This window comes from Zonotrichia leucophrys, chromosome 5, assembly GCF_028769735.1.
Source record: "Zonotrichia leucophrys gambelii isolate GWCS_2022_RI chromosome 5, RI_Zleu_2.0, whole genome shotgun sequence".
NCBI lineage: Eukaryota > Metazoa > Chordata > Aves > Passeriformes > Passerellidae > Zonotrichia > Zonotrichia leucophrys.
In genome coordinates, this window is record NC_088175.1 from 3336753 (window position 1) to 3458648 (window position 121896).

The window sequence follows — 121896 nt, forward strand, 5'->3', positions numbered from 1 at the left end:
TGGTGCCTACGTGCTTCCTTGCCTATGTGCCTACTTATTCCTGGTGCCCAGAAGCAAAATAGTGCATTACATTCTTTAAAGCAGCACAGCTTAAGTATTTGTCAAACACTGCACAGAAGTTGCTTTTGTTCCACTTGAGGTAACTGTGAGGTAGCTGGACAATTTCTCTGCATGTGCAGTTACCCTGTACAGAGAAGACAGACACAGACCTGGAGGTGTGGGAAGCAGAAACACAAACATTTCTGGTTTTTGGCTTACACGTACCTCACTGAGAGAGCCCAAAGCCTCCTGCTTGCCATGGCACAGAGATGGCTCCGCACACCCGTGGGCAGCAGAAATGGAAATGCTGCCGCCGCTGCTGCTCAGCCCCACATCAGCTCCACGAGTTACTGCTGAACTCACCAAAACTTCGAGGTTATCATTGAATCTCTCTGATTTGTCTAAGGACTCCGTGAAACTTTCAAAATCACCCCAGGAACCGCTGGGTTCTGAGGGACTAAAGCTGCTCTCGGAAAACTCCTCACAACTTCTCCCTTCGCTGTTCGCTGCAGGGATGCTTTGCTGCGTTGCTTCAAAATTAACAATTTCTTCATTGCTTGTCCTTTCATTCCAGTTACAGTCATTTCCACGGAAAGACACTCCACCTGCCCCAGCTGCCAGGTCTTTTGGAGGCTCACAGTGTGGTATGTCTGCGTTACCAAGACTTTCTACCGCCGACAAGTTCTGCATCTTTGTCCAAGAGAAGAAAAATAATTTGTTGAAATCTGTACTGCAAAAAGGTTACTGAAGTTCAGTTGCATCAGAAATATGAGTGTTTCCAAAACAAAATCAAATTCTTCATTTCACTCCAAAGAATAACAGCACTGCTGAAAGAAAACAGGATGTCCTTCAGCTTCTCCTCCAGCACTCGGCATGTGCAGTTATTCAGCCTCACTTTCTGTGCAGAGTATTAAGCCTGCAAAGAAAGGATTATAAATAAATACCTCTGTGATAAGGCCTGTGTAGGAATAAAGATAGCTGATAAGGCAGGAGAAAGAATGCCTGCATTAAAATAAACACATTCCAGCATTATCCACTGAAAATTGCTGTAGGCAAAATTATTTAAAATTTACACAGAACTATCTGCCCGGACCACAAGAAAGCCATTAAATTAGTGAACAATACCCAGCAAATACATAACAGAAGTCGCTGGATTATTAACTCAGAACTGACTGAGCACACTGGAGACAAACTCAAATAACTACAGTCAGCATCCAACACTTTAAAAATATTTTCTGTGACTACTTCATCCACCTCGTGTAAACTCAAATAATGCAAAGTCAAATAATGCAAACTCAAATAATGCTATTTCTGCCGGCATGGGCTGCCCCATCCCAACAACTAGAATCCTGTAAAAATACAGTATTTCCAGCTATGTAGGTAACTGAGGCAGATCTAATAAATTCAGTTAAGCATCTGTAAACGATACAGACCGTGCTGCACTGGCCGTGTTAGATTAACCCCATCTCCTCAAGTATTTTCCCGAGCTGTTTTGGGGGTTAGGTTAAAAAGCACTCACTAAACGCTCCTCTCCCGACCTGCCGCGGTGTTTAACAGACCCGAATGTGGGTTTGACCCCGGGTTTCCTTCGGAGGCGGGCCGGGCACGGAGCAGGGTGCGGCAGCTCCCTGGCCTGCCCCAGGGTCACGCTGGAGTCCGGGAGCGACAGGGCGGGGGATGCACGTCCGGAGCCGCGGGCGCTGCCCCGGGGAGGCGCGCCCACGGTGCCCCCGGTGCGGGCAGGGAGATGGCACCGGTGCGGGTACGGAGATATCACCTGTACAAGCAGGGAGATGTCACCGGTGCGGGCAGGGAGGTGGCACCGGTGCGGGCAGGGAGATGGCACCGGTGCGGGCAGGGAGGTGGCACCGGTGCAAGCAGGGAGATGGCACCGGTGCGGGCAGGGAGATGTCACCTGTGCAAGCAGGGGGGTGTCACCTGTGCAAGCAGGGAGATGTCACCAGTGAGGGCACGGACCAGCCTCTCCACAGCCGCCCGCAGGTTGCCAGGGGCGGGCCGAGGTGTGCGGGGCGGGCCGGGGCGGGCGGCGGGGCCGGCACCGCCCGGGGACAGCCGAGCCCTCCCTCGGTCCCTCCCTGCCCGTGGAGGAGGCTCAGCGCATTCTCAGCTCCCGCTGTCTGTCTGTCTGTCTGTCTGCCCGCCCTCGCTCCGCTCCCACCGGCGCCTCTCCGCGCTCGTCCCGGGCCTCGCTCGCATCCGCATCCCCCGAGTTACGGCCGCCCTGCCCATGCGGGAGAGCCTGGGGTTCAAACTGGGATGTGAAAAAGTATTTGCTCTTATTTCATTCCCCCAGCTTCTTGCTGCGGCTTGGCAGCCTAAGGAAGCACCGTTTAAATGTAGTCGTTCCTGTATGCCTTTCATTTGAGACTAGCTAAAATTCCCACATAGCTGGAAAGTTCCAGATTTTTTAAAAGTGACAATCAGACAATTAAAACTCAGGGTTAAACAGTAGGAACAGACCAACAACAACCCTCTTCCTCTCTTGTTTTGCCCCCCAGGTATTTGGATCTCTGCTGAGGCTGAGGCCTGATCCCTTCCCAACAGGTAAAGCCAGAAGCTGAGGGTGCAGTGCTGCACACAGGTTATCCTATGGCCTGGGTGACCATCCCATCCCATCCCATCCCATCCCATCCCATCCCAAGCTGGCTGGCTGCTCCCAGGCCTGGGGCTCAGAGGGAATGACACTGAGAAAACTCCTCAGCTCCCTGTCCTCAGGCTGGGTTAAACATCTGGGCAGTCCCAAGGAGCAGGGGACAGTTGTAAAAGCAAGGAAAGAGGTTTTCTGGAGCAAGGCCCAAACTAAAAAGCTTTTTCTAGGCACTACAGTTCATACATATGTTTTCCAGCCCAGACACAGACACATGCACTCCTCCCACGCATCTGACTCTCATTCCAGGCTCTGGTGCTTTATCCGAGGGCAAGAGGCTGCATTTAGGAGCCATGCCCAGACGCAGAGCCAAAGAAACTTTATTGGCAACTGTCTGAAAGGGTTTTTTTAATGTGTTTTTTTTTCTGCTCCGGAGCGTTTCCTGCCCTCCCGCGGCAGCTCAGGATGTCGGACCGGCCCGGCGGGGCTGACTCAGCCCGAGCGCCGACACCGGCCGGGGCCGCGGGCACCCAGGGCTCTCCCTGCTGTGTTCCAGGGAAATCAACATTTTCTTGCAGGGACTGAGATTGTTTTGCTCGGCTTTAGGCTTTCACCTCTGTCTTCTTGAAGGAAAGGCCACCAAGAGGCGGCACACAGGCTGAGGTGATGCTCTCCTCCACCGTGCTCAGCACCCGGGGGTGTGCTCACCTGTCCTGTGTCACCTGTCCCATGGGGCTCCATCTCCCCTGTCCCTCTCACCTGTCCTGTGTCACCTGTCCCATCTCACCTGAACCATATCACCTGTCCCTCTCACCTGTCCTGTGTCACCTGTCCGATGGAGCTCCCTCTCACCTGTCCCATCTCACCTGTCCCATCTCACTCCATGTCACCTGTCCCATCTCACCTGTTCCATCTCACCTGTTCCATCTCACCTGTCCCATCTCACTCCATCTCACCTGTTCCATCTCACCTGTCTCACCTTTGCAAGGATCTTCAGGTGCTGATCGGCACCAACACCCTGTGGGCTGCATGGGTTCTGCAAACCCTGCAGGTTCAAGGTGTGTCTGCAGCACAGCAAGGAGCTGTGGCAGAGCTGGGCATTTTCAGAAGCTGCCACAGGCGTCTGACACCAGAATGTGGGAAAAGAAGGAAACCCCAGCTCCTTCTTGCCAGGGGAACATCAGGAACTCTGAAGAGCTGGCCAGGCAACGCTGCTGTTTGCTCTCCCCAGCACAGCTCACAGCCCACCTGGGAAAACCCAGTTGCCAGCCCTGGGTCCCTGCAGGGAGCAATTGGCTGCAGCATCTGCTGGGTGTAACCATGCTGCCTCCTACTCCCAGGCAAATGCTGCTGAAAACGCACACAGACACCAGAAAAACCTGCACTGGTGGGGTTTGGCAAGGTTTTCACTTCCAAAGGGGTCGGTGTGAAGTACAGATGTCCTGCAAAGGGGATCTCACCTGCCCTGGTCTGAGTTCAGCCTCTGGGCTCAGCTGAGTGTGTGACAGCTGCTGCTGGATCACCAGCTCCTGTTTAAATGACATGAGTTAAGTTACAAGCATCACCAATCTTGGATTAAGAATTTTCCCCTCTGAAATACAGTGGGATAAAATTCCTGTTATCTGTTTGGGGGAAATAAAGAATTTTACAGTTTTGTCAGACCAGGCTTGTGCATAATTACTGTATTAAATCAATATTTTCTTTTTGAACTATCACCATGGGGGTTTGTTTTATTCTTTTTGGTTATTTTTATTTTTAGTAACTCAGTCCTTATTTAAAAGGTAAAGAGATCAAAAGCTTCAGACATGGACTATAAGCTTTTATTCAGACACACAGGTATGCATCTACCAGAGCAGAATATCATTACTCAAAAATTCACCGATGCAAACAACTGAATTGACTGAACACTGGTCTTTAACTATTATTACTGCTCCTCTCATCATTCCTACTGGAAAATCATTAGAGTTTAGTACACATACTCTAGAATTACTATATTTTTCTTTTTATCCTTTAGAAAATTATCAATTTGCAGTGAAAAAACTCAACATAATAACTGAAAAGTGTTTACTTTCAGGTCAAATCAGCACCATGCTGCTGTATTACAATTTTGTGTTTGCTTATGAAAGACCTGGTCCTGGATTACTGAATTGTGTGGTTCCCTTGTAAATGACCAGGATTGGTTTTTTATGGATTGCTTTTGCCTTTATTCATTTTTTCTTTTGGAAAAAAATACAAGCAAGAGATACCTTTGTATGCAGAATTTTCAGATTTGTTTGGGTTTACTTAATTGAAGTTTTAAACAACATTAACTTGCTAATTAAAGGAATGAATTTTTTAAAATTTGTATTAAATACTTGGATGTCTTTTCTTGTAAAAAATAATACATTTAACTGAACTGACATAAAATGTCACTTAGAAAATAGAAGCAAACGTTTTCAGAAGGAAATAAATAATTTTGAATGACTCAGAATGGCATTTCAATAAATGAGCTGCCTTTTCAGTTAGTGATTGGGGTTTTTTTCATCCTGAGTACCCAGAATTTAGAATGTAGGGCGTCACCAATTTTTCAGAATAATACAGAATGCTCAGCTTGTTGAAAATCCATTGCAGAGGTCAGGTCTGAACACTGATCTAATTGAGTATCTGTGGCTTACATTTGAAGATGGGCTTGGTTTTTCCACTGCAGTCCCTCCTGGAGGCACAGAGGGTTTGCCATACCTTCTCCCCTCTTTGCTGCTGGTATGGATGGAAAGGTTGGTAAATCCATCCTCTTCTTCCTGATTCACACCTGAGAAGAGCAGATCTTCGGGGCAAACCCTTCCCCTCCCCAGTGCAGGGTTGGGATTCCCGTTTTCCTTGTGGAATATTGCCCCGTGTGCCATCCCAGTGTGGTGGGAGCCTCTGGGAGGATGGAGCCACCTGCAGCTCTCAGCAGTGCCTGGGCTGAGAGACGAACCAGGATTTTTCCAACAGCAGATGGCAGCTCTCCCTTGTCTCTCTCTCGTGCACACAGCACATCTGTCAGTGCTCCTGAGCAGGGGAAGGAATCAATCCCCTCTACACCCCACTCTGTAAAGGCATTGGAGCACCTGCTTTGTGTGCTGAACACACACGATCCATCCCACAGGAGCCCTTCACTGGTGGGCTGTCAGTGCAGAAGAGATAAAGTGACATCCAGTGTGGAAGGTGCACTTTACATCCTTCTCTTCTTATCTCAGGTGTGAAAGACACAGGAGCTGTAGTCCACCTCTGAAGAAGCAAGATGTGCAAGAGGCATCAGTGCTCTGTGTTCAGTGGCTGCCTTTCTGTGGGTGCTTGCCCACCACTGTGGCTCCAAAGCAAAGCTCACACTTGCTTTGACAGTTACCCTGGTTCTCAGAGTGATTTTGGGGAGCACAAACTGGAGAAAGGCAGTGAAACCCTGTTCCACTCTGGCACTTGATGGAAACATCATCTGCCAAATCCAGTGGGCAGCACCACTTCAGGATCTTCCAGCAATTCACACAGCACATGTGCTGAAAGAAGACTCTCAAACCAGTCTTGTGGGACTCTCAGAGCCCTCACAAGATCCTAAAGTGGGTTTTGTGCCTATATGAAAAAAGCCAAGTGCCACAGGCACCTTCCTGTTGACCAGCATTTGCCTGCCTTCCACTCTGCCACCAGTGTCACTTTATCGTCCAGTGACACTGCTGATTTGAAATCCTTTCCTCTCTTCAGCTGCTTTCCCTTGTTGTCAGTCCCACTTGTTGAACCCCTCAATTATTTTATCAGATCTTTTTATTTACTATCTATTTGCCAACTGTTCTCTCTTCTGCCTTCAGCCTCCTGCAAACCCAGAGAGCTGAGGCTTGGGCCCCTGATGGAAGTGCTGGTGCTTTTTATCCAGTGAGCAGGACAGGAGAGGGACAAAGCTTTCCTGGGTAGCAGGACAATGTGCTGGTAGAAGCAGGAGATTGCTGATGTTGTGGCTGTATGAGAGCACTGGCCAGCAGCAGATTTCAGAGAATAAAGGTGATCCTCTTGAAGTTCCATTACACTGCACTGAGGGCACAGCAGACACTCAGCTGCTATGAGAGCACAGAACAGCTCACACAGACTCTGTCACCCTGCTGGGGGACCTGGGGAAGTGACAGTGCTTTGATGTGGCTCCAGGGTGATATTCCTGGATGCCACAGAAGATTCCTTCAAGGCCACACTGAAATCTCCAGCTCCTGCTTCTCTTAATGCTGTGTTCCTTTCCTACTTCAATTTCTCTTGCTTTGAGTGTAGTCAAAGCAGAAAAACGAGGAGCATGTGTTCTCCTGTGGTACCTGCTCCTGTGGTTCCTTTTCTGGACACAGGAAATTGGGCCCTACACTCCCTGAACCTGCTACCTAAGCCACATCTTCAAGAAGGGGGTTGTTTAGATGTAAGACAGTGCGGTGTGGTACCACACTTGGATTGTATTCAATGCCTCACACCCACCTACCTATACCTGCTCCTCTATTAGAATTTCCCGCTAAGCTGCTCTTCTGTGCTGCTTTTTCTGCTGATCTTTCAAAATCACCACATTTATAGATGAAGTCTCTGCTGCCCACGGAGGTTTTTCAGGTACACAGACATTAATTCACTGGGAGCATGCTTGGCAATTTCTGCCAGTCCCCTGCATGCCCTGTAAGCCGAGCCGTGATCGCTGCGGTCTGCAGCTCGCTAATCCTCTGTTTTAATGCCTGATTAGGTCCCAAATCCATCATTGTTAGAGAGATGTGGGTGTGGGGAGGGCAGGAGGATTTCATCCTCTCAGCTGAGAGTTAAGCTGCTGGAGGCTCACCCGCCTGGTGCTGTACCAGTGTATTAATTAGCTTGCCTGGAAATTTCGTTGGTGCTGCTCAGGGAGGTTGTGGGAAGGTCACACAATCCATTAGAAGTGCTGTGCTTCAACCTGAAGTCATTACATTTGACACTCAGCAAATCTCTAGGAAAATAAAGAATCAAATAAAGCATTAGCATAAAAAAATATTTTAAAAACTCAAGTCCCCACTTGAAGCAGCATGTGAAAGAACTCAAAATCCTGATAATTAGCATCTTTGTAGCTCCTTAATTACAAGGATCTTGCTTCTTCATTCTGCAAGTGAGCTCTGAAGGGGCTGTAAGCTTGGTGCACTAGTGGCCATCACTGCATTTTGCATGGGGGAAACATGACCACTCTGCCTTGCATGGGGAAAACACCATTAAAGATGGTTTAAGTTATCTTCCCCTAAAAGAAGACACAAAGTCCCTGATGGATGTCTCCATGTCCCAAACCCTGTGAAATTAAATTGTCAGTAAAGGTGTCATTTTATTGCTTAATATGTAGCACTGCAGTATGAATGAAAAATACATGCCATACTCCCATGCTGAGAGGACTGGCCAATACTCCAGAGGGCTGTGCAGCCCTCCAGAAAGACCCCAACAGGTTGGAGAGATGGGCAGAGAAGAAATTCAACAAATGCCAATTTACTATTTTATGATACTATAATATATTAAATAATACTAAACTAACTTTACTGGAGAATACAGAAAGGATACTTACAGAATGCTAAAAAGATTAAAATGAAAACTTGTGACTCTTTCCAGAGCCCTGACACAGCTTGGCCCTGATTGGCCATTGTGTCAAAACAATTCACAGAAACCCAATGAAACAACCACCTGGTGGTAAACAATCTCCAAACACATTCCACATGTGAGCACAACACAGGAGAAGCAAATGACATAAGAATTTGTTTTCCTTTTTCTCTGATGTTTCTCAGCTTGCCAGGAGAAAATCCTGGGCAAAGGGATTTTTCAGAAAATATGATGTGACACTATGGATCAAGAGGCAATGCGCACAACTGATGCATGGGAAATTCCACCCAAACATGAGGAAAAACTTCTTTACTGTGCAGTGACCATGCACTAGAACAGATGCCCAGAGAAGGTGGGGAGTCTCTCTCAATGGAGATATTCAAGCACCATGTGGATGCAGTCCTGGGCCATGTGCTCTGGGATGGTCTTGCCTGAGCAGGGAGGACCAAAATACCCAATCTTACCTGTGATTCTGCAATCCTTGCAAGAAAAAAAACCCTGTGGAATTAAATAGCAAAAAGACAGAATTTGTTTGAATTTTGCATATGTGTGTAAGACGGTCACCTGCCTTTCCTCCCAGAGAGTGCCACCTTTCCAGTAAAGCAGTATGGCTGCAGTACAGACAGCAGGCAAGGGCTTAGCTGTCACATAAAACAGGTGACAATTTCTGAATCTGAAGTAAACTGCCTCCTGTACTCCCAAATCCCTGCTCTGCCTTCTAATGCCCCTGGGAGGTGGGAATTTGCAATCTCAAACAGAGCTGGGAGAGCTGGGATGCGTGTCCCAGGGCTGGGACAGGTGACAGATGGCAGCTAGTGAAGCTGCAGTAAGTCCATCACGTTGGAATGCAGGTGAGCCCAAAGCAGCCAGGCAGGCTGCCACAGAACCATAAAATCATAAAACATCCTGAAATGAAAGGGAACCACAATAATCATTGAGTCCAGCTCCTGTCCTGGGCACAGGACAACCCCAGGAATGAAATCCTGTGTGCCTGGGAATGCTGGAAGGGTCTGTGGGAACAAATCCTTCTCTCCCACCTTTGCTACAAACATCTTTCATGTTACCTTGTCTATCCCTTCCCCTCACAGCTGTGGTACACAGTGTGTACCACACCACAATCATTTTAGAGCTGTGCCTGCATCATATGGACTGCATTAAAAACTTACTCAAGCCCTTCCTTGAGCTGTGTTTCCAGATGCTCTTTGCTGCATGCAGTTCCTAAGCAGTCAGCCTTTAGCCTTCTTTTGTCTGTATTGCACGTGGTAAAATGAAATACAACCAACTGGATCACAAGGTAGCAGAGAAAACTGTTTAAAACTGTTTAGAACTGATTAAAGCTCCGAGGCTGGAGCTGACAGCCAGGAGCTGGCTGGGGAAAGACGACTGCTCCCAGCTCGTGTGGGTAACACCACAAATGCAGGGCTGGACAATTCACAGCAAAATCAAAGCAGGGCAGAGGAGGGAGCACAGCCAGTCCCTCCTGCGCTGAGGAGCTATCACAGCTCCAGCTGGAAGAGGGCAGCACGTGTTTTATTTAATGTTTTGTATTACTCCATGCTGAGGCCACATTTCTGAGAGCAAAACAAATGAGCAGCAAAAGCAGGGAACCTCTGCTGCAGCACCTGTGCCAGGCCTGGAAATTCAAAGTTTGGGTCTAGATCCAAACTCTCCCCAGGTGCCTACGGACCTGCATTTTAAGATTTAGATTTTGTTCATTTCTATTTATGCTAAAAAAAACCACCAAAGAGAAAAGGCTTAGCATGCATCTATTAGCAGCTGGCCTCAGCTTTTTATGCTATTGTAAATGAGGTCAGCAGGGCTCTGCAGAATATTATCATAAGGTTGCAATTAGCAATGAGACTTATGCCACACACATTTTACATTAAAGGAAGCAGTTGCAGTAAAAGGCTGTTCAATTCAGACATCAAAGCACACGGTTCATGTCAATAATACAGCAAAATATAAACTTGAGATGCACAGACTCACCAATAGTTCATTTTTTAAAAGAAACAGCATTTGTTGAGAAGTTCAATCACACTTTATATTAACTTTCCATTTTTGAATATTGTATAAAAGTGCATACATTTATTATTAACTTGAGTACAGATATGATTTACAAGGGTATGAATGTGTCAGGGAAAATCAGAAGTATACATGTGTAAGAACATGTCAAGAAAAGGCATTTTGTTAAATAAAATGCTGTTTCAAAGTAAATCTAGTAACCCATTAAATTTTATGAAATACTTAACCATAAACTAGCCTGTCAGTCTATTCACCAGTTGCTCTTTTCTTACAACCCATTTAGATGTGCTGTTTGGGAGTGGAACCTTGCAGAATAAGGTGCCTAGAACACTTCAGATTTTTGAGTTTATTGCTAACACATGGATGCTGTTCTCCCTACAGTCAGTGAGATCAGTTCACTAGCTATGACTGGAAAAAAGATTGGGTCCTCTCTTTTGAAATAATGTCACCAACACTTCCATATTTAAATAAATTTATATGGAAGAGATGGCTGGCAAAAATATTGAGAATACAGGGAAGACTGAGCTGAATATATTGTGGTAAGGTTAGTATTTTAGATCTTTGCCTTGTTTAATTTTTAATGTATTCATTTTGCATTTCTATACAGCATCTTTCAACACTGGAAGAACTGGGCTAAATTTAGTTCCAGTTAATGGGAGCTCCTTACTGAGCAAGTGAGGGTTGTGAATTCATTTGACAAGATCCGCATGAAGGGCTGTGGCAGCACAAAGCAACTTCCAGAGAGCCCCAAGGAGAGGCTTGGAAGTCAGAGACATTAGATGAGAAATGCAGGCAGTTTGGATCAGGGGGCTGCAGGGGCCTTTCCCAGCCACAGCCAGCTCCAGGTTGCTGTTTTCCAGGCTGGAGCCTCGTGGAGGACAGCAGTGCAATTTTCCTCAGCCCCCAGTTGGGACTGATGGTGGATTTTGTGTGTGTGTGTGTTACAGCATCCTGTTTTCCACACTACCCCAGTGGGATGAATTGTGGCAAGAAAATCTCATTGCAGGACTGCTGGAATTGGAAGTGCTATGGGAAGAGAAAAGCAGCAAAGAGGAGCCTGTAACATAGGAAAAAGCATCCCAGGTGGTTCCACAGACTGAAAACAATCCTCAGACACAATTCTGTGAGGGAAATGTTGGCACAGCAAGGGAAATGCCAGTGGTGCAAGGGAAATCCCAGCTTAACCATGGATCCCTGGTGGTGGGAGCTCTTGGACCCTCTTGTCCTCTGAGCCACACGCCAAAATCTGCTGCTCTTAGCTCACAAGCATCCAAAGAGCTGGATCCAGCAGCCATCCCTCCATCCCTCCATCCTGCTGATACCCTGAACAAGGCTTGGTCACTGCTGGGCACACTGGTTGGCTCAGCTGGAGCCTGTGTATCTGTTTTGCCCTCTACACTGGGGATTTTGCTAACCCATGGGCTGCAGTTCTGCAGAGGGTCTGTGCTCCATCTGCTCAGCAGCAGCATGTGGCTGCTGGTGGATCACCCCTGGTGCAGACTGTGTGATCTGCTGCCCAGGTGTCACCCAGCTCTGCACAGGGACAGAGCCCAGCCTTGCCCTGTGTCCCTCAGTGTCAGTCCACCCTGAGGATGGGCTGCAAGAGGCTCTTTCCCTTCTCACTCACTGCCATGAGGGTTATAACACACACACAAAATGATGATTACCCATCACGTGTCCCTCTTCTCAAAATTAACTGTCCATGAGATGGATGTACAGCCATGAGATGCTTTGCACCTCACTCCTCAGACAGTCACACCAGCAGCCTGACATTGGGAGTACTCTGTGTAGCCCACTTGTCTCTTTCCTGGTTTTGCTGGTTTTTTTACCCTGTTCTTTTACTACATCTCAAAAAAATCTGCAGAGTCTTAGCTAATTTGGCTTCATTTACTGCAAGGATTTCGACATTCAGTAAACCAGACCAAAGTACTGATTTAAATGTCTGGTGTATAACGTGGATAGTCTTGAATCAATTACAACCAGCAGAAATTATGTGTGTACAAAAGTGAAGCCTAGTTCTCACACTAAACCCCCTTCTATCTCTATGTTTTTCCCAGGAACTTTCCAGGAAGTTTCCAGTTTCCAGGAAGAAACTTTGTCAACAAGGCAACAAGACATAGAATCCATCATTTTACACTCTGCTTTCTAGAACCATAAAATCATACAATAACCACAGAAGCTCCTGACACTATAAAAAACAAGGCTCAGCAAGAGCCTTGAGAATACTGTATCTGTTCTCTGGCTACAGAGCTCTTCCTTGTGTGTTTCAGTAAAACTCTTCCTTCATTTGCTCAGATTTTCTACCAGCATAATCACAAGTTTGGAATAGTTAAATCAGGAAAAAGATTTGCAAAGTCCATCCTAAAATATTCTTCCTTTCTCTTAGGCAGCAATTTTCTCTAATACAACATATGAAATAATTGCATTATATGATAAATTCACATCAAACATTAGTTATTCTAATTGATCCAACAGTTTTCCCCAATTAATCTTTCTGTGATATAAAAATTAATTAAGTAATTTTATAGATTTGTGAGGTGGGCTTCTGAATTAATTAATTAATTCAGGTTTTTATATTTCTGAGGTGGATTTATAGTGCTAGAGAGTAGGGGTGTGTGTGTGTCAGTTTAAATAATCAGACTAAATTATTCACAGCGTATATATAAAGTTGCAAAATATTAATCTTAATGAAAACACCTTAGAGGAACATTTAATGATTATTTTCCTTTTATTTGAGTGGTTTTGAAAGGCATTTTTCATGGGTACAGGGTGTCAAGTAAGAATTATTATAGTGTTTTGCCTTTGGGAGGGATTGTGTTCTTATCTTCCAGCTTTGAGAGGCCTGGGGTGAAATGTCCAAGCTGTTCTGGCTGTCACAGCCACAGAATTCCACTCTGAGTGTGCAAAGATTCCCTCTGAGCTGTTCCTCCCATTAGAAGTTCTCTTCAAATAACAGAAACAGCTTGAGGAACCCTCCAGCTGCAGGGCCATGCAGTGCTGCCTTGGACAAGCTGCAGAAGAGGACAGGAGCAGAGGAGGAAGGAAATCCAGCTGATGTGCTTGGACTGGGGAAATTCCGAATCCCGCGTCCCGAATTCCGCGGATTTGCTTTAATCGGTCCCGAGCTCTGCTCAGCTGAGCTGTCCTAAATCCTGGTGTAAGCAACATGAGGGGTGTTTGGTAAGGCTGAGGCAAGGAAGGCTTGTTTGCCTGGGCTCTTTCCACAGGCAAGGGAGAAAGGAAAAGGCTTTTCCAGGAGGACAGCTGGGGCTGGGGATGCACTGAATCGATCTCAGGAACAGATGCTGAAAGAGCAATGTCCCTTCCTCCGCTCTGTCTGCTCCCTCCAGCTTGCTCTCACACTCACCAGGCTCTCCCACCAGCCAGATCAGCTTTCTAACACTGAAGAACAAGATTCCCTGTTTTTCTGCTGGGTTTGCTGCCAGTCTGTGGCTGAGCTGGCCATGGGGACCTGACCTCCTCTCTCAGGGTGATGAGCAGAGCTTTAAGTCACTGAGCATCTTCACAGAACTCTGACTTACAGGGTATCACCATAATTCTGCATTACATGTATGTACCTCCAGCTATCAATATCTTTATATATTTATCAATGTAAATATGTACATGTTGAAATTCTAACCATAAAGACACCCCTCCCTATATTTGCCTGAGAAGGGGTTACGTAAATGCATAAAAAACTACATTGAGGAGCAGTTTGTTTAAAAAGTGTTGCTATGGTTGCAGTGGCTTTTTGTGTACAGTTATTTAAAATATGGGCTTTTGCAGGACAAAGTGACAGACAGATTTGTATTTTTGGGTGGTCAGATTGCCACAGGCTCAGCTGTGCTTGCTGGCTATAACCAGGGGCAGCATCGCTCTGATGTCCTGGGTGAGCAAGGCTGGAGCTCAGCACTCAGCTCTCTTCAGGCAGCTGTGACTCAAACAACTGCTCTGGAGCTGTTTGTTTGCTTGAGAAAGGAGGTGGATGTGTGTCACTTCCTTGCCTGGACACACGAACATCATTTTCCTTTCTCTTTTTTTTTTTTCTCTGTTTTGTTTTGGTTTTTTTGTGTTTTGTTTTTTTTTTTTTTTTTTGGTTTTTTTTTTGGTGTTTTTTTTTTTTAACGAGACAGCAAATCACTTGCTGCAACACAAACTGCATCAGGAGGCTGAGGCTTCTGAGCATGAAAAGACTGAAGGGACTGAACATTTTAACGGGTCTTCATCTGAAATCCTAAAAATTCCAAGAAGCATCTGAAATGTCAAGGCACTTAAAATTGTAGTCCTTGGATTACACTAGGGTAAAGCAGTCAGAGAGCTTATCAAATCATGAAACTTAATTTCTGAAACGTGGGAGCAGAGTGTGCGGCTGAAGGAACTGCAGCAGAAGTGAGTTCAAGGATGAGCAAGTGAGTGCTTGGCAGAGCTGGAAGGAATATTGTCCATCTCTAAGGATAGTTCAGCCTGAGCCATTCTGTGATTCTGTCCCTCGGCTTCCCCAGGAATCAACGGGCAAATGCTGTGTGCAGCAAACAGACCCCAGTCCTGTGAGGCCCTCTCTGGTATTTCACATCAGATCTGCCAAAAATGTCTGCCAAAAGTCAATTTGCAATTGTTTCCATAGCTGTGTCTTTATAACGGGGTCATTAATTATCCTCCATGTTGTTTATGAAACAGTTGTAGTGATTTTCAGATTTGGCCTGTCCATGCTGACATCTGTGCTCCAGAGGTGCATCCACCATCCTCTGCTGCCTCTGAGCTCCACCTGGTGCCCAGGTGAGCTCTCTGGAGCTGCAGACCCTCCCCCCAGCAATCACAGCAGAGCAGGGCCTGAAGGTTTTGCTCCAGCAATTTCAGAGGTGAAACATGCCCAAGCTCCTAATTTAAGAGACAGGGATAGAGAGATCAGGATCATTCTTGGCTGGTTTGGCTAGAAAGCACCTTTCTATCTACAGGAAAGATACTTTCTGCCATCACAGCCTTTATAACCTGAAATGCTGATTACATTTCTATGGGAGAGAGTCTGTGCCCATAGCTGTGCCAGCACTGCCATACCTGCTATCCACCATCAGGTGGAAATACTCAAGAGAAGTAAAGAAAATGCGTCAATCATTATCTGGGAGGAAGTGTAGCAGAAACAGAACAACTCCCAAGGGGCCTTGGTACACTGTGAGGTAAACACAGCACATCCTTAAATAGATGTGTGAGTCTGTAGTCTGAGCTAAATGATCATTCTCTGTGAGCAAACAGGACAAGGCCTGGATCTGAGCACTGCATCTGGCCATCCTCTTCATTAAGCTGCTGATGGACACATGGCACACTTGTCTGCCCATGTTCAGAGTTTCCAGGGCCAGCATTTCTCCCTGCTCTAAGCCACCATGTCCTCAAAGGGAATGTCTCTCCCAGCTTCCACCTGAGAGGTTTGTCAGGAAGAGAGCAAGTGAAAATGCTGATATTAAGGTAATGCCTTCAGAGTCAGGAATCCTGTGGTATAAACCTTGTTCCTGTTCACCTGCTCATTTTCAGATGTAATTCATGAACAGTCCCAGAAAGGAGTTAAAAATCAGGCTGGAAGTCACTCAGACTGTCCCAAACCTTCGTCAGGGACTGGTGCTGGCTGCCCCCTGCCTTCAATGCTCTGAATATTCCTCATGCAAGAGTGCATGCACCTCCTTCCTCAGCATGATGTGTCACATATTTTGAAAGAAAGGAGTGCATTTTATTCCTAAGAAAAAGCCCCTGAGGGGGCTGAGGCCCCTCTCTTGACAGGGTGCAGAATATGGATCCCAAATGGATAAAGGCCCAGGCTAACAGCTCCATAAGGTGCTGCATTACTGCCTGTGGGTGAAGTTTATATAGTGATTTCTGCTCTTCCCCCAGCAACCTGGCGATCCTGGGCAGCACAGGGAGGACCTGCTCCTTGTCTGAGGAGCCCAAGCCCCCAGCACTGATGGTGGATTTCTTTGTGAGCTGTGGGGTTACTCTGCTCTGATAATGACACATTGCCACCAGCTCCTGAGCTTGTAGTGCTGCAGGGATGCTGACAGGGATGGCTGGATGCAGCCAACACAAACCACAGGTCTGCAGCCCAAACCAAAGTGTGTTGTGCAAACTTAATGGGAAATGACACAATTTAGACACAAAGCACTGTTTGAGCACAAGGAGGAGTTGTTGGGCACTGACTGAGCAAACACACCACTGCTGGCTCATCTCCGTGCTGGTGTTCACAGGGGTCTCAGGATGAGGGAAGAGATGAGGATCTGACTCCATGTTTCAGATGGCTGATTTATTATTTTATGATATATATTATATTAAAACTATACTAAAAGAATAGAAGAAAGGATTTTATCAGAAGACTAGCTAAGAATACAAAAGGAAGAAAAACAAAGGCTTGTGACTCACCGAGACAGTCCAGACAGCTGGACTGTGATTGGCCATTAATTAGAAACAACCACATGAGACCAATCACAGATCCACCTGTTGCATTCCACAGCAGCAGATAACCATTGTTTACATTTTGTTCCTGAGGCTTCTCAGCTTCTCAGGAGAAAAAATCCCAAGGAAAGGATTTTTCCTACAACATGTCTGTGACTCATGTCTTTGGCCCATCAGCTCCTCTGTTGGTTACTGAGATGTTAAATGCCCATTGGAAGAGCTGGAGCTCCTGAATATTGCCTTTGTTACCCTGAAGCCAGGGTAGGAAGAAGCAGATTACCGAGCACTTGCCCGTTTGTGTCTCACATGTGCCTGAGAAACACACACCAGGCTCTATGTTTATGGTTTATGTTGCATTATTGGTTTATGTTGCACTATTGTACCACTCACAGTGACATTACACTATTCCAAGCAGGCAGTATTTTGCAAAAATCAATAACCATGTTCATTAATAATGGCTAAAACCTTCACAGACATTTTTTGTCCCAGAGATATCAAAGTACCTGGCAAGCATTAGGAATAATTCATGCTCCTATATTCTTGTATTAACTTACTGGAAATATTTATGTAGAAGAAGGAATAGGAACATTTGCTTATTTCCTACCAATGGCAGCAGAAAAGATGAGTGAACCTTGTGTGGTTTCTTTTCAGAAAAGGCCTAGCACTCCTGGCTTGACTGGATGCAATGCTGGCAATGCATTTAATTCTCTTCTTTGCTGTAACTTCTGTGAGACAAGGCTCCTCCTGGGTCTGTGTTTCTGTGCTTTTGATACTCTGCTGGATTAGATTCACTGAGTTAAGGGAGGTGGCTCAAGATCCCTATCTTCACATTTGGCATTGTGCTGGAGCAATCAGAAGGAAGAACTGTACCAGTGTAGAGAGAAGTCTGCGTATAAAGGCAGAATTAATGAAATTGCTCCAGAATCTTCTACAAGTGTGTGACACTGTCTCATTTCCTCTTACCCACCTGTGTAACCTTTAATTCTTTAATTTTACCACTCTGGCATCACAACTGGGGTTCTTATAGATTGGAATGTCAATGAAGCAAGCAAATCATGATGTATAAGTGAGACATTTGTGATGGTGAAATATTGGCCACTCCTGCTGAATACCCAAGTCATCATTCAGTAGATCCTGAAATCTGAGCCAGACAAAATTGTTTCTCGTGCACGTTTCAGATAAAATGACTGGGCACAGCACACAAAACTATGAACACAGAAGAGAAGTGAAAGGAATAATAGATGAGAAATCACAGAAACATTAAAAAATTCATTGGAAGGGACCCCTAGCTGTCATCTAGTTCAGGTTTTTCCTCAAAGCAGGGCCAACTATTTGGGTTTCTGTGGACATTGTCTAGGTTTTCACTGTCTTCCAGGATGGAGATTTCCCATCCTCTGCCTTGCCCAGTGCTTGTCAGTGCTCCTATCTATTCTCCTTAGCAGGTGAGCTTCTCACTCTCCTGCTTTTGTCCATTGTGTTTTGTCCTATTGCTGTGCACCTCCAGGAAAAGCCTGACTGCATCTTCCAATACCCTGCCACAAGGCAGCTGAAGAGAGCAGGAAAATCACCCTCAGCTTTTGCTTTTTAGGGCTGAACAAGCCCAGTTCCCTGAGTCCCTCCCTGTACATCATGTTCTCCAGATTCCCACCCATCCTCCCTGCTGAACCCTCTCATTTTTAGGCCTTTTTGAATCAAGGATAAACAAGTCCAGCTGGGCAGTGACCCACTGTCCAAATTGTGCCCTGCTAGAGAGAAAAACAACAGCACTGAGGTTATTGGGCATTGTCAGAGCTCTCTGGGCTCCAAAACACTCCTCCAGAACCAGCAATTTCTAAAACACAGCAGCCTCTGGATCCAAAGTGCTCATGAGTGTGGCTGCCAAAGGAGTTCTCAATTTCTGCTCATTGCAGTTATTGCTACAGGAACATTGCTGGCAAAACATTTTCTCCTGGAGTCTTTCTGGAGCACCTGCTTCACTCTCCATGTGTGCAGGCATCAGCCAGGACAGATGCTCAGGGAGAGAAAGAGCTGAAACCCCAAAGCTCACAGAGCTGACGCCCTTTATCACAAAAGAGGCCACCCAAGTTCTTGTTTTAAGTGAAGAGGCAGGAAAAAGTCTTTGAAGAAGAAGCAGCTTCCTTAAAGTGTTTAATGAAACTCTTTCCAGAGAGAATATTAAAAATGCATGGGTGGAGTGAGAGAGAAAGAATTCTTATTTATGTATAAAATTACACATGGAGACAATGTCCAAAATTACTGAAAAAAAAAGGGGTCTGTGTGTCTCTGTTTTCCTGAGTTTTGACAGCATGTGTTTAGTATTATGGCTAGTCCATTATAGGAGCCAAAGTTAACATCTTCCAAAGCATAAGGGTTTTTTTGGGTTTTTTAAAGCTCAGTTAAATTCTAGCACTTCAAACCTCCTTAAACATGGCAAAATAAAAATCTCTGGAAAGTCTTTATTTAGTTTTCTGTAGTAGAAACAATTATGCAATTGGATAAGCAACCATGGCAGTTCAAATTTGTGAAATTCTGCATTACAGGGCAGGATGAATTATATTTGATCCTGGAGAAAAAAGCAATATAAGAAATGTAGTGGAGATTTTTCCCATTAAGAAAGGACAGACACACAGATCTAGTCTTAAAGGGTTTTGCTGTAGCTTGAGGAAAAAAACCTAGAGATTTAATGGGATGATGTATCATGCACATCTCACAGCACAGAGCTGCCACAGGACAGCTGGTGGCTGCAGAGGGGGGCTTTGGAGGCTGTGCACAGCTCTGGCACCCCAGTGCACAGCACTCCAGTTACTGAGGGTGCTCTCTCTGGGTTTTAAGTGCCCACAGTGCACATAAAATGCACCATGTTGGAGTGAGCAGGCTCTGGAGGCAGCAAAGGGGAGACAGGAGAAGTTTGTGCCTCCCCATCCTCTTTTCAAGCAACTCAACCATCAGATCAGCAAGATGGTGAAGCACATATGTGCCTCCCAAATGGCTTAAGGCACTTTACAAAAACCTCTTTTTGTTTGCTGAATAAGAGTTTCCACTTTTAAGAAGATCTCTTTAAACCAAGCTGCTGGGAGCTGGGAGCTTCACCTTCCTGAAGGGTGGCTGTGGTGAGCTGGGGGTCGGTCTCTTTCTCCATGCAAGAACAGACAGAACAAGAGGACACAGTCTCAAGCTGCGCCAAGGGAGATACAGGCTAGGATTAAGAAGGAAGCTTTTCACAGAAAGAGTGGTCAAGTACTGGAATCATCTGGCCAGGGAGGTGGAGGAGTCACCATCCCTCGAAGAGTTTAAAAAATGACTGGATGTGGCGCTTGGTGCCATGATCTAGTCGAGGTGTTAGAACATGGGTTGGACTCGATGATCCTAAAGGTCTCTTCCAACCTAGAAATTCTGGCATTCTGTGAGTGTGGATGTTCTGTCAGGGGCTTTCTGTGGAGCTGCTGGTAGGAACAGCATAAAAAGGAAGAACTGTTGTTTTAAGGACTGCTTCTTATGTAGGAAAGGGCATAAAGCTAAAAGGGATATTTCCTCAAAAATAAGTCCTGTAGGGGGATACAGTATGAGTGAATGAAGGTGGTATAGAATGTAATCTTGTCCCCAACAAGTTGCAGCTGGACCCAATTACTAAAGATCAGGAGCAGACCTAATGTTAACAGGCCACACCTGTAGCCAATAAGAACAAGTGTTATAAAAGAGTGGATTGGTGGGATCTGGAATCAGATACTTGCTGCAAGGACCAAGAAGAGTCAGTGCTTAGAGGAATTGCTTACAGAAAACATTGAGGCAGCATGAAACTCTGGTATGGAATCCTTGTACCATAATGATAATAAAACTCTTGCTATATAAGATAACAAGTCCTCCCACATGCTTTCTCTGCTGATGGCCCCAGCTCTGAGATGGCTGGCAGTGGGACATCCTGGCTGTGGTGCTGTGCTGTCAGAGCTGCCCCTGAGACTCACTGGGAGCAGCAGGGCATGGGCAGGCTCATCTCCTGCTGCTTCTGCCAGGACCAGATTGTCTGCCATGGTCTTCAGTCCAGGACTAACAGATTTGGATTATTTTTTCAGGTATTAATTGCCTAAGAAGATATAATACTGCTCTGTAGTGTTGTCACTGGGTGCATCTTTAACAATTTTTTTTGTCTTAGGGACTTAAAGACAAGGCTCAGGACAGTGCAGCACTTCATAATGCCCAGAGAAGGGGACCACTGAAAGCAAGACTGTTGTCCCTTCCAGAAGTCAGCTCTGGCAGGACAAGAAAAGCACAAAGCTGGTGGAGTTTCTCACCTCATTCCTCCCTCGTCCAAGGACAGTTAATTCCATTTGGTTTAAAGCTGGGAAATTGAACAAGAAGCAAAAAAGCCCCTTAATTAAAACCTGAGGGATTCAGCACAGACTCAGTGCCACCCAATGTCAGAGCACGCATCCATCCATCCAAGCTCAATTTTGCGCAATTTGTTTCATCTCACCAAAACACTGAGTAACAAATCACCTTCTCAGATAGCACAGAGAGATGATAGCCATAATTCCACGGCACACCAATTGGAAACAAAATGTTACTGAGGGCTCCTTGGGTAAAGAGCAGCCCAAGCACAGAGAAGATGAATTCTCGTGGTTTCTTACATGAGCAGAGAAGTTCAGTTTTTTAAGCCAGCAGAATGAGGAAAACACTGAAATGGTAACTTGATTGATACTGGCATTGTCCAGGCTGCCAAGTATTTAGCAGCTGATAGCTAATTTCTACAGCTTCTTTTATCTGACTGATCCAGTGTATTTTCCGGACTTTAAGGGGAAAACATGGCCAGATCCAATTTCTATATTTTCAGAGAACTGACAGAAGAGACAAGCCCAATTAAACACGGGCACATCTTTTTCTTCACCTAAGGTCAGGAGAACACAAATCACAGGAAAAGCCATGAATTTTCAATGCTTTTAGGGCTGGATGGATCAGGTAATCCCCATCCAGCGAGCCAAGGAAAAGAGAGGAGAACAAGTTTTCCTACAGATCATCCCTGCAATGGCACAGAGTTCTGCAACAGAGCCACCTCACTGGAGTGTTTGCTTGGTTCCCAGCTTTGGCCCCTGAGTTTTACTGGTTCACACCTTCCTTGCCATTACAGTCTCTCCACCTCACTCTCTAAGTGAAACTCAGAAAGGAAATATTTTTGACAGCCTGCCTGCTCTGCAGGGGTGTTTGGGTTGGTACAATATTAGCGGCTTTCTCTCTTTGAAATATTATAATATTATTAACCCTGCTCTTACCTGGCTACCATTCTCCAGAGTTACTCAAGCTTTGCAGTGGGACCTTCGATACACTTAGGTGAAGTTCCTTAGGAGGGAAAAGCAGCAGTTTTGTAATTGTCACTGTTTCTCCAGCCCAGCTGCAAATCCCCCCATTCCCTAGGCAGGCAGAGACAACCTCAGATTTAAAAGCCTTACAAGACCTTGTAGATTTGATTAAGTAGGTTAAATAGACACAAAGATGAAATTTGCAGAGGCCTTCCTGAGAGGCTGCTCAGTGGATGGGAACAAGAACCTCCTCACTGATTTGATCACTTGAACCCCTCTCTGTTCTATCAGGCAGAGATGCTGGAGGGAACCCAAGTTACCCAAAACTGCTGTGAGGGTCCTGTGAGTGCTCTCCAACACTGAGCTCCTACATGGATTTAGGTAACCTATTATAAATCACTTATTTAAGTTCCAAAGCAACCTCTCCTTCCTTCACTGACTTCTTAGAAGAACACAAAGCAGCAAAACCAGCTGGACTCGGGCCCTTGGTTGAGTTCTCTGCCTTTCCCCTTCACAGTAAAACCCCAAGGATGTGACAAAACCAGCACTCCTCACTGTGACTGTGCTCCCTAGAGCCTTTCTCAGCCTGGAAGCAAAGCAGATGAGCAGTGGATTTATTCCATACAAGAGGCGCACACACACACCTCTCATCTCTCACCCATGGCAGACCTCTCCCAGCAATCTCCCCCATAGGCAAGCCATCAATACAACCACAACTTCTTCCACAAATAAGCCTGTGTTGCTAAATATAAATGCCTGCTAGGTCAGAAAGTCCTCTGACAGTTCTCTCTGACAGAGAAAAGAAGCAGATTCCTGGGGGAAGAGGTAGGAAATGCAGCACACACTGAGTTACCTGTTCCCTGCTTCACCATTCCAGCCTAGATCTCTGCAACCAGAGCTGTGAGGACTGGGAATTACAGGGAACATCTGAATTATCTTATTCAAGAGCTCTCAATGGACTTCTTCTCCCTGAGTTTGTCGAAACCTGTGCAGGCTTTTGTCCTCCACAACATCCTGCAGCAATGAGTCACAACTCAGTTATGCATTGTGTGAACAAGTACTTCCCCTTGTTTATTCTAAAATAAATCTGCTACTTGCTCTTTTCACTGGACACCCTTCAGTTCTCATGTATGACAAATAATGCCCTGTTGTTCCTCAACCACCTTTTCTTTGTGACCGTAAAACCCTCTTAATTTCCTCCCCTTTAATAATTTCTCATGTTCTTCTCATTTATTGCTATTTTTGCTTTATTGCTATTCAGTGCCCCAATGCCAGGAATCTGAGGCCAGTGCCCTCAAATGCAATCCAATATTTTCTGCCTCACCTAATAATAATTCTTATAAAGATCAATTACTTTATGACCCAAAGGCAAAGGTACCCATGAAAAGTTTAAAAAATCCCCAGGTGTATCACTTTAGGATGATGTAACCTGCAGGAAGATACCCCTCAGCTACTTCAAAATGCACCAGTTCTTGTACCAAATCCATTTTGTTACAGTTGGTTTAACCACAGCAAAACTGAGCTCAGCTGGGTGAATCTCTTGAGCATTGACAGAACTCTGTCTCCTGGCCAAGAAACCCAAACACCTTGATTTTGTTTTGTACAATAATATATCCTCGCACATATTAGTCTAAAGTGCAGCTCAGCAGCATTCAAAGGAGATAATTGATGCCCAGTTCTCACCAACTTGACACTGCTTGTCTTTGAGTCACACAAATGTAAGATGTTGGATGTCTGAGGTGTGGAAATGCTGCTGAAAGCATACATGCCTTCAGGTGGGGTAACAGGAGCATCCTTTGGCTCAAGGCTTTGCTGAAATAATGGAATGAACCTCAAACAACACCTAAAGTGCTTTTGGGCTGTACAAAATTCACTAATTGTCCAACACAGGGCAAGGAATTTTTATTAGAACAAGCAAATGCTTGCCATTTTTATTGGCATCTTGTGACCACTAAATAAGCTGGGACACTTCTTGTCAAACAGCTTGACAGTGCAATCTGAAATGAGTATGAGACACAGGACTGACCCCATAGGATGATAAAAAGGAAGGTTATGCCAAAGAAATCTGACAGATGTGCAGAAAAACTGTCTGCCCACAATGCCCCCTATGAGGCAGCTGTTTTAACAAAACTGGTTTTGCACACTGATTAATGTTACAGCCAGGCAGATGAAATCACATGCGTGAAATATGAAAATATTAAAACGTTATGAACAGTGGTAGCTGTAGATGAGCCCTTAAATAGTGTCAGAGGTCAGGCAGTGTAAAGTAATCTCCTAACCCTGATGGCCAGGGACTGACAGACTCCAGGCTTGAAGTTTGGTAATGGAATTCATTCTCCATAAGTGATGGATTGAGGTTACATTTCAGCAGCCAGGTCTCAGCAGGAAGATAAGGAGATCCAAGGGAATCTGTTACTCATCATGGGTTTATCTCACTGAACCACAGTGTTTTACTCCTAATTTACACCAGTGCAGATCTGAGCTGAAGGAGCTCACTGCTGCATGAGTGGCTCTGTGAGTTAAGTGTGATGTGCTCCACCAGCTATGCCAACACTGAGTTTTTCTTATGCCAATGTGGGGATTCTCCATGGGGGAACATTTGATACAGGGCTGGAAGGAGGTGCCCAAACAGGTCTCGTGCCCCAAACAACATGAGCTGTAATATTAAAGTGTCACAGACTGACCAGTGGCTATGAAAAAAAATCTGTGATGAACCTACAGAAATGGAAAAAGATGCCATATTGATGTTCTTTCTGCCATAGAGAGATCCCCTAATTCACTGCCCTGGAAAATGCTGCCATCAGGGGGTTTGGTTGTTATTTTTTTCTCCCCCTACCTTCTTTGGTGGAGAAAGTAATTTTTCTTCTTTCTGAGTTTGGAAGTTTATGGCCTTTGACCCCATGTGCACATGGAGCAGTTCAGGGTCAGCTCCTGGATGAGGAAGGGGTCCAAGCAAGGGATGCCAGCAGGGTGGCTCTGGAGAGCATCACTGCAAACATTTCTCAAGGACACTGAAGATTGCTGCTGCTGTGTCTGGTGAAGAGCCCTGGCAGCCAATGCAGAGGAGCTCTCCTGCTAGAACCAAGGGGATGGCAGGGAGCTGTCAGACAACCCTGCTCTACAGCTGCCAGCTCTTGTTCTTTCAGAGAAAAAAAAGGGGCCTTTCCCTTGTCACCATCTTATTTTCTGGAAAAATCCCTTTGCCCAGGATTATTTTCCTTGGAAGCTGAGAAGCCTCAGAGAAAAATGAAAACAATAATTATCTGAGTTGCTTCTCCTGTGTTTTGCTGCTCTGGAATGTGTTTGGACATTGTTTACCAACGGGTGGTTGTTTCATTGGTTTCATGTGAATTGTTTTGACTTATTGACCAATCAGGGCCAAGCTGTGTCAAGGCTCTGGAAAGAGTCACAAGTTTTCTTTAGTATCTTCTAGTCTTCTGTCTATATCCTTTCTCTGTTCTTTAGTATAGTTTTAGTATGCTATAATATATAGTATATTACATAATATAATAAATATAATATAATATAATATAATATAATATAATATAATATAATATAATATAATATAATATAATATAATATAATATAATATAATATAATATAATATAATAATTAGCCTTCTAAGAACAGGGAGTCAGATTCATTCCTTCCTGCCACAGGCCACCCTATAAATACAACATTCCCTTAATTCCTTCTTTCCCTTCTCCTTGTCTGTCTCTCCTACTTCACCATGCTGGAGGGCAAACTTAGTTTGGTGTGGGTAGAGTCAATTTTCTCTGTAGTATCCTGTGTGCTTGTGTTCAACCCTGCTTGCCTGCCAGGGCTGAGACATGGGAAAGGGAAAACCTGCAGTTCCTCTGGCCTCTGCACCCCCACACCCCTTCTAGATCCTCTGGGAGGTTCTGATATCTCCATCTCACTGCTGGATGAAGCTCCTGCTGTGGGGTGGGATAAGGCATCCCATGCCTCCAACTTATTGGGATAAAGAGCAGGGATGCATAGAGAAGGCTTGGAGAGGCTCATTTTTAAGTTTTCTCTGGCACTTCCACTTCTCTCCCCTGTGGTATTCACATTCTCTGAACAGAGAGAAACATAATTCTCTCTCCCAGGATTTTTCCTGGGAAGGCGGTGAGAAGCACAGAGAGAAGAAGAGAAAACAATTCTTATCTCTATTCACTACTCCTGTTGTTTTGCACATGTGGAATGCATTATGGAGATTGTTTACCCAAAGTGATTTATCAATTAGGATTGTTTTCTTTCCTTAGCCAATTGGGTCAAAGCTGAGTCCTGACTGTCTCAGACAGCCAGGGGTTTTTCTTTAGTATCTCTTTAGTATAATTTTAATACAGTATTAATGTAATATAGTATAGTGTTAATAAAGCAATTGTTCAGCCTTCTGAATCATGGAGTCAGAACAATTTTTCCCTAGCTAGAAGATCACCTGCTTCCACAATACTCCCCTAAATAAAGCAAGTGCTGGCTGAGAGCCCTGCTCCACATGGGAGCTGAGATCTTGTACTAAATGGGATGGGAAAGCTTTCATCTGGCTGCACTAAGAATGTTTTCTTCACTTTTGAAAAGCAACTGACCTGTGCAGTTTTGTCGCTGGTGGTATGGGAAGAACAGCCCTCCAGGGGGAGAAAACTTGGAAAAACCGGCCCTAAACAGTCAGCACAGGCTGATGGTCAGCTGAAGAGCAGCTCCACAGGGCTTTTTACCCCCCATAATTCTGCAGTGGGATGGAGGGGTGGCAGGGTGATGACCAAGCAGAAGCTCTCCAGGAGGGAAGTTTTGCTTTGCCATCACATTGCCAGCATCTCCCCAAGTGCTCCCCTTGTGCTCCCTCATGGAGGCAGCTACACCCAAACCACCACAGGTCTACACTGACCAGGATTTAGGTGCATCCTGGATATGATCAGTATTGGGATTGGGTGCACAGCCCCAGAGAGCCAGGGAGAAGGAGGGTGCTGCACCTCCAGCCAGGTCTGTGCAGACAAGGTGGCCCCACAAACAGCCCCAGTGCTACCCACACAAATTATGGTGAGCTCCCACAAGATCAGATTCCACCCCTGCAGCCTGACACTGTCATCCTGCTTGCTTGCTTACCCCTAAATAAATCCCAAAGGCAGAGCAGGGAAACATGCTTTTTCTGCTATGGCCATGTCTGTGTGCTTTCTGAGTAAGCTGACACAGTTCCAGCCTGAGCTTTTTCCATTCTAATGGCTTCAGGTTTAATCATAAAGCACTGCTATAAATAATGGATTGTGAGAGACAACCTCTTCCAGTAAATCCTGCTGTGTCTGCTTGTGTTTGGATGCTGCATTATGCCAAAGTCAGTGCTCAGGAGCTGCTCATGTGGAGAGGGAGGGAGGGAGGCATTCAGCTCTTTGTTGGGTGATGATTAAGGGGCAGTGCTGAGGGGACTGGTTTGATCCTCAGAGTGCTCTGGGATAAACCTTGGGCAAAACCAAGTCCAGTAGGAGCTGGATCAGGCAGCTGTGTGCTTGATTCATAGTGTAAAGGGGATTTCAATTGTTGATGGATTCACCTGGGATCTCTGGCAAAGGGGTCATTTGACTGCCAGAGAAGCAGGAATATAGCAGGGAACTTCAGTCGTGGATCAAAGGGTATCCCCTTCCACTTTTACAATGTATTCACAGGGATTTCAGGTGGGATCTGCTAAATGCACAGTGAAAATGTCCATACTGCTTGTGCAGCTGGAGCACACCACTCCTTAGCACCAGGGTGCACAGGATCAGCAGCTGGATCTTGTCCTTGCTGGGAAATGTCTATTATTAAACCAGCTTCTCTCTGAATGCAGCATCATGATTAGATAAGAACTGAATCAAATTAAATACAACTCAGAAAATATAGATGGGACTTACAGGGCCTCCTTTGAGCAGTACCCTGAGTTTTGATGGATTTAATGTCAAAACTCCTGTGCAATGGGGACACATCTTACCATTCCCAGTAAGTATTACCAAAGAGCTGAAACAAGAGGAGCTCAGCTTGGTAGGACCTGTGTGATGCTGGTGACAAAGAGTGAACCCCAGACACTGTGCAGGGACCCAGAATGAGCCCAGGGTGGGCAGGCTATAGCACTGGAAGCTGCATAGCTGGGCTGTGGCAGTGCTGTTCCTGCAGGAGCATCTTCCAGCCAAGGCAGTGCCTGTCCTGGGGGTCCCTGCTCCCCTCTCAGTGCTGTGTGCTGTTCTGTTCCACCCTGCCAGCCTGCCTGTCTCCCTCACACCCCACTGCACACAAATGCCCTGAATCTCCTCTCCAAAAGGAGCTCAGTGCAGCGCCTCACTCCAAAGGTTTGCTTTTACAGCACCCCCACACAGCTAGCCATGGACAATTGGATAAAGTACTGGAATGCTCTTCCCAGGGAGGTGGTGGAATCACCATCTCTGGATGTGTTTAAAAATGTCTAGACATGGCACTTGGGGCTATAGCCTAGTTGAGGTGTTATGGCATAGGTTGGACTTGATCTTAGAAGTCTCTTCCAATCTCATCATTCTGTGATTCCGTGAATTACTGTCAGTGGACACACAGCACTTTACAAGCCTACCCAGAAATGGATGGATTGGGAAGTCCTGCTGCTCACCAACCTGTTTTAATGACAGCAAATGGCTCTAATGAAATGGCTTGAATGTGAACAACCACACGCTGGCTCTGGGCTGATTCATCACAATTCTGAGCTCTCTGTGCCCTGCATGGCTGAGGGCAGCATCACACCCAGCAGGCACAGCCTTGCTCTGGATGGAGCCCAGTTCACAGATCCTTTGTCCATGGGAGGTGCAGCCTGGGCCATCCTGCTGCTCAGCATTGGATCATCCTGGACCATCCTGGGCCATCCTGCTGCCATGTCCAGACTGGGCTGGAGCCACAGGAAATGCCACAGCCCTGCAGGGCAAGGAATATCTTATATTTCCAAACATCCCATATCCCACCTCCTTGAGTCAGACCAGCCCACACCCAGGAACATTGTGTGTTACAGGAATGTGGATGGCAAATTATGGTCAGAACCTGAAGTGTTGTCAGTGAGGGATTACTTTTCAAATGCCACAAGAGCTATGGTTTTTCATTAACTTGCTCAGCATTCTCAATTTGCAAACAAAAGCTTTATTCCATTCTGATGCAGAACGAAACATTTCCTGATGTTTCACATTTCTTACTTGTTTAGATTTTGTGTGGCTGCTCCTCCTCCTCCTCCTCCTCTGCTTTTGCATCCAGAGTCCTCCAATCTGGCACTGATAGAACTTGGAGAGGAAGAAAATAAATAAAGAGAACCATTCTGTTCTTTTGTAGAAACATGGTTTTACTGGAGATTCAAAGAATTCTTAGGAGAGTGCTGGGTGGGAAGGCAAATTTTAAGTTTATAAGTTTTTAAGTTATTATAATCACCTTCTGACTAGGACTGCTCCCATTTCCCCCAGCTCCCAGACCCTTGCTGATCCAGCACTCCTGAGCCTGCTGAGGCTGCTGCAGTGTCCCACACTCCTGCTGCAGCATCCCAGCCTCCAGCCAAGACTGGGAGTGCTGCAGACCCCAGCACTGAACCTTTCAAAGGGCTCCTCTTGCCTTGGAGACACACTGTGCAAATATTCCCCACTTAAAGCAAGTTCTTGGCCTGGCCCTGAAATATTGAGTGGTTATGGCAGAGAAAGAGCCTGTGATGGGTGATCAATTAGAGATGGTAAACATGCTGTCAATGAGTGTTCCAGGAAATACAAATTTTTTTTGAGTCATTTTTATGTGAGAACATGAGGAGGGTAATTAGAAAAGCTAACAAGTGTATTCACTTGGAATGAATAACTGAGACACACAGGCTTCCCATTAGCAGTGGAACAGAGACATCCTGGAACCCAGACTTTAGAAATGGATGAAGAATGACAAATGCAGGTGATGTAACTGCTGAAAATCAGATTTTTCAAGGCATCATTCACCTGTTAGGCTGCTCCTGAGGTGCACACATGTTTGGGATGGCATTTTATTCTCAGATCAAACTATTCTGGGCTCAGAGAGACTAGAGCCTCAGCTGGCTCAAATTAGCAATATCCCCATCTCCACCCAAAGCCAAGGGAGTGAAGGTATTTACACCTGTGGAGTATTCCTCAAGAGGTTTATGGAATGATCTTAGGGAGGGCAGAGAGCTGAGAAAGGGCTGTACAAGAGGAAAGAGCTTCTGACCTGCTGTCCTGACCCTGAAAGTTGTAGTTTGAGAAAAACATTTTTATTAATTTTGTTTATCTCTGTCTATTTTCCCCTCCTTTTTCCCAGCACCAAGAAACAGCAGTTTCACAATGGGCCTCTGAACCTCATGAAAGCTTCCAGGGGTGTCTGTACTTCCCTCATCCAGTCTCAAGAGCCTCAGACCTTTCCTGAGGACACAACTCATCTCTTGGAGGCACCTCCTTGCCAATCCCCCAGCCACTGGCTGGAAATCAGGGTGTCCTCACTGCTGTAACCAGTGAGCCTGGGCTGGCAGCAGCCTCCAGCAGCAAGGACAGAGTGGGCCAGCATTGCCAGCAGCTCACCTGGTCCCAGGGGTGAGGACAAAAGGCAGAGCCCACCCACCCAGGGCTGCCTGCAGGACAGAATTGCCCCTGGGCTGCATCCCACAGGGCCTGGGGGGCTGCTCATTTCTGCATTTCTGTGTTAAGTAAGTTGGGGAGCTTGTCCGTGATTGCCACAGTGAAAGCAAGTCAGAAATGATGTGATGTAATGTTCAGACAAATTAAATTATGTAATATTATCCCAGGGAGATTTTCTCTTCTGATTATCCCTGAGCACTCTTGCCCTTATCCTGTCACCCTCTCTCTGGATTCTTCTCTTGCCTCTAGGCCCTGTTTTCCTTCAGTCCCTCACTCCCTCATTGTGCCAGGTGTGCTGCCTGTGTCCTTCACCCTGGCCTTGCTCTGTGCCATCTTCCATAGCAGCCCTTCCCCCAGGAGCATCATCTCCAAGCTGTGCTCTTCCATTAATCCATTTATCCAGACCCACGTGCCATTCCTCACTCTTGCTGTGCTTCTCACATGCTTTCCTTCCCTCACCTCCATCCTAGAGCTCTTTTCCAACTTAAACAATTCCTTGATTCCATGGTTCCTGTGCCCTTGCATGAGGTGAGTGCCCAACCCAACCTCTCTAAACTTTTCATCACAATTAGGCAGCAACAAACCTCCAGAGATGTAAGTTCTGGATCTCCATGGTGAGAACCAAGGCTCCTGTGGGCAGGAGCACAGGAGAAGCTGAGGGAGCTGCACAGCTGCTCCTGGCCAGAGTGGGGCTGTGAGTGGAGCACCAGGGAGGTTTTCTGCACAGGGTCATGCCTGCAAAGTGTGCTTCACTCACCCTCCCACTTCCAGGCACTTTGGCTATGAGGTAGTTATGAGAATTTCCTCTTTATTATATTTTATTTTATTCATGCTGCCACACATATAACTTATATTTACCTCACTTGGATCAGAGTCTGCTGCCTGCCCGACATGACCCATCCATGGCACATACCCAGAAATGCTAAAGGAAGGTAATAACAATATAAATGTCTTTTTCATCAGCAAAGCTGGGAGTGCTCTATGGAAGATGCCAGGACAGTATCCTCTCCATGAAGGGGAAGCTGAGACTGTTAAAGGTCTTGTCCAAAGTCAGGATTCCAATCCAGGGATCCTACACTCCTCTTGGTTGCCGGTCTTTAAACAAAACGGTATGAAACACCTTTTCCTCAATTCTCACCTCCCCAGAACAGCAAGAACCACTTTGAAGTGCCAGGGCACATTTCACACATTGCCTGCTGAGAGTCTGCAGCCACCCTCCCCTCTGGCCTGGGACCAGGGGGTTGTTCCAGGCTGCAGAGAGACTGAGCACGGACAAAAGCCTCTGGCACGGACACACGAGGGTTATTGCAGTTTCAAAAGCCCATATGTGAGTTCTGTTGGCACAATCTGGGCAGGAAATTTCACTAACATGCCAACTTTTCTTTGTAACTTCATCTCTCCTGACAGTGTATGCATGACTCATTCAGACATATCTGTACTCCATACTTCTCCCATTCCTTTTTAATTTATTTGAACTATGTCTCACTCTACTTTCTTCCAGAGAATGCCCTATCATCTCACCAGTACATGGGGAAAAAATGTGATTTTTTTTAAGAATAAAGGGAAAAAGTAGTATTTTATACTAGTATAATTTTATACTAGTGTATATATATATATACTAGTATACTAATATAATATATAATAGTATATTATATATATTAGTATACTAATTATATATATTAGTATACTATTACTAATATATTATATATATATGCTTCTATACAAATATATACTATATATATAGTATTATATATAGTATATATAATATATATACTATATATATACTAGTATAATAATAGTAGCAGTATTTTTTTTTTTGTATTATGATGAGTGAAATCATCAACAACAACCTTCAAGTCAAGGATCACAAAACCAATCAGGTTGGAAAAGACTGACACAGTCAAGTCCTCTACCTCTTTTACATACATATATATGTATGTATGTAATGTGTATGTATGTAATATATGTATATCTGTAATATATACAGATATTCATATATACACACTCAGTTATTCATTACAATCCCTTCTTTTATATCTTCCTTTTCCTAATAAACACATCTCTGTTTTACACCTTTTGGCTCACACGGTGCTTTAGGCATGTATTTCTGTTTTCTTAGGCTCTGGAGCTGTACAGATGAGTGCTGCCTGTGGAGTGTGTTACAGCCAGGCAGTTATTAGCAGCAAATTAAGCAAGGACGAATTCCTCACCCACACATTTGTTGCAGCAATCCAGGTCTGCTTATCTCCCTGGTATGATGACCTGGCAGAGCACAAAGGCTGTGTCTGTCTGCAGGGCTGAGCAGCAGCTGCCCAAAGTGGCCAGGAGGGATCTCAGAATGTCCCAGATCACAAATGGGACATCAATTTGGACAGGGGAAGCCCCAAGAGGTCTCAGCAGGGACAGTCACTCCAGAGGTGTTTTATTTACAGCTAGAGAAGTGGCTAAAGGTGCACAAGCCTTCCACGGCAGTGTCTTGTCTGGCTGATTGCCAGAGACAGAAAGTTTTGCCATAATAATAATTAGCATCTATTGCCTAATGGCATTTCTTTTGGAGCTGGAATTTGTCTAGGATTTTGCATGGTTTGGAAAAAGGAATTACAGCTCCTAAATACCCAGCTTAGCCCCTGCTATCAGAAAGATACCTGAGCATCTGACCAAGCCTGGGCATGGAGCTGGGCCAAGGGGATTGAGGTGCAGTACCTGGAGATAACTTTTTGCCTTCTTCTGGCCAAGACAGCTCCTGACTCAGTTTCCCCATCTGTAAAGCAGTCCTAATTATATGTTTACTCCCTCTGTGAAATGCTTTGAAGCCTACTCATAGTATGTGTTACCTACAGGGCTGGTAATGGCTATTACAGTGAAATTAAAATCAAATTATATATAAATATAAAATTTTATTTATATACATATATATAATTTGCATATACATAATAATTAAATTATAATTAAAACAGGTATTAATTTTTTTCATTACTTGAAACAACATACACAACAGTTCCCAGTAAGCCAGAAGACTGCAAGTTTGTTCAGCATAGAGCAAAAATGCAATTAATTTCAAGATGGAGTTCTAGTGTAAGCAAACCAGCAAAGAAAAGCCTAAATTAAAGAAAAAGTATCAAGGGATTCCAGGGTTGCTAGTACTTTACTGAGCATTTAAATTGTTTAAGCAGTGATGCTTTTCAACATTTGAAATTTTTCAACATTGAATTGTTTTGAATTATATAAAAGTAGAATCTGAATTTTGAATTACATAAAAGTAGAAGTAACAGAGTTCCATTCTCTGCATCCAACCTGGAGATCCAGATCTGGTTTTGTCCATTTTTTGTCTGTTTTTTCTACTTAAGCTCAACATTAGTAATTCGTAATTCAGACAGATGTGTTGACATTTTGTGAAACTGGCAAAAGGTTTGATTCTTCCTTAATTTAAGTGGCTGTTGGCTGCCAGTCAGAGGGAGCTTTACTCTTTACCACTGGTTTGCAGTATAAGACCAGTTCAAGCTTTGCATTAATTTGAAAGCTCTTTTCTAAAACTCTAAATTCCAGTAGTTGTTCAATTTAATAAGAAAAAGCTGAACTGACATGTAAGACAAGTTGATTTATTTGTGACTCAAATTGTCTGGGAACATGATCTCCAAAAAAGAAAAAGAAAAACATTAAAATAATGAAGCAATGTCAGATGCAGGACACAGTTCTCTGGCTGAGGATGAAGTGAGTTGCATTTCCAATTTACCAACACATCAGTCACCTCTGTTTCAGAGGAACTGTGACATTCAAAGAGTTTTTCTTCCTAACAGGGCACTGGATGTATTACAAAAATTTGGGTTAGAACCAGAAATGCATTTATCTGCTTAATGCCTAATTTCCATTCGTTTCAGTCAGAATGCAACTTTTGCTTAAAATGTCCAACTCTCTTTATTTTTTTCTTTTTTTTTAAATTGCTCTGTCAAGTTCACCAAATCCCACCCTCCAGTGGGCACCTTCACTTCCAAGCCCAGCAAGCCTGTGAAGAGCCACAGTCAGTACTAACAGATTGTTGGACTCCCTTTTTGCAGCCACCCCCTAAATGTCCCTTAGCAGTGCCTTTTCTAAACCCAGACCCCACCACAATGCCCCTCCAGCTTTGCAGGCCTGGGATTTGTGCAGGAATTGGGCACAGTGAACACAGGAGGTGACCATGCCGAGGTTTCTCTGTCAAATGAAACCTCTGCATTTTGTGCCACCCAGGCTCCAGGGCTGAGCCCTTCCCACCTGCTGGATGGCACCTAAAGGGCCTGGGCAGCAGCAGCAGTGCACAAAAAGCCTTCTCCAAGAGCAGGCAGAGAGAGCTCAGCTGGGCTTGGCTGCAGCTCTCACGAATTATTTGGAGAACACTTGCCATGTTTATAGAGATGCTCACCTGCCTTCCCATGCCACTCATTTTGTGTTCAAGAGGTGCTGTGAAATCACACCAGGTCTGAACTCTCAATAAAGACAACACAGCTCCCACAGTCACAGCCTGGAGGTGGCTGCTGCTTCAGGAGAAGCTCCTGACACATTTTGTCTCTTTGTGCTGAGCCAGCAATCCCCACTGCTCTGTGCTATGTGATTAAATAAATTACTGCTCTGTGGAAACTCTGCCTGCTGCACATCTCCAGCTCAGCAGGTGGGGAAAAACTGGGGCAGATTTAGGTTATCTGCTGCAAGGAGATAAAGCAGCCCCTGCACTTCTCCTGTAGACATGAAAGCTTTGCCACCACCTGTAGTTTATTCCTACTGTGTTGTGGTTGAAGGTGTGATAGCCCCAAATCAAAGCTGGAACTCTGCTGTGGATGCTGCAGAGAAAGCAGTGTGTGTCACCCAGTCCCAGTGTATCTAAAGCAGCAAGAATCATCAGGAGCAAGGCAGGGCTTCACAGGCTGGGCCTTGAGGCTGCGCTGCTGCAGGGTCCCTGACAGACACCGACCTAATTCAGTGGGAATCTGTACCTGCATGTGCAAGAGGAACATCAGTCTGAGCAATGTCACAGACATCTTTTATAAAAAATCCTTTCCTTAGGATTTTTCCTCCTGAGAAGCTGAGAGGCCTCAGGAACAAAATGTAAACAATGGTTATCTGCTGCTGTGGAATGCAACAGGTGCATCTGTGATTGGCCCATGGTGGTTGTTTCTAATTAATCGCCAATCACAGCTGGCTCGGACTCTGAGACAAGCTTTTGTTATCATTCTTTCTTTCCTATTTTATTCTTAGCTAGCCTTCTGATGAAGCCTTTTTTCTATTATTTTAGTACAGTTTTAATGTAATATATATCATAAAATATTAAATCAAGCCTTCTGAAACATGGAGTCAGATTCTTGTCTCTTCCCCAATCCAAGAACCCCTGTGAACACCGTCACAGAGCAACTCGCTGAAGATCATACAGGAAACCTGGGATAAAGTTAGGAACTGATAGAAAATGCCAAATTGTTGGTCAGTGCCTGGACCACAGGGCAATTATCTGACAGTGTTCTTTATTGTGCTTTTAGAGCAATTTCACAGTCGCCCAAGAAAGAGGCAGAGGGTTCGGCCTGGCAACTTTGCTCTGCAAGAATTTTCCCTTTAAGACCTAAAGGTGCCTTCTTTCTCTTACCCCTGAGGGTACTTTGGCAGCCATTAAGCCTGAGTGAGTGCTTCTAGAAATACAGGTAATTAATTTTGCCCTGAGTTGCTTTTCTCCAGCAACAGGTGCTGTTGGAGAGTTTTGCAATGGATCAGGTTGGGGCAACTTCTCTGGGGGAGAAGGCAAGGAGCCTCCTGGGAGATCTGAAGAGCCTCTGGTTTGAGAGAGGATTTTTTGAAGAATAAGCAGAGATTTTTCTCCATAGAGAAAGAGAGTGAGCAGGCAGGAGTCATACTGCAGCAAGAGACAGTGGGTAATAACAACTGATAAAGGTGCTTTGTTCTGTTAAAACCTGGTTTATTTTGCTGAAACTCACTCAGTAGGAAACATCACTTTGGAGTTTCTCCTTCTCAGCTCCAAGTGAGCCCTTCACAGTGCCACCAGGCCACTCAAGATGAGTCTTCTTAGGGCTCACCACGTGTACCTTTAAGACAGAGAGAGATTTTGCAAGAACTGGGAGAAATCAAGATTTAGCATGCGAGATAAAGGTGGAAGCTGCTTTAATTATAGATCCAGAGCACGCTGCATTAAGGATTGCTCAATGATGAGATGACCACTCAGTCCCCACATAACCTCATTAAAGGCTGATAGGCTTGTCTTTTAAAGATGTGCTTTTCCCTGTGCCAGATCTTAAATGGTTCCCTCCCGGTAATGCAGCTGCACCTTTAGCAGACCTTCAGCTTTTTTTAGGGTATTGAAGATGCATAAAAAAATGGATCTGCAATGCTTCAAATCTTGGATCTTAAACGCTGACTGCTTGGCCTGGCCTGGGGAGCAGCTGCTGGGCTCCTAAAGGTGAAGTTAACCAAATGCCAGGATGTTTTTAGCAGCCAAGCCTGGCAGGCTCAGTAACCAGCCTGGTGAGTGCCACACTGGCAGCCCTGTGTGCTCAAAGCTTGGATTGTGCCTCATGCCTGCATTGCAGTTTGCAGTTGTTTCCCTGGATCTCTCAAGATCTGCAGAGTTTTCTGTGGGGGTTGTGAAAGGACCACAGGGGATGTAAACCCACCAGGGGACACAGAAAACTCCAGGGGATGCAGGAGAAATGATGGAGACTCACCCCCAAACAGCACCTGGGTGCTTCTGGCTAACTCTCACTCATTTTGAAATGAGTTTAGGATGTTTCCTATAGGAGGAAAACTGTCTTTCTGTTTTCCTCCTATAGTTTCCTGTAGGAGGAAAACAGTCTTATGCATCTAGAACACTCTCCAGAGTCAATGCCACCTTTTCCATAGATTCCTCCTGTGACTTCAGACAGATAAACTACCCTTTCTCTGCCCTTTTCTCAGAAAAAAATGAGAATAACAAAATTTGCCTATGATTTGTCTCCCTCCAAAGCTAAGTCAAGAGCACCTCAGCTGAGGTCAATGGATTTGCAAGGATCTAAAAGCAGGTGAAACAAACAGTGTTCAGTCACAAGTCTACTGAGGTTTGAGGTGTTCCTGGCTGTTTTTACACCTCACTGCATGATGTGTATGTAATACTTGGTACACTGTGTCACAATCTCAGCTGGAGTCATTAGATGATTCTATCCTGTAATTAATAAACACTGTTGTCTAAAAATGACATGCAACATTTCTAACAGCAGAGTATTTTTCATCTGAGAGTCTTAAAACACTCTCAGAACAAACACTGATTTCTGCTTTAGAAATATGTGCTTTTCACTGATCTCATGGAAAGAAAACAGCCCTCCCCCTTGTCTCTCAATCTAGAGAACACAGGGTAAAAAAGCATTTCTATGTCTTTGCATTCCTGCCAAAGTGATTATCAGTGTCTTTAACAATTACAGTATTCTGAAGTGAATCATCAGCCCACATCTCATCTGAGCATCTATTTTTTCCCCATAATCTGCTTTTAGAGGGGCTTTTAACTGCACCAGATTTTTCTTTCCCATTAAAATGCTGTCTGGATGACTGGAAAATAGAATAGCCAGTCCTCACTGCTTAGTTTCCATAGTGAATGTCTGGAGCAAAGGGCTGTGGGATTATTCAATTACTGCAATAATGGCCTTTGACCTGCTAAAAACAATCCAGAAGACAGAATTCATATATTGGATTATTTTTAACATTAATCATATTCTATTTAGAAATCACAGTAGAGCAGCTAGGCTTGAAGAGAAACTGTAAACTACTTGTGTATACTTTTTTGAAGTGGTGAAAATTTTTATGCTGCATAGTTGTACAAGTGATGCCTTCAGGGATCTTCTTCCCCTCCCCACATTTCTGTACTTTGCTAAATGTGCTTCAGGCTGCAAAGCCTCCTCCCTGAGCAGTGCATTAATAAATGCAGTGACTGGTGTGATCTGAGCACTCTGTGTAGACATTAAATTGCAGATGAAGAAATGTTCTTGATCCTGAAACTGCAGAAGAGAGGGAAAGCAACAACACCTCACACTTGAGCCCAAACTGGGCATTTCCATGAGCTACAGGAAGAGAGAATAGACTGAAACAAGTTTACCCCCCTTAATTATGGCCCCTGTTCACGTGTCATAACCCTCCCCACAACTCCCCTTTTTGCAAGACATTACTTTGGAAAAGAGTGAATCTCTGGCCTGGACAAATTCCAGGGAAAACCAACACATGTGTCATCTGGATGTGCTGCCCTGATGTCCTGAGCCACTGACTGATGCCACAGCACAGCCATGGAAGGAGGAAACACACAGGCCTGGAAAAGGAGATCTATGGGGCTATAAATCAGGATTAGGTTTTAAGTTCAAGTACCAGTTGAAAACCACTGATTATTCCTGCAGCCTAACACAGGATCAGACGCCCTCGCTGAAATTTGTGGAGGTTTTTATTGGCACCAGAGCTACACCCAAAGCAAGGACACACTGAGGACACTGGCAATACAAACAAACATCTGAAAAAAGAAATTCACACAGCCGTAACGCTGGCAACACACATCTTCCCACCCACAAAACACATCTACTTGGAAACCTGGTGGCTGCAAGGGAGAATCACTCCTTATCAGGAGCACCATGGCTGTTTCAAACAGCTTCATCCTCTGTGGGAAGCAGCAGATTTGTGTTTTGGCATGGAGGCAGTGGTACCATGGGCACCAACCTCACAAGGGAGACACTCCCAGTTTGTGTGCTGCATGCTGAGGAGCTCCCACTGTGCTGTAACCATCCCACAGCGTGTCTGTCACTGAGGAGGGACTGGTCCTGCTGGGCTGATGGACATGAGGGGATGGGAGCCCCTTCCCTGCAGGGAGAGCTCCCTCCTGCCAGGTCTGCTCATCCCACAGCACCAAACCCTCCCCGCTCCTCTGCACCACCAGGACTCTGCAGGGGCAGATGTGGAGCTGCTTCTGTCTTATAACAACAAAATTCCCAGTGAAACCTCCCCTTCAGCAGCATGTTTACTTCAGACACACAGCAAAATGAAAACTTTCCTGGTACAAAGGGAGCTCAGCCCTGGAGCTCCTGAACTACTGAGTCGAACCCTGCAAATTGCCACTACAGAGCAGTGATTACTCTGTGATGTTGTGATTCTGCGCCTGTGCCTTTACACTGAGGCCAAGCAGAGTCCATGCTCACTCTGTCCTGGCTCTGCCCAGGGCTGGGTGACCTTCAGAACTCCCTTTCAGCCCTTATTTTTGACAGTGCTGTGATAGAATTTGAGAGGATGAAGAAAAAAATATTACTTTTTCCCCCCTACATGTAAACTAGTGATTTCCTAACATAGGCATGGTGAATAAATCAGGTGTGTGCTCACTCTGACAGCAGGATTGTGGCACCCTGTGACAGTCAGTCATAAATGGCTCAGCAAAAATTCACACTTGGCAAAATCAGAAATAATTGTCAGAGCACGTGGCATGAATGTGCTGAGGAGAAAATCAGATGTTACAAATAAACTGGTACCTGGAGGGAGAGGGGTTCTTAAAGGGGTTCTTTAAAGCTCAGTTTTTCTCTGAGAGCCCTCCAGGTCCCTTCCAGACCACTGGGAGCTTCACTGCTGCCTCCTGCTTGGCAGGAATGTGTGTGCACACACGTGAGTGTCTGTGTGTGGGGCCAACATGTACATAACATGTCACTATAGTGCAATGGTCCCACATTACCAGAGTTTCATACCTCCTTGATGTTTCTTGTAGGCAGCCCTTCCAGGCACTGACTCTTCCTTGTCCTCACAGCAACCAACTGACTCCAGTTCTCCTTAACCCACCAATCCACTCTTTTATAACACTGTTCTTACTGGCTACAGGTGTGGCCTGTTAACATCAGGCCTGCTCCTAATATTTAATAATTAACACAGCTGCAACTCTGTAGGGGATAAGATTACTTCCTATACTACCTTTATTTACTTATATTCTATCCCCCTACACATAACACTGCCCTGGCTTATCAGCCAGCCTCTGCTGATAAGGCTCTGTCTGAGAGTAAGGAGGTCTGTGTGAGGGAAAGATTCACCTGATCTGAGGGGACAGCTGCACAGATTTCAGGTTTTGCAAAAGCTGTTTAAGCTTTACCTCTCTGAAATGCAATGTAAACGCAAATCTGAAGCCCACCACAGCGCACTGCAAGGACAGACTCCAGGGCAGGAAGAGTGAAAGGGAATCTGGAACTTCACATCCCTGCCTGAGGAATTGCCCCATGGGTGTCAGGGGTGCAAGGAATGAGAAAAGCAGCTGGGACAAATGGAGTGCTGCAGATCGCTGGCTCAGCTGGGATGCTCCTAAACACCTCCCTGTGCACAAGGGGTGAGATGGTTGGTGCAAACCAGGGCTGTGCCCCTGCCCATGGGGAGCAGACAACAATCACAAATTGGAGCCTCCCAGCCCTCCCCAGACAGCTACAAGCTATCCTCCATCCACATGATGCTTTCCAAACTCAGCCTGAAAATGAGGCTTCTGTCTCCAGGCTGCCACAGGCCAGGGCTGAGCTGCTGAGCACCATCAACCTGATAGAAAACAGTTTCAGGGCTTGCTGGATGTGTCCATTTAAAGGGATGGCAAACCACTGTGAGTTGCCATCACTTGATGGCAAAAACCTCTGTATTTTGGGGAAGGGGAGATCCAGAGCCCTGCCTTGGAGCAATGACCTTGCAGCACCACAGCAGAGCTTTTGGCCATCCAGCTGCTGGAAATGGCACGCAGGAACCTGGAAGGAAATCCGTGCTTCAAGATGGGAGAGGTACAGACAGGTTATGAAAAAGCCATGCAAGCACACACTAGCACAGGTTTCTGTAAAAGCAGGGAGAGCTAACCCACTTCACCATGGAAATGCTGCTTTTGATAGGGCTCTAATTGGGGATTTTTATTCAGCGTTGACTCTCTTTTATCAACTCCTTGTCTGCATGAGGTTCTTTTAGGCATGGTAAAATGAGATTCATATTACCACATTCCTGCTCCTCCAGGCATTTTCACATCCCTTTTCCCCTCTGCAGATGAAAAGCAGTGCAGCAATAAGTGGCATTTCTGTGGAATATGCTGCCTCCAGACACAGACTGCATGCACAATTACTGCTCCCTATGGGGAAAGCAAGGTGACTGAAGATGTAATGATAACAGCACCTTGCCTTTGCTAGGCTGCTTTGATCCTGGAGGATCTCACAGATTTCCAGAAAACCTTATCCTGAAGCAATAAATCATGTGAACGAAGCAAAACATTTCCGAGATTATTTTTTTAAAACACAAACACCCGGTCATACATGGACAAAGCCCAAGAGGTTCTGTCAGATGTCTCCTGTGACAGCTCTGCATAAAAAGAGGGAGAGTGAAAAATACCCATGGGATAAGAATACACCCAAACATTCTGTATTTTCCTTAAAAACTGAATCTCTTACCTGTGTTTCCTGCAGTTGAGGACATGTGCAGGTAGGGATTACTTCACTCCCTCTGAGTGGAGCTGGGCACAACCCAGAGATTTGGAATAAAAATATTTTATTTCTTCAGTGGCTGCAAGGGATTGGAGTCATACCCATCTAGCTGTGGGAAGACCTGAATGCCTGAATGCCCATCTCAGCTCCCAAAAACCCCTTATCCCAAGTATCCTATAGCCTGGAGATCAGGGAAATACTCTGTTAAGAGAGGTGTTTGCATTGTACCATGTTGAGAGGGGCTTAGGAATGTCTTCTCTATCCATACATACAAGATCTCTGAGATCAGCTGGAGCCACATCCCTCCAAGTTCACGTTCTCAGGGCACAGGCAGACCTGCAGCAGCCCAGAAAGAGAAATACCTGACAGCAGGGATCATGTTAGGCAAGCCTTGAATGCAAGTGGCATTGCCCTTTTGAATGTCTCCATTTCCTTTCCTGACTTAGCTTAAAGACAGGTGATGTCAAATGGGTGCTTTGCAGTCAAGTATCACATTTAGGGATATTCCATGGGAGCAGTTTTAGCTGCAGTAATTCAGAAAACATCACAGCCTGACCACCCAAGTCACTGACCCAATGTAGCATTTTTAGGAGTGAGCTGTAAAGCACAGTAGGAGGATTTAAGAAAACTTTTGGTGATCTGGCTCTCTTTAAATTATACAATAAATGCAGAGGGCCTGTGAGGGACTATACTTCACAGCCAACTGGAGTTTCTGACCACTGGCTGGCAGTGACAGGACTCACTAACAGACATGCAGAGACACCACATGAAAATTCTGCCATTGACAGAGCTGCAGGTCTGAGATTTCATTTGGTCTCACCCTGAGGAGAGACCAAAGGAAACTTTACTTCCATCAGCTAGCTCTCAGCCAGATTTCATTTTCACTTGGATTTAACCAGACCATTCCTGAGATGGGCTTTGGTTGGTGAAACGTCACATCCTGAGACAACGTGAAGTGAGAAAGGAAAACTTAAAAGGTAAGGCAAGATGATTTTGCTTGTTTGCTGTAAGTAGATGGTTTTGCAGGCATGACTGGGAAAGTCTTCCCAAAATCTGCTTTCCTAAGCTGTCCAATGTGCTCTCTGCTGGCTGGCTCACAGACACTTTGCTGGCTCGGTAATGAGCTGTTATAAGTGAGACTCCTGTAAATCAGATGACTCTGGAGTCATTTGATGCTTATATTTGGCCTGCTGAGTCACAAGGACAGGGGTTACATCATGTCAAGCTAATCATGCAAAACGAATTACAGATAGAGCAGAGTTCTGGGGTGTGCTCAGGGCAGCCCTGAGATGGGGAGCTGGGCAGGCACCATGCTGCCCTCACCCCATTGTCACCATTGGTGTGGCTCTGTCCCTCACTTCTGCTCCTGCACAACTCTTGTCCTCCTCTGGTAGGAATATCTCCTTTGAACAGCATTCATTCACAGCAGACCTCTAGAAGGCCCCACCAGATAAGCTCTGGTCACACACCCAGGTTCAGAGCAAGGTCAGACAGGGCGTCCCAGCACAGCCTTACACAGAGGATAATTTTTCTTTGAAACAGAAAAGCCAAATAATTTTATTTTCCAGCACAGTGTTCCCTCTAACAGCCCATCCCTGACCCTGCCTGTTGGCTGTACACTGAGCCATGGTTCCTCCCTGAGCTTCCTCCTCTTCTGCACCTTCTCGTTCCCAGAGTGGTCCCAGCCTTGCACCCTCTCCTCATCTTCACACCCATGTGCTGGCACTTACCCACTGATAAATGCTAGGCAAACTTAAGACTTCCTAAAGAAAACAGCCTTCATTGAAGGGCTTAATGCAGGAGGGATAATTGGAGTTGCTGTTAATGCTGCCCTGTACCCACCTCTCCCATCTTTGTACCTTTGGCTGCTCAGAGCTCACACCAAAACCACGGAAACAAGCACAGTGATAAACAGGCATGTTAACACCTTTATTTTTTTATAGGGGTGCAGCAGTTCAGAAGAAAGAGCATTTCACTCCATTAGGCTTAGGGTAGTCTTGCATCATGAAATAACTCAAAAAACCTGCAAGCTGAAGCCAGTACAAAAATCCCATAAACTCACCAAGAAGCAGTGTTTGGATAATGGTATTTTCCTATTCCCCAGTGAAATATTTTGCAAGTTACCTCTCACAGGTCACTCTTTTTCCTTCAGGTTGTAGAAAGCAGAAAAGCCTCAGCACACACATCAAGGAAAAAATGATGACTTTGATGGTTTAGCAGTCAAACCACTCACCTAGAAGAAGGGGCACTCTGCTCCAGAAAACCACTTCCTTTTTTTATGTGCTAAATATTTAATGTAAAATGTACAGCAAGGTTTGGCAGCCACCTGCTTACCCTGACCACTAAATCACAGTTGGTGCCTCTCTATCTGATCAGAGTCTGAGCTTGCTGCACAGCAGAGCCATTTTCAGGAAATGTGATGGGAATTCCCACAGCTCCCACTGGAATACCTGGTGAGCAAGCGTGGATTTGAATCCAATTACTCAGCAAATCTGGCTCCCCCAGTTCCTGAACCAAAGCTCCAGATTCTGTGTAATCACTGAAAAGGAGGAATGGGTTAATTCAGATGGAAAAGATTCAGCTCTGGTGAGGTCTGGGCAAGGTGGTGTGTCTGCACCTGCCTTCAGGAGGAGTCCTGGTGGTGGATCCCAGCTGGCTGTGGATGTCTCCTCGCAATCCTGGAAGGCACACTGGCCCCACTGAGGCACAAGCGCTCAGGTAACACCCTGGGCTGGGTGGTGGCACTGCCAGCCACTGACAGTATGAAAAACCCAGTGAACCTAATGTGCCACTGCAGGTGGGCACCAGGGGCAGGGCAGAGGGCAGGGGGCCAGCAGACCCTGCTGGCTGCTGGAGAGGGCTCTGCTCCAGCCCAGAGTCTCTGGCTGAGCATTCCCAGTCTCTGCAAGGCACAGTGCTATGCTGAGCCACCCCCAGCTCCCACAGAGCTGCAGGGGGTTGGTTATTCCTCAGGGAGTGCATTATCTCTGATGGAACTGCAGCCACCCTCCCTCCCACCAGCTCTCATCTTTCCTCCAGCCATACACATTTCAGTTATGTGACCATTTTCTGTTTGGGATCACATTTTTGTTCACACACAGGGTATTTTCCTAGGGAGACCAGCTCAAGAGCATCACACATTTGATTTTTGTCCCTATTTTCTGGAAAACAGCACAGCCTGCCTGGAAGTGTCAGGCTGTCCAGGGAGAACAGCCATCCCTGTGAGCCCTCACAGCTGGCTTGTTTTCAGAGGTGATGCTGTGCAGATCATGGCCTCTGTTAACATAGGAATGATCACTGATCCCAAATTTTATGGCAGGTGAAGAGCAGTGGCTGCAGATGAGTGAAAGCTTTTATATAGTTGAGGCTGACATACCTCACTCAGAAATTTTCAGATACATTTTAATGAAACTTTCAAAGTTATTTTAATAGAACCCTAACTAAGAGTAAGTCCTTGTGTTCTGGTGGCATGGCTGTCCCACCCCTGTGCCTGGCTGAAACTGTGAATCCCTGAGGCAGCAGCCTGAGTCACTCTCATGCTTTCCCTTCACAGAGGTGCCACACATATGAAATAAATAGCAGCAACTTCCTGCCTTGTTGAGGACCAGGTCGAAACCTCAGCAGGCAACTCAGAACTGCCTCCCGCCTCAGAATTTGCTCTCCCTGCCCTCCTCTGTGAGAAAAAGGGCAAAAATCTCACAGCTATGGCCAGAGGTTGGAGAGGGGATACCTGGGCTTGGAAGGGGCACAGCTCTCACTGCCAGGAAGAGTAGAGTGAGGTCTGCATGAAACCTCCTTCAGGCTTTGTCCTCTTTTGAGCAGGGACAAAACCACTCCCTGCATCCCTTGGCTGCCCTGAGGTTGGTGTGCAGCACAAGCGAGCAGGAGGGTGAAGCCCCTCACTCACAGAGAGCAGCCACAGCTCCTGCCTCACTCCCTGGGCTCTGGGTGTCGGGATCTCTTGCTGATCAGTGACCCCTAGAAAAGTTGGAAAGTCTCTATTCCCAGCCTGGCACTTGAAGAAGGAGTCAGAGACCTTCAGTTCTCGGTCTCAAGGTTGTTTATTGTTCCTTATCTATAAAAAATTTTCTCCTGCCCTGCCGAGGTCCATCCAGCAGGATAGTTCCAGGCACTCTGCCTGCACCCCAAGGGCAGTGTTATGTCTTTATACTAAAAACTACATGTACAATGTTTACTTCCCAGTATGTTAGACAGTGAGCTTCTACTCTAAACCAATCTGTAAGTGCCAACATCACAGCAGAAGATGGAGGCCAAGAAGAAGAAGGAGAAAGGCTGGACACATCCAGATCCCTCCATCTTGCCTCCTGAACCCCCATACCAGAAACCCCAAAATCTACTTTTTCACCCTGTGATAACTTCACTATTATTCTACCTAAACTGTTGTGGCTTGCTGATCTTCATATAAGGCTGGTAATTTGCTCCATGGGTCATAATCAAACCCACAGGTGTTTTGGGCTCTGTGCCAGGGTCTCTGAGCCCCCTTAAGAGGTTCTGGCCCTCCTGGACAGCCAGAGGGATGTCCTGGGCTCCCACATCTGGGAAGTTGAGCCTTTGGTGTGCTCAGACGTCTGATCCTGCTGGAGTCACAGCCCTCTCCACTGTGACAGAGCCTGCTGAGCTGACAGCAAACAGCTCAGCTGGATGTGATGGAGGCTGCAACAGCAACATGGTCCTGCAGCCTCCTCTGTGCCAGCGTGACAGCACTGTCCCTCCTCTGTCCCCAGGCAGAGCTACTGTGCCATGTGAAAGTGCTCTGGTCTCTGGAGGAGAACACCATGTACCTCTTGGTCTCCCAAGGACGAGTAATTGTGTCTGCTGCTGCCTGTGGGGACCAGCAGGGCCTGTCTTGGCAGCCCTCACGTGTTGCTCAGGGCAGGTTTCCTGCTCAGATCCAGGAGCTGGAGGACAGCCACAAGTAGGAAGGAGATGAACACACCCTCTCAGGAAATGATAAAGGAACAGAGCAAATGCTTTTGTTTGTGAAACAGCATCATTTGGAGCACCATGAGAGCCTCCTTCCAGAGGCAAAGGCAAAGTGTGGAAATCTCAAGCAGCTCCTAACCCCAGCTTGAGCTGTGCAAGTCAGCTAACACTAGAAAGGATCTTAGTGCATTCTCACTTCTGAGTGGTGGCCCCTTTGGAAATCCCACTGATAAGGAGGGTGATCTACTTGTTATGAACTCATGTCTGTAAAAGACATTTCTTTTTCAAAAAGCCAGCATTGAGGAAGCAGGGGAATGATCCTGGCACGGAGGAAGCTGAGAGAACGAGAGAGCAGATGCAACATAGGCTGATGGAGTGGGAGGCACTGCTCAGGTGACACACACATCTGCAGCAGATAGAGAAGACCCACAGCAAAGATGGACTGGGCAGATTTCAGCACTGGGACAACACATGGAACCCTGAAGGTAAAGGCCTTTTTCATGTGGGAGATTGTTTTGCAAGGATGAGTCATGGAAGACTCACATCAGGCATCAAGCTCTGGAGCACAGCCTCTGGCAACACAGAAAGGAGAGATGCCCACCAGCCAAAGCCTTCTGCCAGCCTGGCCAGAGCCCAGTTCACACACTTTGCTGCTGGGTTGAGGGGTGCTTTTATGCAGGGCACAGTGCCTCTCCTACTCCCTGGTGCAGCCAGTGCTCCCAGGGCTCTCACACAGCGAGAGGGCACCTTCAGGCACCTTCTCAGGACATGGAGGGAATTGCTCTTCAGCTTCTCACCTTCCAGAAGTGTCCTGCAAACACTGAGCTACTCCATGCAAAGGCAGGTGGCCTCTCCTCAGCTTTGCTCTGTGACAAAAGGGTAGCTTGGACATGATCTCCAGGGAAGAGTCTGTGGTTACAGATTCCAGGTGAGAGCAGGTACTTCTGCAGTTCAGAACTAAGTGTCTGCATCTCTTTGCTACTCTCCTTGGCATTTTCTTCAGGCTAACTTAGGGATTTGCTCCTTGTTGGGGAATTCCACTTTTACATGCTGAGTTCTCCCAGAATCTGCACAGGACTCCAATCAGAAGTGGATAGAGAAGTGTAAGGGGTAAAGTCCTGAAATACTCAGCCCTGCAGTCTCTAAAATCCTTTCTATCTGGTCAGTGCATCTCATCTGGGTGGCTTTTGCCTGGTTAATGGAGGAGCACTGATCTGACCATTGTGGAAGAAAAGGCCTTCCTGCACTGATATTTTCTCTTCAGCTGGGAAGAGGAGATTGGGAAACAGCTATGGAAAACAAGCAGATTTTAGGCAACCAATACCTCTTCATAGCCCAAGGAATGTAACTTTGAAAAATGTGTCCTTGTAAAAGGGAAGAAATTTCTGTAATTGGTTTTCTGGTACTCAAATGGTTGAAACAGAACGAGATAAATGAACTGTCCTCACAACTGGACAAATCAGGGTATGCAAATACTCTCTTTTATATAGTTGAGGTTGATATATCTCACTCAGAAATTTTCAGATACATTTTAATGAAACTTTCAAAGTTATTTTAATAGAACCCTAACTAAGAGTATTTTTGGGTAAAACATTGAGATATTACACCTGATTTTCTCAAAAAGGAAGCCTGAAAGCAAGTGTGTTTTACTAGGAACATCTGTGCTGCACTTTAGCATTACATAGTGTGATGAGAGTGCAGGAGACTTAATCTGGCCCAAGTTTTTCTCACTGAGACTCTCTTCTGCCCAAGCCTTGATCTCTGCCTAGAGACTTATCAGGAGGAGGCTAAAATCAGACAGCAGAGAGGGGACTCTTCTGGAAGGTACAAAGAGCAATAGTAGAAATTCTCCAGGAAAAAAGAAAAAAGGGGAATTTAGGCAATTTGGGCACACAGGGTCCAGCAGCAAAAGCCAATGTCTTTACAAATAATGATCATGAATGGATCAGTCTCTACAGAGACAGATGCTGAACTATATTGAGACATCCGGTGCCTAAATAGCTTTGAACAGCTGGTCAGTAGAGCTTGGCCAAAAGAACAGCTGAGTCAGGACAGCAAAACATGGCCCTACAGAAATTCACTGGGCGCTGCATATTTTCCTCCTTCCCTGCCCCATGGGTGTACCAGTGCATACTCACTTACATGCACCAAATACACATTAAAAAAAGAGAACAAATGGCCATGACAAGATCCTTTACAGTCTCAGGAATTCTGGAGTCTCCACTTAGTCCAGCAAAATGGTGTGGTCCCAAGTTACTAAAGGAAAACATCTCAAGCTAGAAGGAAAACACCAGTGTAAAGAGTTGTGCCAAATTTTGTTAGGAAAGGTCCATTTTTTCATGCACCTGGACTCTGCACACTAAAGGCCAGTGCACCTGGGCTCCTTCTGCATCAGGGATGCTGCAGCAGAAACTGAGGGTGCCTTGCATGTTCATTTTGGATATGTGCACAGCTCCAACACTGGTGCAAATCACGGACATATTTAAAAGGGAGGGATGGGCCTGGGAGGCTGAAGTTGAGAAGGGTATTATTATTTTTTATTTCAAGCAAAATATTTTAATATTTTTTATCTAATTTTTCCCATGTACAATTATTAGCTCTGCTTGCCTGTAGGAACAATTTCAGACAACTTCTAAACTTGCTTCTAAGTTCTCTGTTCTGTTCTTGCTGTACTGCTTAAAAGTACATGGCAGGACATGGCAGGAATGAGTGACACCCATTTGGCTCCAGGGAACCTTGCTGTCTGACTTTCCCACTTCATTTGTGCCAGAAAAGGTTTGTGCATCTGAGATGAGAGCAGATTTTTACCTTGGGGGAGTGATGAGCTGAATGTTACTGTTGGAGGAGATTGTGCAACTCAGCAGATACCAGATCACAAAAGTGAAGTGGGAAAAGTCACTGGAACTGGTCCATGTCATGTAGACTAAAACCTCCAATCATCTAGAAAGTTATGTAAAACACTCTAGGAAAAAAAGCACAGAGTCACATAAAGAAAACAAGAGACTCGGTAATTCAGGAGATGTTGCAGGACCTTGAAGATCTCAAATAGCTGAACTGGCCAGAGTATAAATCCAAGCAGAAGACACCTGGCAAATAAGAATGGGCACACTCCAGGAGGCCATGGAAGGGGAGAGGGAAGGCTGAGGAGGGACTAGCTGAGCCTCTTGTTGGACATAGAAATGTAAACATGTTTCCCAGGGCAATGCATCTCCCCTCTGATGCCAACAGACTTCAGTGGAAAAATCTCCTGCCACCCATTTCCCATAACTGCCCATGCAGTGGCAGCTCCACCTGACCAATAACCAACCACTGAGGGTCAATGGTAAAGAATATGAAGACACTGAGAGCAAGAAAGAAGGGGATGAAGAGAGAGGAATGTGGCCCCTCAGAAGAGCAAGTGTATTAATTGGGATGCAGAGCACACACGCTGGGATGCACGTAGGAATCGAGGCTGGGAGATTGCTGTGCAACCTGGAAAGTTCCAGTGCAGAGTGACAGCGACATCCATGCCCATGGGGACAAGGGGGCTGCTCCCAGCTCAGCAATGTGCTGCTGCAGAGCAGCTGAAGGGCTGGGCAGGCACTGCAGGCATACACAACCAGCCCCGCTGGGAGCAGATGCCGGGGCTGAGCTGCCTTCCCCAGCTCCCAGCTTCAAAGGCACGAGCTTTGCTCCCTATGTTCTGTGCAAGAATTTGAGGATCAGGGAGGCATTCAGCCTCATTAACCTTTCAGTGGTATGGAAACTGCAGGGCAAAAGGACAGCTGGAATTCTCCCTCTTGTACACACTGACCCAGGGCATAGCCATCTGAACACGCGGGTGTGTGGGGACATGGTGAGGGCTGACATTCTGAGGAACTGCTCAGGATACAGCATAGACCTGCTGGAGGGGCTCCAGAGAAGGCCACAGTACAGATCAGAGGGCTGGAGCACCTGTCCTATGAGCACGGGAGTTTCTCAGCCTGGAGAAGAGAAGGCTCCAGAGAGACCTTACAGAACCTTCCAGAGCTCCAAGAGAGCTGGAGAGGGACTTTTCACAAGGGCATGGGACAAAGGGGAAGGGTTTCAAACTAAAAGATTAGATATTAAGAAGGGGTTTTTGTATTGAAACTCATGAAATACAGGTTGCCCAGAGAGACAGCAGATGCCCCACCCCTGGAAGTGTTCAAGGTCAGGTTAGGAGGGACTTTGAACCACCTCATCTATTTGAATATGTCCCTGCTTACTGCAGGGGGTTGCAATATATGACCTTTAAAGAGCCCTTCCAACCCAAACTATTCTGTGATACCTGTAGGAAGTATATTGCCAGCCCCTTCTTTCTGGCAGCATTCATATTTTTGGCAAGTCTGTGGTGTTATTACGAGAATCGAGGAGATCAGGTCTGTGCCCTAAGCTCACCCTGCCATTGTGCTCCTGCAAGGCTGCCCTCCTCCAGCACCACAGAGGGAACAAGGTGTGCCAGGCCAGAGCCATAAATCCCACTGGAGGAGTCTCACCTGTGAAATGAACTGGGTCACACATCCAGAGGAGGGAGTTTCGAACAAGAATCCCAGTGAAGTTATTGTATTGCTATCCAGGAAGGACAGACAGGACAGAAACACAAGCTCATTTGAAGAGCCATCTTCACTTGTGCTGCACTGTTTGGATGAGCTGAACTGCAAGGGAAAAGAGTAATTAAAAAAAACCAAGTAGGAATGAATGCAGAAAAAGAAATCTCTGAACAATTTTGGTGTACCCATTATTTGAATTGTCAAGATCCAGAACAGATGTGTTGACTCAGCTTTAACAATGTCAAAGTGCAGGTTCAGCTGTCCAAATGTAGGCAAGTTGTGCTCTCTGAGACAACCAGGATATGCTGCCTTGCCTCTGCTGGCCTCTCTGGAAGGGGACAGGTTTATCCTGGGTGCTGGGTTGGATCTGCCAGCCATATGTTGATGTCATGAGGCCCTAAGTTACCTAGGATGGGCATCAGGTAGTTTTGTGTACAGAAGAAAATAGAGAAACTGGACAGAATCCATCCTCCAGGCTCCTTGAGCAGTAATGGACAGGTGTGTGAGTCTGCAACACCCATCTCTAGAGGAATCTCCCTTCACAGGTACATTTCTCTTTCCAGACACTATTAAAAAATCCTTGAAAATTAACTTGCAATGGTAATGTTCCCCTTGAAAAGCTAAAGACATTTCAGTTACTCTCTTCCTTAGTCATGCAAACATATCTCACTTTTGGGTCTTTGTAGACTCAGCTGGAAACAAAGAGCCCAGAAATGCCACACCACCAAATTCTGTCAGCCAGTGATTGCCTTGCTCTGGGACATTGCTGTGTTGGTGGCCTGGTCCCACTCAGCCTGGTCCACTGAAGGGACACAGAGCAGCAAGGTGAACAGCACATGGAAAAGGCTCTCAGACAGGCAGTGTTCCCAAAACCACCCATACCAGGGACTGCTCCTCCCTCACCACAAATTTTCTGGGGTATGAAATGTCACGAGAAAGGTCTGGTATTGTCTTTTTATCTTATTTTTGTTCACAGCCCCTGAGGGAGCATTAGCACTTTGCAATTGCTTTTGCCTGTTCTTCTGTCATCTGTGGATATTTCCATGACACACTTGCCCCGAGGCCATCAGACTCAGCTGCCAGCCCTGGGGGCATCTCCACCTGGCTGAACTAAGGAGCAATGCAGGGAGGACATTTTCAGAGGACAAGAGGCTTGGATTTTACAGGGAAAGGGCGTGATCAGAAAACTGTAGCATTAGCCCCATTCCCAGGCTGGAAGTGCTTGCAGAGGGCAGCAGGAAGGCAGGGAAGAGCCCAGGGAGCACAGGCTGAGCTGTGGCCCTGCAGAGGGTGGCCAGCAAGTCTCTGTGGTTGTGCAGTTCTAAATCTTGGGTGCCTTCTATCAGCACCCCAGACCTTGTTTCAGCACAGACTGCGGTGACATCTGGGCCATGGGCAAGCAGCTCGGATTTATGGCATTTCCTTCGGGAAGGGGCTCTCACTTTCCCTTCACTGCATTTGTGAAGACTCTGAGGGAATGCATTCAGCAAGCAAGAGACACAGAGCTTTCCTAATGGTGTCAAGAAAGGATGTTTTCCAGATCCAATGAAGCTCCATGTTTATGTCTCTGAGGTAGGGAAAATGTGAATCCAAACCCTCACCCTTGCAGAGCAAGCTGAGAACTGAACCCAGACCACCAGCATGCCAGGAGAGTGCTCCATGGACTGGTGTGTTATGGCAAAAGTGGGTACCACCCCTAAACCACTGCAGCTGGAGAAGCCCAGACCTGCTGCCGTGGATAAATTAAGCTCCAAGGATACCTAACAAAACATCTCTGGAGATGCAGCAGCTCAGCAGGCTCAGGAATCCATTTGGACTGAATTTCTCCTGCAGAGCAGCCCCCTCTGGGCCTGTGTGGGAGAGATTCGATCTCTTGGGAAGCAGAACCAAGGTCCCTCCAGAGGATATTTGTGTTTAGCACAAGGAGCAGCCCAAGCAGAGCTGGGGTGCCTGGCAGCACAGTGCTGTACTCATTTCTGCACGTATCATGCTTCAAGCTCTGAAACCTCATTTCAATCTAGTCCCCAGCTATGGATCTCCTCCAGGTCCTGCCCTTCTGCTCCCTGTGCTGGACAGTGACACATTGCTGCATTCTTTATCCTGCACACTTTCTGCATTCCGCAGGAATTCACTACTGATACCAGAAGCAAAAATAAAGCTAACCAAAAATATCTGCCCCAAGAGGTATTTTGGCTTTCTAGGTGCAAACATATGGCTGAAATGAGTAAATAGGGAGATCTTCCAGCTGAGTTGTTCTCCTGTGTGTGCGTGCACATGTGCTTGTGTCTGCATTTTTACTTGAACTGTTGTCATCTTCACTAAATATTTTACTATGCTCAAAAGCTTGTCTTTAAAGGGCTTTCAGCAGTAGGGAGGAACACATGGATTTTTTATTCCTCTACTGCACTAAGAATAATTCACTTGTCAGATACCACACTGCTCTCCTGATCAGCTGGTTCTGCAAATAGAGACAAACCACATCCTATGCACACAGAGAATCCCTGAGTCACCACTCTGCCTACTGATCCATCTTCTCCATGTTTGAGCCAGGACAAGCTGGGGCCTTGGACTGGCTCTGCTGCTCAAGGATTTATGCCATCAGGCACAGTTAGCACAATATAAAGGTTAGAGGTACAATTAACAAAGTATGGTTGGATTACTACAGTCCTTTGGCTGCAGTGGGACACAGCATGAAGCTTTTATTCTGTAGATATCTAAAGCCATAGGAGCTGAACCCTGGCCTCAGAGGCCCACAGACCTGACTTCTGGTGGAGTCCCCTCTCCTGTGATCTTTGAGACACCAATTCCCCACAGAGCTGGTGGGGCCAGGCTAGCTGGAGTCATGGGGATTGTGCTCCTCAGGACAAACTGAGGGCTAGGCATAGTCTAAGGTGAATGCCAAGCAGTACAGCCACACTTCGTGCCTTCCTTGCCATAAATGCCAAGGAAGCCAACTCTGGCATGAAGCCTTGAAGTCCCTTCCCACCTTGTGTGCTTCACCAATACCACTGTGATAGCACAGCCAGAAAACAGGGGTGATGGTATGGACACATTCACATTTAGCAGCACTGCTGTCTTGGCTCACCCTGGCTGCTCTCATCTCTCCTCAGCCTCTAGCAGGATCAGGGAAGCTTGTCCTGTAGATCTCAGTGGGCACTGGATCAGACCCAGTGCACATTCTTGCACAGCAGCTGGTTTTGGCCCCAGGCTGGTTACATGTGGAATGGGCAGCATGATTTTCCTGTTTTTTAATGAAATGTCTGAGCATTATAATAAGTTCAACACAGAAAGTCTACGTATAATTAATATAATTTATATCTTGTTCTTTTTAATTCTTGGTGGTGGTAAGTATCTGGCCATGAATACAAGTTTGTTTCCAAGATGTGTCCCAAACCCCTTCTTCAGATGAGTGTCCAGGGTTTAAGAATGTAATTTGAAACAGATCAGTGGGATTCCCTTCTGCTGATTTTGGGGTGGGGGATGTGTGGAGGGGTTGCATCAGATCTTGCTGACAGCGAGAGGAAAAGCCCAGGGTGTGCTCACCCTCCTCGCCTGCTCCCGTGCATCTCCTCAGGGAGGATGCAGAGCACTCCCAGCCCCACGCAGGCACTCCCAGCCCCATGCCCTGGCTCTCCCCATGCCCAGGAGCCTGCTGGGCTCTCCTGGCAGCGTGGCCTCTCCGCTGGGGCCCGGGGAGTGCAGCAGCCAATCGGGCAGTCCTCATCAATCTCCCTGAGTGTGCTCAGACTCTGCGAGGAACATCCTCACTCACCACTCCTCTTCCCTCTCTGCAATGACCTGAACTCAGCTCTGCAAGCAGTGAGGCATAATGCAATGCAGGGCAGCCCGGAATAATCTGGTTGGCATCCAAGGATGTATATTCACTGAGAGGCTGGGGAGTGTGTCAGCATTTAGTTGCAGTCTAGCTGCACTTTTCCTGCAGCACAGAATCACAAAGTCTCCGTCTCCTCCTCTGGATTGGGACTGATTCTGCACCGGGATCCTCTGAAAAGACAAAGTTTTCCTCTCTTGTTATTGCTGTGCCACCACAATCTACCAAGATGTGTGACTGCTTTCATCTAGTTCTTCCTAACTGGCAAGGATCTCCAGCCAGTGGTGGGCTTACGTTTTCTATACTTTTCTGTATTCTGCTTCTGCTTCCCTGCGCTCCGCTCGCTGCGGCTCAGCCTCCCCGGCAAGCCCTGCAGCTGCTGGGGTGTGGCTTTCCCTGATGCTGCATGAATCAGATAAGGAAAAATAGAGTTAAGAAAAGCCTGTCCTTACCTCCTCTAAACTTTCCTGCACATGTCGAAGCTATGCTTAAAGAAGCCTTTGACTTTGTAAACAAATTAAATTCAAGCTGTGTCTAAATGACCTTTTTTTCAGGTTGCATGCCTTAATTCACGAGCTTGCCCTTCATTTCTCAGAGTAGCAGGATTCCTGCATGATCCACCCGGCATTTACAATGGCTAAGGCTGTGCTGTGCAGTGTATGTTTGCAAATTCAACGTGTCCTGTGCTCTGTATTCGGTCTGTTGGTTGGACAACACGGCACTCTGGAAGATGGGATTGTTTTCCTGGGTTTCCCTGCAGAGCAGGGGAAAATTAGCAATTTAATTTTTTTTTTAAAGGGGAAAAGATACACATTTTAATATAAAATATTGCTGAAGCAGAACAGTGGTGACTGGAGGAATGAGTCTAAAGAGTAATGCAAAACAGTGCTTAGCTGGCAGAAGAGTATCAATAAATTACAAATCTGCTCTTTAGTTTATGCAGAGATTGACCTGTTTTAAAACAAGCAACTTGTAGTCTTAAAGTTGTGCCTACAAAAATGGCAGGAATCTGAAATTTCTACAGTATCTTTTTCTCCCTAAAATATACAAAAAACTATGTTTATCTTCATTCTGCAATAAATTTCCTCGCTATTTATTCTGGTAGAAGTTATAATCTACAAAACACAGTCTGTAAGATTTTGATCGTCTAAAAGCAGAGCACTTTTTTCTTTCTTTAAATGCCTGATTATTTCTGTTCTCTTTTGTAAATAGTTTAGGATTATATTTTCCGTAACAATGGAAAGTCAGAAATTTCTTGTCAGACTCTGAGTCCTGTTATTGCCTAAGTTGACTTGTTGGAATCAAGGAGACAACTCAAGGAATAACTCATATCTCTCCACCCAACAAGAGATACTTTCTGACTCTCTGCTGGTTACCTGGTGATTAGGTAAACCAACTGAATCACTATAAGGTTATAGGAAATATTTTAGGACTACACTCTGACAGGATTTAAATATGATTTATTCAAAATATATTTGACATAGTTCTGGTGAAAATATTATTATAAATGTGACTTTTCCAGCAGTAGTATTTTCCTAATGTTTGTCTGCCTGCACAGATTTACTTGTTTAGCAAACAAACTAGTTTTGTGGTTCTTACTTCTTTTTCTGTTTACCACATCAGAGACATTCTTGGGACTTCTAGGTGCTACCTAATAGAAACAAATACAACCAAAGCACTAACAGAGCACTCCACCAAGCCAGGCTTTCCTCACCAATTAATGTTTGGGTTGTTTGTTTTCAGGCTTTTTTTTTGGCTAAGGAAATAAAATTCCCCCATGCCATGAACCTGGGTTGTTACTTCCATGGTGCCAGTTTTCTGATGGTGTGAAAGGATTCTGTTGGTGTGTAAGAGCAGCATCTCCTGCACGGGGTTGTGCCACGGCACCAACCGGCTCCTGGTGCCCGGGAGGTGCCAAGCAGGATCAGGGCCATGGCACCTACAACAAGATCTGTGCAGGGAAGGGATGCAGCAGGGAAAGGTGGCTGGATGTGAAATCTGACAGGCATCTGCTTTCCAAACAGCTATTGCTGATGTTTCCCGACAATGGGTTATCGACAATGGGTTATCGCCCGCGGAGCTCAGGGCGTGGCAGGGAGAAGCAGCTCTGTTTGTCTCAGACAGGTAGGCTGGCTGGCTGCCCAGGCATGTGATACGGGCTTGAGAAAGGAGTATCAGCGTGGTGATGAGGCAGGATCATCTGAGCAAGGGTGGGGAAAACCACACCATGAATCCCACATCAAGCAGAGCGTATTAAATGCCTCGTTTCCTCCCCAGCATGGAAGGGAGGCTGGCTAAAAATAGGCTGGTTTTGTAAGCTCCTGTCTCTGCCGGCTATATTCACTGCTCCTCCTTTAGCTGACTGTCATGATGACACAGGTGAGAAACATATAAACAAAATTTGCCAGTTTTCTTTATTAGCCAGGCAAGAACAGGCATGCACTTGGATCTGACATCTGGAGGAGGCTGGGAGCGTCTTGCTATTGTTGATGAACATGAACATGGATAATTTTTGAGTCAGAACAACAAATAAGGAGAAGAGAACATCTCTATCAGCAAACCGTGGCAATTGGCCAAATCCTAAAATATAGGTCCTTCTGGCACAAATGTTTTCTAAACCTTTTCTTCACCTTGTTTTGGGGCATGATCTAAATCCCCAGGAACTAATGGCTGTGAAAGACTCCATTCACTAAGACACTGGAGCAAGTGTGTATGGTTTCCTAATTGCCACCAGATTGGAGCAAGGGTCAAAATAAAACACGTACCTTAGTCCTTTGCTGAATGGACACCTGGATCCCAAGACTGCTGCTTCTCAGGTGCCATGTTGATCTTTGCACGGTGTGGGAATAACACAGCTGAGATCCTGAGATCAGCTGGAGCTGTAGAAGTCCCTGGTCAGGGCTCCACTGCAAGCTGTGACATCCAGAGAAACACTACAAGTACAGTGACATCCCTTCTCCTCTGTTCTTGTCTGCCATGCCAAAGGCTGTGTGTCCATTCCACCATATGAGCTGCTGAATATGGTCCACAGATTTTGAGGATCTAAACCAAAATGCCAGCTCAGTTGCACTTTTTCTTAGAAATATTTTCTCAAAATGTTTGACTTTGAGCTGCAACAGCATCTATTCCAGCCCCATCAAGAGACAGAGATAAAAAAAACCCTGTAGGAGCCAGACTCCCAGCTTGGGTGAGGAACACCTACCCTGGCTCTCAGGAGAAGCTCTGACCTGACACACCAGCCTATTTAATTTTCCCCCCTTTTACTTCATTCAGTGAGTACATTGTTAGAATGACGAGCAGTTTCAGTTTCAGCAGACACTCACTCTCTGCACAGTAATGCTTCCCAATATCTACTCTTGTTCTACCCATGGTGACACCAAAATAACTGTGGTGCCAGCACAGACTGAAAGGGAATCTGATTCATCTGGCTCTGGCAGAGAGCTCCCTGCCAGCATCATGAATCAGGCTCAGTAAATTGCATCCCTCTGGCCTCTCTCGGTCTTCCCTCCCTCCTGACTCATCTTCTTCCCTCCAGAGTTTATATTTTTAGTTATTAGTTTCACACTTCTATTTCCAATGGCTACGCATGGGCTCGTTGGTGACTTATGAGCACAAGTGGAAAAGAAACATCGGCATGACAGAGCCCCACAGGCAACAAGGCTTTCTTTGTCCATGGCCTGTGCAATGAAGGGTTTGCTGTTCTCCATCAAGCTGCAAGAAATGGGGATGGTATGTACCCGCCAGAGGCACAGCACATTGTGTTTGCCACAGCTCCTGATTCATGTGAGGAACGGACATACCCCAGCAGCAAACCAAAACCAGCTGAAAAATGTTGATTTTTCTTTGCTGCTGCATTTCAAAACTTAAAGAAGGAAGATCAACAGACATCTCAAGTCTGCTTTGGTAGTGTCCTCCTCCCTGGGCACCAAAGCATGGTGCATTTCACCCAGCAGTTTGGGCACCATCTGTTTCTGTCCAAGGCTTCTGGCTGCAGCAGCCTCTTTTGCAGGGCTCTTGTTACTGTGTGAGAGGTGGAAGAATGTGAGCAAAGGCCGAGGAGAGCCCCCACGAGCCAGGGCCTCCAGGGCTGCTGCTATTGCTCCGTGTTCTGCCACCACCGGAGATAAATGACACCCTTGGTTTGAGGTGGGGGCTCGCTGCCAAGACAAACACTCAAACAATCAGCCAGGCTGGGCTTGTCTGCACAGAGGAGTGGCTGCAGAACAGCTCTGCATCCAAGCTTGCAGCACGCATGGTCACCAGTGCCAGTGCCCTGTGCAGATGGACCTTGTGTTTTCCTCCTTTCCGTGTTTCCCATGGCACAGGGCACTGCACCCTGGTCCCAGCCACAATGCCACCCCCAGCACATCTGTCCTGTAGTGTCTGCCAGTGCAGCCACCAGGGGTAACCAGGGTGTGTGGGGTGCCTGGGGCTGCATTACTGAGCAGTGGGATATCCCCATGGGATTTTGGCTGGCAGTGAGGCTGCAGGAGGGTTATGTTTTATTTTCTCCCTGGTCTAACTGAGAGCACACCTTTGGGGTTGATGTGGCAGTGCAGGGGGTGCAGAGAAGGGATAATAAGGTTAATCAGGACCTCCTAGAGCCAGTCTGATGTGTAAGAAAAGGCACATGGAGCTGGTATTCTATTCTGCAGGAGGGAGCTTTCTCCATCCTGGCCAGCCCACGCTTGAGTGCATTCACTGTAGGAAACTCAGGGCCCCAAACTCTCAAACACCAAAGGAATAACTATTTCTCAAGGATACACCCCTGCCTTTATGGCAACACAGACAATTACATAACTGTGTCCAGTCATGAGACACAGATGAGTTTGAAAATGCCAATAAGATTCCAATTTTTCTAGCCTTAAGCCTCTGTACTTAGTAGTAGTAGATGTTACAACTAAATAGTAGTGTCTGTGTACCAAAACTTGCTGGCATAATATTTTGTGTTGAAGTATCTTGAGGGCCATGAGAGTTGCACAAGTGTAACCTTTCATTCCTGTTTCTGCAGCAGTTTGCTCGCACAGAGCCTCACCACGAGGACAGCAGCCAGGTCTGAGGTTGCACTAATTAGTCCTGGCTGGGCTTCCAGTTTTCTTTAGTACATATTACCATTAGATTTCTATCAGTGTATCTTCCTCTGTCAGAACAGGCTGTACAAAAAAAAGAAAAGAAAAATCTATCTAGTTGTTAGAATTACTGTGGGAGAAATATTAGTAAATTAATGTTAGCAAATTAATTGTAAATTACACAGGTGCATTACACATACACTCTTCTACCTGCATTTAGAATACATAGAATACATAAGAGACAAGAAACAAAACTGTTTCATCTGTCTTTCACTGCCATGGAGCTCTCCATCTCACCTCAATACAAACTTTTCTTAATGAAACACACGGCTGGGATGGACCAGCAGACTAATCCTGTGTGAGAACATGATGCACACTTATGGGCCAAGAAAATTAAAGGAAACAGCCCTACCACCTTCACCCTTTTTTAGGCACAAAAGGCACATACACTGCACGATCTGGGAAGTTTTCCAGGCTTCTATTTTTTTTTTTTTAAGTTCATGACACACAGCATGAAGCAGAATCCTTTAAGCTACTGTGGCATCAGATGTGTTTCAGGAGAGGTGCTGGGAATGTGGATGAATGCAGAACAGATCAGGTTCTCCACACTTTTGTTTTCAAGGTCTGGTTTGTGTTGTGGCTAAAGCTATGTGTTTAGTTTGGACTGACAACCAACATCAGTAAATCCCTTTGGGACTCAGCAATAGCATGAAAGGGAAAATCTATCCCCAAATCCTGAGGGACTGGAAGCTTGCTGCCATGGGCTGGAAGGGGAAATGTGATAGCCCCAGTGAAGCCAGTGCCATATGGAGTGGCTTGTCACAGACATCTATATTTCCTCTGACCCTATTCAACAAAACACCAACCCCAAATTTGACACAATTGTGGCATGGGAAAGACTCTGCACCCATTCTGTGGCACCCATTTCCCTAGAGGGATCAACATTCTGGTAAGACACAGACAAGAGACAGGGACTTTTCTTTTTATTTTTTTTCCCACTTCTATTGCTGATTTTGAGCCAGTAAAATCAATGTGGGGTTTCACCACAGAGCCACGGGGAACTGCCTTTGAGATCATTGCTGCCTTCTTAGTGCCTCACCCTGCAAATGATAACCCTTGTTTTTATTGGGCTCCTACAGTTAATTAATGGCTAAAAAACATCTGGAGAAGGTTGAAGTAGGTAAATGATGCAACTTAACTCCCAGTCTGATGATTGGTATCGCTGTTCCCAGACTACAATCTCTCTTTGATATTGGAAACAACGGCGAGAAAGATGCTGATGACGGTGACATTGGGTTTGGCTCTGGCTCCTGGAAGGTGCAGTCATCTCATATCTTATGATCCCAATTACACCAGCAGATTTACTCTGGATTCACACCAGTGTAACTGGAAAAGGGAGCTGGACCACAAAAAGCTTTAGCAAATGGGGATTGCAGCTATGATTAGAAAAACAAAAAGGATTACAAGAAGGTAAAGAAAAAGATGGAAAAGGTGGGTCAGCATGGATCTGAAAGAGCTGGATCTGAAGTTGTTGTAGAGAACAGAGAAATCTGTGATCTGGCCCAACAGTCAGCATATCTGAGCCTCCAACAGCTGTTCTCTGTACTACACAGAAGGGCCAACAATATCATGAGAAGAGAGAAGCACATGAGGAAGAGCAGGAGGAAATATGAGATCTGGAAAGAGCCACACAGATCCCACCCATCATCAGAAAGGCAACAGTGGCATTAAAGGGAGAAGGAAGAAAACAGCCTAAGAAAGCTTTGCCATGAATGATCATTAAATGATGTCAAGCAACCTATAAACAGTCTCAGGAAAAAGCTAAATAGCAAAACTTTTTTTTTTGTCTCACTCCCTTCCCCTTTCTGTCCTCCCCTAATCCAGAGTGACCTTAGGAAAACAGCACAATAATAGCTGGGCTCCACCTAATTTGGACTGAGGATAACTCACCTCCTCCCTACCCTATTTCTAGTTCTTTGCTTGACTTGTGTCATGTTTGTCTCTTGCACTCTGATCTCTGGTATGTGCCACAGCAGGAGAAGTAGGGAAAGGAGAGATGTTAACCTTTCCCTTGAGAAGCAAAACATGAGTGGTGTGAGGGTGAACACAGTGCCTTTTCTTGGCCACTGAATAAGGCAACCAGAGAAAAAACCTGCCCTTTGCATGTGTCTATCTTGATTTCCAAAGGGGAAAAATAAATAATATTCTCTCATAAAGGAGAATATATTTCTCGCCACCATCAATCCTGCAATTAAACTGAACTTTAGCAAAATATTTGCTGGGTTATGTAATAGGGGCGGATTACAACAGGCTGCCACATGGAAACTGCAGCTTTAACCCCTGGACAAACTGCCTTGTGGTAGGTAAAGATAAGTGACATCATGGAGCTGTAGGAACAGTCAAGCTCAGACAAACCTTTAAAATACAATTTGATGGTCCATCTGATAGAACAACTCCAAATATCTGTGGCTGCTTTTCTTCCTGATTTTCTTGCCTACACACAGCCTTTCTGTCTTTCTGCTATCTCTCCCTCTGAGCAGTGTCAGTGCAGCTCCCCCATTGCCCAGGTGCTTCTTTCTCAGGCTCCTCACTCTTTATGGCTGCTGAGGATGCCCTGGAGGTGTTCCTTTGCACCAATGTGTTCATTTGTCATCCTTTCTATGTCACAGCCATCCCTCCTGCAGGTGTTGGTGGCTTCCCCTCTGTCACCTGAGCCCAGTGATGCGTGCCAGGACCAGGAGCACAGATGTGGCAGTTTTGGCTGCAGGGCACTGCAGATAACAAGGTACAAAGCCTACTGTGATACAGACCCCAAGCCTCTGTGTCTTTTCTGATGTTCTGTACATCAGCTGGATGAACCTGCCACAGGCAGAGACCACCTTCCTTTCCCAGCACACCTCCAGCACAGGCTTTGAACTCTCTCTAGGTCTGACCAGCTATTATTTGGGCAGCACTTACAAACTGGAGAAGCAGAGCATTGTAGCTAATTAGCCGAGCCAGAAAGGCACAAAGGACGCTTGAAACAGAAGAGAAAACAAACAAAGCCTTGGCGAGGACTCAAAGGCAGGGCAGGCTGGCTGCAATTGCCGCTCAGCGCAGAGAGGCTCCTCAGGAGGGCTCACAGAGCCATGGGACAGGAGAGCACCCTTTGGGAAGGGCTCACACCATGTGAGGCGGGGTTTGGAGCCAAAGCCAGCCCTGCTGGCCCCACCCAGGGGCCTGGGTGCATGAATGACCCAAAGTAAAGCACCTCATCCATCCCAGCAGGGACAGACACAGTCAGCAGGACACGGCACCGAACCCTGCCCGCGGCTTCCAGGTAGGAGCTCCCCTCTTGCAGCTCATCCTGCTTTGCCTCCCCTGCCTTGCTGCCCATGGGTGTGAGGAGAGGCACCTGGTGCCCTCAAGAAGATGTAGTTTCTGGCTTCTCTGCGCACACACACCACATCAAGACTTTCTACCTGCATGTTAAGGTTCTTCTCTCTCTTTTCCCCGGCTGCTGGGGTTTGAAAATCTTGTTGGATGTGTGCTAAGGGGGTAAACTGGTTTTATTTCCTTTCTGCCTGGTATTGCTGTCATGACAAGCAGAGAAAAGTAGGATACCCTCTACCCTGACAGAGCAACCAAATTGCTACTGGGGCATGTACATTTGCTTTCTTTACAAATGCCTGCAAAACAGAGAGTGGCAAGGAGCTTCTTGAAATGGTTATGCATCATTGAACTTAACTGGCACTCACCCAGACCCCCAGATGGGGGAAGAGGAGCTTTTTCTAAGCCCTTCCCACATTCTTGTGCAAATAGAAAGGATGAATGATCACCATCCCCTGTGCCAGACAGTTTTCTGGGCCAAATTCACACACAAGGGTAGGAAAGCCAAGGGGAACTGAAACTGGTGAAGCTCTCCTTTCCTTCCGCTGCTCGCAGTGACTGCTTTTCATATGTTCAAATCCTTCTGGGATTGCTTGGACTGACTTTGTGTAATTATTTTCATCCTTGGATTAAATAGGCCAAATATGTAAGCTGGATCTCAACTTGCTGAGATCTTGCTTTACACCATATTTTGTCCCTCTGGCATATATATTACACAGCAGCAGATTGCATTTAAGTAGTTTTTTCAGAATAAAAGTCTGTCTTTGCTTGAGGGTGTAATTTTTCTTGTAATTCTTGCTGTTCTGTCATGTATGGATACTTCAAAGGATCATGGAAAGGTCCTAAACCAGACATCTACCCATACTGGCTTTCAGTGCACTCAGTCTGGCTGACACCCTTCCAGACTTGGAGCATGCACAGATTTCTTAGCCTAGAGGTTGGGGGGAAGGTGTGACTTGATGCAAAAACCTGCAACTACACCCTTATTTCTACCAACTGTGCTTGTCCTTCATTGCTTGTGATCACTGATGAGAAGGGCAAACTCATGGATGTGCCTAAACCTGAGGGGAGCCTTGTTTTCAGAATGAGTAGACAATGATGCTTTTTGAAATTAAAGGCAAAAGGGTGCAAGTGGCTGTGGGACCCCCAGGCAGGAGCCGTGGCTTTGAAATCAGCTTTTAATTGCCTTGTGAGATGCCAGTAGGCACAGGAGAAAGGGTGGCCATTCAGTGTGTCATGCTATGGGAGGTCCTGACTGCCTCTTGTCCAGATGGACAAAGTATTTATGCATTATAAAACATTCAGGGTGTTCCATCTGTCCACCAGGTCAGGGTCAGCAGGTACAGCCAAAATTTAAACCAGCATTTTTGATGTGCACCACCTTTCTTTCTGCTGGCAAAGTGCCACCTTAAAAAAAGCTTAAATCTTTCATGAGTGAAAATTACTTGCTCAGCAGTCAGAGATTTCCAGGGAAATAACAATAGTTTTGAAATCACCAGCTGTGGGTGGTGGTTTGTTCAGTCGGTCCTAACTTTTTCTTTGAACATTTGGGGTCTAAAATGGGAATTGTGGTGTTTGGCCATCACTGGATACACCTTGGCTAAAAATCTTGCCACCCAATTACTTCATCTACTATTAGGGGGTGCCCAAAATCTTCCTCTGGGCTCTTCCCCATGAACCTGTGTGCTAGAGGATTTGTGAAATGCAGTTGTGGTGAGCAGAAAATGCATGAGGAGCAAATCCTAGCTGTGACGACTGTTTCCCACTAGACTCATGTCTCCAACACTCCCTTCCTCCCTGTTCCACACATTAAATTCCAGCTTCTTCTCTATTGCTGGCATCTGTCTCTAAGAGCTCTGGAGGTTTCCACCACACTTCTTGTTCAGTCCAGGTGAAGGTGTACTCTCCTTGGCTGAGCCTTGACCAGGTCCACCTTGTACCTGAGCTCAATCCCTCCAGCATTCCACAGTTCCTGCCTGCTGTCCCCCCTCTCTCCATCTCCACCATCTGCAGGATTGATCCCAAGCACAGGCTGATGTGGTGCCATCCCTCCTGCCCCAAGGGATGGGTGTTCCTGGCAAGGACATGTTCTGTCCATAAACAGTGAAGTTTTAGGGGGTGAACAAGCAGGGCAATTGAGTTAAGAAAACACTGCCATGGTTGGGAAGGAAGGGCTGCTTCAGGCTCCTGTCTGTCTCGTGTTGGCTCTCTCTGAAGCACACACCCAATGTTCTCTGCATCTTGGCCCTGCACTGTTCTGCTCTGCTGAGTTCCTGGTTGGTTTGTTCTTCATAAAGTGGCTGTTTCTTCATATTAATGGGTGGCCTTGCTGGAAGACTGTAGCTAACATCTGGCAGGGTGACTTTCCGTTTTGCAGCTCCCTGGATGACAACTGTGGGCCTTGAGCTGCAGATTCCCAAACCTGTTCTGGTTCACAGGCACCCCAGGGCTGTTCTGCAGTGCTGCTCTGTTCTAACTTGTTCCCTGTTAAAAAAGCCAAAATCTCCTTGAGATTAAAAAAGTGTGAACTAAGAAAATAGAAGATTAGTGCCGTACCTGAAATGGATCTCTTTCCCAAGATGTCTTTAAGGTCTCACCAAGGCTTCTCCTCTGTGCAGTTACTGAGAACCAGTTCATCCCTGCTCTCACTCCTTTGCCTCACAACCTCCTCTCTCCAGGTTTACTGGAGGGTTAGGTGGGTGCTAAGATAAATCTTCAAAGCTGTTGCTTGCATCTGCACCCTCCCTCCTGCCTCCATATCAGTGCAGGGAGTTAGGTTTGCAGCTTGGTTGAGATTTAGGCATTTCTGAGGCTGTAAATAAAACACTGTGTGCGATATCCAGGTCGTCTGGATTTGCTGAATTTGCACTGGGCTCACGCTGCTGTTTAACAGTGAATTGGCTGCCCTGCCTCATCTCTTCCTGAGTATCATGACTCACACTAGAAAACTCCTCTTGGGTTTCTAATGGCTTTATTATGGGGTATGCACATGCAACATCTTTTTGATGGTCTCGGAGTTTGTGAGATGTGGCCAGATTTTTACAGAGACCACACACAATATGATAATAAAACTGACTAATTGGGCATTTGGGATGCTTCAGTCCTTCATTCCTTTACCAGTTTTAAAGTTTCATTTTGTTGATTGGGGACTTCATGTTGCCTCCAAGGGCTTCTTGTTTTCTGTGGTGCATGATCACTTTGGAGATGGTAATGAGTCCTTCATTTCTCACCAAAGGATCTGTAATAAAGGAATAAGTTCAAAATCCAGGAGAGGAAATTAATTATTTTCCCAAGAGAAAAAAAAATTCCATTTTTCTTAGAGTGAGAATTTTATATCTGAATATAAAGTGTGTTTCATTGGCTTTTCCCTGTTGAAATTTCAGCAGAACGATGAGAGAAACTTTTCAGCAAGTAGTGAGAGAATAATCAGAACACACAATCTGCAGCTTTTCTGTTGTGATTCCTTGGCAAAATGGACTACAAAAATATTCTAATGCAGGGAAATAATAGTCCTAGGCCACAGCATTATGGATGAGGTTCCAGAATTAGCCTTGGAGCTGAAAATGGATGGAAGCAGAAAGGTGTCTCTGAGGGGGGAAAGCTGAGCGTCCTTCTGCAATTGCCCAGCCCTTGCAGCTCCCCCTGCAGCTCTGGGAGGAGAGTGCTGTTCATGTTTCTTACTGAAGTCCCCAATGAGAAGGGCTCAGATAAGAGAGTGAATGAGAAACCCTCTGGACCCAGCATAACTGCACATGAGAGGGAATACAAACCAAATCAAATCTGGTTTAATTGCTGTTATTTGGGTTTGCGTGCTAAGCAGAATCTGCTCTGCTCCCTTATCCCCCTGCTCACAAGGGAAGAACAGAATTCCACCTCCCTCTGCCATCTGTGGGAGCTGAAAAGCACCTGGGCAAGCAGACAGGGTGAAGGCTCACCCATGGTGCATGTGCTGTGCTCAGGCATTTTTCAGAACCAACAGAAAGACAAATGTTGTTGCAAATGGGATAAATTATAAGTTAAATTATTATAATTCTGTAGAACTACAGGCTAACCCAGTGAGGCCCATTTTCCACACAGCATGAATCACTTGCTGGGTATTTGTGCTCACCAGATTCACGTTTTGGTTTCACTCCTCTGGCTCTCCTCACATGGGTGAGCGATGGATTGTTTGTAACACACCTGTGGTATCAGTGATCTGTGACATCCCTTCAGACAGCTCACAGGGCACCAGAGCGTGTCCTGGGCAGCCACATGGCATTTCCACAATGAAACAGGAGGGGATGGATGCCAGCCTGGCAGCCTCTCCCCTCTGCCACCCAAAATAGCGCTCAGAGCTGAGTCACCAGGGAGCTGGAGTAACAACGGGTGATTCCTTTATTCCTCCAACAGGGACAACACTCAGCTGGGCTAACAATTACACATGGAAATGGGCTCCAGGCAGTAGTTTATCACTCTGAGCCCTGTCATTGCCCTAAGCAAAAGAAAAAGGCAGCCCGAGGACTGACCTTGTGCTGTTTTCCCTGCAGGACCTGTGCTGTCACACTGAGCATCCTTCTCATTGATGGGGGCTGCTTAAAGGATAACTTGCTTCTCTTCTTGCATCCAAAACCTTCAGTAAGGACTAACAAATCACACTTGAGCAGGTGATGCTTGCAGTTCTGCTTTTCTGTTTCCCTGTCACACCTTCTCCTTTGTCATGTATTTGTTGAATATTTGGAAAAGGAATCGTTTCCTGAAACCAGGATTTAGAGTTTGCAAATATGTAGAGACAGTGCTGTTTAACGGAACCACTGTCTACATAGGAAGCCATCAGCAGCAGCAGAAGGTGGTGAATCATGTGGCTGTGTAGTGGGAAATTGGAAGCCTCCACAGAGCTGCTTGTGAGGTGTCACATGTGTTTGTTTCCTGAGTCACTCGCGTTACTCAGAGTCATGGGCTGGGACCTGGCACATGGCTATGCCCGGGCAAGAGCCCAGGCCAGGCAGGATCCTGCAGCTGCCACAGGGCCCTGGAGGGAGCTCAGGACCCTGTGAGCAGGAAGGATCACCTGAGTGATACCATGAGGAAAACTACAGCCTCCGAGTTCCTTGAGCAAGAACTGAACAGTGGCTAAAAAATGCATTTAAAAAATTCCCCATTAGCTTCTGTCCTAACAATTCACCCACAGGAATACCCATTTCAATAAAGGAACTTCTAAGGACACTTTTTCCCATTTTTTAAAAATGAAGGTGTTTAAACTAAGCTAACATAATTAAGCTGACCAAGCATGAGGTAGAAAGGAGAAGAGCTACATCCCTACATCCCCTCTCCCTTCTTTTTTTCCTCTTCTATTTTGTCACTGGTCAACCCAGGTACTTCTTGGGATTCTTTTAATTAATAGCATAACTTCTTATTTGAAACAAGACAAAGACAAAGCTAAACTATCAGTAATTCTTTATTTAGTTTTTCAAATCCTTTCATGAACACTGTATAAAAATCTTCAAGATTCAGTTCTACTCTTACTCCCCAAATACCTTCAATGCCTTTTTTAAAGGAAAAATAAAACTAAAATACTTTCATTATTTATGAGCAAACAAAGACTGAAGACACAAGCACTTGTGTGAGATAACAGATTGTGGAAGAACAGGACTCATTGCTGGCAGTGTTCAGTTTGCTGTGATCTCAGAATAAATACTCTTCTCTGCTCCTGACCCATTTTGGGCTCTTTCTTCTCAGCCTACATTTACAAGGTTTTTATCAGCAACTGAGAGTACTTCTGCTGCCAAAACTTCACAATATATATAATGTCTCCCTTTAAAAAAATGTGAGCTATTCTCTCTCTCTTCATTGATTCCTATCTATTGGCAACTGCAGCCAGAACCAATATAGCACTCTGTGCTGTGCAAGACTGAGCAGTGACCTTGTTTACCATTAGCATCATTGAAAATTAGGAGGAATTAATTATTACACACTGGGTTTCTCCACCCAGCCAAGTGGCTGGCAGCTGAACTCAAAGGCACCAGTGCAGGGTGGGGAAATGTCTCTTAGAGCTCCTTCCTCCCCACAGAAATGCTGCCTCAGAGCTGAGGGCTTCAGCAGAACCCAAAGGAATCCTGTCCATACTTATCAAGCTGATTTTCTCTGCCAGGAGCATCAATCAATATTTAAATTCAATTTCTGGAGGGGTATTGAGGAGTCTGGCAGTTTCAGTAACATTTTACCTTTCTCTGGCACTGACTGGTGAAAAAGATGACATGATGGATTTCTCACCCCTGTTTGAGCCTGGTTGTTTTGTTTTCCTCTGCTCTTCAGAGGGAGAAAGTCAGGAATGAAGCATTAAAGGGCTCAACATTGCTGCCATTAAAAGCCACAGGCAATACTACAGCTGACTTCAGTGACAGTAAGCGAATATAAACCAAAATATACATGTGCCAAGACCCTTAAAGCTCAAAGATTTCATTCCAGCTATAGGAACTGCACAGAACAAAGCCAGTGGAATCACAAGTGCATTGTGGAGGGAGCACTCCTTCCCTTACTCCCTCTTGGCTGCTGTTTCCCAGTTTTCCTTTCTGGGACACCAGCGAGTCAGTTCAGCTGAGTAAGCTGAAGTGCAGAAGTCAGATAACTGTGCTGATTATCTGATTTTACTTGCCCTCTGCTTCTGGCATTCCCCTTTCCAAGGGAAGGCTTTTTTGTGATGGGATGTAGGGCTTTGAGGTGAATTTTGTGTTGTTGGAAAATCAGCCTTAGCTCTGTGAGGAAGCAGGAGACTTACAAACCCCAGATGGAATTAACCTAATGTATCGCCATCCCTCACTGATGTTGTTTACACAGTGCAAGCCAGTCCAGAGTGGTGAATGGTATATTTAAAACGAGGCCCTCTAACATTTGGATCCACCCCATCACTCAACTTAACAGATACTTGATACCAATCGAGTGACTCACTTCATTAAGAAATAAACCCTGCTGTGTTGCTGACATCCTGCAGCAAACACTGAGCCCCATTGTCATCTGCTGAGTCCTCGCTGTGTCCCAGCCCACGCCCTGAAGATGCACACCGAGTCTCAGCAGCTCTGAGCCTGTTTTTCCACGGTGCTGTGTGCCAGCCGCAGACACACACAGCATCCCCTGTGTGTGTGAAATCGTGAAATCCCCTCCCTTCATCCCCAGCCTCCCTCTGCGCCCCTGCAACACAGGGGCAAAACAGGGTGAGCATTCATCATCTGGAGGAAAACTGTTTGTTTTATTAGCAAGACAGGAGCTGGTGCTTGCTTGGTACCAGTTTGAGGGAGTTTCTCCTGTTTTCCCCACTCACCTGGGCTTCTTGCTGCTTGTCAAAGGCAGCATCTGCCAGCTGGTGCACACCTGGCAGGGCACAGAAACAGGTGCAGGTAATCCAGTAACAGGTGCTGTTCCAGAGGGTTTAGGTTAAAACACTGCTAAAACAGAAGTATCTTTGAGAAATACAGATGCCCAGAGCCTCTGCCAGCAAACAGCTCTTTCCTGACTGGGGCTGTGTGGCACAGCCAGGTGCCCAGGTGAGCATTTACACCCTTCCATCGCCCAGAGCAGGGTTAGGGACCCAGAGCCAGAATAAAGGGATTATTTCAGTGCAGATCCCAATTAATCCTTCCACAAACGTGCTAATCACGGGCAACCACCTCTAAATGCCATGGAAACCCCAGGGCACAGAGTGAGATCATCTGCCAGGACTCCTTTATTTTAAGATCTTTGTTTAAGAACTGTTCTAAGGCTTTGGAGAGAAAGACAACAAGGGAGGGTTCACTGAAGCATTTCCTCAGCTGGGATGCCATAAACCACACGGGCACCCACAGAAGGCAGGAGTTTATGCCATTCCATACAAGGACTGGTAAAAAGGAAAAGGGAAAAAACCCCAACCTTTAGTGAAGTTGTGTTTTGCATCTGAAATGTGTTTTGCTATAGTAGATGGAAAGTTCTGCTCTTTTTCTCTGATTTAATAATTATACTTGGCTTTTATTGATGTCTGGTTTTTATATTAGATATTTTTATATTATTCCATATCGGTGGCAATATCCTTCAGCTTTCAATTTGATAGGAAAAGTGTCTTGATCAAATATAACAAATGTCACACAGATGCTTAAAAGTACTTCAGAAATATCTAACTCAGTAAGTGATTGAAAATGGAAAGTTTGTGAATGTTGTATCCATACTTTGACAGTCCTTAGGGCATTTTCTTCCCTGGATTTCGAAACGAGAAAACTTACTGACTTTGTAATATCCAGAAGTACCAAAACTGTGGAAATAAAAGCGCTTAAGGCAGCATAATGACGTTGCAGAAAGAGAAACAGTTTGTTTCAAATAGTTTTTTTTCCAAGTGCTTGAGCATAACCACCTAGCACAAACAGGTTATTCACGGCAAATTAACACCTATCTTTCCAGCTTGAAGAGCTGCTTTTGTTTTCCTCCTGTCGGCCATTTGTCACTAATATTCACTTTCCAGGGAGGAGCCCAGGTCTGCTTTTCACACATGACAGGTTTTGAAATAGTAAAATAATAAAGGTCCACGGTCAGGCAGCTCTGAATTCAATTTGAGTGGGGAACTGGAAGCAGCAGAGAGCTGGGAACAAGCTGGTTGTGGGGAACATGGAGTAATTATATATACTATATATAATATAGTATATATATTTATTTATATATATATGAAACTGTTATTTATACTATTATATATAATACTGACTTTTAATTGAAGCCCTCTGCAGCACAGTCTGGAGATGGATGTCCAACTCAGGCCAGGGGGGTGACAAGCCTGCAGGTGGTGGCTTTGTCCCCTCTGCTCCGAACGATGTGACAGCCACTGGCAGGGCAGGAGGGCAGCGGCTCCAGGGGTGCCCTGGGTTTTGTGTGATCCTTGCCAATTCCAGCAGTTTTCCCCCAGGTCCGTAGCTACGGCTGCGTTGCCCCTTGTTCTGGCTGGCTCCTGCTTTTCTGTTTCATTCTGTCCAAGCTATTTTGGCTGCAGAAGGTCAAAGCCAGCACTGTCAGGGCCAGTGGAAATGCACTTGGGGGACAAAGAGAGATGGAGCATATGCCTGAGGACAAAATAAATTAGTTTCCTCTTTCTTCTCCTCCTGGTAGTGAAAGGAGTGCTCTTGGAAATGTCTCATTTTGTTTCATTTCTAAATAATGCTTTCTCTGTTGTTGTTGTTGGGGATTTTTGTTTATGCTGGTTGTAGATCTGCATTTTTAGGCTCCTTTTATTTTTATTTTTATTTTTTTCCCCATCAGCAACAATATTAACCACCAAGTGAAAAAAATATGTATTTAGGATCCTGGAAGAGAATATTTGAATTTCTGAAAAGGTTCAACCCTTCCCTGGGTTTGTTTGGGTTATTTTGCCATGAATTTGGATTCAGCCAAACTCCAGCCCTGGATACCTGGAGTTGACATTTGTTTACCTTCACAAAGCAGAAACCTCTTTCTATACAAAATATTATCAGTTGCATCTTGGTGTCAGTGCAGGAAGCAGGTAGTGCTGGTAGAACTTGCCACGGGCAGGTAGACACTGGAGCCTCTTTTGAGTAAATTCTCAGATGAAAAGACCAATCTATTTGGAGGACAGACTTCAGTTAAGTTACAAGACACATGAATGACACCCATTCACTTTCTTGGGGGGGAACTCATCTGAATTGACTAACTTCAGAAAGAGGTCTTTGAGTCCAACCCTGAGGTTTCTTAAAAGAGGCAGTGATGGAACCTCATTTCCATACCTGGCTCTCTTTCTCTGTGGGGTTGCATGTCCATTTGCAAATGGAAGAGTTTTATGCAAAAAATGTTGAAGCAAATCAATCAAATTAATGTCTTATGTATTGCAAAAGAGAAGAAATGCAGAGGAAGTTTGTGTGGCTGCCTTAAATACCTTTTCAGTTCAAACTAACTGACTGTGAAATAGATAAATAGATGCATTCCTGTGTCGTAACAAAATGCAGTCATGGGAGACAAAGCATGGGAGATGTCTAAACTGGTGATTAATGTTACTTTTTTTTTTCCTCTGGGCTAGAATTGAGAGTTGGTGGCCAGATGCTTCCACCCATTCCTTCCTCTCATTGCCAGTCTGATGTTCAGTTCCATCCACTCTTCTGCATCTTGAGCTCACACTGATCTTATCTCTCCCTTCCTTTTTCTTTTTCCTGTGGTTCATTCTCTTAGCAGCCTATCTTATCTCTCCTTCAGCTGGAGGTCCTCAATTTTTTAACTCCTTTCTGAATTGTGCAGACAAGTTTGCTTTCTCTAGCTGATCTCTGCAACCCAGTCTTATCTACTTGTGGAAATTCATGGCTTCATAATTTTACCCCAAATATCTGAAGATTCATAATTGCTAAAAAGGAAAAACAATAGAAATTATCACCCTTGCATCCTCCACATTAAACTACAAGGATTTGTGTTCCAGAGCATGCTTTGCTACAATCTCATGGATCTCTTTCTCTTTGGGTCAAAGAGAACACAGGAACATTCCCGTTGTTTTCAATCTTGTTTATCAATTACTATTAAAGCAGCACACCCTTATGCATAAATCTAACATGAGTCCGTGCACAGGGCAGGGTGTGAGTAGCACTAATAAAATAAAGCTTGTGTCATTCAGCTGTGTGTTTGCAGGTTTACCTGTGAGCAGAGTGGAGAAAACAACGTTGAGAAAACAACAGGGAAGTTGAGAAATGGGGTTAGATACAGGACAGAGAAATGTGAGATACAATGGTGCTTCCTGGCAAGGCAGTTGAGCAGGAAGGAATATTTTTTAATATTGCTGCAGCATAACTCAAAGAGCTTTATCTTTTAATATTTAGATGTCTGTCATGAAGAGTAAACACAAGGGCTGTTTGGAGTGTTCTTACTGAATAACTCATGCTGGAATCACTCGGTGAATTGGGAATTTATTGGTCTGATAGTATTTTTTCAATAGCTCAGTAGACAAACAGTGGATTTGATAAATATTTAAAAATAAACCAAGTGAGCGTTATGAATTCCTGTCAGTAAAATGATGTTGAAATAATTTGACAGTCCCAGAACAGCGCCATATTGGCTGAAAAGAGGGGAGATTTGGGGTTTGAAGTTGTGTGGGGATAAATCTCTGACAGCAGTTGTCTTCAGTGGAGTCACAGCTGCAGGCAGTGCTCAGACATCCGGGCTGACACCTTCAGTTCTGAGATGAAACTGGAAAAAAGCCACTGACAGTGAATGTAGATTTCCCAATACCTTGAAAACCAACAGAGTCATTTCTTCCAGGTTTGTGGAAAAACAGTTGGCTTCTCTCAGCTTAGCCAGGGGTTTGTCTCATGTGGGCTTTAAAAATTCTTAAGAGATCGAAGCAACGCCCAAGCATATATTCAGCAAGGACAGCTGAAATGCAGCACGGGCTGGGGATGGAGCACACTGCAGCTGCTGCTGCCACCCCACAGCCTGTCCCTTTGTCCCTGCTGGAGCGCTGCTGCTGGCACCACCCGCCCTGGAGCTGGGAGTCACATTTCTGCATCCAGTGAGCTGTCCCCACATCAATCCACGATGTAGGCTGGGCTTCTTGTTTTGCATGTTTGTTTCTAAAAATGTGTCTTGTTTGTTCGTCAGGATGTTGTAGGATGGCTCAGAAAGGCTGGACCTTGGTATGGTCCTAAAGACAGTGCACAGAAATAGGGATGGCAGCAGAGCCTGAGCCAGCTCCTAGCAAGGTCTTGTTCCCATTCTCAGCCACCTCAGTTCACTGTGTGCTGTTGACTGCACCTCAGGAGGCCTAAATTCCTTCTGGCACCTCCATCCTGGAGGCAGCTACAGGACATCCTGCTTCAAACACAGAACCATGGAATGGTTTAGGTTGGATTAAAGACCATCCAGTTCCAAGCCCCTGCCATGGGCAGGGACACCTTGCAGTAGATCAGGTTGCCCCAAACCCCACCCAGCCTGGCCCTCAACACTTCAGGTACCACCTTCTCACTTCCCCTGTGCTGACAATGTCCCATTGCCTCGTCTTCCTTCTTCCCAGCTTTACCACCCTGCAGTTTTTAAAACCTCTGCTTTTAACTCTTTATGTGGGTGCCACACTCACAAGATGACAAAAGTTGTGTATGAACTGCATACTGCTTCACAACATATTAATTATATGTGATTATAGATATAGTATATAATCACACAGTATATGTGATTATATATTATTTGTTTTGTATAAATATACAATAGAATCCCATAATAAATAGACACAATTGCTGAAGTGTTATTCAGTTCATGTGCTGAAAAACTGTGTATATTAAGTAGATAAAATTGCATATAGTATTTCTAAATTAAGTTATATCTGTGATCTGTAATTAATATATAATGTATAATTAGATGTAATAATATACTTTAATTGCACAAGTTAAATAATTGGCTTTACTATAAATACTGTAGATGTGTGACCCTGTTTTCATAAAATGCCTGTTCAGCACCCACATAGGATGGCATCAGAGTGAACTGAGAACACACTCAGTTCTCCCTCTCAGATTTTCAAATACCCTCTGTGGAAACCAAGTGAGCCCATTCCAAACTTGGGCCCAGAAACCCAAGATCTGCAGAATTTCAGGTGTCAAAACCTATCCAGAGCCAACAGCATAAAAACCCCCAGCACAGCATCTGCCTGGACACGAAACCAGGCTGCTCTGTAAACACAGGGGTTTTCCTTCTCCTTTGGCTGAGGTGTTTTTTACCTGCTCTGGGGTGTTGGCAAAGCAGCCCGAGCAATTGCAGGGTACTCCCAGGGCTACTTACGTGTTGTTTGTATTTTACACCTTCTCTCACCTCACCCCTGTTTGACAGAATGCAAACCAGCAGTCAGATGCTTCTGTGAAACACGGAAACCAGGGCTGAAATCTTGCTGTGACTTCTTAAAGCTCCAGGGAGGAGGAGTCAAAGGATCAGTGGAATTCCTGGGAGAGGGAGGAATCAGCTGTGTTGCAAATTTCTTTCCTTTACATGGGGTATGTCATGGTTTGACGCTGGCGTATCTGTCTTCAGTAGCTACACCACGTGCCAGTATTCAAATATGAGTACCGATTAATTTGACCACAGCATCCCAAAAAACTCACTTGTTTTTCAAAGCAAGACACTGTGAAATAGAAACAGGTGAGAGGAGGGGCTGGAAATTATAATAAATCCCTTTTTGCTGGCAATAAGCAGCTTTCCTCAAGTGTAGAGTATCAGCACACGCTGAACGCAGCACTAAGCACTGGCACTGCCACCTTGCCAGCCACCATAGTGCTTCTTCCCTTGGTCTAAGCACTGTCAGCTCAGCATTCTGGGGGCTTTTGGAAAGAACCAAACAGCTGATAAAAGTGACAAGAAAAAAAGAACTTAGGGCACTGGGAGAGCCTCGAAGCCCGTTTGAGCCGCGCTGTTGTGACAGGCTGCATCCTGCGTGTGTGCACGCCTGCATGAGAATTTACTAATACGCACAACGCTAATTACCCAGCTATGTCCCGGAGCAAGGCTGGGAATGAATTTCAGGAAAAGAGATGTTTGTTTTGCGCGGGCGCCCACATCCCAGATACTCCCAGCGCCGCGGAAATCGCCCCGCATCTCCGCCCTGCGAGCAGCAGAGCCGGGAGCGGACCCGGAGCTCACGGAGCCCCCTGTGCCCGCATCCCTCAGAGCCCCCCGACATGGAAACCCTGACCAGCACCCAGCCCAGGCTCTGTGCCCTGCTCCCGCCCCGGCTGAAGGCGTACAGCTGTTGCCCGAGCAGAGAAAGGGATTGGGTTTCACAGGCTGTGTAATCCGCGACAGCGCTCTCCCTGCCTTGGGGAGAGCAGCGAGCCTCGCCCCGGCTCAGCCATCCCCTTTCTGCCCGTGAGCAACGCCCCGGTCGACATAGAAGGAAAATTGTTTGCTGAATTTCTGCACAGCCCTCCTTCCAATTGCTGGAGAGAGAGGGGGAGTGAGAAAGAGAGAGAGTTTAAGGCAGGCTCTGCACTGGTGTTCTGGGCTATTTCAACTTCAGGGCAACTTTAGAGAACTTCAGTTACTTTTGGTAAGTTTTTTTCTTACAACCCGAACGTCTCTCTCTCTATCTCTTTCTTTCTATGAAATCTCTGGTGCAGATTGCAAAAGTTTGCAGTAGATGATGGGCTTTTTAAAATGCAGAGAGATGTGGGTGTGAGCATTTTGTGTCCTTTGGTACAGAAAGCGGACTTTACAATTGTAAAGACACAATGTTCTCAGCTGCTGTACTTGATAAGTGAAACCTGAAAATGTTGTGTGTTAAATGACACGGCTGGGGAAAAGTATGCCCAGAGCTTCAACCAAGGTGCATCTCACCTGGTGTAAACCTTTGCCCCTTTGCTGTGTATGGGAACAGGTGAGATCAGGGATGAACAAATGTGTTCACCCTGATAAAAAGTTTCTGATCCACGTTTTTACACAGGGGGTTTCCAGCCTCTAAGCTTCCCAAAGCTTTCAGAGGGATGTTGGTTCTTAGTGTATACACACCCCTCCATTCAGTAATCTCGATTCCAGATCGTGCATGTTGTTTTTCTTACTTCCTCTGTCTGTATACTTAACCCATCGGGACGATCTCAAAGATAGTGAAACTCTTTTGTAGTGCAAAGAGCCAGTCCCAATAGTTGCAATGAATTTCAGGGTGCAAAGAGCCATGTTCTTACAGTGAGGTTGATTTCTGATGAATATGAGTTTTCTGTTATTTGTTCTTATCCTAAATATGAGTTTGGTTTTCATAGTATCTCTGCTCCTATAAGAGGAATACTATTTGTGTGGGTACTATATCTCAATAGATACTCTTTGCACTACATATATATACTGACTTGGCATTAGGATCTCTGAATGTTCATGGAATTTGAGACTAAGATTAACCTTGAAGCATTCAAAAAGCAGATCCATAACCTTGTCAATAGAAGTTGGGTACTGGAAGTGCTCACTGCAAGGCTGCTGAGGCTAGTTCATAAAGTGCTGGGAAATACACAGGGTAAAATGATTCTGCCCACCTGTCTAAGTTCATCCATGTACCCTGATACCTTTCTGAACATGTGAATACAGATGCTCAGAAGTAGAACTTGTAACTGTAACCACCTGTGGAGAAAATGAAAAGTCTGTTCTCTCAAAACTTTTATGAAAATAGAGAAAACATTACTCATATGAGACAAAAAGACCAAAAGTCATTGCAAAAACAAAACAAAATGAAAAAAAAATATTCTCTATAATTTATGACACAAAGAGCACAGAAGGTTAAAAGATGACTTGTAAGAGACACAGTACTTAAAATCACCTGTTGCATGCATGAGGGAAAAGGTCTAAGTGTTGCCTGTCTCTTTCTTTTACTATAATAAAAATGACAAATTTTGCAGATCTAAGCAAATCAGAAGTAAACCAGCTTACAACAGCCAATTTTTTTTCCAAAATCTATCCTAACATAGGTCAAAAATCCAGCATAAAAAAAATGTCAGATGTCTAACGGCACGGGAAAACCTCTAACATCTCAGGATTTATTGGGTTTTATCAGCCATGTTTAAAAACGATAAGCGTGACTGGAACTTTTAATTGCAGAAAGTGTATAACAATGGAGTTAACAATAACTCTTCAGCAATAAACTGAGAACTATAAATCTGCTCCAGGCGCTCCGCGGTGCTGACACGCTCCGCGATGGCTGCAGCTTTTCTGTGCAAGCATGTAGATTTGTTAGCTAAAACTGCATTTTACTATCTTTGGTGTGGCACTCTTGTAAAGTAAACTCTACTATTAGATTATGAGGCTTGTGTAAATCTCTGACTGAAGTCAGTTTGACTCTAGTCAGTGCTCGTAAGCAATGCATTGGGGATGGCTGCCTTCCAAGCTGCTCTGCAGCGGGTGTTAATGGCTTTGCAGTCGGACGGGGCAGCGGGAACTTCTGGCAGTGGCTGGCCAGGGGTTTGGAGATGGCACGTATTCCCTGCTTTTAATTGTCTTGGACTCTCCATCTGTCTTCACAAAACTATGAGGTCAACGTGCCTCTATTTGCTTTTGGCTGTACTTGAAGCTCATCACTGAAACAAAATCCAGCAGTCTGTAATGCGTGGTTATGGGGAATAGCTGCAATCTGAGTTAACCTCCTGTTGACTTCAGGGGTGCAGTGTCCCCCTGAAAGGACACACCTTTCTCCAGGAAGCCACAACATGAACTTCACAGGTGTTTCACTTAACGTTGTCACTGTGAGTGAAGGGACAATGTAAACCTCATCAGGGTCTGACTGAGATGTCATGGCTTACATGAAGCCACAGGAATGTGGATTTGAAGGTTTGAATCTCCAAATATACTCAGAGATTTGGGTTGTTTTTATTCCTCAAGTTTTCTACTTGGGCAAAGAAGTAATTTCATCCTGTAAAATACTGAGGGATTTGAATAAGATTTTTTCCAGGATTCCTCACATTCAGAGACCTAACTAATTAGAATACAAGGCAGTGTATTTGAAAGGTGCGAAAGCTTATAATCTGAGTAAATATTTGAGTAAATAGAGTCAATCTAATTTTTTACATCCAGCTGTTTTTGCGTTCCATAATGTTGCTTACATTTGGAAACAGGAAAACATGCCCTAAAACAACCCAGCGTTTCCTCCTCTGGAGAAACATCTCTCTGTGTTTGTGGGCTCTGTATTGCAGGTACAATGTTAGCTGCAATCTGGTTCCCATGAACCAGTAAGGCTGAGAAAAGCCTCACCCTTAACCTTGTTTGGAGTGAGGAGGGGACCTGGCCCTCTGCGCCAGCACAGGCAGGCCCAGCAAGGCCAAGCACTTGCTGTCAGGCAGATTGCCATGTCCCTGACCCCCAGTGCACCAACAAACTGTTTTCCTGACAACACCAGCTAACAACTGCTGCCTTCTCTGCTTCCCTTAGGTGTAACATCCCAGCAGGCTTTTCCCCCCACAGCCAAGTGACAGAGCAGGGCTGAGTGATGAAGGACACTCAGCTCCTGGTGGAGCTAAGATTAAACCCAACCAAAACTAGTTTGCCATCTCTCCACATGCTGCAGGAATCCCTCCTTGTGTCAGGGAAGGTCCTTTGGATGACCCACAGCTGTGCCTAGCCCCAGTGTGGGAGGGTTATGCCTGCTCCAAGGAAAATTTGCTAAATGCACGTTTGCTCATTTCACTCCGGATTTCAGAGTCAAGGCTGGAATTCATTATTTCGTATTGGAAAACAAAACCTCGGGCTAGGAGAGGACTGTTCATGTGGTAAATACTTCCTACCAACATGTTTACTTCCTGAAAGGGGACTATAGGTAGCCAAATATCTGAAAGTAACCACTGACTTATTGTAGAGTAAATCTGCAGTTTTCTGTCAGAGAAGGAGATGACCAAATGTGTAGTCCAGAATTGAAAATAGTGAGTCCAGAGTGAAACAAGTCAGAATATGCTAAGGGTGCTGTGGCATGTAAGTAATAAATAGGCCAGGATAATTGATAGAGAACCCATCAGTAAGGGACAGCCTCTCTGCAAGGGAGAGAGTCCCAGGCCACGGTAACTGCCCAAATCCCAGTAAAATTCCATGGAGCAGGAATGCAAGTGCCTGAAGAAGAGCAGGCACCAAGTCTACTTCATCTGCCTAATAAAGATAGCAGTGTCTTCAGGGGGCAGAATTATCTGTTTTTCAGAAACACAAACAAGGAGATAAGGTTTATATGATTTCCAAGCTTGCTGATAAATACTCGAGGCTCCAAAGCCACAGGAACTGCTCTTCACTGCTGGGCAAATGTTGTTTCTTCTCTGTAGTTAAGAGAACAAACGCTACTTGATTTTGATAGCAGTGCCCTGTACCTGACTTTCACAGAGTCAGAGGAGCAGCTCTTATCCATGCAGCCCTCTGATTTTAAATACCTTTTACCTGCCCACTGACCTCCCAGTTCTCTCCCCTTGAACAGTGGTGTGTTTGCAGCCCCAGCCAGCCAGCACCGAAAAGCAAAGGTTTCAAGCTGCACACACTTCTTCCCATTTCCACAAGTCCTAGCAAAATAGTCTAATAAACTGTGACAGATGTAAAATATTCCATCTTGAAGTGCATCCTGAAAGCTCACACATTTTATTAGTCCAGGCATCCCCATTTTTCCCAGGATTCCCATACTCCATACCAGCCATAGGAAGCAAATGTCATCAGGTTTCCACAGGTCCTCTCTTCATTTACTTGCTGTGTGATTTACTCCAGCTCCTGGACCTTTGACTGTCAGCCAGGGCTCTGCTTTTCCCTCAAGTAAACACATGTAGGAACTTTTCTTTCCTTTTCCTCACATCACTCTTCTTTAATCCAAAGAATTTGCCTCACCGCTGTTACTTGGAGGAGTGAATTCCAAAGTGGGAATTTTTGCCTGAGTAGAAGAAACTCAAAGGACAGGCAAGCAGGAGCAAAAACTATTAAAGTTAGCAAATGGGATAGTAACTTTTCCACACAGCAGGAGTGGCTTTAACTGATGCTTGCATTGTATTCTGAAGGGGGAAAATGGCTGGGTGGCACTAGGCATCATTATCTTGAAAATTAGTTAGAGATTAGTTAGCTTTTGGTGAACCTCAAAGAAGTAAGCAGCTCTCCCTCAGATCAGAAGATCAGACAAGCATCCAAAAGATTTGGTTTGATTTTTTTTTTTATTTGCTTGAAAACTGGCCATGGAGGTATTAGGTCAAAGATTGGGCTTTACGATCTTGGAGGTCTTTTCCACATTTAAAGATCCTGTGATTCTGTGTGTGTGAGTTTATGGGAAGGTCTGTAAGAGATGAAGATCTGTGAAACTATAATGAGAAAGTTGGTGGTTTCAATTGCTGATGCTTCCTGATATGAGCTGAGCGTCCCCTATTCCTGCTTCTAAAATCAGCCGAAAACAAATAATTTACAAGAACACAAAAATGTCATTAAACATTCCCCAAATATTTTCATATATGTCAGAGCTGATCTGATTTATGCCTCAGTGAAAGGTTGCATTGATTTTTGTATGAACTGTGTCCTCACACTCCTTAGGGCTGACTTTTTCACATAATGGGCTTGATTATGAGAAAAAAAATTGTTTGCAGAATGAATAGCTCAGCCAGCCCAGTGCCCAAAGAGTGAGTGAGAACCCATTTTGGAGGCAAACTGGGCATTTTCACATGAGAATGACTACATGCAGCACATGGTGATGCCATCTTGCTATTCAGGCTTCCCATGAACAGTGATGGGTGGTGTGTGCTTAGGTTTTGCTATCAGTATTCTTTTGGGGGCATATCTCAGACTAGAAAATGATTGACCATGTAAGTGGTGTAAAACAGACTCTTCACACACAGGTATTTATGAGGGGACATTCCAGTGATCCACAGAGCTGGATGGAGGCAGGGCCCCCACAGGTCTGCTGTGAAAGGAATAAATTCAGTAATGGCACTGTGATCTTATATCTGTATTTGGATTATATGTTCACAGTGTATTTAACCACTGCTTCAGTCAGTCTAAAAGCAATCTGTGAATGAAAGGGTTTGGATAGAGATAGCAGGAGAAATCATGTTTTTCTTCTTAAAATTATCCTTCCTCAGAGATTAAAAAGAAGCTTTTGGATAACTGTACTGGGTTATGCCAGGAAAGCTCATCACAGGGATTAGTGCATTAACTACATAATTATAATGTATACATTGCATGCTTCACCAACCAAATACATAAACCTTATTTAGTCTAAATAAACCTTAAAGCCCAAAGAATAAGCCTAGCACTTTCAGATAAGCTCAGGCATGAATGTAATCTCTCCTTAATATACCAGCTTTTTTCTTAGAAAGAAAACAGTGTGCTCAGCGCATGTGACAACAAATCATCCCTGGGTCTCATGGTGAGGAGATCAGAGCAGCCATCAGGAGTCCCTGAGGAGCCCGAGCAAACTGTCCACAGCAGCATTTTCCTGGGAGCTCTGCCCAGTGCTTCCCCCTCCTTCTCTCTCTTTCTCACTTTGTCTGCTTTTCCCCCATGGATAAACAGCCCCAGTCCTGCAGAGCCCCTCACACCCCAGCCACATGGCCAGTCCCAGGCCCTGGGACCCTTCCCAGAGATCTGGATCATCATTTCCCTGCTGCTGCTGCTGCTGAGCACAGCAGGACTGGGAGTGTGCAGGGTGTGGGGGTGCCTGAGGTGTCCCTGTTCAGGTTCCCCGTTCAGGCTGCTCGGAGAGTATTGGCAAATACAGCATCCCAGACAGGCAGGATCTCTGCTGCAGCAGGTGGGGAGAATCTGGCAGCAGAAATGTATTTGGAAGGCAGCAGTGTGTTGTCTTTCTGAGGCCAGCATGAGCAGGTACATGTGTCAGCAGCCTTTACTGGAAGGTGATGTTGTAGTCAAGCCACAAGCTGCAGAGCACGTTGTCACACAAATTCAGAGCTGCCCCTCTCGTGATTAGGAAAACACTGCAGTCCCTCTCTGTCAGTAGAACTGTGGCTTTTCCAGGAGAGCAGTGCCTGGTGCAGGGCAGGGAAGGCTGTGGCAGGCAGCTGGCAGAGCAGAGGCGTGGTGGCTCTGCAGGGTGGGTGGTTGCAGGCAGGCAAAAGGTGCAATGCCAGCAGGGGCATTGGGGACACTCAGCACTGCAGTTGCTCTGGAACAGAGGGGGTGAAGCACCTGAGTCAGATTAACTTGTTGGATGTGGACCATATTTGATAGCATGGCTTGGAAAAGAAAACCTGTGGAAAAAAGTCTGATTTCTTACTTTCAGTTTTTAGAGCTTTTTTTCCCCTGAAGAAATGTTTAACTTCATACAGCACCCATGAATGAAGACTGTGGCAGGCCAGCCTTGAAGTCCTTTGCAGCTGGTACCTCTGGGATCAGTCTGCTTGGCAGAGGCAGTGTTGAGGGAAGATACCTTGGCACAAAGACAGGTATGGGAGCAGGGGAGCCCACAGCACACCCCCTACCCCAGGCTGCTGCCTCAGCAAGGCTGCCCTGCCTGTGATGGAGTTAGGGACAACCCCAGAGCAGGGACAGAAGCAAATGCCATGGAAAGAAAACCAGTGATGTTGGATTATTTTTCAAGAGCACTGAGACAGCAGCCAGCAGGGCCACACACAGACACGTCCAGCCACAGGCCAGTGAAAACCAGTGTGGGTGAGACAGCCTCATGCAGCAAAATCCCATGTGGGCAACCATAGCATTTTCCAGCCCAGGGGAAACACCTTGTAGGAGTTTTATCAGATGCTGGTGCCCCAGAGCTGTATTGCACATCAGCAACAAGACACACTGCAGTGTGTTTGAGGTGTCTCTGCTGACCACTGCCCCCATCATCCTCAGCTGTGCTTCATTAATTTATTTGCCCTCCTGTGTGTCTGGAGCTTGTTGCTGGCTCACATTCAGCCTGCTCTGAAGGAGGGGGAATGGAGTCAGCAGATCTCCACCCTGGTGCTTGATAGAGAAGCGGCGGTTTTGCAATGATCCCCCAAGTTGTGACATGCACTGGAAACTGGTCCTCTGCCAGCTGTCCTCTGTGCAGGGAGCTGCAGCTGAGCTCAGGTGCTGCATGAACACCTCTGCACTGTCACTCTGTTGTTTCATGGCCTGGGCTGACCAAGTTTGGGCCCCATGACAGCACACACAGATACAGCCCATGGAGCTGGAGCTTTCATTTGCCCCAGAGCAAAGAGAGAGCAAAAGAGCCATGAAAACCCATCATGAATGTTTCCCCTCCCCACAAATCCTCCTCTTTCAAATGCCCAGTAAGGGATCTAGGGGGGAGGGAAAACCATCATCCTCTAATCCAGAACAGGAGCTGGCTTTCATACCACCACAAACAGGCCACGCCAACTCCTCCACTAACTCTGCTCTTGTGAGGAGACAGAGATGGACTGCGATAAGGTTTTGGCTCTCAGACACACTTGGAACCATGGGGAAGGCCAGCCAGAGCCTGTGCATCCAGGGGAATTGCTAAATCAGCACTGACAGATTGCAGCAAGGAGCAGTGTCCTTGACCTGACTGCAATAGCTCTGAGGAGCAGCAGTGAGAGCTTCCTGCTTCACAGGGACTTTGCAGGCAGCAGTGGCTGTGGCAGGAGCACAGGCTCAAATCTGTGAAACTAACTGTTGTTGCACAGAAATGGCACAACCCAGCCGTGTTTGTCAAGAGCTATTCCTCATTTATTGCTGCTCGGGGCAGGTTAAGGTCCCCACTGTGTTAGGTGATACACAGCCTCCTGTCCAGGTGTGCCTCGGAGGATTTAGGTTTGTGCCACACAGGTTGAGCAAAATGGAGGTGACAGGAATAAACAGTTCCACAGAGTAAGAAGGGAGGCTTTTCCAAGGTGCATTTTTGTGTGTTTCGTTGTCTAGAAGATCTCAGAAAATGTTGGTGGTAGTAAAGCCCTGCTGCTGGAGCAGAGCTGTGGGTACAGTTACCCAGCAGTGCCTTCATGTAGAGCATGTAAGAAGACCATGAGCTCTTTGACCTTGCCATGTGTGGGATCTGCAGCTGCTCTTCTGCAGAGGAGCAGGAGGCTGCTCCTCTCTGACAGGAGACCTGGATGCAAAATCTGGAGGGCATTTGTTTTCCAGTCAGGAGAAATGAGGGAGTTCAGTGTTTTAGGCAACCTGCAGCTGCTGAAGTTTTTGTTCCCACTGTCATGCCACTGGAGTATTTGGGTGAGAGGAGGATGCAACATGAAATGCTGCATTTCTTTTTGAGGATGCAACATGAAATGCTGCATTTCTTTTTTGACTTCTGTCCAGCTCCCCTGAAGTTCCTTCAGTAGGCACAGCAGAATGCTGGAAGGGGAGTTATAGCAACAGCAGCACAACACCTACAACCCCAGTTGGATTTGTATGATGACAGGTAGGAAAAATGGAATGGCATTCACTTTGAGGGTGAGAAAACAGGCAAGTGAGAGTGTGTTTAACTGCTCAGAGATGTGGACTTACCTTGGGCTGACAGCAGTGAGGATATTTTGCTGACAGGACACGACGTATTTGATGGAAATGAGATTTACATTGCTTTTGGAAAATACATGAACATGGCCTACCACACAGACACCATAGATAGCTTAATGAGCAATTTTTAAATATTTGGACATTCTGTTCACAAAATAAATTGATGGGAACATTAATTAACATTAATTAGCTGTCAGTCTTTTGGCAGACCTGAGTGGCTTCAATGAAAGAAACATCCTGACAGACTTTACTACATTTCAACGAAATAAAAAGATATGGAGGCTTGTCTTAAATTTATACATACAAAAAGCATCTTGTAGCTTTTTTTGGGGGTTTTGTTCTGTTTAGTTTTGGTTTGTTTTGTTTTTTAATAGTAGTAGCTCAATTTATTCACTGCTTGGTTTAGTTGCTATCGTGGTTTAACCCCAGATGTCAGCTCAGCCCCACAGAGCCATTCACTCGCTCCCTCCCTCAGTGGAATGGGGAGAGAATAGGAAAAGTGAAAAAACTCGTGGACTGAGATAATAACAGTTTAATAGATAAAACAAAATCCACACACAAAAGCAAAGCAAAACAAGGAATTAATTCACAGTTTCCCATTGGCAGGCAGGTGTTCAGCCATCCCCAGGAAATCAGGACTCCATCACAGGCACTGGGGAAGACAAATGCCAACTCTGGATATGTCCTTCCCCCCTCCTTCTTCTTCCCCCAGCTCTATATGCTGAGCAGATGCCGTATGGTCTGGAATATCCTTTGGGTCAGTTGGGGTCAGCTGTCCCAGCTGTGCCCCCTCCCAGCTCCTTTTGCACCCCCACTCTGCTCAATGGTGAGAAGCAGAAAAAGCCTTGACTCTGTGGAAGCACTGCTCAGCAATAACAAAAACATCCCTGAATTATCAACACTGTTTCCAGCACAAATCCAAAACACAGCCCCATACCAGCTACTATGAAAAAAATTAACTCTGCCTCAGCCAAAACCATCACAGTTAGAAAAACTGTGGTTTTTTAATTAGTGGTTCTTTGCAAAATCATGATATATATATATGTATGCACAATGCCTATCTATATAAAAGTAGTATGTGCTTAAATGAGTTTTGCACTGATAGGCTCCTTGGCAAAGAAATCACTTTTAGTTGTCCATTAGGGCTGGATTCAATAGAAATTTTGGCTGACTTTACTGCAAGCCTTGGAAACCATTGGAGTATTCAAGACTTAGGCAGTCAGATGCCTGCTTTAATTTCTATTGACAAAGGAAAAGGAGGGATGAGTAAATGTAAAACATTTCCTTCCAGCTAAGAGAGGCAGCATGGTGCAGGGTGGAGGTGGAATCCAGCACATCTGGGTTGAATTTATTGCTGGCTCTGCTGCCAACTTGCTTTGTGACTTTGAGCAGTAATTTTTTTTTCACTTTGCTGTCTTACTATCTGCAGAGTGGGGAGAGCTCACCTAGTTTCACGTGGTGCTTTGGGCAGGTGGAGGGACTCCTTTGGTGACCATGACCAAGGTGGGGCAGTCGCCAGGCTGGCAGATTAATGAGTGCCAGGCAGTGCTGTCTGTGTGACAGAGGATGCAAAGGGGTTGCTGTGCCTTTTGAGGGAAAGATCTTCGTGAAGTAGCACCATGCCTGCACAAACCTGTGTCCATAAGTGCCAGTAACCAGTGCCTCCTTCATCACAGAGTAATTTGGAGCTGAAGCTGGGTTGGCAACCTCTATCTATGATCTCCTATTTCATTTTCTACAGCACTCCCAGGGAAGAGCAATTGCTTTGGGGCTAAATCACAGAGAATGAAGTGGCTGTTTTTAAATGGTCTCTGTATTTGTGCTTCCTGGACCCAAAGCTGTTTTCACATTTTCAGTGTGGAGGAAAGAAAGCTGGCAGCTTCCATTTTTTTTTCTTTTTCGTAAGATGCATTTTGTGCCAAATGTGAAGGACTGAAAAAGCATGTGAAAGCCAAGAGAGAGTCATATATGGCCCTCTGTGTGCCACCACGACTGTGGTCCAGCAGTGATACTTGGGCTATTCCCAGAAAATTCCTGCCTATCTCTTATTTGCCTTTGTTCCTCACTTTATACAGCACTGATGTCTTAGTGCTGCTTGCTGTATCCACCAGTGGAGCTCATGGCTAATCTACAAAATCCTTGCATTTTTTTCTCAAAGCATTTACTCTTACAAGATTGCAGGTGTGATTGCTATGAGCAGTGATGTGTGCTCTGCTGGATTTTGCAAGATGAAATCAAAGCTGACCTCAGCCCATATCACAGTCTGAATTACAAGATTAATGCAATGCAACATGCCATGTATCAGTGGGGCCAAGTGATGTCTTGCTTGAGTAGGCACAGAATGAAATATCAGTACTTCAGGATTTGATCCTGTGGCGTTAGATGATCAGCAGGTATTATGTAAGTCCTACTGATTTTTATAAACTTCCATTTATGGCTTATGATATGTCCTTATGATCCCACTGGTGGGTCAAGATGTCTTTCATTAAACCTTTTGGAAATACCTGGAACATGAGAGCTTGGGCAGATTTATCTCTCCACAAAGTTGTACAGGAACTCAAGACTCTGTTGAGTATCATACAGATGATGGAAGAACTTGTCAGGAATAGTGGTCATCATGTGCCTTTATGCACTGTACAAATCTGAGAATAAAGATGCAGTATTCAAATCTAGAGACAGAGTGATTATTAAAATCAATAGAAAACATTGATGGAGACTGATCTGATCTATACACTCTACTGCAGTATTCCCCTTTATTTTTTTAATCTACAAAGGAGAAAGGTTATTAAGAATAACAGGGTAACACAAGTATAAAATTTTCCTGACGTACTGTATCTTTGTTATAAGCTGTCCTGGTTTAGGTGTCCCTTCAACTGCTCTGATTTTCTCTCCTCTGCAGGGTACATAATGTATTCTTCTCACAGTAACATACTTGGCAACTAGAATCAGTTAGTTGAACTGGGGTGCAGGACACCTGGGTTCAGCCTCTGCCTGGGTGGGTGATGCAGCCACATCCCCTCTGTGTGTCTGCCTCCCCTGTCCAGCCCCTTCCCCCTTTGTCTCTCTCTGTTAGTTTAACAGAAAGCCCTTTGGGGCCAGCACTGCTCTCCATTGTGTATTTGTACAGCATAACGAGGTGTCAGTCTTGGGGCAGGCTCTTGGAAACTACCAAAGCATAAATGGTAATAAAAATTAATTAAGTGAAAACCCATGTCCTAGGTGTCAAGGCAGGGTGTAAAAATGATCTCCAGTAAAGTGGTCTGAGTGTTTTAAAGTGTGATAGAAAGCTTCTCCAGATTTCAGAGGCTTAAATCCATCTCTTAGCATGCAGCCAGGACTTCCTGCAAAGTTCTCTAGTCCTGCACAGACAACTTGGTGAAGTGAAAGCTGGATTTGAATTGCCGTGGGTTAAAGGCAGTTATTCCCACAGTTCCCATTCCCTAATGTTTTCCACTTATGATGTTCTTCTCTGTTAATGTTCATAGTAACTTGTGCCAAAAAAGGTGTTTCCTATCATGTTCTCCTCACATTGTGTGTTGTGGTTTAGGGATTTTTTTTTATTCCATATTTTCAATCCCCAGAGAGCTAAGGTTAGTCATAAACATGCTTTTGGCTATCAGATTCATGTGTGGTTTGCTATAGCAACAAACAAAAGCATTAGTCAGAAACTGGCATGAAGCTATAAACACATATTTTTTTGTGATATTACCCAGAGTTAGCAGAATTTATCTGGTACACTGTTGCCACACAACTGCATTGTATTTAGACTATAATCCTGGTTGAATAGGAACATTGTAGAAAACCCAAATAATACATTATGGAGAAATAAGCAAATCTTTTAAGTGATGTTGTTAACTGTCTGAAGATCATGGCCAGATTCTGATGTTGCACTGTTATAAATTCAGATGAACACCTTCAGGACACAAATTTAGATCAGAGGCTAAAATCTGAATCTGTATCTATGGAATAAAAGGAAAATTATAATTTAAAGACAAATCTTGCTTTTCCTTTGCTGTTTTCACCTCCATAATTCTACAGCAGCAAAATGATTAGAGGTAGGTGTTCCCAGACTGCAGTAGGTGGTGTAAATCCACTGCCAGCACTCCTGGAGCACCCTGTGTGCAGCATGGCAGGGAGGGAGCCCTGCTGAGGACAGTGTCTGTCTGTCTGTCTGTGCCTGCACAGCGCTGGGAGGGTGCAGTCTGTGCAGAGCTGGTGTCTGTCCAGCCAGGCTGGGCACGGGAGGAGTGGCTGGTGCAGCAGCTCCTGCTTGCCTGGGGAGCTGGTTGGGTTTGTAAGGCGAGCACTGAAATCCCACAGCTCCCAGTCCCTGAGCCAGCTGGTTTAAAGGTTGTCCTGGAGGATCTACAGAAGTGGTGATTTTTGCCTAGGCAGAGTAGGCACATTCCTGCCTTATTCCAGCCATTTGTCTTCTCATCCCTGCACCTTTTCAGGAACATGAGCCCTGCTCTGTTTTGGCAGCTGCATTTAATAAAAAACATATGCATGAAAAGTGTGTTTTCCAGTATTCCTGAGCTGGCACTGCTCTGCAAGGAGAACTTAAACTTCCCTAGAAATTGTTCAGATACAGTGTTTTCAGACCCCTCTCTTTGAAGGTGCATGTGTGAAGTGGTCATGACCTTCCCTGCTGCAGAGGTGTGCAGAGTGCCATAGCAGCTGTAATATCCACACCTGCCCAAGTGATAAGAGCAGCAAATCCATCAGAACCTCCTTGTACCAACCAGCTTAGAAGCTGTTCACAGGGCCAGTGGTTCCAGCTGCAGAGAGGATAAACCTGCAGCAACATGTATTTTGCACATGTGTGCTTGAGTCCTCTGAGAACTGGCTTTAGAAGTTCAGGGATCAGGATCAAGACCTAGAAATGTTTAAGTTGTGTTCCAAAAGCAAAGTTTTTTTCCTTAACCAACCCCTTGGCAGAAGGACATGCCCCCAGTAGATCCTACATTTTAACTCTCACTCTGTGCTTTGCTTAGTGTTCTTGAATCTGGATCCTACATACTTGGGACCCTGGCCCAGGTGTATTTTCAAAATCTTTTGAGATAATTTTTCCACAGTAGATTTCCCTGATGCAGAAGTGTAGAAGGACCTGTTTTTCTGTTAGCAGGACTTCAGGAGGTTTTGAGCAACCTGGTCTAGTGAAAGTTGCCTCTGACCATGGTAATATTATTGGAACGAGATGATATTTAAGGTCCTTTCTAAACCATTCAGTTATTCCATGATTCTGTGACTTACTCTGGGCTTATGTGTGGGTTTGTCTTTGCCCTTTTCTCCTGTGTCTCCTTTTGCATCAAGCCCAGCACTTGATTTCTCTGAAAAGAGGAAGAGCTCTGGGTATTTTAAAGTCAGCAGAGTGCCTTTCTTATACTCTGTTTTGGTCAAATGGGGGCAGATCTTCTTCATAAGTGTTCAAAGTGGGATTAAGTAGTGTTCAAAGTATTTACAATGAAGAAAGAAACAAATTCTGCTCTCAGTGTAGTTACAGAATTCTGTCAACACTGCCCCAACACCACTATATAAAGCAAATATTTCAGTCTCTGCTAAAACCCCCTAACATCTCAGTCCACGGAGGACTTTGGGACTGCAGCGTTTAAAAATGTCACAGTAAGATGGTGGTGGAGCCTTTTGTTTTAGACGGGATAATTTCACAGTAGCAATCGTTTTCCTTTTCTGGCATTATTGACTGTAAGCTGTGCACAGTGCAAGGAATGCAAATCCACCTTCCTCAGGAGAGGGCAGCGGTCTCTGTGCTGCTCACAGAGCTCACAGAGAGCTGAACCAGACAGCAGAGTCCTCATGGGCCATAAGACCAGGCAGGGGGCAAGACAGCGCAGGTAGTAAAACACCATTGGTTTAAAAATACTCTTTGTAAAAAAAAAAAACAAACTTAAAAATACTTAAAACTTAAAAAATATTTTAAAATACTCTTTGCAGAAAACGCTACAGATGGAAGAGCATCTCCAGGTGCCTCCCATTCTTTTGTTCAAACTCTTCACAGTTCCTCAAATCAAGGTGCTCATTGCTGTTTTTCAGAGTGGGGACAAGCCACTGGATTGTCCTCCTGTTGCACAGATTTAAATGACTGAAGAAGCCACCTTGCAGCACATCTCCAAAACTATAATTGAAGCTCCAGGATCTTCATTTTCCTTATACTTTGTATTGGTACAAAGCTCTTTTATTTCAGTGGAGTTCTTGATCTGGCTGAAGAACAAAATGTAATTTACCCTCCCTTATGAATTAGTCTGAATTTAGCACAGCTGTTTATCACGAAAAACCTTACCATGTGCCTCCAAAAAGAATGCATCCTGTTTTAACTGAGTTACAAGATGCTTAACCGGAGTGTGAACAGACCATTATGATAAAGTTACTCATTTCCATTAGATATAATTACTTTTGTATTACAGAGAAGCTCTGGATGTTTGGAAATGCTATGAATCAGTGTTAGGGTTGATAATCAAATCCAAGAAGTATTCCTCTTAGTGCTTTCAAACAACTCCACCCATCTCAATTCATTCACCAGTTACTACATGGATGAGCCACAGTGTAGTTACTTTCTTGCTATTTTAGTCTTTACCCAGAAAGAAATCCAGAACTGCACTAATGAGTCTTGAAAGAAATGGTTTAAATGGTTTCTTCCTATCGTTTATACTTGTGCCTGTGAAACCTAAAACTGAAAGCTGCTTCCTTAACTAAACTGTGTTTCCCTCTAATCTATTAAGCAAGCTTTTTGATTTGTTATTTTTGGGTGCTAGGAGGTACAGAAATGGAAAATCAGTACCGAACCATTTAAAAATCACATGCAAAGAGTCAATTTTATTTTTTTCAAAAATATAATGCAACAAAAGTTTGTCAGCATCAGTTTTTCCTTCTGTAAATTAATATGCATTTAAAATTCCAATGCTTTTCAGTCTTACATAATTATTTCTAATTTCAAACAATGAAGATTGAGGTAACAGGTTTAATTTGTTAAAGAAGACATGTATCAAACAATATATTTAGAAAATGCTGGGGCAAGGTATACATCTATTAGGGAAAGATATTCCAAAAAGAGGTAAAAACCAATGGGCTGAAATCACCAGACAACATTTTCAAGAAGAATTTGGTATGTGACCAACTCAATTATTTTGAAATCTGACCTTTTTGTGACTGAAACCCAAGTTTATAGTCCATTTATTCAGGTTTGAATTACACTGAGGTGGGCAGAACTAAGCTAATTTATTTATTTATCTGACTCAATGGATTAGTTTGTCTGTAAATGAGATTTTACGCTTTTGTAAACCCACAGTCTGCATCCAGAAATTCTCTCCAATTTTAAAGAGAATCTCCTACCACACAAAAACAAGGAAAAGTGAGCTGTGCCAAATGCTATTTTGCTACTGTCAGTGTTTATTGACAGAAAAGATTTTTATCTTAACAAAGTGAGGGAACTGTTAACTTTATCTTTGATGTAAAATATTTTCCCATAATAATTTTCTGTCACCTTTATCCCGTATCTCTTGTATTACATATACATTGAGGAATTTAAAAGCTTAAAAAATATTTTCTTCTGTGGTGATTTACATCCAAACAAGTTGCCCAGGAAATTTTCTCTCGAGCTGAAAACCTGTTATCAGAGGCCGATATTTATATAAAATCCCCCATAAAAGGTTGTGGGAAAACTACCAGTTTTTTTTCTGCATTCCTGTTTTGAGAGGGGCTGTGCCCAGCATACCAAAGGGACAGCCAAAGTAGCATCACTCCATTAATATTGCTGTATTTGGGCACTTGATTGTGCACTGAATTTTATCAGTTGGGTAAGGAGAAATAAAAGTCTTCTAGACCTTTAAGGCCATAAGGATCACAGTACAAACTCTTTCTCTTTATATATGTATGTATGTATGTGTTTATCTCTAAATACAAACATTTTTACTGAGCATTGATTCTGATGAGGATTTTTTTAAGCAAAGGGTTTGAAGAGCATTTTTAGCAGTTTGGGCTAAAATGTCTGTTTCTAATTTGGAGTGGTAAGTGCCATTTACACAAAGCCTGCATCAGTTTCTTTGGGCTTTTTGCAAATTGTTAGCAGTTCCTCTGTTCTTATCTTAAGACCTATTCTTACAGAACAAATGTCCTTTCTACCAAAACCACTGAGAATTAGCATCTTTCTTTAGTGTGTCAGTACTGGGCTACCTTAAGAGACAGCTTGGTGTTACAACCACTTCTTCTTAAGAAATACTGACTCTGTGGCCAGGGAAATTGAGTCTTGGGGCTGCCAGTCAAGCCTACGCAGGCAGAGAGATCATTTTCCATAAATGCATTCATTTGATTCATTTATAAATCCTAGCAGGGCTGTGCTTTGGCAGTGGAACAGGCAATCTGCTCTGGTAGAAGCCTGAATTCTTGGAAGGGTGATTCAGAGAGGAGCAGGAATGTGGCAAAGTTAATTTTTGTGATCCTTATGGGCCTTATCTGCAATAGGCTCCCACCTGCCTGTGCCTCTGGGTGAGCCATGGTAAGAGCTGAGTTCACAGCTGTCCAACAGGGAAGGGAGAAGGAATCAACTCCTTGCCCTGGGAGGAAGGCAGATGTGCTGTGCATTTCCTTCCCAAGTCTAGTTTGTTGTGTAGGTGACGGGGTTTCTTTCAGAGGGGAGAAAACTACAAGATTTCAATAATCAATATACTGGATAATGAAATAGCTGCAGAGTAGTTCCCACCAGGGTTTCTGAAGCTGATAAGCAAGTGAGAGCTCTTCATTTGCAACACATTCCTGAAACCCTTCTTGAAACTCACATCATCCAGATGGGCAGTGACACTCCAGGAAATTTTATCTGGGTATCCATACAACTATTTACTATTTATCCATACAACTACTTTACATTTATTCGCACAGTAGCGAATCAATTGCAAGTAAACCCAGTATATCCCAGGAGATAAAACTGTTGAGGATCAGAGTGGATTAGACCAGGCTTTATTGCTTTATTTGGCTATGAATTGCTAACTCACTTTCTGTCCAAAATGGTGGTAAGCAATTTTGGTTCAGTCCAGGAGTTTAGGCACACATAGCAACAATTGCTAAAAAGTGATTCCCTTCTCTTAACATCTTTGTGAGAGCTGGCCCTACAATCCTGGAAAAATCATAACTTATAATTATCCTGATTCATAATTATTCCATTATCACAATATTATGTAAGAAAACACTGTATGAATTCATGCAGGAAGTAAAGCACAGACTGGAAACCCATTCTGTCACATAAACCTGAGAGAGAGGAAAGCTCCTGCCTAACACATGAAGGACAGAGACACAGGGCAGGAAGTTACACCTGCCCTCCATGCAAACAGAATAAATCTGGAGATGATACAAAACTTGTGCTTCTGAGACAGCACCATGGCCTGGGGGAAGCAGCACCAAACCTCTGGTTGCCTGCTGGTACCATGAGCATTTGACTTTTTCACTCATGTTTTATAGCTAGGAAGAGGAGGGACAGACCAGGAGAACCAAGTACAGCTATCAACCACTGCTGTCTGCTTTTGCTGTCTCTTGTGGACATCCTTCTATTCATGTTCTTGCAATAAACTTTGGTTAAGAGCTTATTTTCGAACTCTCTGTTACTTGTAAGAAAGGTTATTCTGTTTCAGTAAGAGGTGAAATATTAGCCTAATGAAATACTTTAGTTAATATTTTATTCTTGTAACAGAAGAGTTATGTGGATCTGGCCAAACTACATTTCCTATATAGCCAAGTAACCAATAAATGATGATAGCTAGATGAAAGCCATTAACTTGGGATCTGCTAAATTTCAGTTTGACAGTTGGAAAAAAAAGTCCCCTGTGCTTTTCATGTTAAAATATTACTCAAACGGAGAAGGTCTGTGCAAAGCCCCACCAGAGTGATTTATTTTCATGTTCTGAATTGTTCTGTGGTTTCTATTAAGTTTATCTTTACCATCAGAGAAAAGGTAGACCACTGTAAGAATCAATAACTTCTTTCTTCAGCCTTCCTAAAGGTTTGCTCTTATTGTGAAGTGTGAGCAGGAATGCTTTTAATACTTTTAAATCTGTGGGCATAGCTTATCAATAAACACACACTCATGGGAAAGACATTCACTCTTCATCTGGGGGCTGTTAGTTTTTGGTTTTATGGTAATGTTTATATAATTTTTTAGTTGCCAGTGCTCTTACACATCTTTCCTGGTATTAGTCAACCTGTAGAAAATGCTCTATAAAATCCTACAGAGCTCAGTATGGTCTGCAAGGAACCTTAATTCCTGAGACATTTCCCTGCTTGGATGTACTTTGCAGAGCAAAGTGCTGTTCCTTTTGATAAAAACAAGTGTTAACTTCGTGGGCAATCCTCTGGCTGGGCAAGGAGACTCATGATTGTAACTCACGTATATATAATATCTTCAAAAGGTTTTGAGATGAAATGATTTGAAGGCTTTTAATGAAGTACTCTAACAGCCAACAAGGGCAGCTTAACATACCAAGGCAATGAATCAAAACATCTTGTTCATGCCTTGAATGGAAGGAAACTATTCACACACGTTGGTTATTTGGGAGTAGCTGCTCCTTTTGCACGATTGTGCCCCTGCTTTCGGCTCGCAGGTCGGAGCTGCATTCATCACAGCGCAAGTATGCAGCCCCGGGACAGAGTGCAGCCAAGGGGCATTGCCAAACCAGAGCAAAACAAAGGCAGGAGTGTAGCTTGAACACCGGCCCAGCTGGTTCTGATAGCATCCCGCTGATAACGAGGCCTGTTAAACTCCTTCAGCAGCAAAATCTTTATCTTCATTCCTCAGAGCAGCCCTTTGTCTTCATCCCACAGAAATTTCAGAGCTTGCTGGGGAGGGTCCCACTGGCAGCACAGAGCAGAGGGGAAGCACTAAAGGAGCGGTGCTGATGCTCACTTGAACACCTTTTTTTGAGGCAGAACGGCTGATTTTGCACTGTGACAGCATTCCATGCAGAGCTGACGGGCTGGTTCTTCCAGGTGGAGCTGCTGCGTGTCCCGCTGTGTCTCTGGCAGCGGTTCAAGTGAAGTAACCCGGCATTCCAGCCATGGAGGTGCATTCCAGCCATGGAGGGACATTCCATGGAGGGCTGGGAGAGGCAGCTCTCCGTGACAGTGTCCCTATCCATGGCCATGGAGCCTGCCTGGATAGAGTGACAGCCGAGTGTCCCCATCCATGGCCATGGAGCCTGCTGGACAGAGTGACAGCCGAGTGTCCCTATCCATGGCCATGGAGCCTGCTGGATAGAGTGACAGCCGAGTGTCCCCATCCATGCATGGGGCTGCGATAAGTGACGCGAGTTCCATCATGCCATGGAGCGCTGGATAAAGTGACAGCCGAGTGTCCCCATCCTGCATGAGCTGCCTGATAATGCACGAGTGCCTCATGCCATGGCCTGCTGGATAGATGACAGCCAGTGTCCTACCAGCCATGAGTGTGGATAGGTGACGCGAGTCCCATCCATGGCCATGGAGCCTGGAAATGACGCGTGTCCATCCATGGCCATGGAGCTGCCTGACAAGTGACAGCGAGTGTCCCTATCATGGCCATGCTGCTGTAGATGACATGGTTCCATCCATGCCTGAGCCTGCTGGACAGAGTGACAGCCCAGTTTCCCCATCCATGGCCATGGAGCCTGCCCCACAGAGTGACAGCCGAGTGTCCCCATCCATGGCCATGGAGCCTGCTGGATAGAGTGACAGCTGAGTGTCCCCACCCGTGGCCATGGAGCCTGCTGGATAAAGTGACAGCCGAGCATTCCTGCTGCTCTCTGGCCGTGCCCCGGAGCCCTGCCCAGCAGTTGCTGTAACTCAGTCCGTGGGATCTTGCAGGACAATGGAATGAATCCAGGTCTCTGGAATGCACTAGGAAATCGCTGTAGAAGATGAAGGTCTTGATTTTTTTTTGCTGGTGGTTTTCCCCAGCATCGCTGGAGCTGTTGACTGGAAGTGCCACAAACCTTCTCCTGTGGTATAACCATTTTTAAACCACATGGCAGCTTCCTTCAGGAACACAGCACATGCATAGCAAGGTTTATTTGCAGACACTTTCAGATTCTTATCTTTGCAACTGATGCTTGCCAGATCATTTCCCTCCAGCATTACTTGCTTGGGAGTCAGGTGAGCTTACCTATCTGAAAAAGTGCTCTTAAGAGACCAAGATTAATGTCAGGCATGTGCATAGTGTTCCTGTTATCAAGTGCTTTCCTGAACTGGGACCTGGAATTTAAAACATTTTAAGTATTCTAAGTATTCCGTATTTCAACTACAAGAAGTGAATCAGAAGGAGCTGCAGGACCTCACACCAGCACTGCTCAGGAGCTGTGAGAGCTCTGAGGGAGGAAAAGGAATCCCAGTAATTGTGATACCTGCAGGAGAGGGAGAACAAGCTCTGGGGGGGAAAGTCAGGCACACCATCCCTCTGGAGAGAGGGATGTGGTTTTGAAAACAAGAGGCTTTCTGGAGAAAGCATTAGCAGTTACCTGCCATTCATGCATGAGGAATAACAGCCCTGTGTGACAGGGTGCCTGGGGGCAGAGGGACAGACAGACCTGCAGGTACAGGGGCTGATGGCTGCAGGAGGAGAGCTCTGGTACAGGAGCCAGCTGAAGCTGTCCCTGACAGCAGCCATGCACAGCTTTGTTTACAGCAAGACATAAGCCCATGAGGGAGCACCATGAAAACTGCTAACCTACATGTGTGAATTCTTTAGTGGGTCAAACACATGCCAACAACGACAATGGCATTAAATTATTACTACTGTTGTTTGTCTTCCAATTATTCATTCCTCCTTCTCCTTATTAATAATATAAATGAGGTTATATGTCCAGAGCATGCTTTCCACTGTCAGAAAAGACCTGATCTAAAGATGTCCCAGCCTTGCCCACATGTCAAGGTGCAAGTTTGCTAACTGGCTATGGACTCAGAGTTATTTCCACAACACTGCACAAACAGAACTGTTGGTTTCTTGTCACAGCTTAGAAATGGTAATTAGCAAATGCCAAAATCCTCATGAAAAAAAGGCATAGGTTGTGGCAAAGTAATGAAAAGGCATAAGGGTGTGTTATTTTTAATAACAATAAGTGAGTGATCAAAGCATAAAAGTTCTCACCTGTGGACAGATATTTATCATGGATCAGGTTTCTGTCTGTTAAGAGAAATTATTTGTTGAAGTAACGTCGAAGTTGATGCAAGGAAAAGTAATATGCTTAAAGATGAGAACAGATCACTTAAATTCACTATTCATATGCAAATATAACATTAATACAAAATCTTAAAAAGCAAAAAGCCCAAATCTAAGAACTGCAGAAAAAGGGCTATAGTCTGGAAGCAGAGAAGCTAGGATGATCAACAAAAGACATTTTTGTTTCTTTTATTAACATCTCTGGTATTTTCATGTACTATTTTATTTTTAAGTATTTTTATTTTATATGCCAGTGTTCCAATTAAAACTAAGTTTCTCTTTATACAATACATTAAAGCACATTTGATTTAAAATCAATGACACTGTCTTACTTGGAATTCATTATATTGTATCAAAATGTGATTTTGGAGGCTGTTTCCCAATGAATGTGAATACCAAAAAAATAGCCTCTTTTTACTTTTTGCCTTCTGGTTTTGCCCAAACAGTCCATCTGGGTTGCTAGGCTAAAGATAAAATAATTTTAAAATTATTGCATTTTGAAAAGCAGATGCACATTTCAGTCATATGATATAAAAATGATCCAGCCTATATAACTCCTACTGCTTACTTTCAAAAAATTCCCTTGTTCTGAAGTCAGTCCAGTAGCTATTAGAAGTAGTCACTGATGTAAATTCCATCTTGTTTATGAAAACATTTTGAACAAAGCATTGATTGTCCAGAGTCCATAAAAAAAAGTGAAAATCTATAAAATGTTGGCATTGCTACTATTCAGGGCATGAGAATGACATGCATATAAATCATAGTTTATTGGCACAGGCTTTTCTACTCAGAAAGAAGGCTTTGCTGAAAATGTACTGCAATGCCTCTCTTTTATAGATTTCTTTTGAAAGTATTCTGAATCAGGAAATAATCAGAAGCAAATCTTAGTTTACAGTAGGAATCAAGGGCACAAGGAGTCTTTTATGCCATGGGTTGACTGTCACAGAGGGGCAGCCTATGGAGAGTTTGGGGAAATCAGGGTGGATGGAAAAGCCTCAGTGTGAAGCTTTGGGAGGGAAGGTCATCTGTGTGTCTGATGCCCCTCCATGCAGTCTCACCCACCCCTCTGTTAGCCCTGGGGACAGTAATATGTTGGTTGAATTTTTTTAGGAAAAGGCGCTACTATCACAGTTTAGGAGAGGTGCTGTACTTGCATTGCTCCAGTTCCAGACAGCTGAAGTCTCACTGAAGTTACATCAGAGTAAAACAAGAGTGAACCAGCCTAAGAAGTCTCACAGATAATTCTTTCCTGTTTCTTTTCCAGTAGCAGAATTATTGGCAGCCACCAGGGATCAATGCTGTAGTTAACGCTGGAGTGCTGCACTGAAGAGCAAACACTCCAGCAATCCAAGCAATTTTCTGTTAAGTCATTCTACTGGACTGCAGGGCTTGTGGGTGGGATTCTCCCAAGGGAAAAATATGGCAATGCCACAAGACTAAGTCCTTACTATTTCTTGGAATTTTAGTAACAGCCATAAAATTTATTGTTGGCACCTGAGTCTTTAGAAGCACTAGGCAAATTAAACAATCGAGCATCAATCCTGCAGCTCTTCTCCTCATATGATGCTTATTAAAATACATTTGGTGAAGTGCTTCATGAATGGATTCCAGAATTTTCAAGCAGAAATGCTTAAAATCAGGTTCATAATTCCATGTCTAATTTTTTTAATACAATTATGCTAATTTTCCAGATTTTTTTGAGCTTCTGAAGACTGCAAATGCAAGAGCTTTTGTAAAAAAAATCAAGCTAAATTTCAGGCAGGTCAATAATCTGAGCTAAAATGTGCATTAAGACCATTTTCTAGAATTTGCCAGAATGGTCCATTGTAGGTGTCAGGACTAGTGCTGTGAAGGCTAAAGGATGAATGGTCTGGCAGCCCTGATGTGTTCTGGGTTGATCCTAATTCCCTGGGGCTGGAATGCTGCAGGAGAACTGATTATGATGCTGTACATATAGCTAATGTGGATTGCCTTTTATTTTATCAAGTTTGAAGGCCTGACCCACAGATTGGTAGGGGATATTCCCACTGGAAGCACACTGTTTCCATCCATCTTAACAAAGTGGTCCACCGCTGATCACTGGGGCATAACTCTTGCAAAACTTTGCCTGTACTATATAATTTCATCTTCAAAAAAATCAAGGAAGAAGTAAATGTAGATCAGAAAACTATGAGGAGTGACCAGCAAAATTCCAGCCACTTTAACAAAAGCTTGGCAATGTGTGTAAGTCAGTGATTGCAGACATGACTAAGTTGTGCCATCTTGTCTGCACACAGAGTGTGTAATGTCCAGAAATCTTGTGTTCCAGCCCAAGGATTCTCCATTTGAGACAGACAATGAGTTGCACAGTTCTTCTTGTCAGTTGTTTTCTCCAGTTTTTGAGCATAGTTTTAAGCCAGAGGATCTGTTTAGGAGAGCCAAAGCTATGTATAGTAATGGCAGTTGCAGAACTGAGAGTTGGGGAGCTAGACAGCCTGATGGCTTGGAAAAAACAAGCATGGAGACAGGAAAGAGACACAGTTATTGGGATAAGACTTGGGCATGTGTGTGAATAGCTGGTGCATTAGGGAATATGTAGTTCAGCCACACTGTCCTCTACTGGTTAAAGCTGGATCTCTGCAAATGTTCTAATTCATGCTGTTTTCATTCTTTGGTGTCCAGTTTAAAGCGTTTCAAGGGGATCATACATTCAGACAGCCTATCTCCTTTACCTGTGCCCTCAATACTTTTAAAAACTAAGAAAACAGTGTCTTTTGTACTGTCAAGGTTCATGATATTTACTCTCCTGTTCTTAAGACCTTTGTCAGAAGTGAGGAGGAGTTTCAATATGGGGGATTTCAATCAATTTAATCCATTGTGAATTAGCAAACTGTTAATTACTGATTCTGCTATTTTAAATAATAAAACAATTCAGGGAGAAACACTTCCCTCTGTACACCTCTCCTTCCCCTTTTCTGGTCTCCAATCCCTCCAAGCTTTCATTGTGGGCTATGCTCAATCCCTCTGGAAAGGTGGAGGCTGGTGCAGGAGACAGGGGTCAGCAGATGGTCTATGTTTTTCTTTTTCTAAAGATATCAGAAATACTCATGTCCAGAAATTTAAAGGCTTTTGTGAAAGAGAAAAACTCCCCATCCTGAAGAAAATGTGGAATTCGAAGTAAACCAGATTATAACCCCTGCCCATGGCTAGTAGGGAGAACTAGATGATCTTTAAGGTCCCTTCCAAACCACACCATTGTGTGATGCTGGGAATCTAAATTAAGGCAGGCCTTTCCAGTGGCCTGTGCACAGCCCTGCTGCTGCAGAGGGTTTCAGCTTGCAAGCTGACTGCTCTGTGCTCTGTGTGGATTGTGAGGCACCAACAACCACAACCTGTGTGCTGCTTTCAGGTTCTGGACGACAGCTGAGACCGGCCGAGGCCCCAGGAGATGCTGATGCTGATGCAGATGCAGATGCAGAGGAGGAAGATTCTGTGAGTTTTTTAGAGTTGAATTTTTCTGTGATGACAGTTTGGCAGAATGGGATCTTAAATATTTTGTTTATGGCTAGGTCTTGCTGGTGGTTTTCCTTCCCATTAAAAATGTTGTATTTTTGCTTGGGACTGTCCTGCCAGCTCAAAACCCAGAAAGATGTTTTAGTGTAAAGGCATCTGCTCTTTGCCATGGCTCATTGGCATAAGTTTGCTACCAAGACTTAGCAAACTATTACATGGCTGTTAACTACAGTAACGTTTCTTTAAGGATTTAGACAGTTTAGGTTCTCTATTGTCTGACTGGAGAAGGAAGAATGCCAATTGCTTGTCAGCAGAAATTCCTGCTGGGACTTTTGCTTGCTTATAGAGGGAGTAAAGTTTGAAGACATTGGATGCAAAGTTTAGGTATGGAAATAGAGCAGGGAAGGGATTTTTTTTTTTTGTAACTTTTTCAGTTATTACTAATTGATCTGTCTGTTTTTAGTCTGTTCAGTCTACAGATACACACAATACATAAAGAAAATCAAAATAAGCTTACCACTAGGTTTTGTCTCTCAGAACTCTGTCCCTTGTGGGTTTGAGTGCTTTAACATGAGAACTGTATTTGTTCTTGACCTAAAAAAAGAGTTATTGGTTATTTTTTATCCACCATCATGAAGGAAAGATTTTTACTCAGAAGGACACTATGGACAGCTAGAGAAGCAGTCCTAAAAACAAGCCACTGTTTAATGGTGAGTGTTCCTTTATCACTGCTCATGTCTTTTCCACAGGTTACTGAAGTGGCAGTAGAAGACATTCGTCCAAGGCCACAAGGATCCTCTCCAGTTTATGAGTATCCCGAAGAAGAAGACTATTTAAAGGCAAGATAATTATTTTCATGCAGGCGTGGCTTTATCAAGTTGATTCAAGAGGCTTTAGCTCCCACAATGCCATAGAATGGGACGCTGCTGCAGCCACATTGTCTTCCTGTCCCCACCAAAACTGCACCTCTGTTCATTGATGGATTTATTTTGTGCTGGGCTTCCTGACCATGTTCTTGTTTCTTGGCAAGAAAATGCATTTGACTTAATTCTGTAAAGTACACAAGACAGAGAACATAAAGAAATTGTAGTGTTTTTCCTGTTAGAATATATGGCTTGAACCTAATTAATAAGTATTTCAAAATTACCTGTACCTCTTGGTTATTCAAAGTTAGAGATTTAATTAGTCAGCCATGTTAAGTAGGCTACAGTTTAAAATTCATGCCGAAGATGAATAAGTAAAAAAATTACGTTTACAAAATTGAAAGATGAACAATATACTACATTAGGACACAGAAAGACTCCCAATATCTTAAGACATTTGGTCTCTGACCAAATGCAAATTTTGTTACAATGATCTCTGATTTAATGCAAATTTTGGTACAATGAAGGGAGGCCTTGGCATCTAATTTACTGCTGGGATTAGTATAGTTAAATAATTCATGTTGTACATGGCTCTTGATCCTGATTTTGCTCTGTGCCATTAAAGTCAGCCTCATTTCTTGCTCTAAACCAGGAATTTTAACTGACTTTTGATGTACTTAAGAACACCGTGGCGTCTGAACTTGAAGTAACTCAAAATTGTTTTTCAGCTTCAAGAAGGAAACAAAAAACATTCTACAGACAAATCAAAGCAGAGTCATCCACAGGTCAGTCTAAAAGCACTCTGTAGTTTTAGGTATGAGCCCTGTAAATAGTAAAGTTTGTTAAAACACACAGATATGAATGGGAGGACAGAAGGAAGGACAAATGGGCGAAGAGTCACTTTGGACTTGTTTTGATCAGGAACTTCATGAATGGCCAAGTTGTGGCACAGGCAGGAACATTTATTTGTCCTATTTGTGGTCCTTCCATAATTCTTTTTAGAATTCTTTCTTTAGCCTTCTCTGATTTGAGTGCAGTACAGCATTAGCTCTTATTTTGACTTTTTTCTTTTCTTTTTGGCCCATTGACTTTGAGTGGTTAACTTCACAGAAAATACAGTCTTTCAGCCCTAAAAGTTTCCATATGTTTCACATTTTAAAATTATAACCTATTTTCCCTATGACCCTGATTTAACTTAACCCTAACACACATGCTTAATTGTAATTTAGAACAGAATCAAACCCACACTAATTATATCCTCAATTTTGTATAATCTTTCTTGAGCTATTGAAAATATACCTGAGGAGATTAAATTTTTTATTGTAGAACAACTTAGAATCCTTAAATGCAAATTAATAAAAATTATAAATTCACATATTTTTCTATCTCTAGGAGACAATGGAAGTGACCCTGAAAACAGAAGTGGAAGCTGGAGCTAGTGGTTTTAGTGTGAAAGGTGGAGGAAATGAAGGAATATTTATTAAAAAAGTACTTAAGGAATCTCCTGCTTCAAAAATATTTAGTCTTAAAGAAGGTAAAGTCTGATTTTTAATTTTTTTAAAATTTTATTCTGTATCTTTAAATAATGAGAATTGTAGCTGTGTGATCTGCCATCTCTTTAGGTATCAGAAATACTAGATTTTAAACCAACTAATATTATCTATGAGCTTAACCTGTCCATATTAATAATTTCTAAGATCACTTGCTTGAACAATAATGAAATGTGATGTTTTTTGTATACCATCAAAAAAATCAGTTTTCACTGGAACAGTGGAAAAGATACATAGAAAGTAGTATATACGAAACTAAAATGGAAAAAATATAAGAAAACACAAAGTAATTAAAATTATGTATTATTGCACTTGCAGGTGATCAGCTTCTAAGTGCTACAATATTTTTCGATAACATCAAATATGAAGATGCACTCAAGATTCTCCAATATTCCGAGCCTTACAGAGTCCAATTCAGTCTCAAAAGAAAAATTTCTGTGCACGAAGATCTGGAACACTCTACAGCCCAGCACAAAAAGGAAAGGATAGGCCAGGTACATTTCTGATTAGTTTACAAAGTTTGGGTAACATACTGTAGTAATGTGTTGTGTGGAAATAGATCATAAAACACACGCTTGTGTCTTCTTAAGACTTACACGTGTGTTTAAAGTTACTAGCATGAATATTCATGATTTAAAAAAATCCCACACAATATTTGCAGCTTTTTAAATATCTTGAGTGAGACTATGGCTTTTATATAAATCCACAATCTTGTTTTAGGTGGTGAAAATATTCATTAGTGAGTCAGCATTTTTTAATTGTTGATTGTCCACTGATGGAACAGACTTGGATAATCTTTGTAATACTTATAAGTATGTTCCAAAATGTAAAATATCAGTAAGAATTTTAATTCAAATCTTCTTTGTAAGATTTTTCTGTTAAAAAAAATCGGTGTCTAACCACTGATATTTTGACAGACCTCTTCATAGGTTTCCATCAACTTAAAGATTATATTTTCTTCATATACATATACCTATACATATAGATAAATACTATATATAACATATATTCATAAAGGGATAGATAGATAGATAGATAGATAGATAGATAGATACATAGATACATAGATACATAGATACATAGATACATAGATACTGCATACATACATACAGAAACCACTGTTTACTGTAATATTTTGAAGGGAATATCTTCAGAAATCCATATATTACACTCCATTTGTTTGATGTAATTTCTGCCTGACATTGCATATTTTTATAATTGTCAGGATTTTTTTATATAACAAGTAGATACTAGTAATAAAAAGAACATTTTTCTACATGTTTCAAGGTATGTTTTTTATTTTCTTTTGCACCTATATTTAGGTTACTTCTAATCTTCTGAATACTATTTGTTCTTTTAGGAAAATGAGCTCAGTGAGAGTATTCCTGAAGAAACACTGCAAGTTTCAGGAAAATCCATTTCAGAAGAAGACAGGGAAACATTAATTGTAAGCCAAAGAGTAGGAAGAAGTAAGAGACCGAAAAAAGATAGATTATCATGGCCAAAATTTCAGTCAATCAAAAATAAAAAGATATTGAGGCACAGAAGATCTCATAGTACATCAGATGCATATGAGCCTGCTTTGCAGGATATTTCCCCTACAAGCACGGACACAGAGTCTCAATTTCCACAAGAGGTCCATACCAAAGAGAAAAAAGGAGGCCAAAGGAAGCTGAAGTTCCCTAGCATTGGATTCAGAATGCACAGGTCCAAACCAGAACCACAAGAGAAGCAAAAAAAAGAAATAAAAACGACACTGATCTCTGAAAGAGAAAAAATGCATAACTATGATATAAGCTTGGAAAATCCTGAAATTTTAACTGTTGAATACACCACATCTCCTGCTTATGAAATGAAGACAGGGGAGGGACATGAAACTTTAACAAAAGACTTAAAAGAAATTAAAAATGGCATTCCATCTCATGTAAAACAATGCCCTGAAGTTGAAATAAGCATTAAAAAAGACAAGGAAGCATCATCAAAATTTAGTGTACCTGAAGTACCAGACATAACAACAGAGATACCAAAACCTAGTTTAGAAACTGGTGATCTGAAAGTGAGCCCAACTAAAAAATCACCACAAGCCTCACAAATCCTAAAAGACAGAAGGAAAGCAAATACAGAGAAAGGAAGGATTTTCACAGACAAGGACTGCGGAAAAGTAAATTGCCCAAGTGTTACGCATCTCCTGGGGGGAAAGAGCAGAAGAAGCCAAGTACACTGCAGAAGTAATTAGGATTCAGGTCCAAAGGAGACAGAGACGGTACTACCAAACGCAGTGGAAATGACGTTGCCACGCAGCTCGAAAACGCTCACGGTTAGAGTGACGAGATTTCAATGTGAAACTTTTGCAGATGCAAACAGCGATGTGGAAAATACCAAATGCCACTTCAAGTGCAACCACAAAAAGACATAAGATACAAGGAAGGAGCACAAGGCCGAGTGGATGGAAAGGTGGAGGAAGTGCTGACAAAAGCAAACCAAACATAGATGAGATGAGAGTGGAAAAGATATGGGGGAAAGCATACAAAACACGACTGAAAGTTAAGGAATTCTCATGATCCTGTCATTACAGCCCAGGATAATCTCCACATTGAGCAATTTAAGTGCAGGCAAGTAATAAGTGCAAAAGAACATCACTGTTCAAGGCTCATGTAAATGCTCCTTTGACCTTCCTTGAGTACATATCTAATGTCAAACATTTCTTTAGGAAATGAGCTGGAGCAGTCCTGAAAAACAAGCTCAAGTTCAGGAATAACAACGAGAAGAAGAAGGAAATACAGTTGTCAGCCAAGAGATGAGGAAAAGTAAAGAACCGAAAAAGAGATAGATTATCATCAACAATTGCAGTCACTCTGACACATTTCACAAGAGATATGAGGCACGAGAGCTTAGTCTGAAAGAGCAATCAAGAAGGAGGTACAAGAAAGACCAGTTCAGATGCCCAAGTTCGGCATGCTTCATTTGCGGTCCAGAGCAAACCAAGCAGGCAACAGGAGCTCAGAGGTGCTTGAAGCCAGATAGTGACCAGCGGGCAATCAAGCGCGGTGTGGAGGTGACCGGAGAAGGCACGTAGAGAGAGGTAGAAAGGCATTCAAATGGACGCAGATGCCAGCGTCACTGAAAGTCAAAGTCCAGGCAATCACTGCCAACAGGTTCGGAAAGGCTTGGGGGGAATCCCCTGATGTCCGAATAGCCACAGGTCCGCTGGCAAAGCAGGGCGGGGCATGAAAATAACATGCCAAAGTAAGATAGTCTCCAAGCCCACCATCAGTCTCAAACTGGAGCGAGTATGCACAAGCTCAAGCACGACAATCAGTCAGCGATGTCAAGTGCCTCTGAAGTCCCTGAGTCCAGCCCGAGTAATTAAACCTCGAGGCAAGTGAGTGAAGGCACGAAAGAGACCTAGTAAACTGAAATACCAATAAAAACCAAGCTTAAAAGAAACAGAAGATAAAAAGACGAGCAAGACAAACAAAGAAAGAAAGTAAAAAACGAGAGAAAGAGGGGAAGTCTGTGGCCAGAAGATGCGTAAAGGCAGAATGGCATTAAGCAATACGCCGAAACATAAACAAGGGAGCAAGCAATAAACGAAATAAATTGACAGTGAAGAAAAAATGATCAAACAGAAATTCAAGTCAGAACAGTCACATGGAGGCGCATTTATGGAAACCTGCCAATGACAACCAGACTATTGCTTGAATACAAGATTAAGGAACATACAAGAAAACAAAAGAGAAGAGGACCAATAGTAAGAGTCGGTGCAACAAGACAACAGCATGAGAGGAAGGGGAAGAAGAGGAGGCATTCGCTGAGTAAATCCACCGTCAATCCAGGAAGAAACCCACGAGCAGTGTGACAGGGAGAATGCCACCCAGAAACGAGGCTCAAGAGGGCAGAATACGCCAAGTAGCAGAAGAATATCTCAAAGATGACATAGAACAACTTGCGAAGTCCTGAAACATGATAAATCTCCCAGGAATATAATAGAATAAAGCAATCAATTCAACAGCAGTATGAATGATGTGATAGTAAGCTCAAGCGAAATTCAAATGCAACTAATCAAAGCTCCAAGGTGGACGTCATTCCTCCGTCGATGTCACTCTTCACAAGCAGCGTGACCTGCAGGCGCGAGGCAGCCTTAGTCTTGAAGGAGAAGCAAAGTCCCGAGAAGAGGTCACCAAGACCAAGGACGCAATTCAAGATGCCCAAGTTCGCATGCCTTCTTTGGCTGGTCCAGCAGCGAGAGGCCAAGGCACCGTGCCGCCGAGGTGACGTCAGCGTCCGAGCCTAGTGACGGTGCTTCCGAACCGCCGAAGTGAGTGACCCTGCCGCGGCGATATCAAGGCCCGGTGTGGAGGTGACCGTGGAGACGGCACGTAGCAGCAGAGTGGAGAAAGGCGATCAAGATGCCACGTCAAGTGCCAAAGTCAAAGGTCCAGGCACAGGTCAGCTGCCCAAGCGAGGTCTCGCTGCCAAAGCTGGAGGGCGAAGTCGCCCTGCAGGCCGAGGCGAAGCAGCCTGGAGGTGGCCGTGCAAAGCGAGGGCGGCGGCATGAAAATACACATGCCCAAAGTCAAGGTGCCAGCGTGGTCTTCTCCAGCCACCATCAAGTCTCCCAAACGGAGGCAGACGTCAGCCTCCCGCAGGCAGAGCTCAAGGCCACCGACATCACCGTCACGGCCCCCGATGTCAAGCTGCCTCCCTTGAAGGCTCCCTCGACTCCAGGCGCCCGACGTAGATGTCAAGCTCCCTCCGCCGAGGGCAAGCTGGAGCTGGAAGGCACGGGCCTGAAAGGCAAGCTCAAGAGCCCAATTTGACAAGCCCAAATTCACAGTCCCTCCCCCAAGGCCGAGTGCCCACAGCTGAGGTCAGCCTGCCCAGCGCTGAGGTTGAGCTGCCCCGCCACCGTCACGGCCTCAGCCAGGGCGCTGGCGTGAAGCTGGAGAAGCCCTCCCTCAAGATCCCAAAGCTGACATCAAAGCTCCCAAGGTTGACGTCACTCGCCTCCGTCGATGTCACTCTTCCACAAGCCACGTCGACCTGCAGGCGCCCGAGGCAGCCTTAGTCTTGAAGGAGAAGCCAAGTCCCAGAGAAGGGGCACCAAGACCAAGACGGCAAGTCAAGATGCCCAAGTTCGGCATGCCTTCCTTTGGCTGGTCCAGCAGCAGAGGGCCAAGGGCACCGTGCCGCCGAGTGGACGTCACGTCCCGGAGCCCAGGTGACGGGCCTTCCGGAACCGCCGAAGGGAGGTGACCCTGCCCGCGGCCGATATCCAACGCCCGTGTGGAGGTGACCGTGGAGACGGGCACGGAACAGCAGGGGTGAGAAAGGCCGATTCAAGACCCGACGTCAAGTGCCAGCGTCAAGCTGCCCAAAGTCAAAGGCCCCAGCACAGGCGCCTGCCAAGGCCGAGGTCTCGGCCCAAAGGCCTGGGGCGAAGTCGCCCTGCAGGGCCCGAGGCCGAAGCCAGCCTGGAGGTGGCCGCGGCAAACGGAGGGCGCGGCAGAAAACACCATGCCCAAAGTCAAGGGCCCAGCGTGGTCATATCTCCAAGCCACCATCAAGCTCCCAAACTGAGGCACAGCTCAGCCTCCCGCAGCAGAGCTCAAGGCCACCGACATCACCGTCACGGCCCCCGATGTCAAGCTGCCCTCCGTTGAAGGCTCCCTACGAGCTCCAGGCCCCACGTAGATGTCAAAGCTCCCTCGCCGAGGCAAGCTGGACTGAAGGCACGGCCTGAAAGGCAAGCTCAAGATGCCCAAATTTGACAAGCCCAAATTCACAGTCCCTCCCCAAGGCCGAGGTGCCCACAGCTGAGGTCAGCCTGCCCAGCGCTGAGGTGAGCTGCCGTCCCGCCACCGCACGGCCTCACTGCCGGGGCGCTGGCGTGAAGCTGGAGAAGCCCTCCCTCAAGATGCCCAAAGCTGACATCAAAGCTCCCAAGGTGACGTCACCTGCCCTCCGTCGATGTCACTTCCACAAGCCAGCGTCGACCTGCAGGCGCCCGAGGCCAGCCTTAGTCTTGAAGGAGAAGCCAAAGTCCCAGAGAAGGAGGTCACCAAGACCAAGGACGGCAAGTTCAAGATGCCCAAGTTCGCATGCCTCCTTTGGCTGGTCCAGCAGCAGAGAGCCAAGGCACCGTGCGCCGAGGTGGACGTCAGCGTCCCGGAGCCTCAGGTGACGGGCCTTCCGGAACCGCGAAGTGGAGGTGACCCTGCCCGCGGCCGATATCCAAGCGCCCGGTGTGGAGGTGACCGTGGAGACGGGCACGTACAGCAGAGGTGAGAAAGGCCGATTCAAGATGCCCGACTCAAGATGCCCAGCGTCAAGCTGCCCAAAGTCAAAGGTCCCCAGCACAGGTCAGCCTGCCCAAGGCCGAGGTCTCGCTGCCCAAAGGCCTGGAGGGCGAAGTCGCCCTGCAGGCCCCGAGCCGAAGCCAGCCTGGAGGTGGCCGCTGGCAAAGCGGAGGGCGGCGGCATGAAAATACACATGCCCAAAGTCAAGGTGCCCAGCGTGGTCTTCTCCAAGCCCACCATCAAGTCTCCCAAACTGGAGGCAGACGTCAGCCTCCCGCAGCAGAGCTCAAGGCCACCGACATCACCGTCACGCCCCCGATGTCAAGCTGCCCTCCGTTGAAGGCCCCTCGAGCTCCAGCGCCCGACGTAGATGTCAAAGCTCCCTCCGCGAGGCAAGCCTGGAAGAGGCCTGAAAGGCAAGCTCAAGATGCCCAAATTTGACAAGCCCAAATTCACAGTCTCCTCCCCCAAGCCGAGGGCCCACAGCTGAGGTCAGCCTGCCCAGCGCTGAGGTTGAGCTGCCGTCCGCCACCGTCACGGCCTCAGCCGAGGGCGCTGGCGTGAAGCGGAGAAGCCCTCCCTCAGATGCCCAAGCTGACATCAAAGCTCCCAAGGTGGACGTACCTGGCCCTCCGTCGATGTCACTCTCCACAAGCCAGCGTCGACCTGCAGGCGCCCGAGCCAGCCTTAGTCTTGAAGGAGAAGCCAAAGTCCCAGAGAAGGAGGTCACCAAGACCAAGGACGGCAAGTTCAAGATGCCCAAGTTCGGCATGCCTTCCTTTGGCTGGTCCAGCAGCAGAGAGGCCAAGGGCACCGTGGCCGCCGAGGTGGACGTCAGCGTCCCGGAGCCTCAGGTGACGGTGCCTTCCGGAACCGCCGAAGTGGAGGTGACCCTGCCCGCGGCCGATATCCAAGCGCCCGGTGTGGAGGTGACCGTGGAGACGGGCACGGTAGCAGCAGAGGGTGAGAAAGGCCGATTCAAGATGCCCGACGTCAAGATGCCCAGCGTCAAGCTGCCCAAAGTCAAAGGTCCCCAGGCACAGGTCAGCCTGCCCAAGGCCGAGGTCTCGCTGCCCAAAGGCCTGGAGGGCGAAGTCGCCCTGCAGGGCCCCGAGGCCGAAGCCAGCCTGGAGGTGGCCGCTGGCAAAGCGGAGGGCGGCGGCATGAAAATACACATGCCCAAAGTCAAGGTGCCCAGCGTGGTCTTCTCCAAGCCCACCATCAAGTCTCCCAAACTGGAGGCAGACGTCAGCCTCCCGCAGGCAGAGCTCAAGGCCACCGACATCACCGTCACGGCCCCCGATGTCAAGCTGCCCTCCGTTGAAGGCTCCCTCGAGCTCCAGGCGCCCGACGTAGATGTCAAAGCTCCCTCCGCCGAGGGCAAGCTGGAGCTGAAAGGCAAGCTCAAGATGCCCAAATTTGACAAGCCCAAATTCACAGTCTCCATCCCCAAGGCCGAGGTGCCCACAGCCGAGGTCAGCCTGCCCAGCGCTGAGGTTGAGCTGCCGTCCGCCACCGTCACGGCCTCAGCCGAGGGCGCTGGCGTGAAGCTGGAGAAGCCCTCCCTCAAGATGCCCAAAGCTGACATCAAAGCTCCCAAGGTGGACGTCACTCTGCCCTCCGTCGATGTCACTCTTCCACAAGCCAGCGTCGACCTGCAGGCGCCCGAGGCCAGCCTTAGTCTTGAAGGAGAAGCCAAAGTCCCAGAGAAGGAGGTCACCAAGACCAAGGACGGCAAGTTCAAGATGCCCAAGTTCGGCATGCCTTCCTTTGGCTGGTCCAGCAGCAGAGAGGCCAAGGGCACCGTGGCCGCCGAGGTGGACGTCAGCGTCCCGGAGCCTCAGGTGACGGTGCCTTCCGGAACCGCCGAAGTGGAGGTGACCCTGCCCGCGGCCGATATCCAAGCGCCCGGTGTGGAGGTGACCGTGGAGACGGGCACGGTAGCAGCAGAGGGTGAGAAAGGCCGATTCAAGATGCCCGACGTCAAGATGCCCAGCGTCAAGCTGCCCAAAGTCAAAGGTCCCCAGGCACAGGTCAGCCTGCCCAAGGCCGAGGTCTCGCTGCCCAAAGGCCTGGAGGGCGAAGTCGCCCTGCAGGGCCCCGAGGCCGAAGCCAGCCTGGAGGTGGCCGCTGGCAAAGCGGAGGGCGGCGGCATGAAAATACACATGCCCAAAGTCAAGGTGCCCAGCGTGGTCTTCTCCAAGCCCACCATCAAGTCTCCCAAACTGGAGGCAGACGTCAGCCTCCCGCAGGCAGAGCTCAAGGCCACCGACATCACCGTCACGGCCCCCGATGTCAAGCTGCCCTCCGTTGAAGGCTCCCTCGAGCTCCAGGCGCCCGACGTAGATGTCAAAGCTCCCTCCGCCGAGGGCAAGCTGGAGCTGGAAGGCACGGGCCTGAAAGGCAAGCTCAAGATGCCCAAATTTGACAAGCCCAAATTCACAGTCTCCTCCCCCAAGGCCGAGGTGCCCACAGCTGAGGTCAGCCTGCCCAGCGCTGAGGTTGAGCTGCCGTCCGCCACCGTCACGGCCTCAGCCGAGGGCGCTGGCGTGAAGCTGGAGAAGCCCTCCCTCAAGATGCCCAAAGCTGACATCAAAGCTCCCAAGGTGGACGTCACTCTGCCCTCCGTCGATGTCACTCTTCCACAGGCCAGCGTCGACCTGCAGGCGCCTGAGGCCAGCCTTAGTCTTGAAGGAGAAGCCAGAGTCCCAGAGAAGGAGGTCACCAAGACCAAGGACGGCAAGTTCAAGATGCCCAAGTTCGGCATGCCTTCCTTTGGCTGGTCCAGCAGCAGAGAGGCCAAGGGCACCGTGGCCGCCGAGGTGGACGTCAGCGTCCCGGAGCCTCAGGTGACGGTGCCTTCCGGAACCGCCGAAGTGGAGGTGACCCTGCCCGCGGCCGATATCCAAGCGCCCGGTGTGGAGGTGACCGTGGAGACGGGCACGGTAGCAGCAGAGGGTGAGAAAGGCCGATTCAAGATGCCCGACGTCAAGATGCCCAGCGTCAAGCTGCCCAAAGTCAAAGGTCCCCAGGCACAGGTCAGCCTGCCCAAGGCCGAGGTCTCGCTGCCCAAAGGCCTGGAGGGCGAAGTCGCCCTGCAGGGCCCCGAGGCCGAAGCCAGCCTGGAGGTGGCCGCTGGCAAAGCGGAGGGCGGCGGCATGAAAATACACATGCCCAAAGTCAAGGTGCCCAGCGTGGTCTTCTCCAAGCCCACCATCAAGTCTCCCAAACTGGAGGCAGACGTCAGCCTCCCGCAGGCAGAGCTCAAGGCCACCGACATCACCGTCACGGCCCCCGATGTCAAGCTGCCCTCCGTTGAAGGCTCCCTCGAGCTCCAGGCGCCCGACGTAGATGTCAAAGCTCCCTCCGCCGAGGGCAAGCTGGAGCTGGAAGGCACGGGCCTGAAAGGCAAGCTCAAGATGCCCAAATTTGACAAGCCCAAATTCACAGTCTCCTCCCCCAAGGCCGAGGTGCCCACAGCTGAGGTCAGCCTGCCCAGCGCTGAGGTTGAGCTGCCGTCCGCCACCGTCACGGCCTCAGCCGAGGGCGCTGGCGTGAAGCTGGAGAAGCCCTCCCTCAAGATGCCCAAAGCTGACATCAAAGCTCCCAAGGTGGACGTCACTCTGCCCTCCGTCGATGTCACTCTTCCACAAGCCAGCGTCGACCTGCAGGCGCCCGAGGCCAGCCTTAGTCTTGAAGGAGAAGCCAAAGTCCCAGAGAAGGAGGTCACCAAGACCAAGGACGGCAAGTTCAAGATGCCCAAGTTCGGCATGCCTTCCTTTGGCTGGTCCAGCAGCAGAGAGGCCAAGGGCACCGTGGCCGCCGAGGTGGACGTCAGCGTCCCGGAGCCTCAGGTGACGGTGCCTTCTGGAACCGCCGAAGTGGATGTTACATTTTCTGAGTCTGAGATCCAAGCACCAAGCTTTGATGTTTCCCTAGATTCTTCTTCTTATAAAGAGGAGGAAGCTGGTAAATCTAAAACTTCTCTGTTTAAAATGCCTAAAATTTCTCTTTCTAAAACTTTCAAACCTCATGCACAAAGCCAATCTGGATATGATGTTTCTGTTTCTGAAACTCTTTGTTATCCTTCAACTGAGGAAGCGTCTTCTGTTCCTTCTGAGAGTGTTGAACGTAAACATGTTTCTGATGTTAAGGGGGTGAGTGCATCTAAAAGTGCTAAATTCAGAGTTCCCAGCATTGGTTTCTCTAAATCTGAAGTGACTTCATCTAAAATTGATCTGGAGTCCTCATTACAAAAGGGGGATATTACTCTTACTAAATACCTAATTAATTTAACAGAATCGGAATCAAAAATAGCACCTCTTGCTGATGAAAATCTTTCAGATTTTGAAATTTTAAATGAAGATGGTTCTGAGGAGCAAGGATGTTTAAAGCTAGAGGGCAAAACCACATCTGCTGAAATATCTTTGGTTGACACAGATGTCACAGTTAAAATTCCTAAATTCCGAAAACCAAAATTCAGAATTCGATCTAAGGGAAAAGCATCTGAAAGTGACATTGGTTCCAACGTGGAAACTGAAATTTCCAAGGGAAGGATAACATCTGATATGACTGGTCCTGATATTGAGAAACCAGCTCAAATATCTGATGCCCATCTTGGTGTAAAGTTGCATAAGCCTTCACTTGAAGTTGTTCTGGACGCACCAACAATGGATCCAAATCTCTCACCCATGGAGGTTACCTTGCCAAACTTAGAAGCAGAAATCCATGGCCCAGATTTAGAGGGCAAGGCAGAACAGGAAGTAGTTACAGGAGAAAAGAGCACTGAGGAGAAAGAAAACAAATTTAAATCATCAAAATTCAAACTGCCTTCATTTAGGTGGTCCCCAAAGAAAGAAGCTATTGCTCCTTCTCATGTTGAGGAACATCTGGAAGGACCCACTTTGTCTACCTTATCTGGAGACATGGAATCTGAATTAGCTTTTCCTACTCCTGAGAATCAATACCTTCATGAAGAATTTGATACAACAGAAAAAGATGGTGAAAAGGCCAAAACAAAGAAGTCCCAATTTACCATGCCAAAGATCTCATTCCCTAAAATTAAGGGTCCGAAAGTACAGGTCTCTCTGCCTGTAGTGGAAACTGATGTTTCTGGACCCAAACCAGAAAAAGAAGGTGTTTCTGTTCAGAAATCTGAAAAAGGAAGTAGTGGAGAAGTTACAGGACTGGGCATAAAAGTGCCTAAAGTTACAGTCCCAACTTCAGAATTTTCCAAACCAGAAGCCAAAACTCCCAAAATAGAGATGGATATTAGCATTCCTACAGGTGAGGTCAAAGTTCCTACCTGTGAAGGAGATGATCTGACACTGAAATCAGCTGCTGCTAGTGCCAGCCTCCCCACCTCAGATATTAAGTTGATACCTGAAGGTTCACTTGAGGTGAAAAGTCCTGACATAAGTGTTGAAAGAACATCAAGTGAAATTGCTGTGGGTGATGTAGAGATAAAAGCTGAAGGTTCTGAAGGGAAAACAAAAATGTCTAAATTCCAAATGCCAAAGGTAGGAATTACACTTTCTAAAGGGAAAGGGTCAGAAAAGGATGTTGGCCAATCCAAATCAGAAGTCAAGGTTCCCCAACTAAAAGCAACAGTAGAAATATCTGACATTGCTGTTGAAGCACCAGACTTGAAGGTAGAATGTGGCACAGAAACAAGGACTTACAGTCCTGAAGCCAAAATTACCAAAACTGACAGTAAGACATCAGAGGCTGATGTTCACCTCCCATCGGCTGACATTCCTATTCTAAAAACACAGAGTGATATTCAGGATTCAGATGCAGCAGTAAAGATCAAGGGGGAAATAAATCAAGATAGAGATGGAGAAGAGAAAGAAGGACATTTCAAAATGCCCAAATTCAAACTTCCATCCTTCAGTTGGTCACCAAAGAAGGAAGCTAGTGTTAAATCTGATTCTGAAGCAAATTTGGAAGACCAAAAGCTTGCTGTCATGTCAAGCAGAATAGACACAGAAGTGAAAGAAACTGCAACTGATGATCAAGGTAGTGGGCCAGACCTTGATCTGGAAATATCTGCAGGAAAAGTTGAACAAAAAAGTCCAGTTAAAAAGCCTCAATTTGTCATGCCTAAAATTTCACTCTCCAAGATCAAGGTTCCAAAATCTCAAAAAGTTGAAGCTGATGCTACTCTTCCTAAAAGAGAAATAGAGGGTGATGATTCTATTAAGATACCTGATATAGAAAAATGTCATCCTGAAGGGACTGATGAAGGGGCACAAATCAACATAAAACTTGCTGACACTACGGTCCACACTCTGGCGTTTTCCAGAGTAGAAACTGAGGCCTCTAAAACTGAAATAACAGTCAGCTCAGCAAAGATTGATGCTTCTTTGACTCCCTCAGAGGGGAGTTTTCAACAGGTTGACTTAAAAATAAGTTCTACCAATGAATGTAACATTCAAAAAACAGGTACTAAGCTCCCCAAAGAAGAAGCTTCAGGTGATTTGAAGAGCGCTGATGTATTAACAGAAAGCTCATCAGTTGTGGATGGAAGAAAAGTGAAACTGGAAGGTCCTGAAGGGAAGATTAAAATGCCCAAATTCCAGAAGGCAAAGTTTGGAATCTCCCGAACAAAAGGGAAAGTCCCAGAGACAGAGATCAGCTCTCCAAAAATAGAAGCTGAGCTACCCCAGCTAAGAACAACAAATGAAATTGCTGACATTGCTGTGGGAGTTCCAGCATCAGAACTTATATCTGTCATGTCAGATTCTGGAGTAGTTGATGGTAAGATAAAAACACCCCAAGCTCTGACAGGTGGCATTGAAGATGCAAAGGTAGACATAAGCACCAAACCACAGACAGAAGGGGTTAGTGAGAGTCTTCAGGAGAAGGAAATCAAATTAAAAGAACATGAAATAAAAGCTGAAGAAGTTCAGACTGAAGAACATCAAGGATGGTTTAAAATGCCCAAATTCAGAATACCTGGATTTGGCAGGTCATCCTTAAAGGAAAAGAAAAGTGATGCCGATATTGAAAGAAGTATGGAAAAAGCTCAGGCAACTATTCCTTCTGCTAAAGTACAAACTGAAACAAGTGCTCCTGAAAATACCTTCTCATTACCACACGCAGTTGCTGAAATTACTATTGGAAAAGAAGGGATTCAAAAATTAGAAGATTCTGTGAAGAGTTCTAATATTAGCTTGCCAAAGATTGAAGGAGATATTTCATTATCCACAGAAAGAACAGACAGTAGAGTGAGTATTCCAAAACCTGAAACTTACGCAGACGTAGTTAAGCGCAGTGCTGAAGGACATACTTCAGAAATCACAGTGTCTGCAGCAGAATTGTCTAAATCATACCCAAGCACTTCAGAAACTGACAAAGACAAGAGTTCAACACATAGGTTTCCTACGTGTACTCTGACGTCTCCAGAGCATAAAGGCAAATCACAGGTTATAAGTGTCCCAAAGGTAGAAAGTTCCATGAAGTTAGAGACATCAGGGGTAGGATGCAAGCCATCATCAGCTGAAATGACTCTGGATGCAATACAGAAGAAAATAGATGTTAATCTTCCAAAGGAAGAGCTAGATATTCAAAACAAAGAGGCAGCAATTAAAAAAGGAAATATAAAGGGGGAGGTGAAAATCACAGGAAAAGACAGTGAAGAAAGTCAATTAAAAAGGACTACGTGTGAATGGTCTAGAGGAAAAGGCTCAGAAGATGGTACTTATGTTACTGCTAAGATGGAAGATCTAAAGGTGGAAGTTCCAACATTGAAGACGGATGTAAAAATTACTGGAGTAGATCCTGAAATGAAATTTCGAGTGAAGAGTGTTGAAAAGGATGTGTCTGCAGGAGTGGAAGTGCAAGTAGAAGACAGAGCAGAAACAAGTACAATTAAAGCATACAAGTTTAAGATTCCAAGGTTTGGAATGTTGCATTCTGAAATCAAGGGGTTTGAAGATGATACCAATTTGCCAAAGTCAGAAGCTGATTCAGCACCTAAAAGTGAAAGAGGCACAGCAGAAATGCAGTTACAAAAAATAGAAGGATCAATTGGCCTGAAAAGTCCAGGTCTAGATTGTATAGAAACGTCTGCCAGAGTAACAGGGGAAACAGTGGACCAAACACAAGGTGTTCCAGAAGTAAGTGTAAGAATTCCCAAACTAAAAATACCAAGATTCACTTTCAGAACTCCCCCAATTGAGGCTGATGTTTTACTGTCAAAAGTAGTAACAGATCCAAAGGGATCTAGTACTGACATTGAAATAGTGCAACTGCAAGCAAGCTCTGCTATCCCTGAAGAAACAGCAGGAGCTGTAGAGGCGGGTATTCAAAAAGCAAAAAGCAAAATTATGACACTGACTGAACCTGACATTAAAACAGCCCAAATGACAGCTACCATAGAGTCCTCCCTTTCAAGTGCAGGGCAAGACATTCATTGGTCTTACATAGAGGGCCAAGAAGTAAGTGAAAAAGTGGAACCTGAACATGTTGCTATTGAGCGGTGTGAGATTTACACTACTGAAATAGTGAAAGAGTCAGAGATTCTGTCATCAGAGGTCAAAACTGCTACTTTGGGATTCTCACTGCTCAAGGCCAAGTTGCCTGAATCTCACAGTGATTTAGACGTGCAAGTCCAGCAGCCATCTCCAACAGGAGATGCATCAGTGAGAAAACCGACAGGTGCTGGTGAAAGCTTTGGAGTAGCAGCACAGGGAAATGGCAGTGCTGAGCTTAAACTATCTGACAAACCACACCGTGGGTCTGAAGAATCTAGAGGAAAAGTAAGTCTGTCAAAGTTAAAAACATCTGCTGCTGAAGTAAAAGGTTCCAGTAAACTTGATGAGAGTTTTCCTGGTAAATCACCAGAGGGAATAACTGAAGCTCCTCTCTCTGAAGAAGATGTAGTTGAAGCAGTGGAAGGTGAAGAAAAAGACATAACCAATGAGAAAGAAAAGACTGATAGTAAAAGATCTCCTGGAAGATTTAAATTTTGGCTTCCAAGTATTGGCTTTTCATCTTCTGGGGATGAAACAAGCATAGATGCAAAAGCAGAAATAAAAAAATCAGTTCCAGAAGACGTGAAACCCGCTGACACATCAGATGATTCCTCTAAGCAGGCTGAAAAAGCTGGATGGTTTAGATTTCCCAAACTTGGTTTCACATCTCCTTCCAAAAAGGCTAAGTCTGTTGACAAAGAAGAGGTGGGTCATAAAGAGGGGACACTCTCAGATGAAGATAGCCCAACAGATAAGCCAGATGTGTTTTTTGATGCACAAGAAAGCTTATCACCTAAGGAAATAGGAGAAGGTGAAAAAGCTGAAATTGATGGCGCCTCATCTATTGTGACATCTTCAGCAAGAACTGAACTAATCTTGTTGGAGGAAGAAAAAGATAGTAAATCTAATATTGTTGGAGATACAGCCAAATGAAGGTTGTATTTTCTCAATCCTCAATGAAAGCAAAATCATCCACAGAAGAGAATGTTTTCCTAATTTTCTACTTACTGAAAATTAAAAGCCAAGGTTGGTATTCATGTAAACACTTGAACAAATTTTCAAGTACATGGATGTACTAGATTGTACACTAATAAAAATAACGATTTCTTCATATCTACCCCAAGGGCAACAATTATGACAGGTGCAGATGGGCCCATAGGTTGAACAAAGTCAAAGTAGATACCAGAACCATGAAAGTAAATCATTGAAAGGCTCAACGATACCAAAAGACTTGTTAAAGAGGCTTCTCAAAACACACCAGTCATATTTAGATTACTGATTATTTCCAGAATGGGCTCTAAACTAGTATTATGAGAACTATACTTACCTGTTTAGATTTTGGAACTTTCTAATCTACTTTTG

General features: G+C 45.3%; 3 protein-coding genes across 6 annotated transcripts in view; 2 read left to right on the plus strand and 1 right to left on the minus strand.

The window, feature by feature from the left end:
* The window catches only part of CLBA1 (clathrin binding box of aftiphilin containing 1), a 10900-nt gene extending 8836 nt beyond the window's left edge, over positions 1 to 2064 (minus strand). The window contains exons 1-3 of one of the 4 annotated variants that reach the window (XM_064714405.1): positions 1978 to 2025; positions 1559 to 1816; positions 265 to 955 (exon numbers count right to left, since the gene is read on the minus strand). In XM_064714405.1, coding sequence (XP_064570475.1) covers positions 265 to 729 — 465 coding nt within the window. In that variant the 5' untranslated portion in view covers positions 730 to 955; positions 1559 to 1816; positions 1978 to 2025. Of the gene's footprint in view, positions 1 to 264; positions 956 to 1558 lie in introns of all 4 variants that reach the window. The other 3 variants (XM_064714404.1, XM_064714406.1, XM_064714407.1) reach the window with 3 other exon arrangements.
* Positions 2065 to 55282: 53218 nt separating this feature from the next.
* On the plus strand, positions 55283 to 110033 carry LOC135448109 (protein AHNAK2-like). The gene is made up of 8 exons (XM_064713630.1): positions 55283 to 55638; positions 103242 to 103324; positions 104095 to 104184; positions 104937 to 104993; positions 105601 to 105742; positions 106077 to 106252; positions 107119 to 107814; positions 109875 to 110033. The coding sequence occupies exons 1-8, from the start codon at positions 55584 to 55586 to the stop codon at positions 110031 to 110033; spliced, it is 1458 nt and encodes a 485-aa protein (XP_064569700.1). The 5' UTR covers positions 55283 to 55583.
* Positions 110034 to 111728: 1695 nt separating this feature from the next.
* Positions 111729 to 121615, plus strand: AHNAK2 (AHNAK nucleoprotein 2). Its single transcript, XM_064713631.1, is given in 11 exon segments — positions 111729 to 111955; positions 111957 to 112069; positions 112072 to 112110; positions 112113 to 112182; positions 112184 to 112335; positions 112338 to 112452; positions 112454 to 112528; positions 112530 to 112681; positions 112684 to 112701; positions 112704 to 112736; positions 112739 to 121615. Coding segments are annotated over 11 exon segments (9723 nt in total). The 3' UTR covers positions 121468 to 121615.
* The last annotated feature ends 281 nt before the right edge of the window (positions 121616 to 121896 follow it).

Excerpts from the sequence above, each read along its gene's own strand:
- LOC135448109 (XM_064713630.1), top strand. The coding sequence starts at position 55,584 with ATGTGTGACTGCTTTCATCTAGTTCTTCCTAACTGGCAAGGATCTCCA. Across the intron at positions 104,185-104,936 it reads AAGAAGAAGACTATTTAAAG|CTTCAAGAAGGAAACAAAAA; the intron begins GCAAGATAATTA and ends ATTGTTTTTCAG. Across the intron at positions 107,815-109,874 it reads TAGAAACTGGTGATCTGAAA|CGTGACCTGCAGGCGCGAGG; the intron begins GTGAGCCCAACT and ends CTTCACAAGCAG.